The 139108-nt window shown below is 48.9% G+C and overlaps 6 protein-coding genes, 1 long non-coding RNA gene, 1 other non-coding gene and 1 pseudogene across 13 annotated transcripts; 2 read left to right on the plus strand and 7 right to left on the minus strand.

Annotated features, from left to right (window-relative positions):
• Window positions 1-16161: 16161 nt before the first annotated feature.
• Window positions 16162-19228, minus strand: LOC100847761 (uncharacterized). Its single transcript, XR_814851.2, has 4 exons — window positions 19147-19228; window positions 18881-19010; window positions 16831-17057; window positions 16162-16538 (listed from the first exon to the last, which is right to left on the minus strand). It is a non-coding gene; the product is annotated as an uncharacterized lncRNA (long non-coding RNA).
• Window positions 19229-20719: 1491 nt separating this feature from the next.
• Window positions 20720-21962, minus strand: LOC787188 (histone deacetylase complex subunit SAP30L-like; annotated as a pseudogene).
• A 6770-nt stretch (window positions 21963-28732) lies between these two features.
• Window positions 28733-33260, minus strand: MUC21 (mucin 21, cell surface associated). The gene is made up of 3 exons (XM_002697352.7): window positions 32942-33260; window positions 29507-30555; window positions 28733-29149 (listed from the first exon to the last, which is right to left on the minus strand). The coding sequence occupies exons 1-3, from the start codon at window positions 33003-33005 to the stop codon at window positions 28961-28963; spliced, it is 1302 nt and encodes a 433-aa protein (XP_002697398.4). The 5' UTR covers window positions 33006-33260; the 3' UTR covers window positions 28733-28960.
• Window positions 33261-47744: 14484 nt separating this feature from the next.
• MUCL3 (mucin like 3) lies at window positions 47745-56999 on the minus strand. 2 transcript variants are annotated; one of them, XM_024984135.2, is made up of 3 exons: window positions 56805-56999; window positions 49017-50056; window positions 47745-48508 (listed from the first exon to the last, which is right to left on the minus strand). In XM_024984135.2, exons 1-3 carry the CDS (start codon window positions 56884-56886, stop codon window positions 48362-48364), a joined length of 1269 nt encoding a protein of 422 aa, XP_024839903.1. In that variant the 5' UTR covers window positions 56887-56999; the 3' UTR covers window positions 47745-48361. The 2 variants fall into 2 exon arrangements, with proteins under 2 accessions (XP_024839903.1, NP_001422028.1); NM_001435099.1 differs by having other exon boundaries at window positions 47835-48508; window positions 49017-50161; window positions 56805-56913.
• Window positions 57000-66254: 9255 nt separating this feature from the next.
• SFTA2 (surfactant associated 2) lies at window positions 66255-67079 on the plus strand. The gene is made up of 3 exons (NM_001114523.2): window positions 66255-66413; window positions 66639-66727; window positions 66864-67079. The coding sequence occupies exons 1-3, from the start codon at window positions 66353-66355 to the stop codon at window positions 66948-66950; spliced, it is 237 nt and encodes a 78-aa protein (NP_001107995.1). The 5' UTR covers window positions 66255-66352; the 3' UTR covers window positions 66951-67079.
• Window positions 67080-67857: 778 nt separating this feature from the next.
• Window positions 67858-67964, plus strand: LOC112443918 (U6 spliceosomal RNA). The gene has a single exon (XR_003032319.1). It is a non-coding gene; the product is annotated as a U6 spliceosomal RNA (small nuclear RNA).
• Window positions 67965-70356: 2392 nt separating this feature from the next.
• VARS2 (valyl-tRNA synthetase 2, mitochondrial) lies at window positions 70357-82746 on the minus strand. 5 transcript variants are annotated; one of them, XM_005223581.5, is made up of 30 exons: window positions 82563-82746; window positions 81928-82164; window positions 81712-81793; window positions 81496-81596; window positions 80849-80970; window positions 80670-80736; window positions 80485-80582; window positions 79522-79603; window positions 79235-79354; window positions 78373-78484; window positions 77589-77677; window positions 76997-77087; window positions 76655-76782; window positions 76434-76537; window positions 76171-76252; window positions 75815-75891; window positions 75632-75707; window positions 75259-75364; window positions 75002-75072; window positions 74746-74871; window positions 74426-74530; window positions 74195-74263; window positions 73999-74077; window positions 73762-73889; window positions 73478-73630; window positions 72239-72445; window positions 71427-71538; window positions 71106-71281; window positions 70807-70935; window positions 70357-70691 (listed from the first exon to the last, which is right to left on the minus strand). In XM_005223581.5, the coding sequence occupies exons 2-30, from the start codon at window positions 82126-82128 to the stop codon at window positions 70587-70589; spliced, it is 3198 nt and encodes a 1065-aa protein (XP_005223638.2). In that variant the 5' UTR covers window positions 82129-82164; window positions 82563-82746; the 3' UTR covers window positions 70357-70586. The 5 variants fall into 5 exon arrangements, with proteins under 5 accessions (XP_005223638.2, NP_001243473.1, XP_005223639.2 ...); NM_001256544.1 differs by having other exon boundaries at window positions 82625-82696; XM_005223582.5 differs by lacking the exon at window positions 79235-79354.
• Window positions 82747-82880: 134 nt separating this feature from the next.
• Window positions 82881-89472, minus strand: GTF2H4 (general transcription factor IIH subunit 4). The gene is made up of 14 exons (NM_001101057.1): window positions 89303-89472; window positions 88529-88671; window positions 88158-88262; window positions 87676-87807; window positions 87322-87418; window positions 87141-87229; window positions 86594-86705; window positions 86380-86448; window positions 86096-86179; window positions 85712-85844; window positions 85390-85520; window positions 84300-84347; window positions 84046-84124; window positions 82881-83197 (listed from the first exon to the last, which is right to left on the minus strand). Exons 2-14 carry the CDS (start codon window positions 88666-88668, stop codon window positions 83025-83027), a joined length of 1392 nt encoding a protein of 463 aa, NP_001094527.1. The 5' UTR covers window positions 88669-88671; window positions 89303-89472; the 3' UTR covers window positions 82881-83024.
• A 6883-nt stretch (window positions 89473-96355) lies between these two features.
• On the minus strand, window positions 96356-110470 carry DDR1 (discoidin domain receptor tyrosine kinase 1). Its single transcript, NM_001076012.2, has 18 exons — window positions 110417-110470; window positions 107540-107666; window positions 107347-107449; window positions 106906-107134; window positions 105420-105567; window positions 105054-105155; window positions 104363-104556; window positions 103905-104151; window positions 102918-103013; window positions 102645-102796; window positions 101679-101844; window positions 100801-100911; window positions 99512-99756; window positions 99226-99353; window positions 98841-99056; window positions 98158-98392; window positions 97462-97611; window positions 96356-97349 (listed from the first exon to the last, which is right to left on the minus strand). The coding sequence occupies exons 2-18, from the start codon at window positions 107622-107624 to the stop codon at window positions 97209-97211; spliced, it is 2748 nt and encodes a 915-aa protein (NP_001069480.2). The 5' UTR covers window positions 107625-107666; window positions 110417-110470; the 3' UTR covers window positions 96356-97208.
• Window positions 110471-139108: the final 28638 nt, after the last annotated feature.

The following is a 139108-nucleotide window of genomic DNA, read 5'->3' on the forward strand; positions in this document are numbered from 1 at the left end:
AAAATTTAAGAATTGAAAAAAAAAAAGAAAAAGAAAAAAAAAGAAATTATAATGTGATTCTAAGCCTTGTGAAAAAATAAATGAAAACTTGTTTTAATCTTCCAAAAAAAAGAAAAGTTGTATCAGTCAAGGTTGAGTGAAGGAACTAGAGGTTACTCTAGGTGTGTTAAATAGGAAGGGGTTTTACAAAGGCTGTTAGGAGCTTTTGAAATCTCTGCTGCTGCTAAGTCACTTCATTCGTGTTCGACTCTGTGCGACCCCATAGACGGCAGCCCACCAGGCTCCCCCATCCCTGGGATTCTCCAGGCAAGAACACTGGAGTGGGTTGCCATTTCCTTCTCCAATGCATGAAAGTGAAAAGTGAAAGTGAAGTCGCTCAGTCGTTTCCGACTCTTCGCAACCCCATGGACTGCAACCTTCGAGGCTCCTCCATCCATGGGATTTTCCAGGCAAGAGTACTGAAGTGGAGTGCCGTTGCCTTCTCCATTTGAAATCTCTAGAAGGACTGAGTGAGCAGATTTCCAGCTAAGCCTGATGAAACTATTACCAGAACAATGTAGATATATTAGATGTTCCTCTGAAGCTTGTCTATAAATTTATCAGTAATTTGTCACCAAATTCTCCTTCAACAGTGTAATTTTCCTCTCCATTTAAATGCATGCTAATCAATCAGTTTCATCTTTTTCTTGGGCATAGCTTTCTGTAGCTAGTAAAAGAATTCTTTTTATTCCTGAGGTTTTGGCCCCAAACTCCTGTTTCAGTGTGGACCTGTTGACCCCTGCTTAACATCTGAAAGTGACAAATTATTTCAGATTAGACATTTAAGTATATAAAACAATACTGCTTAACATCTGAAGGTGACAGGAAAACTCTGGAACTTTCTTGACCCAGGACAGAAAAGAAAGGACTGTTGGTTGCTAAGGACACTGTTTCCACTGCAGTTTTGACTGTCATTATGTGTAGTTTGAAGGATTGTGCTATGGAGAAAAATGTAGCTTTTCCTTGATATAACAGTGATCTAAACTAAGGCTGAGCGAGATTACACTCTATTAAGCAGTGGAACTAGATTAGAACCCAGGTTTTCTGGCTGTTTCTTCTCTGGTGTCTATTTTCACTCCATAACCTACTTACACTCAAAAAATGACCAACTCATTTGTGGCAAAAATCATTAGAAATCCTACACTAGAACAAAAACCCCTGCAGAAGTGGGACACCCTGTCATTACTGTAGCCTCAGTGCTGAAGTCAATCCCTGTCCCAGAGCAGGTGCTTAATAAATGTGCACAGATGAATGAATAAGTAAACAAATAAGTGGTGTGGCTGTTTACAAGTGGGAAAGCACAACTCCTGAAATGATAAGGAACTCGCTGAAAAGCCAGTTATATTTTATAAATTACAATACGTGTGTGAACATATGCTGTGCTCAGTGCCCAGCAAGTGCAAGACAAGGAGGGAGCTGGGGTGCGACCCTGTGAGATGCCAGCCCGCCTCCCCTGAGAGACTACAAAGGTGATGCATTTCCAGGAGAGGCTCCCCTCTCAGAGGACCACTACCCAGCCACTGCCACTAGAGGGCGCATCGAGACATTTCATCAGGAAGATACAGGCAGCCCAGGAGCCTCTTTTTGTTCAGGCCTTTTGTTATCATTGCCAGTTTCATTGAAGTTTTTTACCATCCTTGCAGTCCTTCTCCCCCGGCCCCCCGCACCCCCTACCTCCGCCTCTCATTATCTCTTTTCCTATGCTGACTGTATTTTCAAGTTAAATCTTCAATTTAACAATTTTACCACATCGAAATTTCCCTTATGCCAGTTTTTATCATCCTGACATTTATGTATTTGACTTTACTAGTAAGTTCTACTTTTTAAATACTTGCAGGTCTGTGATCCAGTTTCCAACCCTGCATTGTACCTCAGTGCCATTCACAAATCGGGTATCAACTGCAGGCAGCTAAACATAAGCAGTGAATACTAATCAGAACAAGGAAGAATGGATCTGTTATGGTCTCAGCGTGAGAGAAAACGCCTCTGCTCAAGCGTGCGTCCAAGCTCTCCTTGCTTGCTGCCCTTACGGTTACATGACTGATAGTAAATGTCACTGCTGAAGGCTCCATGACTTTTTTAAGGTTCCCAAAGAAGGTGTAGAACATTAAGAAATTTAACAACTTTTGCATCTACCTGATAGCAATGTCCATGAGCTCCCCCCAGGCACCTTGAAGGCAAAAGCTGTTTATATGGCTCTCCACTGTGTCCTCGGAGCCACACAGAGTAACTGGCATATGTGTCCTTAGTCAAGATCCGATGGATGGTTAAATGAATCACCACACGCCATCTGTCTCATGGGTAGAGCATAGGCACTGAAAAACTCTCCTGGGTGGAGAAAGTCATAGTTCCTTGAATCTGCCCTGATTCAGGGCTGCTGCCTTGAAAACTCTTGGGGTGGGGTCCTGAACCAAAAATGGAGCAATTCTACTTGTGTCCAGGCTTCAAATTCTTTTGAGGGTGGAACCTGAGATGCTACAACTATTTTACAAAGCAGAATGCACCTGTCAAGGTAAATAAATGCCCTCAATGTCAAAACTGATGATACATTTCCTATTGTTCATTGCTCACATGGAGATGGGTTTATTTGTATCTGTGTGTCCCAAATTCATTTTCAGGCTGGGGTCTCCCCAAGAATGGGGAAGGTGTCCAGTTTGTCTTGCTTGGCTCAGAACTCAAAACAGGTTAAACGCTAGGTCTGAGGACCTGTCACTGCAAGCCTAAAGAAGAAGAGGCTGAAGGAGAAAGGTTTACTGAGGAGGGTGCTGAAGTTCACTTGAGATTCAGCTCTAATGAGAAAAACAGTGAATGAAGACCTGAGTTTTACTCCACCTCTTTCCATCCAACTCTACCACTCACAATTCATGTGTTGTTGTTTAGCCACTGAGTTATGTCCAACCGTTTGCGACCCCCTGGACTATCGTCCGCCAGGCTCCTCTCCTTTGTCCATGGAGTTGTCCCAGGCAAGAATACTGGAGCAGGTTGCCATTTCCTTCTCCAAGAAATCTTCCTGACCTGGGGATGGAACCCAAGTCTCTTGTATCTCCTGTACTGGCAGGTGGATTCTTTACCACTGAGCCACCATTTGGGGACAAATTTATTTAACTCCTCTGAGCCTCAGTCTTTGAATTTCAAAAAGGGGGATGCTTTTCCTACCTCACAGAGCCGATGTAAGGATCAAAAGAGACCAAGTATGTGAAAGTGGCCCAGAGTGCCCATAGACATGTCATAAAGCTCAGGTCAATTACTCTCTCTCCCTTGGGATGATTTCCTGGGTCTGCAGCAGCTGAGGGACCCACCCTAGGCTTTGGGCCCCATCCCCATACATACGTCTATTAAAGCACCTTACAAGGGAATTGTTGGTTTTCTTGTCCTCAAAGGCAAGAACTATGTCATTCACTTCTGTTAGTCTGACATCCTTGTTCTCAAAAGAATCTACTGGACACTCATTAAAGGAATTTTAATTTCTTTGTGTTTCTGAACAAGACCAAAACTGAAGAAATAGCACCAAAAGCAAGCATGTGTTCATTTGTTTATCCCAAAATATGTTTATTTCATCAACTCTAAAAAGACACTGAGTTAAGATACACCATTACTCATGTTCCACTAAGAAAGAAAAAACGCTGCCAACTGAAGTAGGACATACCACCAGTGGTAAGACATGTCTCCTACTTCTTTATTTATTTGCACCTCCTTTCCAGTGTTCTATTTTAATGTCAAACTGAAATTTCAATTTAAAATGATTTGTTTTATAATTTTGAGCACCCACACAGATAATAAACCCCCCAAAATGTAGTAAAGAATTAATATGGAAAAGACAATTAGCTAAGTGTTTACTGAAGTTGTTCCACAAGTGGGGAGGAGGGTGGTATATAGATTTTGTATTTTTAGATTCAGGCATTTGTTTATAACAACTGGAAAATTTTTGTTTGCTCAAGACAACCTTGATCTAATGATAATTTCATTTAATAGTTTTTAAAGGAAAACTGTTACCTTAATAGTTTGTTTAGAAGTAGAATAGGGTATTTTTTATTTCATCAAATTTTGGTGGAGATTTTTGGTACTTTTAGCTTCAGCAGTTATGTGTGGTTACAATTTAAAATCTTAAAGCTTCTGCTGTCTCCAATATCTTACTATTTGTTGTAGGAACTTTCATTAATACTAGACAAAGCAAATACAGCAGTTAAAGGAAAGAGCTTGAATTGAAACATTTTTTTGAATTGAAGCTTTTAAGATGAGACTACTCTGTTTTTGGAACTGAGGTATAGTTGAGATACGATATTATATAAGTTTCAAGTGTACAACATAGTGATTCACAATTTTTAAAGGTTATATCCTGTTTACAGTTATTATAACATATTGGCTGTATTCCCGGTGTTGTATAATATATCCTTGTTATTTTATTTTATATATGGTAGTTTGTACCTTTTAATCACTTGCCCCTATCTTTCCTCCCCTCTCCCTTCTCCCTGCTGGTAACCACTGGTTTGTTCTCTATATCTGTGAGCTTGTTTTTTTTGTTGTTGTTGTTGTAATTGTTATAGTCACTAATTTGTTTTATTTTTTAGACTCCACATATAAGTCATAGCATATGGTATTTATCTTTCTGTGTCTGAAATTTCACTTCTTATATTGCAAGTCCATCCATGTTGTTGGAAAAGGCAAAACTTTATTCTTTTTTATGGTTGAGTAATATTCCATTGCATACATATACCACATTTTCTTTATGCATCCGTCTGTTGATGGATACTTATGGTGCTTCCATATCTTGGCTATTGTAAATGGTGCTGCTATGGACATTGGGGTGCATATATCTTTTTGAATTAGTGTTTTGGGTTTTTTTTCAGATATATACCCAGGAGTGAAATTGCTGGGTCATATGACAGTTCTATTTTCAGTTTTTTGAGAAATTTCCATACTGTTTTCCACAAGAGGCTGCACTAATATACATTCCCACCTACACTGTACAAGGGTTCTGCTTTCTTCACATCCTTGCCAACATTGGTTGTTTGGTTCTTTTTGATGACAACCATTTAGATTATGTTTAAAATTCTAATGTAATGGGGGAAAATGAAGAAAATGATTATTGAATGCCAACTCTTATTTCTTATATTTCTCTCAAGATCCCTATTCTCAAGGAACTAACATTCTAGTGGAAGGAGATATACAGTGAGCAATGGAAGGAGATATACAGTGAAAGTAAAACAGAGATTCAACTTGCGAACTTCTGTTGGGATGCTCCATAAAGGAAAAATGTATGGTGATGTATAGACTCTAGAGTTAGGGGTTTTAGATAAATCACAGAAAAGGTCATGACTAGATTAGAAAAATAACTACGTGTTATTAAGGTATCAAACAACACCTTCTGTAGGGAGAATGTTGAATCACTACTGCTGGACAACTTCACCAAACATTCTCGTTTGTAAAGACAGGAGACTGGGCTGGAATGTGCACTCACAGACATTTCTGTGAGTGGTGACACACCCAAACGGGCATAAATCCTGTTCAGGCACAATTCTTTAAGGGGTGTGCTTGCTCGATCACCCTAGTCTGGGCAGCACAGTAACAGCATCTGGCAGTTGGGGTCACCTGGATTTTGTTCTTCTGCGTAACAATACCTAAAGAAAGACTCTCTTGAAATATTGGGCTTTATAAAGAAGGAAAGAGGATTAGCTGAGTGGGGCTGGACTCACACTGGACGAACTGTATGCAGTCACTACAGAGATGACACGCATAGATACGTGTAATAAATTATAGTGTCACAACAAGTATGAGTGTAATACGACGTGGAAGCCACTACCAAGCCTTGTAGGCCAGGGTCCCAGGAGTGGTCAGGGAGGAATTTCCCTGACTCTTTGAGTCTTCCTATTTGTCCTTCGGGATGTTTCTGCAGCATCTTCACCTTGTCTTTTTCTACCTTCAGTATTATCCAGAGACCAGGTGGCCATGCATCTCTCTGTGGGCCTCCTTCCCAGCAGCACCTTGCAGAGGTGGTCACGTTCTAGAGATGGAGGCTAGATGGTAAGACGAGAGAGGTGGACTTGGCAAAGACCCTGTGCTTTTGGCAGAACTGCTGACCCAGAGGGACATGGGTGTCTTGGGGGTAATTGATATGGGCCAGTTGACTCTAAGAGTTTCCTTTACCCTGTGTATCCTTATGCCATTATCCTATGTAGTGATACAACCCCAGGATCTGTGGAAGCAGCAAAAAGAATGAAAATTGAATTTCCCTCTAGTCCACCTGGTAGTCAGTACATACTTGATGAGTGACTAGTTGGCTTCATCCTGTAGACGACTCTACATCCTTGAAAGTGGTGCTCTTGAGAGAACAGAAAGCTGTATCCCTCACCTAGATGGACCGAGATGAACAGACAGAAAGGCATGGAGTGTTTGACCCGTGCTGGGCCCTTAATAACTGTTTTGTTAAAATGACTGGATTTAGATACATGATCTAGACAGAAACAAGTATTTGCTTCATTTCTTTGATCAGACTTAATGAATATCTCTTATATTTGAGTTATGTGTATCTTCCTCAAATAGTTTTCACATCCAAACCTGGTAGATAGGTAAAGGTAATTTCCCTGAAGATATAACCATGGCCAGAATTAGGTGATACTCAAAGTGGACAGGCATTCTTCTGAGTGTCCCTAACATGCTTATTCTCAGGGCTGGCCACCTTCTTCATCTGGTGGTTCTGGGACTCTAGACTGGGAGGAGAGTGGAGGCCTGAGAACACACATTCACACTTCGAGGGGTCCTGTAGAGGCTGAGAGGAGTCTCATTTGCTGAAGAACCAACCGTAGGCACTGCTGGGATTCTCCTTATGGTGTACTCCAATCCATGACATGGGGATGATAAACAACTCTGGGGAGTGGATTTAACAGCTGCAGGAAATAATTTTTCTAGGGAGAAAGAAAGTGGTTTGTTTTTAGACTTTGTTCCTCTCTTAATCCTGGTGGTTGTGGTTTATAAAGACCTTCCCACTCATCTCTATGACTCCTTCCTATTTGTCACTTTCTTCAGATCCTGGGACTTACTGCAAAAGATGAAGTTTCCAAAAACACTGAAGTCATGTGGCCAAAATAAACTATTTTGATCAGCGAATTTGGGGGAGGTATAGAAACACAGATGATTCTTGTTTTCTAAACTTTTTGGGTTAAATATTTAAAAGTTAAGAATTCAGTAAGTTTAGGAATACAAACTTTCCTTCTATTTCCTGTACCCTGGGTCTTTGGAATCGTCTCTTGTTTTTAGTCTCTACAAGAGGTTAAGAGGTGCCTTGCTAGTGGTGACTCAGTGCCAGCACTCAGAGGCTGGTCTGGAGGGAGGAAAGGCTCCCCCAGCCTGGAGCGAGAGTATCTGACTTTTCATCGTGAACCACGTGATCAAAAGGCCACTTGTTTGTGATTCCAATGAAGTCAAGAAGGGCCTCTATCTACTGATGAATATCGAACGTGATTCATGCATGTGTCAACTACATACGAAGGCTTTCATTCCTGTTTTCCTTTCATTCCTCAGCCATCTTTCAGAACGCGCTAGTTTCACGGTGTGCTTTTGGTAGACTTAAACATGAACACCTCAACTGAATAAAGCGTTACGTTTGGCTTAATCACACAAACAGATCCTGTGCTATGAGTTTGCCTCTTGAGGCAGCGGTCCAATGCACACTGGCATCAATGACAAACAGGAATGAATGAGGTTTTAATGACCTGCGTGAGCTGGCTAATCATATAAGCCACCCCTGCTGAGATTCCAATGTGCATTTCATCCCTCAGTCAGGATGGCCCCAAAGGGCTGGCCCTTCTATGTCCAGCAGAGACCACAAGTTGAAGGCTTGGATTTTAGACCAAAGGTCAACAGGAAGTCTCAGGGCTGACACAGAGTCCCTTTATCTCCTGTTTTAGAAACAAGGCCCCTCAGAGACAGAAAAACACCCAGAGCTCCCCTTGGAGCACTGACACCCATTGTCTCTCCAGGACAGAGTAGCCCTGCTCATAAAAACCTACCCAATCTTGGTTTTTAAAAATCTGCAGAATTCCCCAGTGGGTAGCAGTTAATACAAAGTAACATAATTTCTGACATGAAGGATGTCTAAAATGCTTCCATTTTCTCCTCTTCTCTTATCCCTGCCCCACTTTCTCATCTTATAAAAATGTACAAATTTTTGCATCTGTACTTACTTAATAGTTCAAGCCTTACTCCAGCTCACATTATGTTTCAATATATTTGTGCTCCAATGGTCCTCTTTCTGTGCTCTTTTTCTCCCACCACACTTTCTTCCCCTTCCCTCCACTCTCCTTTTCCCTGTCCCTCACACCTTCCTGTCTCTCTCCGTTCTGCCCTCAGTTTTTATGCTTCTTGCTCCTTTTTCTCTCTATCTCTGTGTCTCTATCTCTGCCAAGTTACATCTCTTCGCTCTCTGTAGGTTTCCTCACCTCTGACAGTTTTTTGTTTCAGCCCACCTTGCCCACGTCATCCTCCTCAGATGCTTTCATTCCCGTAATGTCCTTCACATTTCAGGGCCAAATGCTTACCACTAGGAAGCCAAATCCAACAAAGAGTGCAACAGTGACAGTGGTAGCAGCCAGGGAAATGAGGATGATTTTGCTGGGTGTCAGGGGCCCCGGGGGTTTCGCTGCTGTTACTGAATCTGTTCCCTCCAGTTGAGTGTCTGGATGTTTAGTGGTGTAGTCCTCTGTGGTCCCCAGGTCTGGAGTGATGTAGTCCTCCGTGATCCCCGGGTCTGGTGTGGTGTAGTCCTCCGTGATCCCTGGGTCTGGAGTGGTGTAGTCCTCCATGGTCCCCGGGTCTGGAGTGATGTAGTCCTCCGTGATCCCTGGGTCTGGTGTGGTGTAGTCCTCCGTGATCCCCGGGTCTGGAGTGGTGTAGTTCTCCATGGTTCCCGGGTCTGGAGTGATGTAGTCCTCCGTGATCCCCAGGTCTGGAGTGGTGTAGTCCTCCATGGTTCCCAGGTCTGGAGTAGTGTAGTCCTCCATGGTCCCTGGGTCTGGAGTGATGTAGTCCTCTGTGATCCCTAGGTCTGGAGTGGTGTAGTCCTCCATGGTCCCCAGGTCTGGAGTGATGTAGTCCTCCGTGATCCCCAGGTCTGGAGTGGTGTAGTCCTCCATGGTCCCCGGGTCTGGAGTGGTGAGGTCCTCCACGGTCCCCGGGTCTGGAGTGGTGTAGTCCTCCATGGTCCCCAGGTCTGGAGTGGTGTAGTCCTCCATGGTCCCCGGGTCTGGAGTGATGTAGTCCTCCATGGTCCCCGGGTCTGGAGTGATGTAGTCCTCCGTGATCCCCGGGTCTGGTGTGGTGTAGTCCTCTGTGATCCCCGGGTCTGGTGTGGTGTAGTCCTCCATGGTCCCCGGGTCTGGAGTGGTGTAGTCCTCCGTGATCCCCGGGTCTGGAGTGATGTAGTCCTCCGTGATCCCCGGGTCTGGAGTGGTGTAGTCCTCCATGGTTCCCAGGTCTGGAGTGATGTAGTCCTCCGTGATCCCCGGGTCTGGAGTGGTGTAGTCCTCCATGGTTCCCAGGTCTGGAGTGGTGTAGTCCTCCATGGTCCCTGGGTCTGGAGTGGTGTAGTCCTCCATGGTCCCTGGGTCTGGAGTGATGTAGTCCTCCGTGATCCCCAGGTCTGGTGTGGTGTAGTCCTCCATGGTCCCTGGGTCTGGAGTGATGTAGTCCTCTGTGATCCCCAGGTCTGGTGTGGTGTAGTCCTCCATGGTCCCTGGGTCTGGAGTGATGTAGTCCTCTGTCATGTTTGGATCTGGTGTGGTGTAGTCTTCCGTGATCCCCGGGTCTGGTGTGGTGTAGTCCTCCGTGATCCCTAGGTCTGGAGTGGTGTAGTCCTCCATGGTCCCCAGGTCTGGAGTGATGTAGTCCTCCGTGATCCCCAGGTCTGGTGTGGTGTAGTCTTCTGTGATCCCTGGGTCTGGAATGGTGTAGTCCTCCATGGTTTCTGGATCTGGTGTAGTGTAGTCCTCTGTGATCCCCAGGTCTGGAGTGGTGTAGTCCTCCATGGTCCCTGGGTCTGGAGTGATGTAGTCCTCCGTGATCCCCGGGTCTGGTGTGGTGTAGTCCTCCGTGATCCCCTGGTCTGGTATGGTGTAGTCCTCCATGGTCCCCAGGTCTGGAGTGATGTAGTCCTCCGTGATCCCCAGGACTGGAGTGGTGTAGTCCTCCGTGATCCCTGGGTCTGGTGTGGTGTAGTCCTCCGTGATCCCCAGGTCTGGAGTGGTGTAGTCCTCCATGGTCCCTGGGTCTGGAGTGGTGTAGTCCTCCATGGTCTCCAGGTCTGGAGTGATGTAGTCCTCCATGATCCCCAGGTCTGGTGTGGTGTAGTCCTCCATGGTCCTGGATCTGGTGTGGTGTAGTCTTCCGTGATCCCTGGGTCTGGAGCGGTGTAGTCCTTCATGGTTTCTGGATCTGGTGTAGTGTAGTCCTCCATGGTCACTGGGTCTGGAGTGATGTAGTCCACTGTCGTGTCTGGATCTGGTGTGGTATAGTCTTCTGTGATCCCTGGGTCTGGACTGGTGTAGTCCTCCGTGGTTCCCAAGTCTGGTGTGATATAGTCCTCCGTGATCCCTGGGTCTGGAGTGATGTAGTTCTCCGTGATCCCCGGGTCTGGTGTGGTGTAGTCCTCTGTGGTCCCCAGGTCTGGAGTGGTGTAGTCCTCTGTGATCCCCGGGTCTGGAGTGGTGTAGTCCTCCGTGATCCCCGGGTCTGGAGTGGTGTAGTCCTCCGTGATTCCTGGGTCTGGAGTGCTGTAGTCCTCCGTGATCCCTGGGTCTGGACTGGTGTAGTCCTCCGTGGTTCCCAAGTCTGGTGTGATATAGTCCTCCGTGATCCCCGGGTCTGGAGTGGTGTAGTCTTCCGTGATCCCCGGGTCTGGAGTGGTGTAGTCCTCCATGATTCCTGGGTCTGGAGTGGTATAGTCCTCCGTGGTCACTGGGTCTGGAGTGATGTAGTCCTCTGTCATGTCTGGGCCCTCAGTGACATGATTCTCAGTGGTCCCTGGGCCAAAAATGACAGAACTTTGGTGGTCCAGTGGTTGAGAATCTGCCTGCCAATACAGGGGACATAGGTTTGATCCCTGAAGATCCCATGTGCTGTGGGGCAGCTAAGCCCATGTGCCACAACCACTGAAACCCTGGCACTCTAGGGCCCATGCTGTGCACCAAGAGAAGCCATCGTACCACAACTAGAGCATATCCCCCAGTCTCCACAACTAGAGAAAGCCCACACTCCGCAAAGAAGACCCAGGGCAGCCAAAAATTAAATTTAAAAATGATAGAGTTTTGTCTTGTCTTTGAGTCTCCAGGGCTGGTCTCTGGGTCTTTAGTGGAAACATTTTGGCTTGTTCCTACTCAAAAAAAAAAAAAAAAAAAAATCTTCTAATGTGGATCATTGATGGTCCATCATCATCTGCTCTGTTTAATAGTCTCCACGGCTATCTCACCCTTACAAATAACACATCTCCCTATATAATGAGATTAGATTTATTTGAGTTAAAGATCATCTGATATTTTAGATTTAATTCTGATAAAACATGTTCCAACAGCATGCTCGACAATATGGCATATCCAGAGCTGAGTCATGTCCTTGGAGGATCTTCTCGTGCAACCTTTGATTCTGCCCTTTGTGGTTCTGGTCTCTTCCTAAATTTCACTTCTCCTATTGGTGTTTCAGCAATCTGGGTATTCTGACTCCAGGTTTGTATGTGTCTCCACTCATCCAGTTATGCCTGGGTCTCTAGTAAACAAGTGAGACAGGAACCATGATTCCTACTAGAGACAGAATTCTGGTCATGGTTTGGTATATGATTTAGAATGAAGCAGACCCTGGGTCACATCTGGGTCTGAAGTGGCAAGATTGAGGGCAGGTAATATTCAAGGTTGGAGAAGGAAATGGCAACCCACTCCAGTGTTCTTGCCTGGAGAATCCCAGGGACGGCAGAGCCTGGTGGGCTGCTGTCTCTGGGGTTGCACAGAGTCGGACACGACTGAAGTGACTTAGCAGTAGCAGCAATATTCAAGGTGGTTTGAGGTCGTGTGTGTGCGCTCAGTCGCTAAGTCATGTCTGACTCTGTGACCCTATAGACTGTAGCCTGCCAGGCTTCTCTGTCCAGAGAATTTCCCAAACAAGAATACTGGAGTGGATTGCCATTTCCTCCCCCAGGGGATCTTCCTGACCCACAGATAAAACCCGAGTCTCCTGTGTTTCCTGCATTGACAGGCAGATTCTTTACCATTGAGCCACCTGGGAAACCCCATTTTGAGGGTAGGAGGAGTTATAAGGGGCTGTGGATATGGTCTGGTTGGGGTTGACAGCAGCATTAATTTGGGTACAAGTAGATGGAAGAGATGAATCTTTCCACCTCCCACCACGCCCACCTGCAGGATATCAGAACTGGGAGATTATGCAGCCTACATGGCATACATTTTGGAGTTCTGGGTTCCTCTGCTCAAAACAATTCTCTCCTACCTCCTGCCAATTCCTCAAATTCCTCAAAAAGGGCTCAAATGTTTCATTTCCCAAGGCGAGTTGACATACAGAAACATAAAGTCTAAATAATAAAAAAATAGAGCATTTCCTTAAAAGAGGATGTGAGAAAGATAATGAGCAGACCCATTGGAACCTGCTCCTCTGACCAGGAACTGGGGGCAGGTAGCAGGGTCAGGAGCTCCCAAGGTCCTCCCACCTCTTCCACACCCTCCCTCCAGGAGGGCCCTACCTGAGTCCTAAGAGGTTCCTTCTCCAGGTGTCCCGACCCCCAGCTCTCCAGATCCTGGAGAACCTTCGCACTCTTCTCTCCTAAACAGTTCACTCACCCAATTCCAAACACCCGAAGAGAAGCAGCAGCAGAAGGGAGAGAGGGGGGGCCTTTTCTTTTCTTCATCTCAAGAGAATCCACATAGGCTGGAACCCAGGATGCCTTTTCCTCCTCCCTTCTCTCTACGTTTTCTGTCTTCCTTCTCTGTAAGCGCACAGCAGGTGTGGGGTTTATATTTGCTGCTACCAAGGGAATCCAAGATGCCCGGGTCTTCCTTCCTTCTTTCAGGGAGGAACAGCCTGCTCTTTTACTGTCAATCAAAGGAAGAAGAATCTGATGCAGAGGAGTGGCAGGGTGGAAGAGATCTGTCCTAAGTGCGAGGAGACCTTGGTGCTGCCCAGAGCCGAGTTGGGCAGTAACAGGGGATCAAGCTTGTCAGTGTGAGTGGCATCGCTTTCTGACGCAGGGCCCTAGACAGACACCATGAGTTGGTGCTCAGGGAGGGGCTTGGACTCCCTCTTCCACAGGTGGAGTGGTAAAGTTGGGGTGACCATGGAAGGTTAATGGCAGGCCTGCCTGAGGGATAGGGGATAGTGAGAAGGGAGCAGGACATCCAAGGGTGTTCATAGAGCACTTGGTCCTTACCAAAAAGGAGGATCACTGATGAAGGGGAAGAAATACCCAATCTCTCTACCTAAGAACTGCCCTCATTTCTCAATCATTCATTCACAAAAGTCCTTTCCAATAGCTCATCTCCCACCGGCAGATGCATCTCCTTGCTCCTATAACTTGAATGCCCTCAGTCCACCAAGCTTTCCTCAGTAACTAGATGAAATTAGCTCACCTCTGAAAGTTCCAGTTGTCTTTTAATGAGAATGGCCATACTGCTTCCTTTTCTGACTCCCACCCTGCCTTGTTCAGTGTTGTCCAAAAAACTATAGCTGCCCGTCCTCATTCAGAGGCAGGAAGTTTCCTGACATTTGTGGGGCCTATCTCTTTCCCAGTGTCCTCTTACGTGGAAGAGGAACTGGGGAATTACAGGAGGGCTGTAGATTCCTCAGATTCCTCAAAAAGGGCTCAAATGTTTCATTTCAGAGGGCAGCTGATTCCCTGAAAGTCAATTTAATGAATGGTCGGTTTACCAAATTTAATTGATTACTTCAACTACTGATTTTATTTGAATGAATTAAATATTTTCAAAGAGAATACTATTTAGATGAATTAAGAAAGTATTCCTATATGTTAACTATAACTAATGAATATATTTTAAAGGACTATCATAAGGAGTCAGTTCAGTTTAGTTGCTCAGTTGTGTCCAACTCTTTGCAACCCCATGGACTGCAACACGCCAGGCTTCCCTGTCCATCACCAACTCCCAGAGTTTGTACCTCTTGACTTATTTTTTAAGTCAAGAGGTACTATTTGCATTTAGTAAGACCCACCTTTTTTCATGTATAGATCTGTGAGGCTTTGTGCTTTATTTAAATTTTTTAAATTTTGAGATAATTCTAGACTTACAGGAGAGTTGCAAAAATAGTAATGAGAAATTTGAAATTAAAAGACTCCTTGGAAGAAAGGCTGTGGCAAATCTAGACAGTGTATTAAAAAACAGAGACATCATTTGCCAATTACATGTCCTAACAGTCAAAGACATGGTTTTCTCAGTAGTCATGTACAGATGTGAGAGTTGGACCATAAAGAAGGCTGAGCGCCAAAGAATTGATGCTTTTTAACTGTGGTGCTGGAGAAGACTCTTGAGATTTCTTGCAAGGAAATCAAACTGTCAATCCTAAAGGAAATCAATCCTGAATATTCATCATTGGAAGGACTGATGCTGAAGCTGAAGAAGCTCCAGTACTTTGGCCACTGATGCGAAGAGCTGACTCACTGGAAAAGACCCTGATGCTGGGAAAGATTGAGGGCAGGAAGAGAAGTGGGAGACAGAGGATTAGATGGTTGAATGGCATCACCAACTCAATGGACATAAGTTTGAGCAAACTCCAGGAGCTGGTGAAGGACAGAGAAAGCCTGGGGTGTTGCAGTCCCTGGGGTCAAAAAGAGTCGGACATGACTTAGTGACTGAACAACAAATACAATGATAGAAACTAAGAAATTAATGTTGGTATAACACTACTCACTAAATTACAGAATTTATTCATATTTCACGTGTTTTTCCATTGATGTCATTTTTCTGTTCCAGGATCCAATCCAGAATTCCACATGGCATTTATTTATAGGTCTCCTTAGTCTCTTCTAATCTGTGACAGTTCCTCTGTCTTTGTCTTTCATGATGTTGACACTTTTGAAGAGAATCATCATTTTATAGGATATCCTAAAACTTTTTTATTTTTTATTAGATTATAGTTGATTTACAATGTTGCATTTGTTTCTGTTGTTCAGCAAGGTGTATCAGGTATACACATACATATACCACTCTTTTTTAGATCTTTTTCCATATAGGTCATGTCATTACAGAGTATTGAGAAGAGGTTCCTGTGCTATACAGTAGGCCATTATTAGTTATCTATTATATATATATACACACACACACACACACACAGTAGTGTGTTTATGTCAATCCCAGTCTCCCAATTTATCCCCTACCTTCCTCCCTAGGAACTGTCAGTTTGTGTCTTCCTGTTAAGAAGTCTCCAGCAAAGGTCCAGGCTTTGAGAACCACAGCAAAAGCCAAGTGAAAACATGAAACAAAGGTGAGTGATTCATTAGCATGAGAAAGGGTCAGTGAATGTGTGTGATGAGCAAGTTGCACCAGAATCCTAAACGAGGCCTTGGCTTTCAGCATGGTTGGGTGCTGACACATGGATTTTTTGGCCCTGTTCTGAGACCTGGCTTTGTGGGAAGTGCCAAGAACTTGGCTCCTGGCCGCGGAGGCTGAGCCCACCCTTGCAGAAACTGGGATCACACTTCTCTGCCCAGGACGGCTGCTGGGGCTGCGAGCCTGCAGGCGAGACAGGTGCCAACTCACACCTGTCTTTCCAGTGAAGAGCAAACCTGTGTGGCCAGGGAACCACGAAATGTGCCACCTCTGGGGGCAGCCATGTGAGCAACACCTTCTCTGCTTCACTATCTGGGAACTTGTGCTCTGAACTCGCACAGCAACTGTTTTCTGATTGTGCAACACAAACCTGTGAAGCCCAGCACTTTCTCCCCCCACCCTTTCCTGATTCCATTCTTCCATCAGCCTGGAGACCCTCAGGGAATGGGGAAGAAAAGGGGATAAATACACAGTCTGGATTTCACTCTAGGGATTCCTGAGCTGGGAGAACATAGGGAAGGAGGGTCTTTACGAATCTTTATTCACAGCAATGTATAAACACATACCCACAGTGTCTGGTTCCACATATATTAGATGCATTTATTCAACAATTCAGTCACAGCTACAGCCTCCTTTTGTTGGAAGAATCAAGCTGGGAAGGAGGCTGAAGAACAGTTGGGAGGAGCAGGAACGGGGGGGGCACTTAACCTCTCGATTCAGGTCAGCAGCCTCTCTGCCCCCGAGGACTGTGTTGCTTCTGCCTTCAGGGACACTCAGGGCCATGCTTGTCTCCCAGTCAGCTCTCTGGCTGAAGGAGAAGACAGCTCTCCTCTGAAGTCAGTTACGGTCGCCCTGGACCCTTCTGGGACTTCGTAACAGCCGTGAAGGGCATAGCAGTGGGGGCGGCAAGAGATCTACGTTGAAGAGGTTTCTTAGGCTTGGAGAGTTTCTCTAGAAGACAAGAAGCTGAGTAGTTTCAGAGTCTTGTCCCCCTCCTCCAGTGCTCGCCCCCTCCTCATATTTCTTTGGCTCCCATCTTCCCCTCATCACTTTCCCCTGAATGTCTTGGCTTTGTGACCCTCTCTTGCTGACTCTAACCTGCTGTTTCTGTCTTTCCTGATTTTCTTATCCCGTTACTCCCGCAGTCACCCTGCTGTTTCTTGCCTAGTTCCTCCCTGACTTCCCTGCTCTTTCCCTCAGGAAAAAAAAAAGGAGTTTCTTTTTTTTTTTTTCAGACACTCACGAAATAGAAGAGAAGCCCAGTGAGGAGAATCACAGCCATCGCAACCGAGGCCAGAGTAACTAGGACGACCTCCCCCGGCCTCAGGTGTCCGCTAGGGTTTTCCTCTTCCCTTGGTGGAGCGGTACTTGAGCTGGTGACACTGGAGATGGTAGCGGTTGTGACAGTTCCACTGGATAGTGTGGTCAATCCAAGGGAGGTGGTTGTAGTGTTAGCAGTAGAAGTTACGGCTTATTAACAAAGGATGGCTGGTTAGTTCCACTGGAAGTTTTGTTTGATTCTGCAACTACTACTACCACCAATGGCAATAATGTGTGTGTGTGTATGTGTGTGTGTGCACGTACACGTGCACATGTGCTCAGCCACACAGTCAGTGGCAATAATAACTATCATCTATTGAATAATGACGATGCTCCTAGTTGTGCTAAGTGCCACATATGAATTAGTACTTCAAATACTCACAATACCTCCATGAGATAGGAACTTTCAGCACTCCCATTTTATAGATAGAGAAATTGAGGTTCAGAGAAGTTAAGCCTGGTCCCAAGTTAGACAGCTAGCAGATCATGGAGCAGGAATTTAAACCAAGGCTGACTGACACTAGCTCCAGCCCTTAACCTGTGTATTCTACATCCTAGGTCACGTGACCTTGGAAGTCACATGACCTGGGGTCACAGGTATTATTCCTTCTCTAACTATTCATGATTCTCTTCAGATAAAGAACATAAAAGAGCTTGTTGAAGGGTCCATGTGTATATACACATGTATATATTGAGCTACTCTCCAAGCAGAATTGTACCTGTCTTCCAGGGGAGGAATAATCAAGGGGAGGTTTGGGAGGGGAAATAGTATGTATTTTCACTACTGTCAGGTAATTCTTATGCACACAAAAGTTTGGGAGCTGCCAGGTACGGGACCCCAAGTGACCTTGACACTTGGCCTGGCTTAGAACTTGCTGCAGGTAGCCCGAAATGATAAGATCTCCCAGGATTCTGGGAAGGGACCCAACTTCCTTACTTAGTAAGTGAGCATTAAGATGAGGCTTGTGCTTTTCCCCTCTATTTCATGGCTCTTTCCTGCCCTGTTCTGATTTTCCATCCCAACAACAACCAAGCTCTTGGCCTCCCAGCTGCATATATACCCTCACCTCATCTATGGAGAAGGAAATGGCAACCCACTCCAGTATTCTTGCCTGGAGAATCCCAGGGACGGGGGAGCCTGGTCGGCTGCCGTCTGTGGGGTCGCACAGAGTCAGACACGACTGAAGCGACTTAGCAGCAGCAGCAGCATCTATGGCTCTGTTCTCCTGCTAGGATGTGGTTTTCTTCCCCTTACTTATTCCTTTCATAGTATCATCTGGACTAGCATAAATATCACAAATTTAGATTTAGAGGAAGAGTCCAAAAATTCCTTGTTAATGCCTCTGATTAGGGTTACGATCAAGGTCAAGAGAAAAAAGAGGAATTTCCTGGTGATCCCGTGCTTAGGACTCTGTGCTTTCAGTGCCAAGGGCGTGGGTTCAATCTGTGGTCAGGGAACTAAAATCCTGCAAACGCAAAAGAGAGAGAGGGAGAGAGAGAGAGAGAAGCTAAGTGAGAAATTGAGTTGAGAAGTTGGCCTATGGAGAGGGATAGATTTGTTTTGTTCAGGGGCATAAACAGATGAGTCAACATCATGATGGGGCAAATTCTAGAAAGAATCCAATCTGTATGAGTGTGGAACACTTACAAGCTTAATTAGAGACTAGGTGACCACTCTCAGGAATGTTGGAAATGGGTTCCTGCCTACTGCGGGTGGTCAGACATTAAGATACCTTCCAACTCCAATGCATCTGTCCTTAGGGTTGATTTATTACAGAGGAAATAGGCCAGACTTCTGGGCAGAAGAGTTGTTACTGGGAACAGAATAGAGAGCAAAGGCTAGGTTGGATGGAAGAGAATAAAGCAAAATATCTGTCCTTACTTCTTTGAGAGCTAACAGGCAGAGTGTGTGTGCCAGGACTGGACAACATTTTCCCCAAATGCTATTCAGACTTCAAGATTATATCACTCACCATTTCCTATAAGTAGTAGAAGATGAAACAACAGCCAGCATTCAAGGGAAAACGCTTTTTCCTTCATCTTGAGATACTCTGACTGCCACGCCTGGAAAGGAGGTTTCCTGAGTCCCAGATGTGATTAGGCCTAGAATGGAAAGAAAAAATTCTGAGATTCTTCTTTCTGAAGAATCTCAAGGTGGATATCTGAGACTGGAGTGCTGGGAGTTTGGGTCTCCAAAGAATGGGTCCTCAACCCAAGGAAAAACGCCAGTAGGGGGCACCTGGGGCTGCAGACTGGATGCCTGGTCCCTTAGGATCCCTCCACAGAATGTCACCTCTTACTTTCTCTTTCGAAGAAGGTCTTTATAGTATCACTGGGGCTGGGCATGGGCTGGGTATGTGACCTGTTGTTCTTCCAGCTATGGGGAGGTAACAGAATATCTGAACTCAGAGAAGAGGGCTGTAGAGGCCAGGAGATGCATGAGAATGGAAGATGACGTGGTCCCCTTAGGCAGGGCCTGGGGAGGAGCAGGAAGTTCAAGGGGATCAAAGTGTCATGGTGGAGGGAACTCCTCCTCTGAGGCACAGATGGGGTTAAAAATCTGTTCAGGTCAAGACCTTGCTTCCTGGAGAGAAGTCCTGAGTAACCGGGGTGACTGGGCAGGGCAGGGAGTGTGAGAAGAAAGACTTGATGAACAGAACTTAGTTGGGAGGACACATAAAACGAGATTCACTGTCACTGTGAATCTCATTGTCCAGTATCATCCAGACTAACATATCCAGATGACATGTTAACTTATCCACCCAAGGAACTTCAGTTGGTTCTTCTCATCAGTGCTGCATGCCAGACAAGTGAAATGATCGAAGAAATTCCTACACTTAGGACCATGCCAGTTTGCCAGAGAGCTGAGGGCACATTACCACCTTGTTTAGACAGTAAATGAGACCAGCAGAAATGAGACAAAGACAGCTGGAAGAGGAGGATAAAACAAAGACAGTAATGGGGCTTTGACAATCCCCTGACGGGATTGATAGTGCCTTCATTCACAGTTCACGGCAAAAAAATCAGGGAAGGATTCTATGGGAGTTTTAATTTGATATTATGGGTAATCAAAGCAGGCTGTCTCCACCTTCTCCAGCCACAGAGGTTTTCTGGTAGAGGAACGATTTCAGATTCTTTTTTTAGGGAGGGCTGGTCATCTTATGAGATTTAGTTCCCAACCAGGGATCAAACCTGGGTCCTTGGAGTGAGAGTATGGAGTTCTAACCACTGGATCGCTACGGAATCCCCTCCATTTCAGATTCTTTAGATGTTTGGGTGAAAGAATATTCATTGCCTGTGAAGCTGGAGGAAACTGAGCTGACAAGCAGGAGATGTATATTCATCCCACAAATATTTAGTGATTTCCTACTATGTGTCAGACGTCGTACTCCAGTAAACAAAACAGATTTGTGTTATTTTGGAGCTTATATTTAAGATAGAAAAGAATTGTGAATGAATGAGTTTTAAAAGCAGGAAGAGAATGGGTTGTGGTAGAAAATGAGCTGTTAGGTGGGAGGAAGCAGATTCTAGGATGTCCTAGGAAAGGCCTTGGTTATTGATCTGTCCACTGTCTGTGATGGGAAGTCCCATGTGGGGATGGATGAGGAGTGTCGTCAGTAACAAGTTGGTATTGGGATCTCAGGTAAAAATCCCAGGAACAGTTCTAGGTAGAAAGATGTTTTCCTCTACAACATATTGGAGTAATAGGACTTATCTTACAGCTCAGGTTTATTGATATATTAGCTGTTTTTCTTTTTTTCATCTTTCAAACTTTTTTATTTACAATAAAACTTAGCAGTCATTATGGACTTAAATGGAGCAGATGTCAGCTGTGTATTAAGCATTATACTTCATTCCTTGAAGTATAATGTGCCTCATCATCACTCAAGCTGCTTGCCACCCTCTGACTTCTGGTCCAGTCTACTCTTGTTACTCTTCACCATGTAGATGAAGTAAGTGAGGGTCTCCTTTTCATTCACAGGTGTGTTCCTGAAGTGTTGGCTGACAGTGTCTGCTAACTGGGCCTTAGTGAAGCCTGATCTGGTCTGCAATTTGTAGTGTCGTTTATAACTCGGAGAGTATTCACCTGCAGCTGGAACAGATCAACCTCAGGAATGTCTGTGTCGTGCTCAGGAGAATCTCCGCCATCGTCAGTTGTCTTTCTCTGCCTTTTATTTTGTACACTCTGGATGAAATTCTCGTGGAAATCACAAATATACAGGTGCTAAGGCTCTCGTCGATGTCCGGCTTGAGTTTCTTCTGTGAGATGCTCTTCTGGACTCTACTTGAAGGAGGCGTTGACCTCGGGCGGGACCCAGCGCTCGCAGTCCTAGCTGATGAGGCAGCTCAGGCCGTAGCCCGCGGCGGCGGCGGGGGGCCCTTCACGGCAGTTCTTCTCGGTGCTAAAGCCGTTCATCTCCTGGTCCCGGGCCGGCCTCTTTGGAGGAAGGTCCCCTAGGCCACTCCGTAGCCGTGCTCCCCGCGGGGCAGGTCGCCGAGGCCCCCCCGCACAAGAGAGTCCCAGAGCCCGTCTCCAGCCGAGGCGCTGCCGGGCCCCGCTCGCGGGAGGCCCGGCCCCGCGCCGCCGCGCTCCGGTTGCTTTGGTTCCCGGCCCGCGTCTCCACCGAGCCCCTTTCTCCCTGCTCGCGGCCGGAGGGTGGTCTCCCGCGGCCTGCAGGGCTCCGCCGGGAGTCTCCCTGAGGCGCCTTCTGCCGGGGGCCCTGAACCGTTACCCTTCCGCGGGGACGTCCAGGAGGGCGTCCCAGGAAGCAGCTGCTCCCCGAAGACTCCGGGCCCGGTTGCCAGAGGGTTCTGAGGGCCCCCGCCGGCTCCAGCCTTATTTCAGCTGCGGGGCAAACTCGCCGCCGGGCAGCTCCCCCGCGGGTGGCGCGGCCTCCTTGCGCGGCGCCCGGCCTCGAACCCGCGGCACCCGGTGCCCTGCTACTCGTCTAGCCCGCCCCACCCCTGCAGCAGCTCGGTTGCGCCCTGAATCCCGGTCCCGAGGCAGTGCCTGGGCCGCCCGGCCTCCGCCCGCCCAAGGCTCCGCACCTTAGCTGTTTTTCTGAGTGACATTTTTCTCATCTACTTAATAGGGATTATAATTTGAACTTCATGGGGTTGCTGTGAGGACTAAATGATGGTATATTAAAAAAAATCGTAGAAGTCACTCCGAAGCAAAATGATAGCAAAACAAAGTTAAAAAAATGACCATTTCATCTAAATACAACATGCATTAATAAACTTTTATTTCTTCAGTTCAGTTCAGTTGCTCAGTCATGTCCGACTCTTTAGAGTGGCTAGTAATTTTCTTCTTCATCACACAACGTCTGGAGGAGACACAAGAAGGGAGGAAGACTCTTCTTAAAGACAAAGTCAAGCTCTGGAGGGCACTGAAATGAACTGAATGGAGGAAAGATGGGGAAGCAGTGACCATAAGAGCTGTTACTGTGCCCATCCCAATACCCAGTCAAGCAACTTCCTTGATCCTAGAATTCTAAGTTATGAGGAGAGCCCTGGGAACATACTTACTTGACATCATTGCTAAGCCTGATGAAGCTATGAGTCTCTTCTGAAACAACACTCTGCTCCAACACTGTAACTTTGGTTGTCAGACATAGGAAGGCTTTGGTTATTCTTGTCCTCGATACAGGCTATAATCTATGGCTATTCCCTGGGAGCATTCTGGTCTTCCATCATGACTCACTCCCTCATCATGGTTCTTTGTCTTCACCTCCATTATCCTCTTCTCCATCAAGGTTTCCTCCCTTAAAATGTCTCCCACTCCCCAGCATCTATGGCCATGCCCTCTTCAAGGACTCCACTAAGATCTGCTCTGTGGCTATCACTGGTGTGTCCTCTTCCATGGTTTCGTTCGTGGCCCCAAGCCTGTGGTTTACATCATGGCCTCTTCAGTAGAAACCTCAGTGACTCATTTTCACAATCACCTTCATGACTGTGACTCAATTCATGGGCCACATTGTAGCTTTCTTCATGGCCAAGGCCACAGGCCCCTCCATGACTCAGTTTATTGTTGAGGCTGCAGAACAGTGGACCCAGGCCAAAATCATGGGTATAATAAGTGTTTCTCAGAGGCAGAAGAGTATCCCTCTAAAAGAGAAAGATGTGAATATTTCTCACATTTCACAATCCACCTGGTTGGTTGACTAAAATCACAAACTCTCACTTTTTTTTCCAGGTATTTATTTTACACAAAGTGAACTTGAAATTAACAACAGTAAGCAAAGCAAAGCACAGCAAATGTATTGTAGAAGATCTAGATTAAAAAGTCAGAGGTATAAAAATGAATGGTTTATCCTTTTCCAAGGTTTTCCCACCTTGAGGATTTTTTTTTTAATTGAAATATAGTTAATTTACAATGTTGTGTCAGTTTCAAGTGTACAGCAAGTTGATTCAGTAATACATATATATATATATAATATATATTATACATATTCTTTTTCAGATTCTTTTCCATTACAGATTACACTATATTATTATTATAGATATTGAATATAGTTCCCTGTGTTATACAGGAAGCCCTTTGTTGTTTACTTTTTTTATATATAGTATCGTGCATATATTAATCTCAAACTTCTAATAGATCTCCCTGCCCCAACTGTCTTTTTGGTAACCATAAGTCTGTGAGTCTATTTCTGTTTGGTAAATAAGTTCATTTGTGTCATTTTTTAGGTTCTATATATTTAGGATTGGCTGCTGCTGCTAAGTCACTTCAGTCGTGTCCGACTCTGTGCGACCCCATAGACGGCAGCCCACCAGGCTCCCTCGTCCCTGGGATTCTCCAGGCAAGAACACTGGAGTGAGTTGCCAGTTCCTTATCCAAAGCATGAAAGTGAAAAGTGAAAGTGAAGTCGCTCAGTCGTGTCCGACTCTTCGCAACCCCATGGACTGCAGCCTACCAGGCCCCTCTGTCTTTTCCAGGCAAGAGTACTGGAGTGGGGTGCCATTGCCTTCTCCGTAGGATTGGCTAGTATGAATAATTTCAGCAGGCTTGGGCAATAGGGGTGGTCTTTAGTTGTCTGGTATCTGACTCTTGGTGATAGTGGTTTAGTCTCTCTGTTGTGTCCAGCTCTTGTAACCCCATGGACTGCAGCCCACCAGTCTCCTCTCTCCATGGAATATCCCAGGCAAGAATGCTGAGGTGGCTTGTTATTTCCTTCTCCAGGGGATCTTCCCAATCCAGGGATCATACCGGGGTCTCCAGCATTGGCAGGCAAATTCTTTACCACTGAGCCACCTGGGAAGCCATATAAGTGCTATCATATGATATTTGTGTTTTTCTGTCTGACTAACTTCACTGACTATGATAATCTCTAGATCCATTGATGTTGCTGCAAAGGGCATTATTTCCTTTTTTTTTTTTATGGCTGAGCAACAGTCCATTGTATATATAGACCACATCTTCTTTATCCATTTATCTGTCAGTGGATATCTTCCATGTCTTTTTTGGAAGTTTTCTTCCATGTCTTGGCTATTGTAAATAGTGCTGCTATGAACATTGGGTTTCATGTATCATTTTGAATCAGAGTTTTCTCTGGATATATGCCCAAGAGTGGGATTGCAGGATCAATTGCAGGATTGTAACTCTCTTTTCAATTTTTTAAGGAACCTCCATACTGTTTTCCATTATGGCTGTACCAATTTACATTCCCACCAACAGTGGAGGAGGGTTCTCTTTTCTCCTTCATTTATTATTTGTAGACTTTTCAAAAATATATTTATTTATTTAGCTGCATTGGGCCTTACTTGCAACACATGGAATCTTCATTTCATTGTGTGGAATCTTTTCTTGTGGCACCTGGGCTTAGTTGCTCTGCAACATGTGGCATCTTAGTTCACCAGTCAGGAATTAAACCTGCATCCCCTGCATTGGCAGGCAGATTCTTAACCACTGGACCACCAGGGAAGTCTGCACCCTGGAATTTTCTGCAACCCAGGGAAATGCACCATAATAATATAGGGGCTGGAAGGTAAAGGGTGGGTGGCTGTAGAAGGGGAACTAGAAAAGTATAACTAGCTGATGCTTTGACCACAGAGAAAGAAAACCATATGGAAGTTGAAAATTGGAAAGATGATTCCCACCCGTTAAGACACTCTACTCCTGCATACTCTTTAGAAATCTTCATATACCTCCAAGAGTATGCACAGACTCCATTTAAGGATCATTGTGCTAGGCCAGCAGTGCAAAAGTGCTTAATCCCATCCACTGCCTAGACCTCTCTCTGCTTGGGTCAAACCTGCTGGGTGAGCTGGGGTTTTGTTGGGTTAAAATGTGTTTCGTTCATGTAAGTGGATCCCACGATGAAAGCTGAGTCATGATGCTTCTTAACCCTATGTACACACTCCAGTTGCTGGGAATAATGAGATGTTCACAGCATAACTATGTGAATTAGCCACAAGCTGAGTTACTCACTGTGGTGCTCTCCCTTTCATTTCCCTCTATTTTGAAGTGCCTATTGCTGTTTATCTTTGGAAGTCAAAATTTTTAGTCAGAAGTTATGCCTGCTGGATAATATTTTTACAGCTTTATTGATATATAATTTATATCGCATATAGTTTGTCTGTTTAAAATAGATATATTAATGCAGTTTGCAAAGTCAAGTGGGCCTTAGGAAGCATCACTATGAACAAAGCTAGTGGATGTGATGGAATTCCAGTTGAACTATTGCAAATCCTAAAAATGATGCTGTTAAAGTGCTGCACTCAATATGACAACAAATTTGGAAAACTCAGTGGTGGCCACAGGACTGGAAAAGGTCAGTTTTCATTCCAATCCCAAAGAAAGGCAATGACAAAGAATGTTCAAACTACTGCACAATTGTACTCATCTCACACACTAGCAAAGTAATGCTCAAAATTCTCCAACTCAGGCTTCAACAGTATGTGAAAAGCTGGGTTTAGAAAAGAGATCAAATGGCCAACATCTGTTGGATCATCAAAAAAGCATGAGAGTTCCAGAAAGATATCTACTTCTGCTTTATTGACTATGCCAAAGCCTTTGACTATGTGGATCACCACAAACCGTGGAAAATTCTTAAAGAGATGGGACTACCAGACCACCTGATCTGCCTCCTGAGAAATCTATATGCAAGTCAAGAAGCAACAGTTAGAACCGGACATGGAACTGACTGGTTCCAAATTGGGAAAGGAGTATGTCAAGGCTGTATATTGTCACCCTGCTTATTTAATTTATATGCAGAGTACATCATGAGAAATGCCGGGCTGGATGAAGCACAAGCTGGGATCAAGATTGCCAGGAGAAATATCAATAACCTCACATATGCAGATGACACCACCCTTATGGCAGAAAGTGAAGAAGAATTAAAGAGCCTCTTGATGAAAGTGAGAGACGAGAGTGAAAAAGTTGGTTTAAAGCTCAACATTCAGAAAACTAAGATCATGGCATCTGGTGCCATCACTTCATGGCAAATAGATGGGGAAACAATGGAAACAGTGACAGACTTTATTTTCTTAGGCTCCAAAATCACTGCAGATGGTGACTACAGCCATGAAATTAAAAGACACTCGCTCCTTGGAAGAAAAGCTATGACCATCTAGACAGCATATTAAAAAGCAGAGACATTACTTTGCCAACAAAGGTCCATCTGAAGTGAAGTGAATTGAAGTCGCTCAGTCGTGTCTGACTCTTTGCGATTCCATGGACTGTAGTCTACCAGGCTTCTCTGTCCATGGGATTTTCCAGGCAAGAGTACTGGAGTGGGTTGCCATTTCCTTCTCCAGGGGATCTTCCTGACCCAGGGATGGAACCCAGGTCTCCTGCATTGCAGGCAGATGCTTTACCCTCTGAGCCACCAGGGAAGCCCTAAGGTCCATCTAGTCAAAGCTATGGTTTTTCCCATTGTCATGTATGAATGTGAGAATTGGACTATAAAGAAAGTTGAGTGCTGAAAAATTGATGCTTTTGAACTGTGGTGTTGGAAAAGACTCTTGAGAGTCCCTTGGACTGCAAGGAGATCCAACCAGTCCATCCTAAAGGAAATCAGTCCTGAATATTCATTGGAAGGACTGATGCTGAAGCTGAAACTTCAATAGTTTGTCCACCTGATGCAAAGAACTGACTCATTTGAAAAGCCCCTGATGCTGGGAAAGATTGAAGGTGGGAGGAGAAGGGGACGACAGATGATGAGATGGTTGGCTGGCATCATTGACTCAATGGACATGAGTTTGAGTAAACTCCAGGAGTTGGTGATGGACAGGGAAGACTGGCGTGCTGCAGTCCATGGGTTTTCAAAGAGTTGGAAATGCTGAGCGACTGAACTGAAATGAACTGAATGGGGCTTAGTATATTTACAGTCATTAATAAGCCCTTTCGAATTGCAAACTAAATTCTTTCTTCCCTCTTGTTCTTTTACTTCCTCTTGTCTATCTCTTCCTTTTTTCTCTGTTTTTAACTTTACACTAAATGGCAACCCACTCCAGTATTCTTGACTGGAGAATCCCATGGATGGAGGAGCCTGGTGGGCTACAGTCCACAGGGTCACAAAGAGTTGGACACAACTTAGCAACTTCACTTTCACTTTCACTCATGTGTTAGTCCTGAATCAATCCTTTAAGTGTCTTCTATTTTCTGGGTGATTTTCATCTCTGATTTGTTGTGTCTAATTGAGCTACTTTTCCCACTTGATCTTCCAGATAATTAATTTTATTCTCAGCCAACTTCCTTAAATTTGTGTATTACAATTTAAATGTGAAAATGCATGTTTTGGCAATTTTTAATTATTTAAATGGACTACCTTTAAATAATTCCCCAATCTCATTTATTTTTCACATTTTTCACATTATATTTTCCACAGTTCACACCAGTGGGAGGCAACTTTCTAGGGGGTTCAACTCAGATTCTCCTTCTGGTTGCTGGGTCCCTTTAGGTAAGAGGATGGTGGTGGTGGTGGTGGTAGGCCTGCGTATGGCTCATCATGGACTCATTGACTGGGATCAACTGTCTGGTGTGCTGACACTTGAGAAACCCAGTGAGTGGTGGAAGGCAGAGCAGTTCCCACTGCTGTGAGTTGGGGTGAATCCACCAACAACCTGCTAGTTCTTTCCTGAGGGCTCTGTCCCAGGTGGAAGCCCTGTCACAGCCTCGTGGATTCAGAGCCACTAGCCTTTTTCAACACAGCTCTTCTCTGTCTTCCAAGACCTGTAGGATCAGGTAGCCTTCTATCCTAGACATCGAAAGGGGTATGCGCAGCCCCTGTGGAAGGGGAATTCATGAGAATCTCGGCTTTACCCCAGATGTTCCTGCCATGAGCCTCTTGGTAAAGTCAGGAAGTCTTTCCCTCAATAAAAACAGGAAGCACTTTCTCTCTGCTTCCAAAGGCAGCACTTTCAGAGTGAAAGTATCAACTAGCACCTTTACTCTGACAAGTAACCCAAGTCAGGAGCAAATGTAAATGGCCTGGATACTGCGACTTTGAGTGACGCCACCCTGCCCACAGGGTGGGCACTGGTGGCGTCACTACCTGTGGTGCTCTGGGTTCTGCATGTGCTATAATGCAGTCTCTATAAACCGCAGGCCTAATCCCATGAGCCTATAGCATCCTGGCAGCTGCCCTCCTTTCTCATCCCTCCCAATTCAGTTTTGTCAGTCTGGGAGAGTCTTGTGGACATAGGGTTCCTGCTTGGGGCAAAAAGGATTAGAAAAAGGGGACAGATATGAATGAGGTGTCCAAATTTTACCATGGAGATTCTGAATGCCAAGTGGATTCCGGCATGGGGTTCTCTCATACAACTGGGAGATTCAATTCAGCGCGGCAGATACCCACTCATGTGCACACACAAGTTCTCTCTGTGATTTAATTTCATGTGTTTATTTCATAGCTTAAAGACCAACAGAGTCTCTTCCCAACATCTGGTAAAAGCAAGAGAGAAAGAGGAAGTGTCTTCCTCAAGCCTGGCAGAGACCCAAATGAAGCTGAGAAGGGGCTCCTGGGGACGAATGAAAGAACACTCAGATCTCTGGTCCCCCAGGCTGGCTTTCTCTCTGAGGAATGTGGCTCCATGGCTTCAGCAGCCGCTCAGAACCCACTGTGACTTTCTCTCATCTCCATGGTTACTGAGGATATGGGTCTGTTCCAGGACCTGGCAGGGCTCCGCCCAGGCCTGTGATGGGCTCCGTGATTCCCTCCAGGGCCCCGGCCGAGGTTGGGGCCATGGGGGCGGTAGACAGCTGTGTCAAGGACATTTCTCAGGGACAGGGAGTTCCTCTAGAAAAAGAAGGCAGAATCCTTTCAGAATTGGGTCCCCTACCCCCAGCAAGCCTTCACCAGGGACTTTTGCTGGAATCTTCTCCCCCTTTAAACCATCTCCCTCACATGGTAGCTCTTTCACCAGTCTTTACAGTCTTTATTTCTTCTTTTGCCCTCCTTTCCCCACAAGTCAATAGTTTCCTCTGCACATTGATTGGTTCCTCTGTTTCTAACTTGCTGTTTCTCTTTAGAACCTTTCTCCTGATCTTTCTTTCCTACTCACCCCTAACTTGATGGTCCTACTATTCACACTTCATTTCCTTCTGTTCCTGCTACTCCTTCCCCCAGGCACTTTCCTACGTATTAGGCACTCACCACGCAGAAGAAGAGCCCAGCAAAGAATCCCACGACCACTACAACTGAGACCAGAGTGATGAGGAAGATTTCCCATGGCTTCAGGGACCCACTGGGCTTCACATCCTCCACTGGAGTTCCAGCACTTGTGCTACTTTTGTTAGAAGTTGTGTGTGTTCCAGTTGGAAAAGATGTATCAGAGCCTCCTGTGGTTGCACTGGATCCAGTTTTGGAGGCCGTGCTGGTCCCACTGGAGGCTGTGCTGGACCCAGTATCAGAGGTTGTGCTGGCCCTTCCAGAGGTCCCACTGGATCCAGAATCAGAGGTTGTGCTGGCCCCTCCAGAGGTCCCACTGGATCCAGTACTGGAGGTTGTGCTGGTCCTTCCAGAGGTCCCACTGGATCCAGTATCAGAGGTTGTGCTGGCCCCTCCAGAGGTCCCACTGGATCCAGTATCAGAGGTTGTGCTGGCCCCTCCAGAGGTCCCACTGGATCCAGTATCAGAGGTTGTGCTGGCCCCTCCAGAGGTCCCACTGGATCCAGTACTGGAGGTTGTGCTGGCCCCTCCAGAGGTCCCACTGGATCCAGTACTGGAGGTTGTGCTGGCCCCTCCAGAGGTCACACTGGATCCAGTATCAGAGGTTGTGCTGGACTCTCCAGAGGTCACACTGGATCCAGTGTCAGAGGTTGTGCTGGACTCTCCAGAGGTCATGCTAGATCCAGTGTCAGAGGTTGTGCTGGACTCTCCAGAGGTCACACTGGATCCAGTATCAGAGGTTGTGCTGGACTCTTCAGAGGTCATGCTAGATCCAGTGTCAGAGGTTGTGCTGGACACTCCAGAGGTCACGCTGGATTCAGTACTGGAGGTGGTGCTAGATCCACTGGAGGTCCCTTGGGATCCAGCATTAGTGGCTGTGCTAGGACCACCATGGGTCGTGCCGGATGCAGTGTTCGAGGCTATACTAGTCTCACTGGAGGTTGCATTGGATCCAGTGGTGGCTGTATCGGGTTCACTGGAAGCTGGGCTGGATTCATTGTTGACAGCTGTGCTAGTATTACTGGAGGTTATGCCTAATGATAATTATAAATGATGACATATATTGAGCATATATACTTTCTGCTCAATGCCTGGTTAAATTCATTACCTGGATAATTCTATTTAATGTTTCACTACAGCCCAGTGAAATAGATATTATTATTATCAACAGCTAAGATGAAAAAACTGAGGCTTAGAAATGTTGACACTTGCCCAAGTTTATACAGCTAGTAAGTAGTAGAACAGGAATTTGAACCGAGGCTATTGAATCTGCATTTTTAACCACCAAGCTAAGTCATCCTCCACATCCACCTCTAAAACCTGGGTTACATGAACTAATTTCACTGAGAATGAGCTTATTCCATCAACTGCTGTACAATATTTAACGCAGATAAAAAGTATTATAAAGGAATTGTAGAACCCAGGTGAAATGTGTATATTGGCTAATTCACTTTTAAATTGGTATAGCTTCTTTCTTGAAAAATATTTCTGTGTTATTCAGAAAACATCTATATCAGAATTATCTGGGAAGCTTGTTAAAAATAAAGATTTCTAGGCAAACCACTCCAGACTAAATGAATCAGAATCTGAGATGAGACTAGGTATCTGGGTGATTATATATGTATTTAAGTTCCAGGAGCTCCTGAGCACAAGGCAAAGATCGAAAAAGAACAAGTTATATGTAGCTGAAATATAAAAGCTCTCCCAGGATTAAGGTCTGCAAATCAAAATCTACAGGTACAGGGAAGCATTTCCACCTTCCTGAAGGCTCAGGTGGAGTTAAGTTTGTGCCTGTTTTTGCCTCTCACTACCCTGAAGGACAAAGACACTCAGGCTCCCCACATGAAATTTATCTCATTTCTGGTTCATTTTACTACTAACTCGGACCTGAGTGCCTATCACCTCACCCCACACAGGTGTATTTTCCCCTCGGGCTTATTTGAACTAACATAGGATTAGAAAGGAAGAAAGAAAGCACTAAGTTGTGTCTGACTCTTGGGATCCCATGAACTGTAGCCTGCCAGGCTCCTCTGTCCATGGGATTCTCCAGCAAGCATACTGGAGTGGGTTGCCATTTCCTTCTCCAGGGGAACTTCCCAACCCAGGGATTGAACCCAGGTCTCCTGCATTGCAGGTAGATGCTTTACGTACTGAGCTATATAATATATGATTAGAATTTAGTTCTATTTGGGGAAAGCCCCGCTCCCTGCTGAAGTCTGCAATGGAGTACAAATTGAAGTTAAGATCAGAATCATGAATAAAACTAAATAAGAAACTGAGATGAGGACTTCCTTGTGGTCCAGTGGTTGAGAGTGTGCCTGCCAAAGCAGGGGCACAGGTTTGATCCCTGGTGTGGAAGGATTCCAGGTGCCACAGGGCAACTAAGCCCACTTCCCACAACTAAACCCATGTACCGCAACTACTGAAGCCTGTGTACTCCAGAGCCCTCAAGCCACAAGAAGAGAAGCTGCCACAGTGAGAATCCAAGCACAGCAACTAGAGAGTAGCCCTCCCTTGCTGTAACTAGAGAAAGCCCGCTCACAGCAAGGAAGACCCAGCACAGCCAAAAACACATACACACATAAGGTATAATTTTAAAAAAGAAATGGAGATAAACAAGAGTAGGGGTGATATGTAAAAGAGGAAATGGATTTATCTGAGAAGTTTTGAAGAACAGAATAGGTGCATCAAAATTCTATGAGGGCTAATTTTGATTCAAAATGATGAATTCTCAGGGAGTTCCCTAGGGTCGAGTGGTTAGGATTCGGCACTTTCACTGCCAAATGGCTCAGGTTCATTCCCTGTTTGGGGAACTGAGATCCTGCAAGCCATGTGGCACAGCCAAAATAAAAATTAAAGGATTCTCTAAGAAGCCATGCTTCCTAGTTGCACAATAGAAGATGGCCCAAGGAGTGTTTAATAGAGTGTCAGAAGTGTGGAACAGAGTGGGGGTTCGTTTCGACTCTTAAATCCTTTTCTCCTTGGTCTGAGGCTGACTTAGGCTGACTGGGGAATCAGGGTTAAGGACAGGAGAAAAATTAAGTCTATAGAATATAGAAGAGGGATATTTTTAAACAAGTCAATTCTTCTTGTTACTAATGTTTAGCCCTCTAGCCATATCTCATGGATTATTGCCATTTTATAGATGCATAAACGGAGGCACAGAGCAGCTAACTAACCTAAAGTGCGTAGGTAACAGATGGAGCCATGATTCAGACATTGACAACTGGACACCAAGGCCACAGTTCTAAGCACTGTGCTTGACTGCCTCCTGGGTGATACCTTATTAGACTGAAGTGATCGGAGTGAAATGACCCTCAGTCTATGGAGGAAAACCAGAGCTGTTCCTAGTGGTGATCATCATCTCCCATGATCTCTCAAAACTTCACAGACCACCCACCTTTAAAGAAAAGCACTCACCATGTTGTAATAGCAGGAGATGCAACAGTAAGCAATACTTAAGGCAAATGTTTCTTTTCTGCATCTTGATCTTCCTCTTCGTGGCTGGTAAACAAGGTGCTTGGATCCCAGATGTGGCCAAGACCTAGAAGACAAAGAACAGTATCTTGAGAAAGGAGAGTCCAAGGTGAAGAGATAAAGGCTGGAGCTTCCAAGAGCTTAGGTCTCCTAAGTATATGTGCTTGGAAAGAATCTTGAGCTTGAGTGGTGGGAGATGAGATCCCTGGGCTACTTAAGCTTTCTTCACACGATGTTGTTGCCTCTTTCTTTATCATGGATAAGCTGCAGGGGCCTTTATAGCTTCATATAGGTTGGGGAGGAGTTGGGAAATTGACCTGTTTTTCAACCAACTGTGAACAAGTAACAAAACAATACTGAGTCTGGGAAGGAATAGGCTGGGGGTCAAGAGGAAGGTGAGAAAGGAGAATGATGTGATCACACTAGGCAGGGCATTGGGCTGGGTTTGAGCAGGAAGTAGGATTGGATAAGAAGATCAAGATTGTCAGAGTGGAAGGGACCCACCCTTGAGGCAAAAATGGGGTCAGAAACCTGTTCCAGTTCACGACTTTGTTTCCTAGTCACGAAGTGCTGTGTGTTTACTTTTAGCATGAAAGAAACCCTAACAGACTGAGCTGAGGGGCAGGACCCCACATCTCCGAATCAAAAAAATATGAGACTTCAAAGAGAGTAGTAACTAGGGATCTGGGCTCCTGGGATACAAGCAGAAGACAGATGGTACATTGCTGAGTATGCAGTAGGCACTCAACAATGCACAATGACTGAACAGGGAAAGAGAGACCCATGGGCAATGTAGTTATCTTTGGGGTCTCTGGGGCATGGGGGATGAGGGTGGGAGAGAGTGTTAAATATGCAGGAACAAACTACTTGTCATATTCATAGCAGGCGAAGGGGTGATATAGGCCCTCCCTTTTAAACATTTTATTGAAGTATAGCTGATTTACAATGTTGTGTTAATTTCTGCTGTAAAGTGATTCAGTTACACAGATACATAGATTCTTTTTCATATCTTTTCCACTATGATTTGATATAGTTTCTTGGGCTATACAGTAAGATCTTATTCTTTATCCATCCTATGTATAATAGCTTCTATCTGCTAATCCCAAACTCCCAATTTTTCCCTCCCCCCGCTCAAGGGCCACCTTTTGATTCTCAACCATAGGGGTTCCCTTCTTGTTTGTCTTCAGAGTAATTCATAGGAGCTTTTCTTCCCTGGGACCCTTCAAATGTTGCTTCTCATCAGACTTAATGAAGCATCTCCCAGGAGGGTATAGCATGGGAACCACATCAGGAGACCTCAACTCTGTCGGGGGAGGGAGATACATGGTCCAAGTTCCTTAGGAACTTCAAGTTGGGTGTGGACGCAGATCCAGCGGGAGAAAGGACACACAGTTGGCTAAATGAGCATGACTGAAGCGATGTGAATGAGTGGAGGGTTTGAGGAGTTCATGGGGAAGACTTCTTGGGGCCAGGGCGAGGCAGTGGGATTGATGGGAGTTCCAGTGCTGTCTGCATGATCAAAGTCAGCTGTCTCCATTCCCTGTCAGTGAGGAGAAGCTTCATGGAAGAGGCAATGTCTCAGGTAGTTTATTTATAGGTGAACAGGCATCCTTGATATGTCAGACCTGCAACAAAGAAGCTGGCAAGTAGGAGGTGGCTGGAAACATGAAGGTGCTTGGAATAATTAAGTCTGAGAGCCAGAAGGGACAGAGTGTGCTGGGAAAGGCTTGCACGCAAGCCTGGATGGTTTCTGAGGCTGAGGTATGAGGTGCCAGTCAGGGACAGGCAGGCTTCTGGACCCCCAGTAATCCTGTCCTGTGGCCAGAAAGCCAATAGCACTCTAAGAAAGAAAATTTCTTCCCTCTAGAATTATTTGGAGGAGGAGGAGGTCCTAAATTCAATTCCAGATTTCACCTTTTAGACTTTTCCTAAAAGACATGCATACTTATCAGCCTAAATATAATTAATATCTTTATGTTCCTTCAAACAATATAAGGACCTTGGAACACTTTCATTCTTATTACATCTTATTATGTCTCCCAACTCATACTCTTACATTATCAAGTATGTTAAATCTATCTTGTTTGTTTTTTTTTTTTAACTTCACAAGAGATTATTGCTTACACACCATAAGAACATGGTCACACAGTTGACCTTTGTTGGCAAAGTAATGTCTCTGCTTTTTAATACACTGTCTAGGTTTGTCATAGCTTTTCTCCCAAGGAGCATGTCAGTTCAGTCACTCAGTAGTGTCCGACTCTTTGTGACCCCATGGACTGCAGCACACCAGGCTTCCTGTCCATCACCAACTCTAAGAGTTTGCTCAAACTCATATCCATCAAGTAGGTGATGCCATCCAACCATCTCATCCTCTGTTGGCCCCTTCTCCTCCTGCCTTCAATCTTTCCCAGCATCAGGGTCTTTTCAAATGAGTCAGTTCTTTGCATCAAGTGGACAAGTATTGGAGTTTCGGCTTCAGCATCAGTCCTTCCAATGAATTTTTCAGGACTAATTTCCTTTAGGATGAACTGGTTGGATCTCCTTGCAGTCCAAGGGACTCTCAAGAGTCTTATCCAACACCACAGTTCAAAAGCATCAGTTCTTCAGCGCTCAGCTTTCTTTATAGTCCAACTCTCACATCCATACATGACTACTAGAAAAACCATAGCTTTGACTAGATGGACTTTTGTTGGCAAAGTAATGTCTTTGCTTTTTAATATGCTGTCTAGGTTGGTCATAGCTTTTCTTCCAAGGAGCGAGTGTCTTTTAATTTCATGGCTGCAATCACCATCTGCAGTGATTTTGGAGCCCCCCAAAAATAAAGTCTGACACTACTTCCATTGTTTCCCCATCTATTTGCCATGAAGTGATGGCACAAGATGCCATGATCTTAGTTTTCGGAATGTTGAGTTTTAAGCCAGCTTCTTCACTCTCCTCTTTCACTTTCATCAAGAAGCTCTTTAGTTCTTCACTTTCTGCCATAAGGGTGGTGTCATCTGCATATCTGAGATTATTGGTATTTCTCCTGGCAATCTTGATTCCAGCTTGTGCTTCATCCAGTCTGGCATTTCACATGATGTATTCTGCATATAAGTTAGATAAGGTGTATATATATATATATATATATATATATATATATATATATATATACCATTATTTAATATAATAGTATATAGTCACACAGCTACAGTAAGCTGCAAGAGAGTCTGGGAAATATAGTCCTTTGCTGGGTGGACATGTGCTCAACTAAAACTTGAGAATTCTATTGTCAAAGATGGAAAGTGGATATTAGTAGACAGCCATAAAGCTATGACAATACCTATGATTTTTTGTGGATCTGATCCTGCTATTTGTTTTGTTTTGTTTCTTGCTGGTTTTCACTTGTGGTACCTCATTAGTGCTTTGAGATTTATAACTATAAATTTATTTTTCTTGCGTTATTACGTGTGTAAGTCCTCTGAAGCCTGAAATGAGTTCTGACCATCCACAGTAAATTTGCATGTTTTTGCTAAGCATAGGGAGGCAATCCCACTTGAAGATTCCTTTAAATTAAATCATAGGCTGGAGCTCTTTTGAATCACCAAGTTTGCATGATTTGGGGCTGCAAACCATGTAAAGTATTGTGTACAAATTATTTCTCAAAAGGTACTTCCCCATCCTTCCTTCCTCTGCGTTGAGTTTAGAGGCAGACAATTTTGCTCACATTTCCTTAGAGGAAGAGTGGGTTAGTTTTTACACTCTCCCTGAAGGTTTCAGTTTTATGTGAAGGTCTACCGAGAGAGTCCTTACTTGGGTCAGTCTGACTGAGGCTGTGCTACCAGAAGCTTAAGGTCAACTGATTGGGCAAACGTTGGCTTGAGTATTCATTCCCCTTACTCCTTGGGTTCCTACTTTAACTTTAGTCTTTCCTTTTAGTATTTCTTATTGTCCTGCTGAGTCACTGATACATCTAAGAAGAAGTTTTAGTCCACCATCTTTAGTTTTTCAGCGTATTTTAAGTCAAGGCAGGGAGGCCATTATAGAGCCAGACATTTAAGTTTTCATTGGATTGTTCTGAGAAATAAATGATGGTGTATTTAAAGGCACAGTACAGTGTTTAGTGGGGGCTTCCCTGGTGGCTCTTTACTGCTCAGGCGGTAAAGAATCTGCCTGCTAATGCAGGAGACGTGGGTTTGATCTCTGGGTCAGGAAGATCCCCTGGAGAAAGAAATGGCAACCCACTTCAGTATTCTTGCAGGGAAATTCCATGGGTGGAGAAGCTGGGCAGGCTACAGTCCATGGGGTGGCAAAAGAGTTGGATATGACTTAGCGACTAAACAACAACAATGTTTTGTACATAATAATACAGGACACAATAATAAAGGACAAAGGAAAACCATAGATATATAGATGCTAAGTGTATTTTGAGATTTTAACTGTAGCATGTGGCAGTGATTTTCTCCTTACTTGTCATATAGCATTTGGAAAAGACAAAGTGGGAGTGAGAATCTCCCCAAAAATAAAGGAGACCTGGAAGATATGAGTAGGTCAAAGATGGCTTTCTGTCTACCCAGTTTGTATGATTTGAAGCTACAAGCCCAAATGAAGAATGTCATGCAATTACAAATTTTCAGGGGAGGTTCTTAACTCCCTCCACTCAGTGTCAAGTTTAGAGACAAACATTTGTCTCAATTGCCAATATGCAAAGTGGGCGATACAATTTCATTCTATTTAACCACAACACTGAGGCTTTAACCCTTTTAGGTCTCAGCTTTCTTTAGTCTCCTGTTGGACTCCACACCTTATGTAGGTCCTGGACTTTGTTTCCTGTACCTTACATGCAAAAAAGCTGTGAGAAGGTAAGTTTAAACACAAATATGATAAATGCCTTCAATATGAAGGTTGGTTCAAAGCTTTCCTCAGCCTCTCTGAGTCTCCGCATTCTCTTGGTTGTTGATCTAAATATTACTTACTATCTACCCAGCTGATTGATAGTTTCTACCCAGATGACTGACACATTTACAAAGATTTTTTTCAATATTTTATCCAGCAATGTTTGTTGCTTTCATTAAGAGGGGTGGTTAATACATCCTGTCCATTACCTTGCCAGAAAAGTAGAAGTTCTCAAAAGATTGTTTTGAGATTACAATTTCAAACTTGTTAAATGATAGTGCATTTAAAGTTACCTGGTACAATCCTAAGCACATAGTAAGCACTCAGTAACAAACAGGAAAAGGAGGGGAAAGAAAGAATGCTCAAACAGATGAACGAAAAACAAGTCATCTTGCCACCAGAAATACGAGTTGTTGTGTTTTTTTAAGCTGAAATAATATTATCCTTCTTCCTGCCAGTCACATTGTGTCCTGAGGAATAAAAAACAATTCCAAATTGAAAAGGGCACACGTGATTACTTGTGCATTACGAGAGCAAAGAGAAATCGTTGCACGGTTGGTCACTGTGACTTCTTAAGAGGTTCTGAACTGTGGTGAAGCTTTGGAAGTATCTTAATTTGAGCTCCTGTCCAAATATGATGAGGCTGCAGGTCTCCTCCAGAACATTCTCTGTATTTCTGGCTGTCCTGCCTCTGTGACCTCTGTCTTTTCTCTGGCTCTTGTTTTTTGTTTTTCTACCTTGCTCATGACCATCTCCATGGCCGATTCTCTGAAGACCATTGGAAGCCCATCTCGACCCATTTTATAATCACTCCCCTCTCTTCTGTAACCCCCTTCTTCTGTGATATTTCCTTTTCCAAAGCCTCCCTCATATCCAGTCTGTGTCCGTACTCCCCCTTCCTCTTAGTTTTCCTTGGTGGCCTTGTCTGTGATACACTTTATGCCCCTTGTCATGGCTCCTTCCATGTCTTTGACTTCCTCCAGGATTCATGCCATAACCACCTCCTTGGTGGTTGTTCAGTCACTCAGTCATGTCCAACTCTTTGCAACTTTGTGGACTGCAGCATGCCAGGCTTCCCTGTCCTTCATCAATTCATGGCACTGTCCATGGCCTACCCTGTGTCTAAAGCCTATGCTCCTCCATGATCCAGTTCATTTTCTAGGCCATGGAACATTCCAGAGCCCAATCTTGAGTCAAGGTCCAGACCAATGTCAATTCTGTGGTCATGGAGGTTGTAAATGCCTCTTTTTTTATCAGGGAAATAGAAATGTCCTTCTAGGGGCTTCCCTGGTGGCAGGTAAAGAATCCACCTGCCAAAGCAAGGGACACGGGTTCGATCACTGATCCAAGAAGATCCCACATTCTGCGGCGCGTCTAAGCCCGTGCCTACAGCTGTTGAGCCTGTGCTCTAGAGCTCTAGAGCCCGGGAGCCGCAACTACTGAAGTCCGTGCATCCTGCTAGATTCTGTGCTTCACAAGAGAAGCCACTGAAATGAGAAGCCCGAGCACTGAAACTAGAGAGTAGCCCCTGATCTCCACAACTAGAGCAAAGCCCACACAGCAACAGAGACCCAGCACAGCCAAAAACAAATAAATAAAATTATTTTAAAAGTTCTTATAAAAGAGAAAATATATATATTATTAAAGTTAAATCCTTTTCTTTCAGATCATTAAAACTTGGATTGCCAAAAATCACAAATTTTCTCTTTTCATCCATTCTTGGTGTGTATCTCTCTTCCTCTTATTTTTTTTCAGCATCTCTGAGAAAACAGTAACAGTGATTACTGCACTTACATATTCTCTATATGAATGCTACGATCATTGCCCTCTACCTTGGCAAATCCACAGCCAAGAGTCTCCCAGAAATAGGGAGGCTTTCATTGTGTTTATCAGCCAAGAAAGTCACATGTTGATGAGGGCAAGTAAAAACAAGAAACTTATGAGAGTTCATAAATTAGAAGTCAGAATAATAGTTGGTCAGGCAGGTATTGACAGGGAGTAGACACAGAAACTACTCAGATGCTAGGAATGTTCACTATTTTGAATGGGTTGGTGGTTATTCGGGTGCGTACACATTTTTAAAATAATCAAGATGTACACTTGAGATCTGTGCACTTCTTGTAAGTTACACTTCAATTATTTTTTAAGATAAAGGAAGGCCCATTAAGAACTAAAAGTTGGAGAACCAGCTTTAAACACTGAGGCTAAGAGCACAGACTCTCCTGTGAAGCAGACTTGAGTTAGAGCCCCAGTTCTGTCACCACCTCGCCCTGTGATCTTCAACAAGCGCCTTCAGTCTCTGACTGCAGTGTCTAGCCTGTAAAATGGAATAATAAGAGTAAGCAGAATTAAGGAGAAACAATGCTTTTTTGTACTTTAGACCAGGACCTACACAGTTAATAAAGTACTAGTTATTATTATTACATCTTTACCTTAAACAATTAGAGGATTGTTCATGGCTGGTAAGTCACATTTTGTTCTCCCCACTGGGAGGGATCAGAGAATCTGAAATAAGAAATGCAAGTATGTTGATTATAAATTATGCCAGCCATTTGTGGCTGGTGTGTGGATTTTTCATTTATTTATTGTGTATTTACTCTGGCTTATCCTACATACATTGAAGTCTACTTCAGGAATACATACTGCCAAAAAAGGAAAGTATAGATATATATATATATTTAAATATTTCGTCTGCACTGGGTATTCGTTGAGGTGTACGGGCTTCTCTATAGTTGTGGCTCATGGGCTTATAATAGTTGCCCTGTGGCATGTGGGATCTTAGTTCCTCGACCAGGGATTGAACCCACATCTCCTGCATTGGAAGGTAGATTCTTAATCACTGGACCACCAGGGAAGTCCCCAGACAGTATAAATACATTAAAAAAAAATTAAACAAGAAAGATATATTAGAGGGTTAAAACTAGGATGGAGAATAGAATGCAGAAACGCCTTCTGCCACTGGCATGTGGCTGTCACTCCTCTCCCACCCCCAGAGAACTGCAGGGGGCTTTAGGCCTCCAAATAGGTCAGCTCTCAAAGCTCAGAAGCCTCCTCTATACAAGAATGGGGCTCTGTCCTTGCTAAGGGTATTTTCTTGTTACCCTCCCTTAGTGTGTCCAACTTATTTGATGTGTGCTAAGAGGTACCCCTGGTGGCTCAGATGGTAAAGAATCTGCCTTGCAGTGCAGGAGACCCACGTTCGGAGCCTGTGTCAGGAAGATCCCCTGGAGGAGGGCATGGCAACCCACTCCAGCATTCTTGTCTGGGAAATCCCCTGGACAGAGGAGCCTGGTGGGCTACAGTCCTTGGGGGTCACAAAGAGTCAGACATGACTGAGTGACTAACACACACACACAAGAGGCACCTACAAAAGTGAATTTCTTTTCACTTAGGTAAAATAATAAAAACAGGGGAAAAGAGCCCCTTACTCTCATCCTGGGAATTAGCATGTAGGGATATCTATGATAGTGAAAAATCTGTTGGGGGCCAAATGTTCATCCCTTCTAAAGATCCTTTTTTTAGTGCATAGTTCCAGCTTTTTTTTTTTTAACTGCTAAATGTTATTTTATTTAAAGCTTTACAGTCACACTCTTAGATGGGCATGTTCAACATGAATGGCAGCCACACTTGAGGATCTACCTGGGAGTACCAAAATGAAAATCACAGCCAGACATCACCTTAAAATTACTGGAATTCAGGACGTAGGGAAGATGTTTTGAATTTATAGTGCTTCATACTCCATTCTAGACTTACACCCAGATCTATGCTTAAAGGTCAGGTCACATCAGTTGTTAAAATATTAAAATTCTTCTCTACCAGTTGATAAATAACCACTGTACACAGCCCCCTGAGCAAAGTCCCTCCAATCAAAGACCTTCCCTCAGGACCCCAGGACTTGCCACAGTCAGACGAAAGAAATAACCAGACACAGTAGGATTCTTCTCAGGCTCTGCACCAAAACCAAGGTTTGTGCCATTCTGCCGGTAAATATTTTAAATATTGCTCCTGAAATGAGAAATGGAGAACTTGAGTGGGCTGGATTTTAGATAAGATCAATTTAAGAAATGCCCCTTTTTATATGTGCTTTGGATCTTTTACAAAATCATAGTGGAAGACGGACTCTATTATGAGTCTGCTGTCTCATTACAGGATTCATGTAATAAATTTCTTGATTTCTTTGAGAGTGCCTTTTTTCTGGAAATGCAATTTGCTTCTCAGGAAATCTCTTGTGTCTTTAGTTTGGCAGAAGGAATACATTACAGTGTAGTTGTCTTTTTGCTTTATTTTTTAGGAATTCCAGAATTAAAATTAACACTTAGTTTTAGTTCCAGCTATTTTTTTAAAAAAAGATATGCTTTCCTTTATCCTCGCCTCTGTTCACACCACATAGACCCATGCATTTACCTTTCTCTTGGGCCGCCACTTCATCTTTGTTTTCTTTTTTTCTACTTCTTGCTGTATAATCTATCATTTATATTTTCTGTTTTGCTCCCTCTTGTGGCCTTTGTATTATGTCATGTGAGAAAGTAAAACTCTGACGGAGAAGGTAACAGTCTATCTTATAGTTCACCAGGCTGGGATAACAATGTAGATCAAACCAGATGCAAAGATCACTGAAAGTATTTTTCCCAAGGACACACTGCAGCTGTGAAGCATCAAAACAGCCCCCTTCTTTGAGTGACTTACTCACTTTCAATGATTTTGTCAATGAAAAATTTAGTTCTGTGAAATCATAGACTATTGAAAATTTGCCATTTGAATCAGTAAGAAGGAAATAGCCCATTCTTATCTGGAGAATCTAAGTCACTCTGCCATAGAGAAGCAGCCTGGAATTCCTACCCTGGGGGAGATGAGACTTTCTGAATAACATTCCAGGTCTCTTGTAATTATACAGTTTCCAAGGAAACCAGGTCTACTTCACAGTCTCCCGTCGCTGTGGATCCTTGTACACACAGTCCTGCTTTGTTCTAAGCTTATTAAAACTGCTTCATTTAACTTGCACCCAAACTCCACGCTTTCCTCAACACTACAATGCCTCTTCCTTAGTTGATAAGAAGCTCCTTAGTCCCTCTAGTGTACAGTCTCTTTTGGTACAACAAGCCAATAAATCTGACTTAGTGAGACAAGTTTGCTCCCGCTGATCTCGTGTTGATGAGGCTAGCATGCGTGAGTTGCCACACATTGCTTTCTCGTTCTGAATGTCTTACTGGTCCCATTTCTATTATTCTGTTCCCATTCATGATCCATCTTCTAGGTGGGTCCCCCCCTCTCCGTGCACAGTAATTCACCAGACAAAACTCAGTCCTGCGTTAGTCCAACTCAGCCACAGCTGCAGCCAGAGAAATGAGGGTGATGCCTCAGGCTGCAAATATCCATTCGGTTGAAGCACATGGGTTGGCATGTGGTTCACACTAACTTATGTTTGTGCCCATGCTGACAGGGCTTGTTTCATGGGAGATGGTGCTGATTCCAGGACTGCTGGTTGGCTCGTGGGGATATCCTGTCCTGGTGGTCCTAGTACCTGGCACTGTGGTGGTGGATGATGCTCCAATAATGGATGTGCCCAGGCCAGAGGTATATGGGGCATCAGGGCTATCCCAGGGATGGCATTGCTGGTAGCAGGAGATGTGGAGTTCACTCCAGGAGCGGGGGTGACAGAAATGGGGGTATCTGGGTTTTGTTGCAGGGATCCTAGTGCCTGGGAAATAGATTACCCAACATGATGGACTTGTAGTGGAGAAAATTAATGGAGAGGCAGGTGTCCTTAGAGCAGAGGGGTTGACTCTAACACAACTGTGGTGCTGGTTTGAGGGGAGGTGTTGCGGTGGGAAGAGAGACAGTAGAAAGTGATTCTCCCGAGGCCACAGTCCCCAGAATGGAGACGAGTGTCTTTCAGAAGAGGAGGTAGAATACATGCATGGATGGTACTGCGGATGGTGGAGGCAGAAGATTGAGGAAATGTGACCATGGCTGATGGAGAAGTGGGAGATCTATTCAATTATGGAAGTGGCCACCCACAGGGAAGAGGGTGTGCAGGAACAGGGTCTGATACTCTTGTGATCTAGTCACTGGGTATAAGGATAGTGCTGGAGGAAGAGATGACAGAATAAGATTTACCCATGGATGAGGCAATGGTCATGACTTGGAGCAGAGGTGATATAAATTGAACACATTCGTGGTGATCAACAAAGTCGAGCTGAGTGTGCTCCAAATAGATGTGGAAGAACCTGATCCACATGAAGAAGATGGTGACCCCAGGGGCCGGGGCAGGAGGAGAGGGGACTCAGACAAGGGGGGAGGACCTGATATAGAAGAGGCATTAGAGATGGTGGTGTCCACAGCAATGTTGTGTTTAGATGGGAAGTGGCTATGCTGATAGAACAGTCTCAGTCACTGGAATAGCAGAAGGTGTCGGAACAAAGTGGGTAGAATCAGTTCCATTATGAGTGCTGATGGCAAGTGCAGAGATGGGTTTTTTTAACAGCAAGTGCCGGAGTATGAAAAAAAACTAGTTTTGGTCTTGGACTAGAGCAAGGTTGGCAAACTCTTCCTGTAAAGAGCTAGATGGTAGATTTTTAAGCCATTTGGTCACAGTCTCTGTCACAATTATGCAAAGTAGCTGGAAAGCAGCTATAAATGTAAACAAATAGGCGTGGCTGTGTTCCAGCACTTTATTTGGAAAGACAAATAACAAGCAAGATTTGACTTGTGAAGTATCCTTCACATCCTCTGGACCAATACCAATACTCAGTATTTTGAGATGGCCACAGTAGTTTCAGAGGCCTGGGTGGGCACAGACTCCACAGGGGTTCCTGAGGCTATGGTAGAAGCCATGGTGGGTGGTCTCAAAGCCTGTGGTGGTTTCATTGGTGGAGACTGTGATGGGCACAGATGCCACCATGGAAGCTGTGGTGGTCTCAGTGGGCACTGTGGTAGCTGTGGCAGGGGCAGAGGTTTTAGTGGAGACTGCTGCAGTATCACCCCACTCCAATACTCTTGCCTGGAAAAATCCCATGGACAGAGGAACCTGGTAGGCTGCAGTCCATGGAGTCGCTAGGAGTCACACAACTGAGCGACTTCGCTTTCACTTTTCACTTTCATGCATTGGAGAAGGAAATGGCAACCCACTCCAGTGTTCTTGCCTGGAGAATCCCAGGGACGGGGGAGCCTGGTGGGAGGCCGTCTCTGGGGTCACACAGAGTCGGACACGACTGAAGCGACTTAGCAGCTGCGGTATCAGAGGCTGTGTAAGCAGCTGTCCTCCTCTCAGGATTGGGGGCGGAGGCCATGGTGCTCTCAGATGTTGTGGTCCTGATGGTGGAGGCTGCGGTGGACACGGATGTTGTTGCTGAGGCCCGGTAGTCTTAGAGACTTTGGAGGAGGCCTGGGTGGATTCAGAGATCAGAATAGAGGGTGCCGGAACTTTCCCGGTGGTCCAGTGGTTAAGACTCTAGCGCTTTCAGCACAAAAGGCTGGGGTTCGATCCCTGGTCAGGGAACTAAGATCCCATAGCTTTCCCGCACAGCCAAAAACCAAATAGGGCGTGTCGTGGGCACAGACGTTACGTGGAGGTTGTGGGGCTCTCAGCGACTGTGGCTGAGGCCAGGAGAGGGGACTCGCCTGAAACAGCCCCCTACCGCCTTTTTCCTCGTCAGAGGGGCTTCAGGGCGGTTGGAGGGCATCCTCCGGAGCCAGATAAGCCGGGCGTTCCGCTGGGGGAAGCGAGGGTGGTGAGTCCGCAGCCGGGGACTGTCGCCCTCTGGTGTCGCCCTCCGCCAGATGGTGAGCCGGATTCGGGCTGACGCTGAGCTGTTAGGGAGCGAGTTCCGCAGCCGCAGGTCAAGTGTGGCCTCCAGGGACGGAGGGCCGCGTCCCCGCCTGGGGAACCCGGCGCCCCGGCTGCTCTCGCACCCGGAGCCCCCTCCAGCCCTTGGGGTCTTGGGCGCCCTCGGCCAGGGCAGTGCTCTCCTCTCCCCCGGAACTGGGGCCCCGGGAGCGGGGGCAGCGATAAGCCTGTGAGCCGGGAGCCGATTCCCTGGCTTGCCACTCACTCCTTAAGTAATTTTTCCTAACCCGAGCCCAGCTCCAGATCTTGTTAAAGGATTTGTCCTTCGATTTCCAAGTGATCATTATCCTGGGAGAGACAAGTGAGAAGGGAGACCTTCAAGGCCGCGCCCTGGGGCCCATAGTCCCCGTTTGCTTTGGGGAGATGAAGAACCATCCCCACTCCCCCAAACACGGGCCCTTTGACCCCGAGTGCTCCATTTTGGTGCCTTGAGGGGCAGGCATTGGTCGGGTTGGCTGTTTTGCTCTGTTTTGTTTAAGTTCTTTGATTAGGGTCCGGGCTGGGAAAATTCAGTGTTTAAGAGTCTGGGGTTAGGGGGTATCTGCTTTCCTCCCAGGGCGAGTGACCTCCTGTCCTGGCAGCTGTCACATGATCAGTCACCATCTGTCAAGAGTCTGGAAACCCGGCTGCCTCCTCCTTTCTTCCTACAGCATCCCAGCCTTCTCTGGAAACCAGGCGTCCCTCTCTGCCTCCAGGCTCTCTCCAGGCACATATGTTGGGGCCCCCTCTGCACCTGGCTTGCCTGCTTTTCAGAACCCACGTTAGGGATCTGCAGCGGGAGATGCAGAGAGCTCCTCAGGCCTGAGGGCCCTCCCAGCCCAGAGCTGGGTCCTGGCAGATGATCCAGTGATAGGAAAATCCAGACCAGGAGTGGTGTCCATGATGGCCTTCCAGCCTCTTGCAAAGGGGGTTGCCAAAAAGCTGCCCACGACCCTGCTGCTTGATTCTGGACGGAGTCAAGGTTGGAAGGCCTTTGGCAAACCTAGAGAGCCTTTCTCTTGCCTTTCTCTCTCACTCTTGCCTTATCCTCTTCTAGCAAGGGTGAGACCCAAGGCTACATGGATGACCGGCAGATGTTCTGTCGGGACCTACGTCTGGACACAGAATGATTTTAGAGCAGGGCTGCTGTCTTAAGGAGTACTGGACATGGCAGATGTGCATAAATTTGGGCTTAATTAATTGGAGTCTTGTTTTATTTTGTGTAGTACTGCCTTGTGATAACTCTTATTGAATTAATTCCTACTTTCCTGTTTTGGTGTCTCAGATGAGAGCAATGTCTTATACTTTTTTGTAGTCCTCAACAGAATGTATAATAGGTACTTAGAAATACTTGCTTACTAACCCATTTTCTCCTCATTTTGTCACCATTCAAATGAGCCAAGCATGAATTCAGGCTGGCTCTTCTCGAAATCCAGGAATAAGCCATTTTAGGAGCAATGGAGATTCGGCCTTCTCTTCCTTACCCTCCAAAGAATCCCTGACTTCTAGCCACTCCTGCTCAAGGTTCTCTGCAAGGTCACAGCTAAAGCCAGGAACATGTCAGGACTTTCTCCCAACTGATAGTCCAGTAATTATTATGCTTTATTTTATAACTATTTTACACTTTATTATAGAAAGAACAATGGATAGAAAGAAGCTATCTGTCATCAGCTGACTCTCCTTCTGCCCAATCAGTAATAGAGGAAAGAACTTTAATAAATTGGAGAGAAAAACCCAGATGAAATGTCTGTAAGGAGAAAAATCAGAATCAGGGGTGAAGGTGTGAGGAGAGAGGATAGGGGCAGTAGAGAAGATGGGTGACGTCTACAGGAAAAAGCCAAGACTTTGGGGCTTTAGGGGAAGACACAAGAAAAATAAATGATGAGTGGGGAACACTGTCAAGGAAGGCCTGGGGTGGAGATCCATGGAAGAGACTGCAGGCCAAACAAAAATCCCTCCCTGCATGCCCACTCACAACCCAGCAACAGGATGCCCACTGTAGACATTTAGAAAAACTAAGGGATTCAGAAGGAAGAGGGCCAAGCCATCTAGGTGGGAGATATCATTCTGTGGGATGATCTTTCCTGGAATTTTTCTGAGAATGTAGAGGGTGGAGAAAGAAATCCTCTTTTCTTCTCATTTCTTTTAAATATTTTTTTATTTAAAAAAAAAAAAAAATCAAGGGCCCTAGGAACTGAGAGACAAAGCTGTCCACACAGAAACTCTAAGTGAGAGGTGGAAATAATATAGGTTGGTCCTGAAACCCACAGGCTCTGTCTTTTGACTCCCGCTGCCTATAATCCTGACTCGGTCAGGTCTGGAGCATTGCTTTCTAAGGCTCCCCCACTGTGCTGCCCCCTCCCAGGACTCCCCAACTGTGCTGCCCTCTCCAAGGACTCGGAGTCCTATATTGATCTCCACCCCATACATCCATCCCAAACTCACATCCTTTTTGCTTATCATCTCACGCCTTGACTGGTTTAAATAAGAGCACAGCAGTTGAAATGTTAGCGTGTTAACTCTCAGTACTTTGCCCTTCTTGGAGTCCAGGAAATAGGAACTGTGGGTCTCACTTGTGGGACTCACAATTGTGGGTCCCTGTTATGGGTCTCATCCAGGAAAGGGATAGGTCATGGAAAATCTAGGGGTGAGCGACTTCTGAATGATCATCGTGGGCCAGGTGTCTGGGATGGGCCGAGAGTCTGTTGCTCCATCAAGTAAACTGGGTAGGAATTGGAGCCCCCGACATTCTCTGAGTCATTATTCTCAGTGTTCTGGGTCAGTGCACGGCATGTTCGAGCCAAGTAGGAGGCCTGTGATTGGGAGGAGAAAAGAGGAGTGAGTACCATCTGCCATGCCATTTGCCTTTATCAACACCCGTATCTCAGGTCCTCAATTCTGTTCTCCCTGACCTTGGACCTTTGACTTGCTCCTTTCCCAAGATTCCATTCAAATCCTAATCCTTATTCCAGTCCCACATTCAGTATAGAGTTCCAGACTTCATTTCCAGTTTCCTCTTCTGTCCTATTTTCTTTATCCGAATGTCGCCTATTCTTACCCCCAGACTCTGTCTCCAACCCCTACATTTTCCCTGCTTCACAGCTTTTTTTTCTCAGTCACTGCTTGCTTCCCAATTCCATTTTTCATGTCCCATGCATCTATTTTTTTTCTCCATAGTTTCCACCACCACATTCCCTCTATTATCTTTTCCCACACCATGCCGCTTTTCCTTGACTTATCATTCCCTCCAGTTCTGATCCATATATCATCTCAACTCCCTGTTCCATGGATTCACCCTCCCTGGCCATTACTCTCCCTTACCAGGACAATCAGGCTGATGAACACCAGAAGGAGAATCACACTCAACAGGATCACGACCACTATGGCCCATGCAGGGAAGGAATCACTCCCTTCCGTTTCTCCCTCAGGGACAACTTGTGAGTCATTTTTGTTCTGCTGTGTATGGCTCTTGTTGTCGGGGGCGTCTGACACAATTGACGTGGGGGGTGTAGAGGAACCAGTGCGTACACACCGGGGAGCCTTGTTACTGGTACAAGGAGATCTAGTGCTGATAGATGCATTTCCTGTGACTTTCACTGTAGGTCTTATGTTCTCTGTGGCTGCTGTGTTTTTTGCTGTGAGTTTTATTGACGTTTTTATGATCTCAGTGACCGACGTGGTCTTTTCTTGATGTCTAGTAGATTTTGCTGAACCTCCTGTGGTCTTATAATGGGTCCATGTGGTCTTTCCTTCATGTTCTGTGGGCGTTTCTGGGGTTCCTGTGGTGTTCTCTTGGCCCCGTGTGATATTTCCTCTGTAGGTTTCAGTGGGCCTCTCATGGTTTGATGTGGTCTTTCCTTCGTGTCCTGTGGACTTTTCTGAGGCTCCAGTGGCCCTCTCATTGTCCCCTGTGGTCTTTGCTTCATGTTCTGTGGACTTTACTGGGGTTCCTGTGGTCCACTCATGGCACCCTGTGGTTGATTGCTTGTGGTCACTCCCTTTTCCTAGGTTTTGTGTTGTCTTTTCAGTAGTCTTGTTTGAGGTGCTACTTACAACTTTGGCTGATTTGCTTGTCACTGTTGATCTGCTTGTTGTGCTCTTAAGACAAGTGGTATTCTTTCTGTTGGGTACTGGAGTTGTATGTGTTTCCCTATCTGTATTAGTGGTGTCATTAGGTTCAGAAGCATGTTCGTTCTTGGTAGTTGGCCCTATTCTTTGTTTGCTGGAGGTCTGTTCAGAAGCAGGAGGAGCAACTTGGGTTGTGGAGCTTTGGTGAGCCAGCTTGGAGCGGTGCGTGGTAGTGCATTGGTGCTTTGGCTTATGGGTTTCTGTAGATATCAGGGCGTCTGAAGAGCTGTATTCTGAATGAAAAGCAGTGTGGTTAGACAAGGTAATGGAACCAAGGTCTGGAGCCAGAAAGATTGAGGATTCGCCAGTTTTCCGGCGTTCTTGAAGTGTGGCAGCACCTGTGAAGGGAGAGAGGCAAATAAGAAACTTCCTCCATGCTCTTCCCTGTTTCCCTTCTTATGTCATCTGTAGGGCTCCCTTTGTTATCCCAGCTATGTCTCCCCAGCCAGTCTCTTTGGAATACCCTGCTATCTCATTCCCGTTCTCACCTCCACTCTCTGGACCTCTGGTGTGGCATTTCAGCAGGAATGCCGCCTCTCTCCTCTCCACCTCTGCTCCTCACTCCTCAATTTTGATCTTCCTAGCTTTATGGCCTTTTTCCTCATCTTTCTCAGCAAATAAGCTCCAACTTCATCTCAGTGCTCAAAAAATTCTTTGTTAGTTACTCTTTCCTGCTACCTTCAACGTGACATGCCAGTTGTTTGTGTGACTGTTAACCTCTACCCGGGTTTCCCACATGGCACAGTGGTAAAGAACCCCCCTGCCAATGCAGGAGATGCAAGAGACACGAGTTCAATCCCTGGGTCGGGAAGATCCCCTGGAGGGGGAAATGGCAACCCACTCCAGTATTCTTGCCTGGAAAATTCCATGGACAGAGAAGCCTGGTGGGCTACAGTCCAGGAGTTGAGTAGAGTTGGACACAACTGAGCGACTGAGCTTACAACCTCTACCCCTGTCCAGTTTATCACATTGTAAGATTTTGAGAGGAATTATTGACTGGTATTTTGCTTTGCAAGTATTGCACTAGAGATTATATACTTATGGAATAGAGTTGTCTTTCCATGGCAGAGCTGAGCGGAAAGGGAATACGTGTCCTAATCTCCATCTTTCCATAATAGTCCAGCTCCATTCAAGATGTAAGTGTGTGAGAGACTAAGGAAGACCTCTAGCAAAACCTCCCACAGTAAGTAGACACTGGTGACTCACGAGAATATAAAAAGAGGGACAGAGGGTGGGTAGAGGAGCAGGTTGGGAAACTTTCATTTTGATGATGAAGGTTGATCTGGATCCCAGGAAGCAGAAGAGAGGACTCAACCCTTATGGTTCCCCATTGGCTCCCCCTTCTCACACACCTGAAGCCCTCTGAGACAGATGAAGGTGGCCCTTTTGAAAGAGAAAGAGATTAACCTGGGGGTCCTAGGAGGTGTGAATGAGGCCGCTGGATTGGCAGGGACCGAATATGTTTAAGGACAGGGTGTGAACCCCATCAGTGAACAGATATGGGCCTTAACTCCATGGAAGAACAACCAGTGGAGGCAGAGTAGATGTCTCTGATATCTAACCAGGAGAGTAAGGGCCAGGAGAGCACTGAGGAGTGAGACACAGCGTCGTTACATAACTGACATTTCCAGGCTCTTTTAGCTCAAGGTGGCGACCAGAACCTGGATGCACTCCCAATCACAGGAAACCACAATCCACACACCCGCCTGCTGACTGCTTAGGAGGGCTGACGGTTGAGGAACTCAGTCCTTGAAAGAAATATGGGTGGGCAAGAAGGGGTCAAGAGTGGGAGGGAAGCCCAAGTCCCTTGATGGGATTTGAGGTTGTGGGGAGAGAGGAGGGCTGAACAATCAGGCCCTCACTTCACTGGCTGGAGTCATTCTCTGACTTTCTTGGCAACAATACTGATCATGCGTGTGTATGTGTGTGCTCAGTCACCCAATCGTGTCCAACTCTTTGTGACCCCATGGACTGTAGCTGGCCAGGTTCCTCTATCCTTGGGATTCTCCAGGCAAGAATACTAGAGTGAGTTACCATGCCCTCTTCCAGGGGATCTTCCTGACCCAGGGATCGAACCCATGTCTCCTGTGGTTCCTACATTGGCAGGAGGGTTCTTTACCACTGAGGCACAAGGGAAACCCATGGCTATCGTTTACTGGGGCCCTTCTTGGGGCCAGGCACTCTGCCAGTTGCCTCATAGCCATTCTTTCTGGGTTGTCTTCTAAGGTAATTGATCTCCCAGCTCCCCACAAGACATCTCAGAAACTGTCAATGTCCCTGTTTTACAGCAAAGAAACTCGAGTCTCTTGGAGAAATGATGACTTGCACACAATGGTGACTTGGCCACAGCAATGGCCAACCTTTCTGGAACACTTACTGAGAGACAGGCAGGTCTTATGAAGGAGGACATGTATTAACGCATTTACTTTTCACAGCAACCTTTTGAGATTGAGAATTTATTATCCTTTCCTTTTTATAGATGAGGAAGCAAGGCTAAGAGAGGTTAAGCAATCTCCCCAAAGACACTCAGCAGATAAGAGGTTGAGCCAGAACTGAAACACATATTCTGGGTTCCCAGGCCCAGACTTTTACTGGTAAAGACCACACTCAGTTCAGTTCAGTCGCTCAGTCGTGTCCAACTCTTTGTGACCCCATGGACTGCAGCATGCCAGGCCTCCCTGTCCATCACCAACTCCTGCAGTTTACTCAAACTCATGTTCGTTGAGTCGGTGATATAGCCCATAAGTCAGCCCAGCCTCTTGGGGAAGAAAGAACACTGACATTGGTGGGACCCCTGAAGGATGCTGTTCACATACTTGTTCATTTAATCTTCACCATGAACTTGTGAGGCAAGTATATGATCTTATTTTACAGGTGAAAAAAGGGAGTTCAAAGAGGGTGAGTAATTGGCAAAGATAGGCTTTTCACTACACCCCAGATGCTTTTAAATGTGATAAGGGATGACTAAAATATCCATGGAGTGAAGAAATAGGCAGACAGGCAGTTCAGAATGGCCAATTCCACTGGCCTTATTAAGGAGTCAGAGGACAGGATGGAGTCCAGGCACTATCCCTCACTAGCTTTACATCTTCACTCAGGCCACTTAAATGCTCTGACGGCTCAGGTCCTGAACAGTAAATAACGATGTCAACCTACCAGTTTAGTGTGAAGACTATAGGAAGTATGGAGCACTGAAGGTGCTGAAGTGTAGAAGACTCTTTGAAGTAGTAGTCTTTGAAACAATCTCAGACTTTCTTGTTTTTCTCTTGGTAGTAAGGGAAGCCGAGCCTGTGGCCTTGCCCTCCAGCCTTCTGCAGCCCCAGATGTCTCTTCTACCTGCCCTGGTTTCTACACCTCTGTGCCTACCTTGACCACACTTTCAAAATGGCAGCCCTCCACGTTCCTGAGCTGCTTCCTGTTTTATCAACAGAGCACTCATCACTTTCTAACATATAGTAAGTGCAGTTTACTCCCCCAGTGGCAGGGACTTTATGTGTTTTATTCATCCCTATGTCTCTAGTCTAGAACAATGTCTGGGCCATAGGAGGCACTTCATAAATATTTGTTGAATAGATAAATGAGGGAATTTTTTAAGACTGATGAAAACTTTTCAGAAGCCATGCCAATAGCTTTTCATTATGCATATTGAGTAAAAAAAAAAAAAAACATAATTGTGACCTCCGAAAGTTGGGAGACTAAGGTTTAACTTCTGCTGGGTTAAGTAATGGAGCCCTGAGATGAAAAGATGTGGAAAGAAGACCTCTCACTCACCAGTTTTGGGATACCGGTTATTTAACCACAGGAGTCACATAGTCAATAACTAGACCTAGAAAACTAGATCTTAGAATTCCAGATCTACATCACATAGCCGTGGAACCATTGATTATAAAATCTGGAGCTGAAGCTCAATGTAACCCATGGTCCTGAGTCTTGAGGAAAATCAGTGACTAAACCTCAGGGTGGAGATGACCATGTCTTCTGCCCAGTAGATCTACCATTGGTAGCAACTTGCTTTTCCTAGAAAGTTTTCACCATGAGATATTCATTTCACTTACTATAAAAATGATCTGAAGAGAACTGTTTTGGTCACTGAGGTATAGACAAAGGAAAACTTGGCTTTAGCACAAGACACTGGAGGTAGATACTCAGCCTGGATAAAAGAATTAAAACAAATCTTACAATATCAAAACTGTGCATACAGTTCCAAAGGTCTGTTATATCTGCTTCTTTCACTAGTTTGAAAAGAATATGGACATCCTACTAAGTAACTTGTGCCATGGGGCCTCTGTCATAACAGCCTCACCCAAAAGAGTATTTCTGATGTTTCTTGATGTCCCACCCCTCAAAAATGGCTTACTCCATTTGCCTGCTTGTTAAAGTGTCTATATAGTTTAAGTGCAACATGGGACCTAAAACGCAGACATAGTAAAAAGATGAAAGAGAAATACACTCAAATATTTGACTGGGCAACTGGGGTTTATTAGAAGAGATTTTCTTTTCCTATTTTTTCCCATTTTCCAGTTTCTAGGATGAGAATATATTATTTTTGTAATAGAAATTAAATCAAATGACACTTACTGTAGGAAAATGTCTTTTTTAGATTCTCCCCAGGACCTCAGCCCCATCTGTGCTTTCTGCAGTGATGATTTAATCTAGATTCTGCACCTGTGGTTCTGTGGTTGCATGATGCAGACTCTGGGGTTCTAGGATCTAGTTATCTGCAGCTGAGTATTGATTGGTCCCGTGGGTAAATGACAGGGCGTACCCCAGAGCTATGGGCTAAAGGTCTTCATCCGCTCCTCTTGACACTCTTCCCTCCCCACCCTGGCCTCACTCTCTGCTGGACACAGTCATGTCCTGGCCCTGACTCACACTCCACTTCCACCCTGACTCCCTCCCAACCTCACCCCAGCTTCAAGCCCTCCCCACCCATCACCACCTTGTTCCACTCTGCAGGATCCGAGCACCCAGGGGCCCTTCCTTCCCCACCATCCCCTCGGTCCCAGCCAGCCAAGCTCTAACGTGGCCATCTCCCAGACCAAAACCCACGGAGCCCGTGTCCTGCTCCAGAATTCAGATTTCAAGTTTGCCTTGCACCTGTCCTATGCCCTAGAGCGGGGATCCCCAACCTCTGGGATCTAAAGCCTGATGATCTGAGGAGGAGCTGATGTAATAATAGTAGAAATGAAGTGCATAATAAATATAATGAGCTTGAATCATCCCCAAACCATCCCCCCTCACCATCCGGTCTGTGGAAAAATTTTCTTCCACAAAACTGGTCCCTGGTGCCAAAGAAGTTGGGGACCACTGCCCTAGAGTAAATCTCCCTCAAAAGTGAATGTAAGGAAAAAAAATAAGTGAATGTGTGCGGAGCTGATTCGAGACTCATTCCCTCCTGTCTTTGCAGGATCCTTTCCCTGGGCAGAAGCGTGACAGAGGGCTGGAGAGTGGCAGGTCAGACAGCCAGCCTAACGGGAAGGGGAAGAGAAGGTGGGTGAGACTGGGGTGGTGGCTCAGGGCGGCTCTGGTGCCTCTGAGGTAGGGGTGGGTGGGAGGGGCGGGGAAGGGCCTCCAATCACGGCGCTGCTGAGACCTGGTGGAGACACTGAGAGATTCCTTGGCCCCTGCCCCTGCTGTCCACCATCAGCCCCATCACCTGCCCCCAGCCCCTCCAGCCTCAACGTGACCCTGAGCTCAGGGAAGGATAAACGTCACCTTCAGTCAAACACTATTGGAAGGAAAAGCAGCTGCCTTCCCTGACCTAGAGTGTCCATACTTAGGCCTTTCTGGGCCCTGGTTTGGGATCATCAAGGCTATTACCGTGAATGACTCTATGCAATATGTAGAGAGTCCCTCTGAACCTGTTTCTGCCAATTGTCTACCTTGTAAAGACCCTCCTCTGAATTGCCCAGGCCCCTCCCAAAGCCCCCTATGTTTGGGCATCTCCACTCCCCAGTTTCAGTCCCAGAACTCTCTCTTAATTAAGTGAACTGATTTTGCAATTTCACTTTACCTGGTGAGATCTATTTGGCTTGTCAAACTTTTCTTTTTAATTTTTATTGGAATATAGTTGATTTACAATGTATTAGTTTCAGGTGTACAACTCAGATATATCTCCACTCTTCTATTTTTTTTTAGATTCTTTTCCCATACCGGCCATCATCACACTTTTCTATATTCACTTTCTTCCCAAAGCCTTGGGATGTTTCCCAACTGTAAAATGGGGATAAAACCACACACCGTATTGAGTTGTCATGAGGATTAAGTAAATAAATGTAGATGAAATGCCTAGAATGACACTTGGTGTGTGGTAACCAGTTGGCCTGGTGCATCCTCCCATTTTACAGAAGCCCAGACTAAGCACCTGGGCCGGAGCCAGGGCTGGAAGGCAGGTCGGTGCAGAACAAGGAAAGAAATGCTCTTTATGCGCCCTGAGGACAGCGGCGGGGGTGGTGTGGCGGGATCCCCGCTTGCCTCTGTGATGTTAGACAAGCATTTTACCTCTCTGAGTCTCACTTTCCTCACTATAAAATGGGATATCATTAATCACCTCAGGAGATTGGAGGACATGAAACGAGATGAAGTACTTTGAGCATCCGTGAATTCCTTGCACAAAGCAGATGCTCAGGGAGTGTCAGATCCCCACTGCTGCCCACCCAGGACTGCCAGCAGCCAGTGTCTTCATCCAGACGGGAAGAAGCCCCACTTTGGTGTCTGCAGCCTCACAGGCCACGTTTTAGCAGAGCGAAGCAGAGCATAGGCTGTATTTCATCTCCAACATGCCCCTCAGCTGGCAAATTTGAGCCGTGTACACCCTAGACAACTGCATGCAGCAGCTCGGAACCCACCCGTCTTCCCACCACATATTCACTTGCTGTTCATTTCTGCGATTGGTCAACCATAGGCATGCTAAGAAACAACTCCTCTCTGTTTTCTATGCCCCTGTGTGATGGTGACCCCTCGCCTCTGAGGGCATCTTACCTGCCTCCAGAGAGGTGAGAAGGAAAAGGAAGAAGCACTGGAGGCCAAAGACGGAACGGATGCAGTGGGCTGGCTGGGCCATGTCGGAGCTGGATGGCTGCTTGAGGCCGTAGGTTGGGGTCCCCTCAGCTTATATGGGCCCAGCTTTGACGTCACGGGGGCTGGGGCTCCTCAGGCTGAAATCTTAAACAAATGGAACCGCCCCGCCTTGCGGGGGTGCCCTGATAACGGGAGACCACAGCAGCTTTGTCATGTAGCAGGGAACGTGTGTGTCTACCCAAGGGGTGGGATCTGGGGGCAGGGAAAAGCAACTGGGAGGGACCAACTCCTGCCCCAGCCCCAGCAGAGGTTGTGGGGGTTGGGTGGGTGGCGTCCGGGGTTCTGGGCTGGTGGGGAGCAGACGGTGGCTTCTAGAAAGACTGAGATCTGGCTGGGGTGGGAGGGGGAGGGGGACAGTTGGATGCCTGGGTTTTGGGAAGAGATTCAAATTCTGATTCTTCTTCAGCTGCACCCTCTGCTTTCCACTTCTCTTACGTCAGCCCAGCTCTCCACACCCCTTACTCACACACCCCTTACTCACACACCCCTTACTCACACACGTTCACTCTTTTTGCCCTGGGTGGAGCTGCCCATGAGTATGAGGTGAAAGAGCAGAGACGGGGAAAGCCCTCCAGTGTCTGGCTCCTGCAAAGACAGGTGCTTCCAGGTGTCCAGAGATGACACACCAGGTGGGGACAGGTGGAGACGGAGACAAAGGCAGACATGGAACCCCAGGGACTGACGTATCCCTCAGCAGGGGTGGCGGCCAGTCCGTCTAGGACCTCCCTGGAGTCTCCCTCTCCCCTTGGTCCTGATTCCCTGCCTGAAGCAAACATTAGCTCAGAGGTTGTCAAAGTTCATATACTGCGCTCCCAGGAGACAGTGCCTGGGGCTGGCATAGGGGGAGGGCAGGCTCCCTGGGATTCTAAGGAGAGAGGAAGCTGTGGGTCCGGGGGTCTCAAGTCACCACCCCTATTGCTCACTTAATTTGTTTACGGTGGGTCTCCTCTACTGGGGAGTCAGCAGCCGGCCAGGTCTTTGCCATGATTGCTGCTGCAGCCCCAGCACCAGAGTGAGGGCCTGGCACACGGGACGCAGTCAATCGTGTTGACTCGGCTGAACGGAGTGGAAGCCAGGGCTGGCTCCTACCTCTAGGGGTGAGTGGAGCAGGCAGAGGGGGTGGAGACGGCCTGACCTGGAGGGCACGGTGCCAGGGCCCTGGGGCCACGGGGCTCATGGGAGGACTAGAGGGCCGAACTTGTGAATCCATCTAGTACTGGGCATGATTGGTCCCTAAGACCTAGGCAGGGCTGGAGTGGAAGGGAAGAGGAGAGGCCAGCTGCTCATTAACATGATTAGGCAAGTAATTAGGCTCCATGGAATCAGACCAAAGCCTGACTGCTCAGAACTGGGTAGCCTGCCTCCCAGGCAATGCGTCCTGTAGGGTAGGGAGACTGAGGCAGAGGTAGACCTCCTCTGCCTCTCCATCTGGACCCAGGAGGGACTGAAAATCCCCCTTTCCACTAATCTGGCCCCACCCCCACACTTTCCTCCAGGGACCCAGGTCTCTAGGAGAGAAGTTCTCAACAAGGAGAGGCAACTCTGTCCCCTGGGGACATTTCGCCATGTCTAGAGACAACCTTGTCCCACCTTGGAGGGGGTTGCTCCTGGCACCCAGCGGGTAGAGGCCAGAGGGGGTCCTGGCCATCCTGCAAGGCACAGGACAGCCCCACAGCAAAGAACTCTCCAGCTCACATCAGTGGTGCTCAGGTTGAGACTCTCTGCCTTCACTGTGTAAATAAATATTCCCCATTCTTCTTTAGCCACAACGTCCCCCAGAGGACACACGCATCAGAGGTGGAGGAACTTAGAGGTATGTGCAGGCTCTTGATGTCAGAAGAGGTTGTTGTGTCTGAGCTGTAATAGTTAGGTTGTGTGTGCACGATGGCTCAGTCATGTCCGACTCTTTTGCGACCCTGTGGACTGCAACCCACCAGGCTCCTCTGTCTATGGGATTCTCCAGGCAAGAATACTGGAGTGGGTTGCCATTTCCTCCTCCAGGGGATATTCCTGACCCAGGGATCAAACCCGTGTCTTTTGCATCTCCTGTGTTGGCAGGAGATTCTATACCACTGCACAACCTGGGCTGAGAGGGTCACAAAACAACCCTACCAGCTACTGATGTCTGAGCTGTTCTAGGTACAGAGATATGTGCCGAGCACTTTACCTTGTTGTAACCTATGAGGTTAGCAATGTCAGCCTCATTTTACAGCTTGAGAACAAACAAGCTTGGTTCAGGGAAATGATTTAAATGCCCAAGGTCACATATCTGGTAAGAGGCAGAGACCAGACCTGGTCGGTGCCTGCCCGACGGCAAAGCACTTGGATAATTACACAGTGGCTGGGAGACCAGGGGAGCACTACTGTTTTATTTAGCAAGAGTTGTGTCCACCACCCACCTGGAGTGGTCTAAGCAGGGGGCGTCACAGAGCAGGGTTCCTCACCTGTACTGAGGTGAGAGAATTGAAGGTCTCAAGAGGGTCAGGAGCCAGCCCAAGGGGGCTCCTTATAGAAAGGGGGACCCCCATCCTGTTCCCCAGGGGTCCCAAGCAGTGTCCTCAGCTAAGTTCTCTGATAGTTGGGGAAGAGAATGGGAACAGGAAGAAAGAATGAGGAGAGGAGGTTCCCACTGCCCAGATCGGGATGCCATAAAGGCTGGAAGACCCCTGGAGACCATGGTGCCCTGGTCCTTCCTTCTACAGATGAGAAAACTGCATCAGAGTCTTGAGTGACTTGAATGAGTCTGCTCAGGGAAGGAAGGAGGAAGGCCATCGGGAGAGGGGCATAGGCGATCCCGGTCGTGCCCCTTCACTTGACGGAGTAGTGCTGGCTGGTGGGCTCGTGGTGGCAGCCATAAGGGGTCACAGAGCCACAACCACACCCCATATTCATCTCCTTCCGGAACTCGCAGGCCTATGAGATGAGGGATGGATAGGAAGGGTTAACTAAGCTGCCCAGCCCTCAGCTCTCCCCATGGACTGCGGCCTCCCTCAACAACTCAGGTTCTCAGAGCTCCTCTTTCTGCAAAAACAGTAAGGATAATGAACCAGACTAATTTGCTGAGCACTTACTATGTGCCAGGGCTTCCCAGGTGGCTCAGAGGTTAAGGCATCTGCCTGCAATGCAGGAGACCTGGGTTCGATCCCTGAGTTGGGAAGATTCCCTGGAGAAGGAAATGGCAACCCACTCCAGTATTCTTGCCTGGAGAATCCCATAGATAGAGGAGCTTGGTGGGCTACAGTCCAGGGGGTCGCAAAGAGTTGGACACGACTGAGTGACTTCACTTCACTTACTATGTGCCAAGCACCTAAGCGGTTTACATGTGTAAGCTCATTTTACCCCCCAACAGCCCTTTGAGCTGGATACTATCAATATCCTTCTCATTTTATCCAGGACTCAATTACCTCATCCGTAGAATAAGAGACAATAATATTGCTTGTATCACAGGGTTGCTGTGAGCTAAGATATGTACAATACCTGGCACAGAATAAGTGCTATTTAAGTGTCAGTTATTACTTAAATGGAGTAATACAGAACACAGAGAGGCTGAGTAACTTGCACAAGGTCACACAGCTGTAATGACAGAGCCAGGATTCAAAACCCAAGTTATAATGTAATTCCATGAAGTTGACTCTTCACTGCCTAGAGCTAAATGTAGTGCCTCCATGGGCTGGTCAGCCTACAGTGTTCCCCTGCCTCTCTTTCAGTGGCCCCAACCCCACATCCCTGCCCAATCGATGTTTCCTCTCAGCCACCCAGACTGGGGTCCCTTTCCCCCTTCCTCCCTCCCTAAGTGTGGTAAGCTGTCATTTTCCCCTGAAGCCCCTGTCCTTCTGGGGCACCAGGGCCAGCCCCACTGGCCTCAGAGACCCACACATTTGGACCACAGCTTCACTCACCTTTTTGATACCATACAGTAGACTGACAATTGCTGCTACCAAAGAGAGAGTGATCAACACGATGGCCCAGTCGGGGACAGAGCCCTTCTCTTGTGGCTTCGGGCCTGAGGACCAGAGAGGGGCTGTGACCGAGGCAGGTGGGACCTCAATCCCCCGACTCCCCACTGCCCTCTGTAACTTTGCATCTTTCCTTCTGTGACTCTGATGTCTACGTGACTCTGAGACCACGTTGCTCGGTGTCTTGTCATCTTGGGAATAGAATTTCAGTGGAGGGGGTTTCAAAGGGCTTCACTCCAAACCGCACTCACTTCTTCCCTTACACCTGTGGACGCATCTGTCAGTCTCTGAAGTCCTCACTGACATCCACACCTCTCCGTCTTTCTGAACCATCCTCCATATCCCAGGCTGTTGTTGGGTCTCTCTCATCTGCCATGCCTCTGCACTCTGACAGTCCCGCCCTGCCAGTAGTTCCCTCATCTTATTCAGAGGCTGCCCCCTCTGCCCTCCTCACGACCCCACCCTGACTCTGATCTTTAAGGGGAGTCAGAGCCAATCCTCTTGTTTTCCCTTTGCTCGTTTCCTGCCCTCAGACTGCCTGGTGGGGAGATTTGGATTGAACGGGAGGGAGGAAGGAGACAGAGGGAGGAGGACAGGATCTCGGGAGGGGATATTTGTTGCCCTGCAAAGACAGGTTGGGCCACAAGGAATATAGTCGGAAACCTTTTGGGGAAGCAATCGGGTAACAGCCATCCAGCTTCTGGTGTGACCAGAGGCTTGAGGGGTACTGAAACCCTTTGAAGAACTGGAGATGTTCTTAGGTGTACTCAAAACACAGTAGAAAGCAAGCCTTAAGCCTGTCCCTACAATGGCAACCCACTCCAGTATTCTTGCCTGGAGAATTCCATGGACAGAGGAGCCTGGTGGGCTACGGTCCATGGGGTCGCAGAGTCAGACATGACTGAATGATGAACACTTTCACACTTTCACACTCCTCTCCAGGAGCTGGGGTGCCTGCCGGTCAGTGACCCAATGCAAACAAGAGCGCCTTACTGGTCGGGACGCTGAGCCCAGAGGAGGCGGTGGCCGCTCCAGCTGTGGTGGCTGCGGAACCGCCTGAGACAGCCCCACCTGCTGTGGAAGCCCCAGGCATGGGTAAAGCAGTTCCAAGGACTGTTGTTGGGGAGACAGATCCTAGAAAGGCAGAGGGGAAAACGGGTGGATATCTGAGCGAGAACAGAAGCAGAAATTCCATCCAGTGCCCTCTCAGTTGAAACGCTGGCAAGTGTTTGGTAAATGAAAATAAAAGGACTGAGAAAAGCTAAGACAGTCTTAAAAACAGAAGTGGAAGGCTTATACTACCATACCCTAAGACTGGCTGCAAAGCTGCAGACATTAAGGACTGTGGCCCCGGGGTAAGAACAGACAGAAGAGCCCAGAAATAGCCTTGGTCACTTTACTTTCAATAAAGGGACTCACACATTTCAATGGTGGGGAGAGAGGGAGAGTCTTTGAAATGAGTGGTTCCAGGGCAACTGGTTATCTGTAAGAGGAGAAAAGGGATCTTGACCTCTCCCTTACTCCATACACAGAAATTAATCTGAGATGTGTCATAGGCTTAAATTTGAAAGCTAAGATTCTTAGATTCAAAGATTCTAAATTTGAAAGTAAAGCTTCTGGAAGAATGCATCAGAGAATATTTTCATGACCTTGAATTAGGCAAAAAAAATGTCTTAGGCAGGATATAAAAACACTAACTACAAGAGAAAAAGTTGATAAGTTGAAAAGCAGAAGGAGGGCCTTTGTATAGCCACCAAAGCCAGGACTGCTTCAGTGAGGCTCTGGGAGCTAACAATTTATTCATGGCTGAGCACAGGAAGCCCCCACCCAGAGCTGCAGGCAAAGCTAAAGAGCTCTTCAGAGATGCACTGAGCAACAGAAGTGTCACCTGGCAACGCTGATGCTGCTCCTGATGGGCTGCCAGAAATGGCTGGACTTAAAGTCTGAGGATTACTGGGCAAAGCCCCAGGTGTTGAAGAAACTGTAGAGAAACTCACAGAGACAGTGGGGAGACCAGCAGAGACAGTAGGGAGACCTGCAGAAACATCCCCAGAGACAGTGGGGAGACCAGCAGAGACAGTAGGGAGACGTGCAGAGATAGTAGGAAGGCCAGCAGAGACATCCCCAGAGACAGTGGGGAGACCTGCAGAGACAGTAGGGAGACCAGCAGAGACATCCCCAGAGACAGTGGGGAGACCAGCAGAGACAGGAGGGAGACCTGCAGAGACACCCCCAGAGACAGTGGGGAGACCAGCAGAGACATCCCCAGAGACAGTGGGGAGACCAGCAGAGACAGTAGGGAGACCAGCAGAGACAGTAGGGAGACCTGCAGGGATAGTAGGAAGACCAGCAGAGACATCCCCAGAGACAGTGGGGAGACCAGCAGAGACATCCCCAGAGACAGTGGGGAGACCAGCAGAGACAGTAGGGAGACCAGCAGAGACAGTGGGGAGACCTGCAGAGATAGTAGGAAGACCAGCAGAGACATCCCCAGAGACAGTGGGGAGACCAGCAGAGACATCCCCAGAGACAGTGGGGAGACCAGCAGAGACAGTGGGGAGACCTGCAGAGACATCCCCAGAGACAGTGGGGAGACCTGCAGAGACAGTAGGGAGACCAGCAGAGACATCCCCAGAGACAGTAGGGAGACCAGCAGAGATAGTAGGAAGACCAGCAGAGACATCCCCAGAGACAGTGGGGAGACCAGCAGAGACAGGGGGGAGACCTGCAGAGACATCCCCAGAGACAGTGGGGAGACCAGCAGAGACATCCCCAGAGACAGTGGGGAGACCTGCAGAGACATCCCCAGAGACAGTGGGGAGACCTGCAGAGACAGTAGGGAGACCAGCAGAGACATCCCCAGAGACAGTAGGGAGACCAGCAGAGATAGTAGGAAGACCAGCAGAGACATCCCCAGAGACAGTGGGGAGACCTGCAGAGACATCCCCAGAGATGGTGGGGAGACCTGCATCGATGGTGGGGAGACCAGCAGAGACGGTGGGGAGACCTCCAGAGTTAGCTGTCCCCGATGGGATCAGCTGAGCTGTTGGCAGAAGAAAAATGAGAAGATGGAGTTAGAAGAGCTGGCCCTCTCCCTGGACCTCGAGTCCACATCTTGCCCCTAAACCCCCCGTGCTCACCATAGCCAGCGAAGGCCTGCAGGCCCAGGAGCAGCACCAGTGCAGCAGCCATGGTGCCGCTGAGATGTGCTTCCAGGACCGTCTCCCTGGCTCTTTAAAGGCTTTAAGGCCCTATTAGGAGCCTCAGGAGAGCCAGGTGTGCCAGGGCCTCCATCAACACTGGGATCTTCATTCCCAGGGAGAGGCCACCCAGCTGTCCCCAGGGGATTAACCTATCCCAGCTTGGTTCCAGGAAGCACTGGGCGAGGGGGAGAGTGAGTAAGAACCTGAGGATTCTCCTTCCAGGCTCTCAGGCTCTTTCCGGGTTCGGGATCTAACCCCCAGGTCAGAGTCAGTCCCTATTCTGGACCTTCTCTGAAGGGGGAGAGACCCAGGTCTCCTATCCCAAGGTCCTTGTGCGCCTAGAAATATGACCATGGAGGGGTGAGGTATATGGGTCCCTTGGGGACGCAGGGGGTAAAGAATGACTGACACAGCCTGAGGACCTCATCTGATTCTCAGGAGAGACCATGGCAGGGCAGGAGGGTGAACACCTGAACCATCCCTCCTTCACAGTGGCTGCAGCCCACAGAACTTTCCATTCCTTTGGCGGAGAAGGGGTAATGAGAGGAGAGGGGCACCAGGCAAGACAATCGTCTGTTCAGGGGCAGAGGGATGAGCAAGTTCAGAACCCAGCTGTGAATCCACTGTGCTGGAATCTACCACTTCCAAGCTGTGCACTCTCGGGCGAGTCGTGTGACCTATCAAAGTCTTCACCCCTAAAACTGGGGTAAGGCAGTACCTACTTCAGAGGGCCATAATAAGGATGAAAGGAAATAATGTTTCTAAGGTGCCCAGCACACAGCAGCCTCAGCTATGATGACATGAAAAGATGAGCGCCCGCTGGGAAAGACAGAGGCACGCTCCCACTCTCCTCTTAGGAGGACTCAGATCCCCCAAAGCGCCTCTCTGAGTTCCCGCTTCCTCCCCGCCACTGCTCCTGCCTCCTATGTCTGCTGAGCCTTTTGTCCATGAATTCCTCCCAATCTGGGCTTCCGGCTGTCCAGTACACGTCTGAGAGCCCCTGGGTTGCTCATTATTTACATTTATGGTATAGACAGTGTCTCTGTAGGCAGTATTTATGGTATAGACAGTCTCTCCATCTTAGTGGTCCTGCTTTTGGCTTTTCTCCCTGACTCTGCCCCGTATCCTCTCTGTCTCCATCCGTCTACTCAGGGGCCCACTGGTGTGGGGGAAAAGGGAGAGAAGACGCATAGGGAGGCAACTAAGACAATAAAAGAGCATGTGCCCTTGTGTATTCTAGAGGGTTTACACGACTAGTTTGTCAATCCGTTGAGCTTATCCCTGTGTCTGGCATCATGACAGCCTGGTCTATCTCTAATCTCTCTGCTACTGACTTACTATGTGACCTAAATAAGTCATTTACCCTCTCTGAGCCCTAGTTTCCTATTTTTTAAAGAAAGAGGGTAGGGACTTCCCTGGTGGTCCAGAGGCTAAGACCGCACTCCCAATGCAGGGGGCCTGGAGTTTGATGCCTAGTCAGGGAACTAGATCCCATATGCCGCAACTAAGACCCAGTGCAGTCAAATAAAATAAATAAATAAGAAAGAAAGGAGGTAAACTAGACAGATTTCCAAATTCCCTCTCCATCCTGTCGTTGGTTTGCCATTCTGAGCGATTTGGGAAAGGGCTTTGGCTGGGAGGATGAAGGGATTTCTCTTGCGTGAGCACTCAAGGCAGGACGTGATGGGGATATTTGATGAAACTGCATCTCCGCCCAAGTTGCTAGGATATGTTAGAGAGACTAAAACAAAATATTCAAAGATGAAAGTTCCCCCCACCCAGAAAGTCATTGCGGCTGAGGGAGCAGGACATGAGTTTGGGGAGAACTCGGTGTAATCTACCCCTCCCTTTTGGGCCCACATTCCTGAGCCCTTGGGTGGCACGGCTGATAGAAATTAATCGCAGTTAATAATTAATCCCTAAAGAGCAATGAGAGGCCCAGGCGTGGGTGGGGCCCAGACACCAGCACAAAGGGACGCCTCCCCAACTTCCCTTCCTGGGGCACCCACTCCCTCTCAAGCTTTGAGACGTGGGGGAGAAGTGGGACACGGGATTGAGGAAAGGGGACCACCCTCCCTTTCCCCAACAGCCCAGTGAATGGCCCTCTCCTGGGTCCTCAGAGTCTTATTGAGAGAACTGGAAAATCCAGTTGCCCAGCCACCCTCCCATCACCCCACACGCACCATTGCTCAGGACTGAGTGGGGAGCAGGAAGGCAGGCCGGTGAGGAGAGGCCAGCGGGCCTTCAGACATCTCTTCCAGCATCTGAGAAGCGAGGGGGTAGAGTCGCGATGGGGGCTGGGCTGCCCCTCGTCCTCCTCCTGACCCTCGTCGGCAGCTCACAGGGGGCAGGTGAGTCTGGAGGGCTACACACCTGGCCCCCAAGACGAGAAGTGGGTGAGAGAGACATGGAGGCACCCTAGTCCTAAGGTCCTGAGGGCTCAGGGCTGAACTGCAGCAAGAGGGTCTGGAAGGGATGAAAGACCTTGGGTTGGGGTGGGGCAGGAGGGGCGCCCGCACCCCTGAGGGAGCCTGTTCCTGGCAGCTGGGTCCTCAGCTGTGCATCTGGATCCCTAGGGCCAGGAATGACTTTGCAACTGAAGTTGAAGAACTCCCTTCTGGCAAATTCCTCCTACAATTCCAGCTTCCTGGACTTTCTCCAGAAGGTAGTCCTTTGGGAGGGAAACAGAGGGGGCTGTGTGAACTTGGAGTGTGTTTCTGCGTTGGTCTGGGTGGCTGGCCCCTCCAGGTGTGAGTGAGAGCCATCTTACACTTCGCCCTCTGGCCCTTTGTATCCCTCAGTTCTGCCTCCTCCTCCACCTCCCCTTGGGGACCAACGTCACCCTGCATCAAGCAGGGTCCTCACAGCACGTCACCTGCAGAGTCTGAGAGCAGTCGAAGCCTGTGCCCTTCTCAGCTGGGGCATCCAGTCCCCGGAGAGCAGGCGCCATGCCCCGACCCTGTCTTCCAACAGGCCCTCACCCTGCTCAGTGGCAGTAAATATGCTGAATTCAGTGACCTGACTTTGTGGGTTCATGAGCGGAGGGGATGGCAGGAAAAGGGAACTGGATACTCAAGTCTCTGACTCTCCCTTGTTAAGCAGAGGGTTTCCCCGGTGGATGTGTTCTCTCCTAGCACCAGGCCAAAGGCCTACTTGGGGACACACACACACACACACACACACGCACTTCAAGTTGAGTTCCTCAGAGCACCTGGGAATAAAGGAACATTTACTGAATTCCTGCTTTGTTCCAGGCAAGAGGCTTTCCCGTGTCAACGCCTGCAGCAAGCTCCCACGTAGCATAATAGATCTCATTATCCCACTTTACAGATGAGGAAATCGAGGCTTGAGAGGGTTAAGTCATTTGAGGTCCATTAGCAATGGAGACGTCTGACACCAGACAAATGCCTTGGCTTAAGCAAGATTTTCATTTCCTCTCCCTTTGCTTTCGCTTTGGGGCTGGGGGCTCAGGAACCTCAGGCAAGGATGTGGGCAGAACACGCCCAAGGATCCACACAGGTCAGTCAGGGTAGCAGGTGGGGTGGGGGACTGTTGATGTGAGAGATGAGGGATTCAGCTTGTGAGAGGATGGCCAGCCTGGCAGAACAGGCGGGGAAACAGCATGGGTGCCTATGGGAATGTGTAATCCCACAGGCCTATGCTTATGTCCTAGATGACTTTCTTATTCTCCCAGAACTTTTTTTTTTCCTGCTCTGGGGATTAGTTGAGGCATGTGGGATTTAGTTCCCTGGGCAGGGATCAAACCCAGGCCCCAGATTAGAAGCTCGAAGTCTGGTGCTTGCTTCAGCAGCACATATACTAAAATTGGAACAATGCAGAGAAGATTAGCACGGCCCCTGTGCAAGGATGACATGCAAATTCGTGACATGTTCCTTATTTTTAATTCATGTTGAGGTTTGACAGAAAACAACAAAATTCTATAAAGCAATTATTCTTCAATAAAAAAAGATTTTAAGAGCCATTAAAAAAAAGAAGCTCAAAGTCTGTTAAGACTGGACCACCAGGGAAATCCCAGTCTCCATTGCTTTACCAGCAAAATGAGGATAATGGTAGTACCTGCTTCCTTGGATTGTCCTGAGGATTCCATGGATAAGCTATCAAGGACACTTACCATGGTACCTGTCAGATAAGTGGGTCTGGGTGGTAGGAACTTTTATTAGGGTGGAAACCTGGCCCCAGTATAAAAGTCTTAGTCCCCTAGGGCTCTTCCTTCTCCTGCTTTTTTTTTTTTTTTTTGGCTGCACGACATGCAGGAGCCCAGTTCGCAGATCAGGGATCGAACCTGGTCCCCTTGCAGTGGAAACACAGAGTCCCAACCACTGGACCACTAGGGAAGCCCCACCTCCTGCTGTTCTTAAGGCAGGCACTCATCTTACTCCACACTCAAGATGCTCTTGACCTCTTACTGGCTGACTCTAAATGCAAGCATGCAGCCCAGACTTGACCATGAAGGGCTACTGGTATGATTGCTTCCTGCTCTCCACAGTACCTGTCCTACCAGCCCGCTCCCAACCGCACAGCCTCACCACCACATGGAACTAGAGGCCGACTCCTTTGGAGCAAGGGAAAGGCAACAGTTCCAAATGGAGCATCCCTGAAGATACGAAAGCATAACAAAACAAAATTTCTATCGTTTCCTTGACAACTGTCCTGCGACTACTACCCCTGGAGGAGGAGAGGTAGCTGGGGGCTCTGTAGGACCCCAGTATTTCATGACTGACCCCTAGGCTGCACCAGTGGGCTGGTGGGTCAGGTGAATAGACCCCAAACAAGTTGAGGGATTGAATGTCCGGATCTCCAAAAGGATGGAGGAGCAGACAGTACAGTTTTTGTTGTTTAATTTTTTATTTATTTTACATGTGTATTTTTCTGACTCTCTCTGCTAGAATCAAAGTGAAAAAAAAGTTAAAGTGTAGTCACTCAGTCGTGTCAGACTCTTTGCAACCTATGGACTGTGTAGCCCACTAGGGTTCCTCTGTGCATGGAATTATCTAGGCAAGAATACTGGAGTGGGTTGCTATTCCCTTCTCCAGGGCATCTTCCCGGCTCAGGGATCGAACCTGGGTCTCCTGCATTGCAGGCAGATTCTTCACCATCTGAGCCACAGGGAAGCCTAAATCAAAGTACAAAAGAGCAAAGATTTTTGTTTCTCTCATTAATAAATCCAAGGGTTCAGAATAGAGCCCAGCATGTAATAGGTGTTCAAGAAAAAGGAAGGAGCTCACTCCCTCCTTTTCCTTCCCCTCTGGTGGGATGTGGTATACCGGTGGGAGCATTCCTTAGACCCAGAGTTGGGAAGAGTGTATCAAGATGGCAGGAATGTAAGATCAAAGGGGATACGGAATCCTCCATTGCGGAGTCCTGCACTGCTTCCGCCCAGCAAAAGAAACACCTATCTCGTCTAAGCCATTATCTTTGTTGCTTTTTAAAAATAACTTATTTTTTGTTTTTCAATTGAAGTATAGCTGATTCATAATATTAGTTTCAGATGTACAACATAGTGATTCAATATTTTTGTAGATTAGCCACCACTATCTCTGAAGCTTGGTTACAGCAGGCAGATAACTGACACCTAACTTACTGGGCTGAACGCCAGTAATTCCAGCTGACACTGTGGACTAGTTCCTTTTATTCCCTGAGCAAGTCTCTTCAGCTCTAAAATGGACCAAACACCCACCTCATGAGGTTCTCAGGAGGAATAAATGGCACCACAGAGGACCCAGCCAGGCCCACCACATACAGTAATTCTCAGAGCTGCTAGACAGAATGTCACTTGGGTGGCAGGCCCCTGAATTCCACCAACGAGACAAGGTGTGTAAGGTGGCTAGGTGGGCGTCTGCATGTGTGTACCCCTGTCTGAGGCTGGGCGGTGTGTCCCTAGCACTGAGGTCTCAGGTACACAGAAGCGGGAGGAACTCGATCCCCAGAGCAGCCTGCAGCTCCCCAGGCCTGTGGAAAGTCCCCCATCCCCTCAGCACCTCTGGAGATAAGGCCAAGAAGCGGGGAAGCTCCCTTTTGGTGAAAAGCAGAGGAAGAGCCTGCAGAAGTCGGGCCACTGTCCGTAAGTGCAGGAAGTAAGTGGAACCCGGGTCACTGTGCTCAGGCCCTACTCGGGAGCATCTCTCCTCCAGTGAGGGAGGCCCCGCCCAGCACCCACTCCCACCATGGCCCAGAGCATGAGGAGGCCGTCCCGCTTTTCCCAGACCAGAGTCAGGAACAACCAAGAGGTGGGAAAGTCAGGGCTAAGGGAAAGGATAAAAGGACCACAGCAGACACGTTTGGGATTTTAAGTTTATCTGAGTGGCCTCCTTCCCAAACTTCCAGGTGGGATTGCAGAGGAGGGAGGCCAGGGCACACACGTGAGTGTCTCGAGGTCACCCAGTCATCTGACCAAGCCAGTCTGTTTCCTCACTGACAAAACGAAGGGGCTGGACCACAGAACACCCCGACGCTGCCCGGTCTGTCCCCAGAGGCCTCAAAGGCGGGTCTGGGAGGAAGGAAAGTCACGGGGATGGTGAGCTCCCAGGGCTTGGAAAATCATCCATCAGCTGCTGGAGGTGAGAGGCCGCCTTGTCCAGTTTTGACAACTCCAACTGGAGGGAAGAAAGCTGGGCGAGGAAAGAAGTGGCTGAGAATGGAGGCAGGGGAACCACCCGACACTGTGTGCCCCTAACCCCATTCCCTCAGGGAGTCCGGCGTCCTGAGTGGCTCCCCCAGCCTCACCCTCTGCTGCCTCTGAGTCTCCGCCTGTCCCTCGGATGGGGGCCGGGCTAGGAGGCCATCAAGCTGCTTCTGCAACTTGTGTCTTCGGGCAGCCAGCCGAGGTAGGTGGGTCTGGGGGTCCACCAGGCCCTGTGGAAGAACAGAGGAAGAAGGCTGAGACCTCTGCCATCCACCCAACACTCCCTCCCGCTCACCCACCACCATTCCAAGACCCCTCCTCACTTTACAGAACCCACCCCTTGCCCTCCTCCCAACATCCTTTCAGCCCCTCCCTGCCCCCTCCAGTCTCCTCTGCTCACCTGCAGCTCCATATACGCCTGACTGGTGTCACTGAGGGCGGCCTGGACCCAGCCTGAGGGGGCTGCTGCACCAGGGGGTAGAAGGCCCACCGCCCCACAGTAGCCCAGGATGCCCAGCGGCTCCAGGAAGGCCTCAAAGAGGCCCTGCTCGCCTGGCTCTGAGCTCTGCAGCAGCACTGGGGAGGAACGGGAGCCGTCAGGTGGAGGGCCCAGGTCTTCCTCCCACACCTCCTAACTCTGGGCCCTGCCCTCCCAGCTCCACCCTCTTCCCCATCAGATCCTCCTGTCTGCAGGGACTCAGGAGCCTGGGGCCCGCCTCACCTCGGGGCCGGGCCTTGGTGAGCTGGTAGGTGGCGCGCAGAGCCCTGAGCACCTGCACGGACTCCTGAACCCGGGAGAAGCGCCTCTCCAGCTCAGGCTGGTGCCAGTGCTCCTGGAGGTGTACATCCAGGGTCGGTAAGTGGGACCCCCCGAGACTCGGTCTCAACTCTCCTGGCTCTGACCTCCACCCACCCACCCCCATCTCCTTAGAGCAATGACCTGCTCTCTCCACCACACACACAATTCACCACCTCAAGGAATGGAACATGGCGAAAACTAGGGCATCATCTAAGAAGGTCTTAGATGATCCATGGACAATGTTTAGACCGAAGATGACAAACAACCAAAAATACATGATAATTTAAAAGGTATTATTCAAAGCTCATAAAACCCAGTAAGCAAAAAAAGAAACTTGGTTAAACTTGAAAATGATTTTTGGGTGAGTTTGTAGCATTTGAAAGCTTAAAACTACACTAAGATTTTTGGGATATCCTATTACCAAGATCTAATCCTCATCACAACCATGATACGTACTATTACTGTCCTCGGTTTAAAGATAGAGGAAATTGACACAAGGTCACACAGCTAGTGTCAGTCTGGTGACAGCATCCTGCTCTCAACCACTTGCTAATACTGCCCCCGACACCTTAGAGTTATTCCAGCCCTGCAGGAACAATCCGTCTTCCTCAAGACTCCACAGCAAAGTACAGACCAGCACTGTCAATGACCCCACAGCAGCAAGCCCTTCTAGAAGACTTCCCTCCGAATCTTTACCAGTAATCCCACTCCAAGACTCCATGGGTGTGACTCACCAAGCTGCGGGCACTTGGGTAGGGGGCAACACAGATGCTGGGGGCAGAGGGACCACCAGGCCTGGGGGGCAGCCTCTGCCAGAGCTCTTCAGCCAGGAAAGGCATCAACGGGGCGAGGAGGCGGAGACCGACGTCTGCGCAGAAGAACAGGACCTGAGGCGGCTCCAGAGGGCGGGGAGAGTGTGATAGCACCGGCTTCACAGCCTCCTACGGAGGAAGCCAATGGTCAGGGGGCAGCCATGGCCACCCCCTTCCTCCACACACTCGCCGCCCTGCCAGTGGGGATGCTGTGGGTAAACGGGAGCACCCAGCATCTCTGAGACCATGAGCTGTCCCCAGACACAGTAGGGAGCATGCGACAAGGGGAAATCCAGGGCAGGGACTCGGGGGTGGGTGAGGAATAAAACTGTCAGGGACGTTTGCATTTAGAATGAAAAGCATTGAGTTTTGTGTTTTTTTTTTTTTAACCACAGAGACAGAAATGTTTTTTTTTAAGTTGAGAAACAGAAATCTAGGACAGGGGTCCTCAGCCAACAGTGTCAGGATCACCTGGGACAAGAAATGAACACGCTCACCACCCTCCCCCAAACCTGCCTGCCTGAGCTGCTCTGGGGGTGGGACCTGACACTCCATGGTAAACAAGCCCTCCTTTGAGAGAATCCCTGGGTCTAAAGACCGGTACTCTTGCTCCCTGTCGGCTCCCAGCCTGCCTAGGGTCCGAAGGCAGCAATTACAGGAACTGAAAACAATCTCCATCTATGATACGAAGAGCTGACTCACTAGAAAAGACCCTGATGCTGGGAAAGATTGAAGACAAAAGGAGAAGTGAAGTGAAAATCGCTCAGTCAAAGGGGGAGGCAAAGGATGAGATGGTTAGATAGCATCACCAACTCAATGGACATGAATTTGATTACACTCTGGGAGATAGTGAAGGACAGGGTAGCCTGGCGTGCTGCAGTCCACGGGATCGCAAAGAGATGGACACAACTTAGCAAGTGAACAACAAGCCTCCCAGCCCTGTGTTGTCAGACTCAGTTTTCTAGAAGTGTCCCCTTCTCCCTGCTCCTCAGGTGACAGGCAGGGAACAGTGCCCAGACCAGTCCCAGAGAAGAGGGGAACTGGGATTTCTCAATCTCATCTCTCTTCCTATCCTGAGGGAGGAATTCAAAACCCAGTTCAGAGCTCTCTGCCAGGGGACAGGGAGCAGGGCTGCAGGGGGCCTGCCCCCGCCTCACTCACCAAGTAGACATCACAGAGGTTGTGCAGCCAGAAGTGGTGCAGGGCGTGGGTGACGAGCGAGAGCTCGCGGGTGAGGAAGCCCCGCTCGCAGTCCTGGGCCGTGCGGGCCAGGCAGCTGAGGATCCAGGTGTCCATGCGGGAGGCGGGGGACAGCTGTGGTAGAGGGGGCTTCAGGTTGGGACAACTCGATTCCCACCCAACTGCCTCCTTTCCTTCCAGACGCCTCCTCCAGGACTCAGATGTCGGACTACCCAGCTCCCAAGCATCTCCTCTTTCTGTCTTACCTCCTCCGCAGGTTGGGGTATGAATTCCTCCCCAAGAGCATTCAGGATAAAGCGCAGGGCATTCCAGATCTTATTGCAGAAGTGTCGGAAGCTCAGGACCTCAGAGACGGACAGGTGCAAGTCACCTCCTGGGAGGGAGTGGAGGTAGGGAGCATGTACTGGTGGCAGCTGCAGGGGAGTCCGCGGCTCTGCCCCACCACACAGAGGCCACTGCCCGCTGCCCTCACCCAGGCTTACCCAGGGCCCCATGGGAGCACAGGGTGAACCTCAGAGCATCTGTCCCACACTCGGGGATCCCATGAGGGAAGTCCTTTCTCTGCAACGAGAAAGAAGAAGGGTGGCAGCTGCCTGTGAGGCTGCAGGGCCAGAAGGCAGGTTGCACAGGGAACTAACTGGCGGCCATGAACTAGAGGCTGGAACAGGTCAGACTCACCTGCGCTGAGGCTGCAATCGCCAGCTCTGCGGGGTCCAAGTTTCCATCCCTCAGATTGTCCTGCAGTACCTGGGGTGGGTGAGTAATTCACTGGCCTCAGTGGAAGCCCCTGCCCCTACCAGGGTCCCTCCTAGTGGCCCTCCCAGTTCCAGCACTCCTGCCAGCCCCTCCCTTCAGCTCCCCTTCCTTTATCTGGAAAAACCCATGCCTCTTGGGGCCCTCCATCCTGACCTGCAGCTCCACCCCACTGATGATGTCCCGTGGGTCCAGCACGTTCCCCAGGGACTTGCTCATCTTCCGGCCCTGCCTGTCCCGGACCATGGAGTGAAGCAGGACCTGGAGGCATGGAGGGGGTCAGAAGTGTGGCCTAAAGAACTTTCCTCTGGAGGGCCCTTGGCTGTCCTTCAGGGATTAGAGGTTAGGCTGGAAAGTGAATCAGGACAAAGGAACTGGGAACCCAGAAAACCCCATACAAGGGGTTAGAATGGAGGACAGGGCTTAGAGGAGACTGGGGAGTCTCAGAGAAGGGCGGGGCACCAAAGGGTCTTTACCTTGCTGAAGGGGAGCTGCCCTGTGAGCTGGGTCCCCAACATGACCATGCGGCCCACCCAGAAGAGCAGGAGGTCACTGCCCGTTTCCAAAAGTGACAGGGGGTAGAAACGAGCCAGGTCCGGGGTCTTGGAGGAAAGAGATAAACAGTGAGAGGCCCAAGCCTGGGGCCTCCAGCTCTTCATAAGACTCTCTGAGGGGCCCTGGGGGTCATTTCCTCATCCCCACCTTCACTCTCTTCCTCTCAACCCACCTCACCTCTCGGGGCCAGCCCAGGGCAGAAAAGGGGAAAAGAGCGGAGGAGAACCACGTGTCCAGGACATCAGGGTCTGGAATACAGAATGGAAACAATTGGAACCTCAGCATCAGGACCTCAGCCCACTGCTGCCCACCTCTCCAGCCCGACCCTCATTCACAGAGACCAGGGCTCTGCCCCATTCCCAGCTTCCCCGACCCCACCTTTCCCACCTCAGTACCTGCTCCCTCCCCAAACCCACCTCAGGTGGAATACCCACCCCTCTCCAGGGTCAGCTCCGCCCCTGGTCTCCCTGTTAATTCTGCAGCTACTTCTCTGGCCTCAGCCTCTGTCCGCCCGACCACCCAGAAGTCCTCCGTTTCACCCTGCAGAAGTAAGGAGTAGGGGGCAGTGAGAGAGAACAGCACGGGACAGGTGTGAGACAGCACTGAGTGTTCATGGTCTCTGGTGGGCTGAGAAAGGCTGGCGCCCTCTGGTGGTGAGATGAAGAAATGCCATCTCAGAAGCTGAGCTCTCACAACAGTAGTGTGGGATCAGAAGCACAGCTGGGACCAGCGCTGGAAGCCCTCTGACTCCTGTGCTGAGGCTCTTCTGGCCAAACCCAGCCCTCCCTTCCACTTTCTCCTACTGACCTTTGCATGTTCCTCTACAACCAGGTAGGCTGGAATCCGATGGCCCCACCACAGCTGCCGGGAGACACACCAGTCCCTGCCAAGAGGATAGGAGTGATTTTTTTTCTTCCTTTTTCCTATGAGTGATTTCTTAGTATGATCAGTGGGCCCCCTTCCCCCTCCCCTGAGAGCTCCCCTTCTTACCCAATGTGGGAAAACCAGTGCTGCCAGTTCTTCTGGTGGAAGGAGGGACTGAGGTCCAGGGCCCCCGACTCCACGGCCTGGAGGGGTAAGGACCTTAATGGTGGTTCCCTACCTGCACCCCCGATCCCCATGAATGGGACCAGTGGTCTCTGAGATGGTTCTGAAACTCAGAAAGAACCTCCCAAGCCTCCTGAGAAGAGTCTGGACTTGAGTGAAGATGCAAGCCAGCCCTTTCTGGGCACCCTGCCTCCATCCCCCCAGCTCTCCCCTCAACAAGCATAGCTAGAGAGGGCCCCAGCCTCCCTGTTTCTTCATTCCCGCCCAGGCCCCAGGCCCTCCCCACACTGCAGTCTCACCTTGGCGGCTCGCTCCCCCATTTCCCGGCAGCGGACAAACCACTGGCTCTTCAGTAGGTACTCTACCACGTCCCCGGAACGGCTGAAAGGGACACAGGACCCGACTGCGCAGGCCCTCAGTGCCGAGGACATAGCAGCCAACAACACAGACACAGAGCTCGTATTCTAGCCTGAGGGGTGCACAGCCCATCCTGCAGTCACTCTTAAGCTTCGCCCATCCCCTTCTGGGGGCGGTCAGAGGAAAGGAGTGAAAACAGGCTTACCTGCAAATGGGCAGCACCATGGGGTGGTTCTGGAGGCCCCGGAACAGGCCCCGCTCCCTCAGTGCTGACAGAATCTTTTCCCGGGCCACAAATCGGTGAAGACCCTGCAGAAAAGTAGCAAAAGTAAAGCTTAAAGGCTACTAGAAAAATAAGAGGGTGGGGGAGGGGAGATGGGGCAGAGGGTGCCCTCAAAGGACGGGGTATCACTGGGCTGGTACCACCTGCAGCCAGTCCTCACAAAGGGCGGTCATGGTCCCATCCTCCGCAATGACACTCCGGGGGCTCAGGCCGTGTCGGGCCCCCAGCTCAGCATCGGCAGGGCTGTGCGCTGGAGTCACCTTCACCGCCCCTAGGGGAGCAGGACTGCCGTTAGCACCGGACCCTGACCCTGGCTTTTGCTTTTCCAGACGTGTCACCATCGCCCACGCTACCCCATCCCTCCCTCTCATCCCCCACTATCCACTGAGACCACCCTTCCCCTACTTTCTGCCTCTTCCTGGTTCTCTCCCCTCCCCTCTCCCCCAGAAGCCCTGACTTCCTGTCTCTGCCCTGCCCCCACTTACCTGTGCCCAGGTGTGGCTGAACAGTGCAGTCTGTGATAAGAGGGAGAAGCTGCCCCGTCAAGGGATGACAGAGTTGTCGCCCATGTAGATGCTAAAGGGAAGGGAGAGGGATCAAGGACAGACACATGTGTCGGGTAGAAGGGTCTGGGCTGGGCATGAGAACCCTGGAAATACGAGGGTGAAAACCAGAAGGTAAAGACCTACAGCAGGGCTCAGTAAACATTTTCTTAAGGGGCCAGAGTGTAAGAATTTTAACCTTTGCAAGCCAGGAGGAAAATTCAGTCTCTACAACTCTGCTCCACTGCCATGGCAGAGTTAGACAACACATGATGGAGCTGCAGATGATACATAGGGAACGAGGGTGCTCATACAGAAACAGGAGATCTGGCCCACGGGCCACAGTCTGCCAGCCCTGAGCTGAAGTGTAACACCAGGAAGAGAAGGGACCTGAGTCAGAGCCACTGGAGAGCTGAGATAAGGGAAATTTCAGGAAAAGGAAAAAGGAGCAGAGAGGAGGAGCTGCGATCCCAAAAGGAAGGGAAGAGAAAGTATGGGGGTGGAAGGCCAGGCCGCAGGGAGCACTGAGTATTACCGTGTAGCGGGAATCATCAGGATGGACCGCCACAGCCACGTCTCCAGGCAGCGTCTCTGGCCTCGTGGTTCCCACCACAACCTCTGCATCTGAAGACAAAACTCAATCACTTAAAGGTGGTCCTCGCCCTCACCTTGTACTCCTGACACAGCTAAAGTCGGGAGAACTGGAAAAGGTGGGAGGCAGGGATGGTCAAGGTAGAGCAGGCCCCCAGGAGTAACTGGAGAAAACAAGGACCAACGTCTATAGGACCCTGGGGTTTCTGCTAAGCTAATGACCAGAGGCCTAAGGGGATGTCTGGGGCTACAGAATTCCTCAACAGCCCGCTTGGGAGACAAGAGTAGAATGTTAATAAATCCAACTAGAATCTTTGCTTGGTGCCCTTATCATAAATGCTGTGCCTTCTTGGACGCAGCACCAGTCCCTCCTGTAAGAAACCTCTGACTATTCCAGCTCATCCATCTTCCCTTCTCCAAACCCCTGGGAATACTTACTGCTCAAACCACACTTCAGAACTAACCCTTTGTCTCTTTTAGGGGTAGCAGCCTGCTGTGGAATTACACTAAGCTCCCTCAGGGCAGTGACTGTGTGCACTTTTCTTACATGGCCCAGGATACCCAGGGTGAGTATCTCCAGGACGCAATACTTCCAAGGTTCCCTATGCCCCTCCATCCAAGTCACATGGAAGACAGGCTGGTGGGTTGCCTCCAAAAGCCCAAGGTGGGCTCAAGAAAACAGGGGAAGCAGAGGTTAAGTGGGTGACCCTTCCAAGGACTACCCTCACCAGGCTCTCCATCCACGGGGAAGGCCACAGAAAAGAGGAGGCCGAAAGACACGGGGGTGGGGCAGCCAGGCAACTGAAGCTCCGTGCGGCCAGGGAGGGGCCGGCTCTCCACCTGGGGGCGTGGAAGAGGCAGGGTCAGAGAGCAGCCTCTCTGCAAGGCTCACAACTGGTTTCCCACCTCCACTCATCCATAGCCCCGGCCTCCCTGCCATCCATCAAAAAGCCACTCAGAGGACCTGGGAGCCACTTCCTTCCCCTCACCTAATCCTTGTGCCGTCACAGTTAAAGAACATATTCACTGGACTTCCCTGGTGGTCCGGGGAAGGGATCACCCTTCCATGGGTTAAGGGTTAAGAACTCGCCTGCCAGTGCAGGGGACATGGGTTTGATTCCTGGTGTGGGAAGATTCCACATGTTGCAGGGCAACTAAGCCCACGCACCACACCTACGAAGCCCTCGCTCTAGAATCTGTGCTCTGCAACAAGAGAAGCCTGGGCACCGCAACTAGAGAGCAGTCCCCACTCGACACAACTAGAGAAAGCCCACAAACAGCAAGGAAGACCCAGCACAGCAAAAAATACAGAAGTAAATATTCACTGAGCACTTAAACCACACGCAGGTATTATGCCAGCCTCCTAGGAGTTCTCGCTGAATTCTCACAACACCCCTGTGATGCAGGTATTTCCATCAGCCCTGAATTTTACAGACCCAGGAGACTGAGGCTGACAGGCTAACAGCCTGTCAGGAGCCACATCGCTGGGAGGTGGCCAGATTCAGATGTGAATCCCGGCAGGCTGGCTCCAGAGTCCGAGCTCTCCCCCGGGCTCAGAGCTCTCACAAACCCGCCTCTCCTCTGCCTCACCTCAATATCCGAGATGGCGGAGCGTAAGGCACACGACCAATTGACCAGCTGCCGGCTCCGGTACAACAACCCAGCCTTGTAGAGCCGCACGAAAGCTTCTGTCACGGCCACTGAGGAGCCCTAGGATGACCTGAGTGTCCACATCCAACAGCCTCCTCTCAGCCCACCCCCTGCCAGGGGCCCAGGCGTCCCCCTGGCCCCCCTAGCATACACAGCAACCCGCCTCCTTGCACAGAACTCTGAACACCTCCCTGACACCCACAGGGACCACAGCACCGAACACTCACGGTATCCATGGTAAAGCACTCTCGGTCCCAGTCCAGGGAGGCCCCCAGCGCTCGGAGCTGCTCACAGATCTCGCCACCTTTCCTGTGCCCAGACAGATTTGGGTCAGCAAACATGTCCCAGACATCAACTATGTCCCGGGCCTAGTGAAGCCCCAGCGGTGCTGGACTCTGGAGTGAGTTCGAGACTGATCTAGCCTCAAGAAGCTAATGGAGACACACAGGCCCAGTATATGGCTTTCTGTGATATTGAAAGAAACATAACATTTCTAGTAAAAGGGGAAGGGGCAGCCGATTTGTGGGAAACACAAAGAAGCTTTACAGAGAAGACAGCATGTGATAACAGACCTGGAAGAAAAAGGGTAATTTCAAGAGGATGCAAAGTGGGAACAGGTGAGGAGAGATGATGAAATCCAAGCAAAGGAAAATGGGATAAATGGAAGAAAAAACATATATATATATACACACACATATATATATATGGGGGAGCGCATGCATGCTTAGTTACTCAGTCACGTCCAACTCTTTGACACCCCGTGGACTGCGGCCTACTGGGCTCCTCTGTCCATGGAAATTTCCAGGCAAGAATATTGGAGTGGGTTGCCTTTTCCTCCTCCAGGGGATATTCCCTAACCAGGGACTGAACATGTGTCTCCTGTGGCTCCTGCATTGGCAGGCAGATTCTTTACCACTGAGCCACCTGGGGAGCCCATATATATGTGTACATATATATATATATATGCACTTACACATAAATATATGCATTTTAACATATACAATACACAACAAATGCACACACACCAAGCTTGGAGACCCCACCAAATGCTAAGGGACTTCAGAGCTTACACTCCCACGGGAAGTTAGAGCTGAATGGGAAAAGCCCTGACTACAAGTTAGGAGAGGGGCTGGGAAGCCCAGATCCAAACCTGCTGTCTCAGCCCCTCCTGCCCTGCCCCCCATACTCACTCCTCCTTCCACTTCCACACCTCCCTAAGGAAGTCTTCCCGGCTCAGCTCATGTCTCCTCACGCCTCGCTCCTTCCACAGCTGTTTCTCCACCACAGCCTACAGTAAGATGAGGGGGCAGAGAATCAGGTCACTTTGGGGGAAGAAATCTCACTCAAGTAAAGGGATGAGTGGCAAAAGACATACTTGGGTTGCAATCCCTGCATGATCTGAGCCAGGGACCCACAGCACCCGATCCCCACGCATCCGGTGCCTGCGAAAGAAAAACCCTCATGGGAATCCATGGCTTTACATGTTCATTTAGCCTCATCCTTTCCCAATTTCTTTCTCCTCCAAGAACTCATGCAGCCCCATTCCCCTCTCACCAGCGCACGAGAGCATCCTGTATGGCCACGGTCAGCGCATGCCCAATGTGCAGGGAGCCTGTGACATTAGGGGGTGGGATACACATGGAAAAGGTCTCCCCTGTGGCCTGGGGCAGCCTGGCCTAGAAGGAAAGAAAAGTCAAATGGCAAGAGAGGACTGGATGTTCCCTGGGGAATAGCACCCTCTGGTGTCTCCAAAGCAGAAAGAACTATAGGAAAAAGTCTGGCAAGTAACAGGGAAGAGGATAACCTTTGAGACACCAGGGGGAGAAGATAAGCTTTCCCTGCTTTTCGGCAGGTATTCTTGCCTGGAAAATCCCATGGACGGTGGAGCCTGGTAGGCTGCAGTCCATGAGGTCGCTAAGAGTCGGACACGACTGAGCTACTTCACTTTCACTTTTCACTTTCATGCATTGGAGAAGGCAATGGCACCCTACTCCAGTACTCTTGCCTGGAGAATCCTAGAGACGGGGCAGCCTGGTGGGCTGCTGTCTATGGGGTCGCACAGAGTCGGACATGACTGAAACGACTTAGAAGCAGCAGCAGCAGCAATGTGGTAGGCTGTGAGCTCCAGACTCGTGCCCACCAATCTTATGGGCCATTCTGTCCTGGGGATCATTTAGCACTCCTCCCTGCCAGGTACTAACCTGATATTCTGGTTTGAAGAAGCCCTCTCGCACCCACCAAGGGTACCAGGCAGCCTCAACGTACTGGGGGCTGTATGCAGGAGGCAGGGGTCGGGAGACATCTAGGAGGCAGAGGAGAGCCCCACTAACTCCTGACTTCTGTTCCCAGGTTGCATTTCAGCAGACCGAATGGGCAACCAAAATGTGAGGGAAAAGGCCTTCAGGTTTCCTAGTTACCTTTCTTTTCTCCATGTTCCGTGGGGATTTCATACAACACTCTCTCCTTAGGGGTCCAGGCCTTACTGGATTCTGCAGGTGACTGCAGAGAGGAGGAACCAGAATGCGGGCTGCAATTTCAGGATACCCCAGGCATCTGGAATCCAGCCAGTCTGTCCTCCAGTGCTCTCCCAAGATTTCTCAGAGAACCAAGGACCAGATGTCGGGACTCCTAACCTTGCTCTTGGGGGCTATCCCAGCCTCCAGCGATGCCTGCTTCTCTCGCAGGCGCTTCTGTTTGGCTTCACGGTTCCTCCGGGAGATGGCTGATCCATTTGGCTCTGACTGGGTGGAAAGGGGACGGGACCTGGGGAGGCCCCGTGAGGGCCTCAAGCCCCAAAGCGGTGGTCGAAAAGAGGTCAGAGGTAAATGAGGCATCGGGAGTGCTTGGCAAGGGGCCAAAGTCTGTTCCAGCTACAGCACATTGGGAGGGTATGGTGGTGAGGGAGGGTCACAACTCCCAAAGTCACACCCTCTTACCCCCGCCTCTTCCCGCCTCCCTCCAGCAATGATTGATAAAGTATCTAGCCCATCCCTCACAACCCTCCCTCTGTGAGGACTAGAGTAGACAGGGTCTTCTAATTAGCAGCGCTCTTCCGGGACAGAGTAAGTCTCAGGCCCTCAACCTATTCAGCTGAGATGTGGGGGTGACCGTAGACACAGAGGAGAGGGAAAGGACTCAGGGATTCTGGCAGATGATGGACATCAGAGCCAGCAAGAGGTCCCACCAGGATCACTACTTGTCCGCCTCCTCAAAGGCCATCTGCACTGCCCCCAGCCCGCGTGCTGATCTGCCTTCCCGCCCGACGCACCGCGCGGGTCCTGATCCTCCAGCACTTCCCACTCCCCGATCGCCGGCCCGCTGCGCGCTCACCCGGTGAGCCCGCCGCTATCCCAGGGCGCCCCGCGGCGTGGAGCGTAGGGGGGCGGCGGCAGGTACTGAGGAACCAGCGAACCCGGCCCGAGCGTGACTCGCTAGCCGCGCGGCGCTGAGGCGGAGCCCCGCCCGGGCGCATGCGCACTAGCTGGCCTCGGCCACACCTCCTCCTTCTCGCGAACCAATGGCTGTCGACGCGGAGATGAGCGCTGCCGGCGCGGAGAGAGGAGGCTTCCCAGGGAGGTGGCGGGGGTAGTGTGGTTCACTTTCACAATTTTATTAAACTAGAAGAGTCCCGACGTGTGAATTAAAAAAAACACCTGAGTTCTGAGGCCGCGCCAGCCTCCACGCAGCCCGCCTTCCCGGGTGCGCCCCGCCCAGGTCCAGTCCTGCACTCTCAGGAGTTGTGTTTCTGCCGCTTCCAGAAGCGCTTGACGTCGCTGTGCCCAGCCGGGGTCACCACCATGAGCCGCTTGGCCGAGTTCTCGAACATCAGGACGCCCAGCTCCCGCGCGTGGGCCAGCAGCAGCTCAAAGTCCACTTGTGACAGGAACTGGTTATACAGGACGCCTGGGGTCCGCAAGTCAGGTGCAGCAGGGAGAGAGAGAGAGAGGAGGTGAGAACGGGAGGTGGGAGCCCCTCGATGGCAGCCTCAGGGAACCAGCCTCAGGGAACCAGCGGTCTCGGCTTGCCACCCACATTTAAATCTTACCACTAGCATGACCCAGCCATATTCAGGAAGGCAGTATAATACAGTAAGAAAACCCATTGCTAACCAAAACCACAGAAATTATCCCTATGAATTATCCCTCAAATCCTAAAAGATGATGCTGTGAAAGTGCTGCACTCAATATGCCAGCAAATTTGGAAAACTCAGCAGTGACCACAGGACTGGAAAAGGTCAGTTTTCATTCCAATGCCAAAGAATGTTCAAATTACGGCACAATTGCACTCAATCTTAAAGGAAATCAGTCCTGAATATTCATTGGAAGGACTGATGCTGAAGCTGAAACTCCAATACTTTGGCCACCTGATGTGAAGAACTGACTCACTGAGGATGAGATGGGTGGATGGCATCACCAATTCGATGGACCTGAGTTTGAGTAAGCTCTGGGAGTTGGTGATGGACAGGGAAGCCTGGTGTGCTGCAGTTCATGGGGTCAGAAAGAGTCGGACATGACTGAGCAACTGAACTGAATTGAATCCCTTCCAATTTCCCTCTTCTAGCTGAATCCAAATCACACTCATTCGAGAATTTATTTACTGCCATCAACTCATCCCGAAATAAAACATGCATGGGTTTACTAGCCCATGCAGTAAACAAAAAATAAAATGCATGAACAGCTTTTTCAGCTCACCAAGACTGAATTGTCCTTCTTCTGGCCAATGACCAAAAAAACCCACCAGAAGCCACTCACCTTCGGTGAACCGGAGCCTGTCCCTTTCCAGCTCCCAGAGCCGAATCTGGTCTGTGATGGTGGGAGGCAGCACCGGTGTCTGCAGGGGCAAGGGATGGCCCTTGTAAGGTTCAGAAGCACTGCTCCAGGCAGCCCCAGCCCTCCGCTCATTCCCCAGATTTGGATTTCCATTTCTCTTTTCCATCACTTCATCACCAGGTACCAAGGGCTCTCAGCCTCCGGCAGCTGTTGTCCCTCCAGCCTCATTTTTGTACCTGTTTAAGCATCACTGGGTGGGCCCTTGTCCTTAGGAAATGGATGATCTAGGAAAACAGACAAGAATTGGGATCAATGGCAGTAAATAAATTCTCAATAAGTGCAATTCTCATTGCACAGAATTCTCAAATAAGAAAGCAGAAAAGCTACCTGTCTTCTAATGTCACTGAACATCAACTGATTGTTTAAAAATTCATAGGCATATGCCTATCAATTCAACACATCCCATAGCTCTTGTCTTTAGGTATTGCTCCCATTGGTGATGTCTGCTGCTGCTTCTTTGGCATATTTTCCCTTTCCATAGTTTTTTTTTTTTTTCTTTAAAGTAATAGCAACTATTATTTTTGAGCACTAACTGCATGGCAGGCTCTGAACTAAATGGTTTACCTGTATTTCACTGACTTGGTTCAACAACCCTTTGTGAAAGTCGCTCAGTCTTGTCCGACTCTGCGACCCCATAGACTATGCAGTCCGTGTAATTCTCTAAGCCAGAATACTGGAGTGGGTAGCCTTTCCCTTCTCCAGGGGATCTTCCCAACCCAGGGATCGAACCCAGGTCTCCCACATTGCAGGCGGATTCTTTACCAGCTGAACCACAAGGGAAGCCCAGGAATACTGGAGTGGGTAGCCTATCCCTTCTCCAGTGGATCTTCCCAACCCAGGAATTGCACTGGGGTCTCCTGCATTGCAGGTGAATTCTTTACCAACTGAGCTAGCAGGGAAGCCCTGATAGCTGAAGTGAGATCTATCAGAAGCCCTGAGTGAGAACTGTCATTATCTCCATTTTCCAGATGAGGAAACTGAGGCTCAGATAAGAGAAACAACTAGGCCACCAGTGCAGCTAGGAAGTGGTGGTGCTGAGATACAAATGCAGAGTTATAGCTCCTCCTTACGTGTCTTCTGTAGGAGGGTCTCCCTCTCCCCACACTGAGAACCTTGACTTCTCATGACCTGATGTTCACACGCAGACAACTCACCACCACCTTCTGTAACAGACTCCACGCTAGCCTTCTGGAAGGTGACCACCCCGTAACCTACAACCCACGTGCAGCCTTTCTTTCCACCCACACCTTCCCCAAGCAGGGATACCTGCTGGGCTGTGATGCCACTGGCAATGGCCTGCTGCACGCTCTCCCGGGTCACCTGTGCCACCACCATGTTGGGGAAGCGATAGAGCATCTCAGAGAAAAGGGCAATGAGGGCGATCTGCAGCTCCGACTCTGACCAGAAGATAGGAAAAGAGGATTAGGAGGGTTCCCACCATCTAGGCTCCCCCAAGCCTCAGAGAGCTCTGTAAACCGCCAAGTTACAAGTGTACGTGACCAGAAGCTGGCAGTCCCTCCTGCTTCTTCCCGCTTCTTCCTCCCCTCCCCACCAGCCTGCTCTCCAGGGGCCCTCTGTCCAGCCTCACCCGTGTAGGCATACAGTCGGTAATTGGTTTCCACAACAATGAAGCCTGGCTGATGTGCAGTGCCCCCAGCCCCAGAAACACCTGACGAGAGATTGATGGCCAGGCGTGTGGGGTAGTAACGCCGAGATTTCCTCTGAAAAGGAGAAGGGAAAGGCCACAGGCCCTCTCTCAGGCCTCACTGCCCTACATCTTCCTCCTGAAACATCAGATTCCTCCCAGTGCCCAGGACCTCAGCTCCCAACTTCTCTCCCTCAAGGGAGATAAGTATTCAGTCCTGGCAACTGCTTCTTGTGACTGCCTCCCAAGACCCCACTCTCCTTTAAAGGCCAAGGCACCATCCCACCCTGTCTCTTCAGTAGAGGCCATGTGTCTGGGTGTTCATACCTTCCTCTGGAAAACAAGCCCAAACTCACGCAGATGTTGCAGGAAGTTCAACAGAGAATCACTCATACCTTCCACAGAGTAATCCTGGGGAAAAGGAGTGGCCAGCTGGGGTCCAAAACACATCCCATTCTCCCTTTCTCAATCCCATACACTCACTCCCTCTTTTCCCATCTCTGCATGTTCTTTGTTCATTCTTATCCTCCACTGTATTGCCCCATTACCTCATTTCCCCTTCCCATCTCTTTACTCTCTTCCCATCTCGCCCACTCAGGCCCCCTGCTTACCTTGCCCAGAGTGGAGAAGCTGAGCTGGAAGAGGAAGGAGAGAATCTCCACTAGGTCCATGCCCCGACTCTAGGGAGGAATGGGCAGAGACAAAGGGGGAGGGGTGTGAGGGAGGAAATGAGAGAAAATCAGGGAACAGAGTCTGTGGGCAGCAGTCCCTCAGTGGGTCTGGGGAAGAGTAGAGCGTGCTGGCGGGCACCCCTGACCTGCTCACCTGGGCTGTCTGCAGATACTGCAACATAAAGTACCAGAGCTGGGCTGGGGTGTCCAGCAACAGGAACTGGAAGCCGGCAGAGGTAATGCAGGGTGGCTCTCCAGGTTCGGCACTGGAGACAGACAGGGCTCATGGCAGAGGTGTGCAGAGAAAGGCCACCGTCCCACCTGTGTGCCCACGTTTGGTTTTTTTTGGTTTATCTCTTGCCATATTCTGCTCTACTCTCCTTTTAAAAATATTTATTTATTTGGCCATGCCAGGTCTTAGTCGTAGCATGCGGGATCTTCCATCTTTGTTGAGGCAAGCAGTATCTTTGTGTGACATACAAACTCTTAGTTGTGGCATGTGGGATCTAGTTCCCTGACCAGGGATTGAACCCAGGTCCCCTGCATTGGGAGCGTGGAATCTTAGCCACTGGACCACCGGGGACGTCCCTCAGCCCACCTTTTTCAGTCAATCCCCTCCAATCCTGACCCAAGGTGGACTCAATTTAGCAGGGACTCAAGGACATGGCAAAACAGAGCTGTTGTACCTCTGGCTGCCTCACCTCTTCATGAGCCCAGCCTGGCTGAGGAGCTGAGCCAAGTCCTGGCTGACGGCTGCACTGGGGGATCCCACCATGAAGTGCAGGACCACCTGAGGAACGGAAGAGAACAGAGTTGGATGCCTTAAAGGCTGTGGGAAGCGGGAACAAAAGCAGAGACACCCACAGAGTCCCAAGTCCTCACCTCCCATCGCTCCTCGGCATACTTGTCAAGTGAGAGGACGTCCCGGGCATGCTTGTCTGGTCCCAGCTGACTTGTGTCATCAGACCAGGCCTTGCCCCTATGCCAGGATGGCCAACAGTAAGGAACCCTACCTGTGTTCCCCACCCACGCTTCTGCCCTTAGTTGACCCTCATCCCCAGGGACCGTGAGTGGGAGACATTTTCTACACCATGTAGCTCCATCTGGTCCAACTTACTCTTAAAGGAGCTTCCAAAAGTGGAGCCTGCAAGGTTGCAGAGAGGCCCCTCAGGAGCTCCCCGGCCAGCAATTCACTATGTCCCCTACCCAATTTAGGAAAAGACGGAAGTGACATACCCACCCAGAAGGGCAATGCGGAGGTTTTGGCGGAAGATGGGGTTGAGGATGAGGCCCTGGAGACCACCAGGGAGTAGCTGGGTGTGCCAGATACGGAGGCCGCTCAGCAACCCCGTGCTTTCCTCCTGAGCTCTGGAACAGAAGCAGAGAGGTGAGAGAGAAGACTAGGGAACAGAAAGAAGGAGACCCACAAAGGTGTCAGTTTCTGCCTTTTCTAAACTGGTGGTCCTCGGAACACCATTTCACAGAGTGAGATGTGTCTTAAGGCAATGCTTCTTTACTGTAACACCTACCAGAGCCTTGTAACAGACATCACAACTCTCCGAGAGGCAAAATACAGTAATGAGAATTTCCCAAATGTGTTTAATTATAAGTTGTTGGTGTCCCCATTAATATTTCCTAGAAGTGGTCCAAGAATAGCAGTTTGGGAAGCCTAGCTGTTGAGAAATTTGTATCTGGCTAAAAATGCAGGAGAGACTCACTTGCTGAATTCCTTCTTCACCCACAGGGCTACAGCAGCTTGCGGCAAAGGCTGCTCCAGAAAGAGCATCCGCATCACCCAGTTCTTAGCCAAAGATGGGAGCTCCCTATAAGCAGGGAGAGGGACAATGTTAATATCAGAGACTGTCTTAGAACTGCATCCCTGCCATCCATGGCCTCTCAAACTTCTCACATTCACCCCCCAACACTTTTACCTGTCTTGCTGCCCCCACATCCTCTATCTGGCTTGGCCTGACACACTTTACTCTCCAAGCCCACCAGGGCTAAGCTTCTACCCACAATAACTTATTTCAATCTGCAGGCCCCATTACATTTCCCTGCCATGGACCCTACCATGAAGGGGGGTCCTCACCTGAAGACAGCCAGGCAGGTGGCAGGGTGCCCATACAATCGATCCAATATACCAGGGCTCAGGCCTCCTAGGAATTCCTGCAAGTTCCTGCATTGTAGGTGTACTCGATTCAGTCCACCCCTGGAAGGGGTGCTCTCCATCACCTGAGAGATCCAAGTGTTAGTGTACCCCCACAAGCCATGCCAGTGTCACCCCTCACCTTTCTAATTCTGATTCCCGATCCACTGGCCCCCATGAAAACTCATCTATGGTTTCCTTTTTCATGTCACTCACCTCCTCTTGTTTCTCCCAGTCCTGACCAGCCTCCCCTCTTTTCCTGCCTTCTCACCTCACTTCTGGCCTAAACACCAGTCTTCTCTCAATTTCTAGATGACAAAATTGTCAATTGTCCCATATTTGCAAAAATACTTGATATTTCAATGAACTGTCTCATCTTTACTTAAGCAGTGACAAAGATACTTGTTTGAGCCCAACCCTCTTTCCCTTCTGCCTCTTTTGGTCTGATCAGCCTATAAGTTCCAAATTTGTATGTTCTTCCCATCTACTTCTTGGCCCCACCTCGTGCTGAGCACAGCAGTAACTATTTTTCCCCTCCATGTCTCCCAAATCCAATTCCACTTCTTTCCTCTTCTCTCACCGAAGACCAACTCATCCCATTCACCCTGATCTACGCCGCACGATCTCCCAACTTGTCCCCTACTTTCTTCCCAGTCCTCGCCTCTCTCAACTCTCTCCCTCCTATCTCCACCACCCCTTTTCTCCCTGCACCCTTACCGTAACTCAGTGTCGATCCCCTCCTCGTGCACTCCGAGTCACAAGCCGTCGCTTAAACGGAGCCAGTGGCTCCCGGGAAGAGGAAAAAGGATGGCGGAAAATGACAGGGAAAAAAATGGGAGAAGACGAAAAATTTCACCGATTGGAGTTCAGATTGGAGGATTCAGAAGAGAAGGGAAGGAGTGGCGAAGTGGGGAGGATAAAAATCGGCGCTGCACTCGCCCACAGCAGGGCATGCTGGGAACTGGAGTCTTGTCCTTCCTCACCCGGGAGCAAGCTGAGGCGCGTCTGACTACAACTCCCAAAAGGCACCGCGAGGAAGCCTAGCGGAGAGAGGCTGGCTTGTACTTAAGAGAGCCGGGAGCACCAGAGGTCTGGCTGCTTGGTTCCGCCTCCCTATCTACCCACTCGGCTAACGGCGGAGTCTAACTGACTGAACTCGAGTGGGGACTCTGGGAGTAGAAATACCCCGAGGGCTTCCTGGCGGAGGTGCAGAAACTGCTTGGTGGTGAGGCACTTACGTGTCGAGACGCAGGAAACTGGGTTCCTTGAGCTCAGTTGCTTCCCATAAAATTGGAATAATGCACTTTCCAGAGCATTTTCTCGAATTAGGAGTTAATTCAATCCATTGCGCCTTCCTCAGTACCTAAAGTGAAGTCGCTCAGTCGTGTCTGACTCTTTGCAACCCCATGGACTGGGGCCTGTCAAGCCCCACCATCCATGGGATTTTTCCAGTCAAGAATGTTTCCTTCTCCAGGGGATTTTTCCGACCCAGGGATCGAACCAGGGTCTCCCGCACTGAAGGCAAACTCTACCGTCTGAGCCACCAGGGAAGCCCAAGTCCTCCACAAATGTTCTCATATCCTTCATGCTTCCACCCACCTCCCCAGTTCAGTTCAGTCGCTCAGTCGTATCCGACTCTTTGCAACCCCATGGACTGCAGCCAGGCCTCCCTGTCAGTCACCAACTCCTGAAGCTTACTCAAACTCTTGTCCATTGAGTTGGTGATGCCATCCAGCCATCTCATCCTCTGTGATCCCCTTCTCCGGCCTTCAATCTTTCCCAGCATCAGGGTCTTTTCCAATGAGTCAGTTCTTCACATCAGGTGGCCAAAGTATTGGTTTCAGCACTTCCTGTTTAATTTGAATATCCTAATAAATGCAGTTTTTAAAAGAAAAATTGTTTAGCCTGATTTGATTTATGAAACTATTATGGGGTGAGGGAACTTCTTCAGTAAAAGCCAGAGCTACACGTTCCCCCAAATTCCTGAAAGGCAAGTTTTATTGGGAAGATCCCCTGGAGAAGGGAATGGCTATCAAGTCCAGTATTCTGGCCTGGAGAATTCCATGAACTGTATAGTCAATGGGGTCGGAAAGAGTTGGACACCATTAAATGACTTTCACTTTCACTTTCAAGTTTTGTTATTCCCACTTTGCAGACTAGAAAATGGAAACTCATTGACATTAAGAAATTTGTGATTGTAATCAGATAGCTACAAAGTGCTGGAACTGGGATTTGAAGTACATTTGCAAGTGACCAGGAATCAAAATGGTAAGACTAAGCCTTTGTTACACTTTGTAGCCAGCCCATGCATGTTTTGTTGGTCTGTTTCTTGAGCAATGTTTAAAATCCTCAAAGAGTGACACAAGACTGGCAAAGCTGCTTTATGACAGACGTTAAATAAGGTTAAAGGACAAATTATAATCTTTATTTTTGGGGGCTCCAAAATCACTGCAGATGGTGACTGCAGCCATGAAATTAAAAGATGATTACTCCTTGGAAGGAAAGTTATGACCAACCTAGACAGCATATTAAAAAACAGAGACATTACTTTACCAACAAAGGTCCGTCTAGTCAAGGCTATGGTTTTTCCAGGAGTCATATATGGATGTGAGAGTTGGACTATAAAGAAGGCTGAGCACCGAAGAATTGATGCTTTTGAACTGTGGTGTTGGATAAGACTCTTGAGAGTCCCTTGGACTGCAAGGAGATCCAACCAGTCCATCCTAAAGGAGATCAGTCCTGGGTGATCATTGGAAGGACTGATGTTGAAGCTGAAACTCCAATACTTTGGCCATCTGATATGAAGAGCTGACTCATTTGAAAAGACCCTGATGCTGGGGAAGATTGAAGACAGGAGGAGAAGGGGACGACAGAGAATGAGATGGTTGGATGGCATCACCGAGTCAATGGACGTGAATTTGGGTAAACTCTGGGAGTTGGTGATGGACAGGGAGGCCTGGTGTGCTGCAGTTCATGGGGTCGCAAAGAGTCGGACACGACTGAGCGACTGAACTGAACTGAACTGAATTGGTAATCTGGGAAAAAATGGTTGATAAAATAGCCAAAATACAAAGAGCACTTATCTCTCAAAAGCAGTAAGAAAAAGAAACAATATAATAGAAATACTAAGAAATAACAGATGGTAAATGCAATAAACACAAGTGCCTTGTAACCAAATGAAGAAACTCTCAAAAGTGATTCTTTGTGACCCCATGGACTATACAGTCCATGGAATTCTCCAGGCCAGAATACTGGAGTGGGTAGCCTTTCCCTTCTGCAGGGGATCTTCCCAACCCAAGGATCAAACCCAGGTCTCCCGCATTGCAGGCAGATTCTTTACCAGGTGAGCCACCAGGGAAGTCCAAGAAACTCTCACCTTCACTCTTAATTGAAAGTGAAAGTGAAGTCACTCAGTCTTGTCCGACTCTTTGCAACCGTATGGACTGTAGCCCCCAGGCTCCTCCGTCCATGGGATTTTCCAGGCAAGAATACTGGAGTGGGTTGCCATTTCCTTCTCCAGGGGATCTTCCCAACTCAGGGATCAAATTCAGGTCTCCCTCCTTGCAGGCAGACTCTTTACTGTCTGAGCCACAAGGGAATTCACTGTTAATTAAGGAAAAGTCAATTAAATAAATAATGTCCAGTTAGCAATGATAGTAATAATGACAACCTCACTGTTGGTTCAGTATACATGAGCACTTGACCATATTCATAATACTTTTGTGGAAAGTTGACATAGGCATACCCTTCTAAGGGTAATTTGGCAGTATATACCAATGGTTTTAATGATTATCCTTTGACCTAGCAACTCCCCGTTAGGAAGGTAGCACACTGAAATTCTCCGACATGTGTAGAGAGATATACATGCAAAGATGTTTACTAAACTGTGTTTGTTGTTGTAGCCTAAAAACATTGGAAACAGCCCAAATGTTTATCACTGGGAACTGGTTAGATAAAATGTGGGTAGTTGAAATATAGAATACCAGGCAACACTTGCAGAGGAGGTCACTGTGTCCTGGCCTGAACTGTGGACCACCTATAATGGCAGAGAGAAAAGTAGATTACAAAGTGGCACACCTACTCCAGTGTGCATTTACGTGTGTGTAAAACTGAAATAGGCCGTATACTTCATTTTAATCAGAACAAGCAAGGGGAGCTGGGTGGACTGGATCATGGTTCCCTACATTACATGTAGGGAAAACTAAGTCTGCACTGTCCAGAACAGGAGCTGCTAGTCACCTGTGGCTCTTTAAATTAACTAAAATAAAATTTTTAATTCAGTTTCTCAGTCACATTAGCAGCATTTCAAATAATAGCTGCATGTAGCTAGCAGCTACCTATTAGATGGTGCAGTTGTAGACCTTGATCACAGAGTTCTCTTGGAGAGTCCTGCTTTAAGGGATGCAAGGGGTCCGATGTCCAGCTGAGCACAGTCTGAGTTCCTAGAACTGGTCTTCAGGAGGAAAATCAGCCTGGGCTCCTTGGAGCTGCGATTATGGAAAGAGCTCCCTGACTAGGGCTATCCACTCTGTGTATGAAAACTTCCTATGATGGGTAATGGAGAGCTCATGTCTTTTCCCCCTCAGGTGACCCGGAGAGAAGGAACAGAGACAGGAGCTGACAGGCTGTTCGCCATCAGTTTTTCTGTTTCCCAGCTGTGCTACCCTGGGCATATTGCTAACCTAACAGAGGTTTTTCTTCTCTGCGAAATGGCAATAACTACTTCCTATGTTGAATTAACTAAGATATAAAACTCCAGAAAAACATCTACTTCTGCTTCATTGACTATGCTAATGCCTTTGTGTGGATCATAACAAATTGTGGAAAATTCTTAAAGAGATGGGAATACCAGACCACCTGACCTGCCTCCTAAGAAACCTGTACATAGGTCAAGAAGCAAGAGTTAGAACTGGCTGTGGAACAATGAACTGGTTCCAAATTGGGGAAGGAGTACATCAAGGCTGTATATTGTCACCCTGCTTATTTAACTTATATGCAGAGTACATCATTTGAAATGCTGGGCTGGATGGAGCACAAGCTAGAATCAAGACTGCCGGGAGAAATACCAATAACCTCAGATATGCAGATAATACAACCCTTATGGCAGAAAGTGAAGAGGAACTAAAGAGCCTCTTGATGAAAGTGAAAGAGGAAAGTGAAAAGGCTGGCTCAAAACTCAACATATAAAAAGTGAAGATCATGGCATCTGGTCCATTATTTCATGGCAAATAGATGGGGAAACAATAGAAACAGTGACAGATTTTATTTTCTTGGGCTCCAAAATCACTGCAGATGGTGACTGCAGCCATAAAATTAAAAAATGCTTGCTCCTTGCAAGAAAAGCTATAACCAACCTAGATAGCATATTAAAAAGCAGAGACATTGCTTTGCCAACAAAGGTTCATCTAGTCAAAGCTATGGTTTTTCCAGTAGTCATGTATGGATATGAGAGTTGGACCATAAAGAAGGCTGAGTGTCGAAGAATTGATGCTTTTGAACTGTGGTGTTGGAGAAGACTCTTGAGAGTCCCTTGGACTGCAAGGATATCAAATCAGTCAATCCTAAAGGAGATTAGTCCTGAATATTCATTGGAAGGACTGATGTTGAAGCTGAAACTCCAATACTTTGGCCACCTGATGTGAAGAGCCAACTTACCAGAAAAGACCCTTATGCTGGGAAAGATTGAAGGCAGAAGAAGGGGACGACAGAGGATGAGATGGTTGGATGGCATCACTACTCAATGGACATGAATTTGAGCAAACTCTGGGAAATAGTGAAGGACAAAGAAGTCTGACGTGCCGCAGTCCACGAGGTGGCAAAGAGTTGGACACAACTGAGCAATTGAACAACAGCCTGGCACATAGAGGGTGCTCAGTAAGTAGCATTGTCATTATTTTCTAAAAAATAACTAAAAACATGTAAATTCATACCTGTAGTGCTACAAAGGAGTCATGTGCTCTGAGAGCATCAAGCGGGGATTTGACCTGGTTGGGCAAGTCAGGGAAGGTTACTGAAGGACAAGCAGGAGTTAACAAGGCAAAAACACCAGGGAAGTATGTTCCAGGTGGAGGAACAGCAAGCTGCAAATGCCATGTGGCAGGAAGGACTGTGTCCATTGGAGGGACTGAAAGAAGGCCAGTAGTGCACAAAGTAGGGGTAGGGGAGCAAACTTGCCCAAAATTTTGTTCTATTTTGAGGTCCATGGGGAGCCATTAAAGGGTTTGGAATAAAGGAGTGGGTTTAGATTTGCATGCCTAAAGATCACACTGGCTTAAACAAACCAGAGAGGAACAGAAACAGATCCTGGGAGATTACTGCAGTGGTCCAGGCAAGACGGAGGTAGCATGTGTCCCGATGGGGATGGAAACAGAAATGATATATTTAAGGGGAATTGGGGAAGCAAAGGCAACAGAGCTTCTTGGTAGACTGGACTTGGGAGATGAGAGTAGGGGAAAAGGGGTGTAAGGATGATCCCCAGGTTTTGGTCTTGTGCAGCTCTCAGAAAACCACAGACAAGCAGCAGGTTTGAACCTGCTGAGACTTAAATTCAAATGAACCCAAGGTGATTGCATAGGTGTAGAGCTTAAGACTTACAAGGTCAGAGGTTTGGGAGTTCTTCATTCTGTCAGTACTTATCTTAAATTGTGGGTCATAGTGATCTGACCTGTGTAGTTTCCAGCAGGTCTCAGATCTGTGACCTGGAACCCCAAGGGCCTATTAGTACAACCTAAATTATCTTTATTGTCACTCCATTATCCAGTTAACTCATTTTGTGAATGTCATCAACTGAGACCCAGTGTCTTTATTTCACATGAACTGCCATCAAGATGGGTCTGCCTTTTACAATATTTACAGTGAATATTTTGTTTTCATTCCAACCAAATTTGAACTCTTTGTTAAACATTTTCCTGGTGGCTGTGACTCATTCTTCCAGGCCTCTGAGATCATTTATGCTCTTGGTTTGGCTCTCAAATAGTTCACACCTGTTGGGTTATTTGCACACTTGATCAGTCTAATCCAGGGATTCTCTACTTGTGGCTTCCAGACCCAGGGATCTAAGATGTGGGAGGGTTTCCTAGAATCTCGGCAAGAAAAAAATTACATCTCTATTTTTATTATCCTCTAACTGAAACTTAGCATTTCCTCCAAGTATGACTGAGCAAAAGCCCCAGTATATTAGCAGTACCTGTGACTTGTCACTGATAGACACCATGGCTATTTTCCTTTCCCACTACAGCTGTAGAAATCTCAGAATATCATTTATGCTCATTACTTTTTTGAAAATGTCAGTAATTATTATACCTGCTGCTAGGTCTTCTTCTTAAGTATTTTTTAAAGCAGCACACATTACTGTATCTTTTATTAACATTTTGGTCAACTTTCAATTGCTTTCCTGTTTTATATACATGTAGTCATAATTGTATATGTGTATATATATTACATATATGTATGTACATATATATGTAATGTTTTTTAAACAGGTTTTAAAACATAATTCTGAGGAAGAATCAGTAGACCTCTCCAGACTGCCAAAGGGGTCCATGGGTCAGCCTCCCTCTAGGCTTCCTGCAGACCTCCATGTTCATGTGGGACCTTAGGTCCCACAGGCAAGGGTCTGGCTTTTGAAGAAACAGAACACTCTGCTGGGCAAAACACGTTAGGAAATGGAATGGGGAGAAGAAGGACAAAAGGGGGGAAGGAAGAAAGGAAATGGGTTGTGGGGGAGCGGGAGGCAAATTTTGACAAAACCCCAAGAAGCCCACTCGCAGCTGTGGAAAACTCAACCTTTATTATTACCTGCCTAGTGCAGGGGATTAAAATAGCATTGAGCTAGATCCATATATTAGTGTAAAAATCTGTGTCTCTCCCCCCCCAAAATGTACAAACCCCAAGTGATTATAGAAAAACCAATGTGGCAGCTACGATAGAGATGTCCAACCCCAGGGCCACAGGCCGTTGCTCTCTGTTTCCCCGCTAATCCCAATACTTATTCCACAGAAACATACAGGCTTGGAGAAGTTCTAGCTACAACACGGCAGGTGGGAGGTGGGGAGGCAGAAGGGTGGGGGTAGGGATCACCCCCAAGTCCAGTGTTTCAGAGGATGGAGGAGGGAAAGGCCAAAGCTGAGGGCAATTCCAGGAGGAGATACAAGGGAACCCCCTTCTCCCTTTCTTGTCCTCCTCACTTCCCAAATTCTCAGCCAGTGGGGTCCAGTGTGTGACGGAAAGAGAGAGGCTGGGGGCAGCAGCCTTCTCTCCAGGTACCAGTGTTGTCCAGTGGGGCCCAGGTGCGCCAGTGGGCCAGGTCCAGTGTCTGCCCTATATCTTCTCCCAGCCTCCCCAAGGGATGGCTCAAGGAGGTCAGAGAGGATCCCATCCACAGGGCCAGCTGGGTGGGCGGCAGGGGCTTCTAGGAGAGGAGCAGGAAGGAGGCATGAGAGCGTGTCCGGGGAAGGGAGGGCATCAGCTCCCTGGCAGGCCCAGCCCACCTTCAGCCACACTGCCTCTCAGAGGTGAAGGGAGGTCAGGAGGGAGAATGGAGTGGGGGTGCCGTAAGCTCCTCTTGTTTAGTGCCACTAGCCTCCCCTGAATCCCCCGGATGGGGGCGGCTGGGTGTTGTGAGTCACACTGTGTTGACCGCATCTTCTGCCAGGAACCGATGCAACTGGGAAAAGGGTGGTCGCTGCTCAGGCTCCCGGCTCCAGCACCGGAGCATCAGCTCATACAGGCTCAGCGGGCAGGCCGGGGGCCGGGACAGGTACACCTGCATTGTGGCAGCATGGATGAAAGGCAGGCAAATGGTCTTTAGTCCCTAAGATGACAGGCTCTGGCCCTTCTGGCCCCTCGGACCCATCTTCCCTCCCCTCTGCTCTCACCTGCCGGCCCTGGTCCCGGAAGAACTCCCCTGCATTCTCGATGACTTGCTCATCAGTGAGCTGTCCAAAGGGCTGGGCCCTGCAGAGCATCAGCACCTCCCATAAGGTGACCCCAAAGGCCCACACGTCACTGGCGGTTGTGAACTTCCCCTGGTGTGTGGTAAGGCAACAGAGGCAGAGAAAGCCATCAGATGACAGAGACCCTCCTCCTCTCCCCACTGGGACCCTGTCCACTCAGCATCACCACCCACCCCACTCACTCCCCCCCCGCCGACACTCCACCCTCCTTAGCTGGCCCTCTTTCCCACAAAGCCCACTCCTCTCCTCTGGCTCTGCCTTCCTTCTGCTGCTCTAGTCCTCGCCTCACCTCTTCCCGTTTCTATCCATCTTTCTTTCCATTTTCTGGTCCTGATTCCCAATCTGTCTCTAGCTTCTTTATCTTCCTTTCTCTCTGCTACCCTGACTCCATCACTCATACTCGATCTTGGCTCCTGGACTGCTCCCCATCACACCATAACTCCCTCTTCCTCAAGTCCCTTGAGACCTTGTAGAACATTAGCCCAAACTTTCACTTTAGTGATGAGGAAGACTGCAGTCCAGGGAAGGCAGGTGACTGAATGAGATCCCAGGGCTCCGAGTGGCAGTCAGTGCTGCCCCAGCCTCCCCTCCCTGCCCACCTCTGTAAGGGCCTCTCACCATAAGGATGCACTCCCAGGCCATCCACCGGATGGGCAGCACCGCCCGGCCCTGCACGCGGTAATAGTCCCCAGCGTAGAGGTTCCGGCTCATGCCAAAGTCGGCGATTTTGATGGTGAAATTTTCCCCAACCAGGCAGTTCCTCGTGGCCAAGTCCCGATGCACAAAGTTGAGTGTGGCCAGATAGCGCATGCCCGAGGCGATCTGGGCCGCCACGTGCAGCAGCATCGGGTAGCTGGGTACGGGAGCCGACAACAGAGGGTCATGGGGCAGCCCTAGACCCGTGCCCACCTCACAGATTGCTGGGAGATGAAGGAGAGCCCGCTTCCCAGGACTGGGTTCTCCCTCTTCCTGGGGCAGAGATGGAAAGTCCAGGTGGAGGCCCACTCAACCTTTCTCTACGCTCATCTGACCCCAAAGAGATACCATGTTTATTATGCTCCCGTCTACACTCAGGGGCAGAGAGAGAGTGAGGGAGAGAGAGCACAGGGCAGTTCCTGACCTGCACCACCCTCACTGTCGTCATCTCCGGCCTTCCTGCCCCTCGAGTTCCAGATGAACACGGCCACGTGTGTCTCATCCCAGGCCCCCTCCTGGAACCTTGCCTGTCTGCCCACCCCGTGCTTCCCCTTTCCCTCTAAGCTGGGGCGAGGGGAGCAGGTGAGACCCCCTTGTGTGTGTACCTGATGGTGGGCCCCTGGGCCGCCTCCCCATCCCCGGGCCCCTCCGTCGCCTTGTCCTCTAGCTGGTGGGCACTGAGGAACTGGTTGAGGTCGCCGTTCTCCATGTAATCGGTTATCATGCAGAGCGGGTCGTCCTGCACACACACACCCAGCAGCCGGATGATGTTTGGGTCCTTCAGCCTCGACATGATCTTCACCTCCTTCAGGAAGTCATTCCTGGAGAAGCAGGGAGAAGGTGGCAGGTCACCGAGGGGCTGCCCTGCAGTTTCTAATCTAGCACCCCTGCACCCCTGCTCACTAGCCCCTAGCCACTCTCCCCACTCTTCCACGTTTCTCTCAATCACTTCTCACTCTTCACCTTCCAGACGCCATCCCTGGTCCTCACCTGGCATTCTTGGTGGCATCTGACCGTAGGATCTTGACTGCTACCAACAAAGGGTGTCCCTTGCGCACACTGAGGGGGAAGTCAAGACTGACTAGATCCTGAGGGCTCTCTACCTCACACAGGTGCACCTAGAGGAAGAAGGCGATTTGCTAGGAGCCTCGAGCTTCACCAAGGTGACAGGGCCAACTGGAACAACACAGCCACGGAGGACAGGCTGCTGGCCAAGGGGAGGCCTGGCTGTGGCGTGCAGCCCCACTACCGACGGCTGGAAAGGAATCCTACTTACCTCCCCAAACTGGCCCTCGCCAAGCTTCTCCTTGAAGCGGAGCCTCGACCGAGGGAAATCCACTCTGGGGGGCCCATCCCCAGCCGCCCCTGGGGGCAGCGCGGGCACAGCATAGGTGTTGCCCCCGGTGACGCCCTGCAGGGTGACAATGTCAGCCTCGGCATAATGGGGGACGCTGTTCTGGGGAGGTGGGGGCAGAAGCGGGGCACCTGGCTTCTCAGGCTCCATATAGTCCCCACTGCAGGCTGGAGGGGTGAGGGAAAGAAGACAGAAAGAGGCATCAAGAACAGCCCCTGAGAGCCAAGGTTCTCCACATCCCCCGCCGCCCAGAGGCCCCATCCCCTGCCTCTCAGGTGGGCGAGAGATGGGGCCTACCCTCCACCTCCTGGTATTCCACCCAGCAGCCTCAAAACAGAGGAGGTGCTGGCATGGGATAAGAGCTGCTAGAGAGCTTTCAAGGCAGTGGAAATGGATAAGCAAAGAAGGTCATGAACTCATGTTCTCTAGGGATCCTAGCACAGTCCAGGACCATGAAAAAGTCTTGGCTGAAAGTGGAATTCCTCTACCCACCACTAGAAGGATGGTCCCAGCCATCTGGTGACTCTCCAGTTTCCAAACCCTTGTCCCACTCACCACCGGCCACTGCCATTCACGTTGCTGGGCTACCCCCTGCTTTCATCCTTTCATCCTCTCTGCCATGGTTACCCAAACCCTCCCTGGCCCAACACACCAAGCTCAGAGACAAGGAGAGACAGGGGCACATGGAGGGAGAAAACAGTGCCTCCCAGCCCGCACAACATGGAATCTACAGACAGGAGAGGAAGCAGAGCTGTCCCCGCTTAGCCCTGGGGAAGGGGCGACAAGAAGGCAACACAGGGGAGAGGAGGAGCAGACGGAAGGGCGGGGGCGGGAGCAGAGAGAGGACACATTGGGGAGAGGGCCTCCTTGCGGCTCTAGAGAGGGGAGTGTGAAGGGGGGATTACAGAGAGCCTGGAGCCACCGCAGCATCCTCCTCTCTGGCTCTGGGAGCTCAAGAGATGGGCGCAACAGGAGGAGGGGAACCAAGCTGAGAACCAGGGAGCTTTCTACTCCTCAGCTCAAGGGAACGGCCTTAAAAAGGACCAAGCAGCAGCAGAACAGCACTATGGGCATAAAAGCTTCTTCCTTGGGAGCTCAGGAGAGCAGAAGAGGCCACAGTCGGGAGAGGAGGGAGAGCAAGGTCTGAGGACTTTCCCTGCCCCAGTAGAGGTACCAGGAGCCTGGCAGAGCCTAGGGGTGGAGGGGCTTACCCTGGGTGTTGGTGGGTTTGGCCCAGGCGGGTGTGGGGGGGCCCGGGCCTCGAGGGGGGCGGGCGTAAGTGGCCAGAAGGAGACGGTAGGCCGGATTGGAGAGCAGCAACGCTGTCGGGAGAAGGAGAGGGGGAAACACGGGGAAGGGGTGAGACTCAAGGCTAGACAGAGGGCGGGCGGGGGGAGACAAGGGGAAGGGATGAGACTCAAGGCTAGACAGACAGGGAGACACAGAACAGGGCAAGACTAGGGTTGATGAGACCGAATGTACTGAGAGAGACTGTGTAAAACAAGGATCTGGAGGGTGCTGGATAACTGGACGGATAGGTGATGGATGGATGAATAGATGATGAATGGACGGGTAGATGGATGGATGAATGTATGTGGATGGATGGAGAGTGAGTGCATGGATAGATGATGAAAGAACAAACAGATGATGAATGGCTAATGAATGGATGATGGATGGACAAATGGATGCATGAGTATATATGGATCGATGGACAAACAGATGGAAAAATGACAGAATGGATATATAAATACAGATAGATGGACAGAATGAACATGGTGAGTCTAGGAGAGGAGAGGAGCCAGGAAGACACAATGAAAAGACACAACAGAGAAGAGAGTGGGGTGTGTGGGAGACACAGTAACAGGATGAGAGCGCTAGGAACTGTGGGAAATTCCGAAGGGAAATTATACGCTAGGGACATGAGTAACGTAGAGGGCTGGGACCAGGGACACAGAAATAAAAAAATGAGTTGAAACTGGGAAAGACAGTTTGGTAAAGGAAAAGAAAGGAACGGTAAAGGAGAGAGGAAAGGACACACTAGGAAGACAGGCAGAGGATGGAGGTGGGACTGGAAAAAGGCAGGTCTTACCCGAGCTGTTGGGGACACTGGGAGCAGAGTGGGGTGGATTCCCACGAGGCCGTGGCTCCTGATAAGGGGGTGGCTCTCGGGGGCCTGGGCGGTTGTTGATGAGGATGGTATCCCCGGGGACAGAGAGATGAACCGTCAGCTCCTCTTCTAATACCCTACGCTCGGCCTTGTCGTGGGGAACAGGAAACATTAAGCGCAGCTACTGCTCAGCTGTTTGTTAAATGCTCTACACGTGTGCCCTCCTTCAGGCCTCACTACAGGCCTGTATTGTGTCTACTATTACTCCATCTCACCGGCAAAGAAACAGGCTTCGGTGCATTTAAGTCCCACAATGTGGTTCCAACCCAAATCCTACCAGTTCATAACTATCAACTTTAACGCGTTATCACCACCACTGGACTCTCGCCCAGAAGATGTGGGCAGGGGTGGTGGTGTGCCCCACTTCTTCCAGTCGCCCCTCTAGCTCCACTCGCCACCTTTTCCCACTGGGCTTCTGCCCCAAGAGGTTGATGTGTGGGCCACATCAGCGGGCTGGGTCTGGGTTGGCCAGAGAGGGTCCCCAGCAGGAGTCTGGAGAACAGGCAGGAAGTGAGATCAGGGAGTTTAGCCTCCCAGCCTCACCCCAAGGGATGGACCCAGGTGAGCCGCCTCCCGGCACCCATGTCCATTGCCTGACTCAGGCACCCTGTCCACACTCCTCCTAGATTCCTCCTGGGTTCCCGTCACTGCCTCTTCCTCTCACCCACAGGCCCAGGGATGAGGGCAGCACTGCGGTGAGCAGGCCCTAGGAACTGCACTGCTTCTGATTTACATACCCCCTGCCCAAGTCTCTTGATGTGGGCTTCTTACTAAGCCTCTCTCTAATTATTCTCATTCGACTGCGCTCTGTGGTCCCTGCTGGACCCCGAACTAACACGGGAGCCCCACTCTCTGCCCCCACATCCCACCCGTCCCCCCATCGCCCACCTTGCTGAGGAGCCGGCGCCAGTGCAGCCGCCATAGCATGAGGGCAATGATGAGCAGCAGCAGCAGGATGATGGCCACCAGGCAGCCAATGAGGATGGCGGTCGGGCTCCCCTCGGCCTTGGCCACAGGCTGCTGGCCCCTGGGCTCCAGCTCTGGCGGGGGGAGCACAAGGGTCAGGACCATGGGAGACCCCCCACCCATGCTGCGGGGGCCCCAGGGACGACTGGTGGCACAGGACCCACACGCCTTTAAGGGGGTCCGAGGGCGGCTCACCCAAGCTGCTGAAGTTTGTGGGAGGGGGGCCGGGTGGCCACCAGGGGGCTGGTGGGAAGGTGCCCCCCAAAGCCAGGGAGGAGTCATTCACAACATCTAGGGAGAAGGGAGAAAAAAGAGGGAGTCAGATAAGGGGGCAACCAAAGGGAGGCACACATGCACGAGAGCCAGGAATGATCTGCTGTTTGGTTAGAAGCAGGAGCAGGGCTTCCCTGGTGGCTCAGCAGTAAAGAATCTACCTGCAATGCAGGAGACCAGGGTTTGATCCCTGGGTCAGGAAGATCCACTGGAGAAGGGAATGGCAACCCACTCCAGTATTCTTGCCTAGGAAATCCCATGGACAGAGGAGCCTGCTGGGCTGCAGTCCACGGGGTCTCAAAAGAGACACGACTGAACAACTAAACAACAGGCAGCGGGGCTAATACTCAGTGTATGCAGCAACCCACTGGGAAGGGTGGTAGAATAGGATCCTGGAGGGTTGTGGCTGTGGTAGGTGTTAACCTTTTAGTTGCTGGATTGTGGGGAGAAGCTGGACTCAGGGGGAGCCCAGGGTGGGGCTCAGGAGGCTCAGAGAAGAGGCTACTTCTCAAACAGCACAGAATATTTCAATATTTTAACAACCACAGTCATACTGCTCACGATCAGTCAAGAGTGAGGAGCTCATAAAGGAAAGACTGAGATAGGCAGGGAGAAATGGGGAAGAGGGGTTCAAATTAGTTAGGGCCCCCTGCTGGGTTCAATCCCTTGGTTGGGAAGATCCCCTAGAGAAGAAGATGGCAACCCACTCCAGTGTTCTTGCCTGGAGAATCCCATGGACAGAGGAGCCTGGTGGGCTACAGTCCAAGGGGTCGCAAGGAGTCAGACTCGACTGGGTGACTAAGCACAGCCCTGCTTGGAAAGGCTCATTGCTGCCAAGAATGACTATTTGGGGTCACTACGGGTTAGCAATCCCAGGGGCCTGGAACTGGGCAGAGACCAGGGGCTTACCGGAAATGAAGGAGATTTCGCTGAAGAGTAGCCAGGGCCCCGCAAAGAGAAAGCGGCATTGCAGGAAGCGGCCCATGCGGCCGCCCAGGGGCACTGACACAGTCCGGGCTCTGGGGTCCCCCAGGCTGCCCCCCAGAGCATGGCGCACGGGCTCCCCCTCCCAGGCCATGGCCGGGCCCCTCTTGAAGCGACACTCCACCCCACCAGGCAGGCGGGCTCCCAGCGTGTGCATGTTGTTGCAGTGGACCTGGGGGAAAGGGAGGAGGGACACAAGGTCAAGGCCAGGAGAGCCCAAGCGAGCACCCCGGGGCACCCAGCCTGGTCTCAGAGCCCTTCCTGGGAGCTGGCCGCGCCCACCTGCATGGCCTGGAAGGCCCTCAGGCAAGGAGAGCCCAAGCGGGCACCCCAGGGAACCCAGCGTGGTCTCAGAGCCCTTCCTGGGAGCTGGCCGCACCCACCTGCATGGCCTGGAAGGCCCTCAGCCGCTCAAACTCAAACTCCATCTCCACGTAGCCACTGGGGAAGCTGTGGTTGCTCCAGCCCACATAGTCGTAGCCCGGCCAGACCCGTAGCTCCTGGCTCTTCCTAAAGTCATCCAGCCCCACCACACCATCTGCCAGTTGGCCCAGCCCTCCGTACTGCAGCCTGGCAAGCAGGGGGCCGAGGAAGAAGAGGTTGGAAGAGAAGAAAGTGTCACCTGTCTGCGTGCTCTACAGCCCTGCTTCCCAGTGATCTGGCCAGCCTGGCCCAGCAACCCCCTCACCCTCGCCCCAGCCTCACACAGCTCTCTCTTCTCCACACCCGGGGAGGAGGGTGGGGTGGAGCACCTTGCAGTCACATGTTACACAAAGGCTCCGCCTCTAAGGGACATCGCTCAACCCACAATGTGTGTATTTACTGTGACGATTTACAATGGAGCTAAGTGTCTTCGCCTTTTCCTAATTCGCACCAAGTATCACATGAGCTAGTGGTCACCCTGCTACCCCTCAATCCTGGTCCTGTCCCTGGAGGCCCCACCCAAGCCATGCCTCTCTGCAGTTCCGCCCTCTCCCTGCCCAGACAGCTAACCACACCCCTGCCCCACCCACCCCATCCACCCTCCCACCCCAGGCTCCGTGTCCTGCGGGGCCCGCTTCTTTCACCCGCCAACAGTGTGCGTGGTATATCCATCGTAGGTGGAGTCATTGAGGTGCACGGCCTCAGATAAGTACATCGTCTGCCCCACAGGGGCCGTGTAAGACAGGAGTCCATCTGGGGTGGGGGTAGGAGGGGCGTTAGGGGCACAGAACCTCTAGCCTCCCTCCCCCACCCCTGTGTCAGGCTTGGGTGGGTTTCAGGCCCCTCTCTCAAGTGCTGCCATAGGCCACTGGCATGGCAGAGGCAATGCTTGCCTGTCCCCTCCTCACTCATAGGGACAGCTTCCCAACAGGAGAGAGGATCCTTGACGCCTCGCTCCCCTGTCCCCGCTCCCCCATCCGCAGGACAGGAATGAATTCTTGGGGTCTGAACACTCACCCTTCCAGAGGCAGCCATAGAGCTCCACCCGCAGACACACGCTCATGACCCGGTCTGCCCGGGGATAGAAGCGAACCAGTCGGGCCACCATGGGGGGCCCAAGGTCCTTCAGCACCACTCCCCCAGGATCCTCATTACCTAAGATCACCTGTGGGCCAGGACATGGGATAGATGAGAGAAGAAGGCTCCAGATCAGATCTAACTTCCCAGCCACCAGTGGCTTCCTGGCCCAGCCCATAGTGGTCACAGAGAGACCCACAAAGGGTGGCACCAAGCACCCGGGGCCGTGGAGTACAGCCGGGCCTTCAATAAGTCAAGGGGCTGCAGCAGAGCCCTCTGACACCCCTCCCAGCCTGACCGTCTGTCCTGACCTCCAGCGTCAGCTCTCCCATCCCTTCCTTGCCTGGCTCTGCTCATCCTGTTGTGCCCGGATTCCACCCAGGCCCTCGCAGCTCTGCACCCCTGCTCTGGCTTCCCTCTTCCGTCACCCCAATCCCTCTGTTCACTCAGCAGCCACTGGCTGAGCACTTACTCTGCACCAGCCAGGCACAGCCTCTAGGGGGTGAGCATCCATCCCTCCCCTGTAGAGTCCAAGAGGAGAGGCAGCTCTACAAGCAAGAGGCAGCAGGAGGTGGGGAGTCCAAAAAGGCTCTGAGGAGGTGATATCTTGGGGGAGAACTGAATGGAGGGAGGAAAGCCTGGGCACAGCTGGGGAGAGAGAACTTTCCAGGCACAGAGACTGGCAAGTGAAGGTATCTTGAGACAGTGGGGTGAGCCCTAGAATGTTCCAGGAACAGCAAGAAAATCAGCATGGCCTGTATGAACAGGGAGAGGACTAAGGGGTGTGGACAAGAGCCAGCCTGGGCTGAGCTTCTGCACCCAGGAGGGAGCTCAGCTTTTGTGCTGGCGGGGAGGAAAGCCAGCAGAGGGAGTGAGCCAGGCATGAGGCATCTGCTTGGCATTTTCTCAGGCACCCTGGATGTAGCCTCCAGGTGGAGATGACTTCAGGAAAGAAAGAAGCAAGGAGAGCCATTTGGAGACTATTGCATTCGTCTAAGCAGGGGATGGTGGGGCCTGGCCTGGGGCAGTAGAGATGGATGTGCTAAGAAGTGAGCAGATTTCAGGAAATATCATGGAGGCAGAACAGACTTGCCTTGCTGATGCTTTAAAGTAGGAGGTGGAAAGAATAGAGGAATCAGGGATAGCATCTTAGCTTACAGTGGTACCATTTCCTGAGTTAGAGAATGCTGGAGGCGGAGGAGGTTTGGGGTGGGAATGGGGATCAAGTTCAGCCTGAGAAGTTTATGGTAAGTTTGAGAAGCCTATTACACATCTAGGTGGGAAGTGGTCAGGTTTGCAACACTTGATGGAGCTCAGGGGAGATGCCCAGGCTAGAGAGGGCACACACTGCAGAGTCATTAGTGTACAGCACACAGCTGGGGCACAGAGGGGACCTAGACTTCCGGGGCTATCCCCCCAGCCTCACCTCCTGGCCCCAGCGGTCCCTCCAGTCCATCCAGCGGTGGCCGTCCCGGGAGTAACGCAGTCGGTAGCTGGGAGAGAACTCCTTGCCCAGGCCCCCTGCGTGCCGTCCCTGGGTGCCTACCAGTGCCACCAGGTGCAGCCGCCGCAGGTCCACCTGGAGGTATTCCTCCTCCTTGGGGAACACCGGCCCTGCAGGGCACCAGGCGCCATCTCCGTCGCTGCTTTCAAGCCTGGGAGGGGGCAGGAGGTCACAGGGGATACCTGGCCCTAGGTCTGCCTCTGTCTCCAGTATTTAATCCCCACCCAGACACTTGAAACTGGGCCGGGGGGTTGCCATTGGCATTGGCCCTCTCAGAAGCCTCTTGACTTGGTCAGAGGGCTGGAAGCACAAGCAGCAGCCCCAGGGGTTGCCCTCTGGGACAGCCCCAGGTGTGCTAGGTACCTGCTGTGGCGAGCGGCGGTGGAGTCTGACCAGGAGCTGGAGGCAGAGATGTCACCATCTGGGATGGTCCGGTCCTGCATGCCCAGGGCATAGCGGCACTTGGCTGGGTGAACACAGGCATATGGAGGGTCAAGGCCACCGACTCAGTCTCCCAAGCCCCATCCATCAGGGACCCAACAGCCAGTCTCCTCACCAGGGTCAAAATGTCCCTTCATGTCAGCATCTCCAGTTGCCACCAAGAGCAGCAGCAGTAGAAATGAAAGGGCCCCTGGTCCCATTGCTCCAGATCCCTTGGGCCTATGGGGGCGGGGGCAGCATCTCTGCAAGGGACATAAGGGTGGGGGGAAGGTTAGTGTAAGGGCAATCAGGGAGACTGGCTCACGGCCAACAGCATGGGAGAGACAGAATGGATTGCTCTGGGGATAACTGGAGCAAAATGACCACAACAGTCGCTGTTTAACAGCATCAGCGGTATTTTTAGAATGCTCCCCATGTGCCAGACACAGAGCTAAACGCTGGTTTCCCTCCCCACTTAGGAGACCAGAATTCTCAAACAAGTGGGGGACCCCAGCACTTCCCGATCGCAGTGCCCGCCACAGCCATGCTGGCCCCTGACCCAGCAGCTTCAGCAACACCTGGGTGCTTGGCGAAATGCAGACTCTCAGACCCACACAATCAGAATCTGCATTTTAATGCAATCCCCAGGTGACCTGTGCCTGTTACAGCTCAAGAATCCTGGGTCTTCCTCACTGGGCCCCAGGCAGCTTGCCCCACCCCACCCCTGAAAACCATTTCAACTACAATTCCTTATGAACCCAGGTACCTACCCTCCCCAGCCTCAGTCCCAGGCCCAGAGCCAGACCAAATTATCTTGACCTGTCTTCTTCCCAGCAGAGGTCAGCACTCAGTTCTCCAGGCTGTGGAATTCTTTGGGACTCCTAGTACCACCCCTCCTACCTTTACCCTCTCTGCCATCAGGTCCCCTCTGCCTGCTCTGCCTTCCCTTCCTAAGATCTTGACATCCTATTCCCCCAGTTCCAGTTTCTGAAGAGGGCTGCCTCAGAAGGAAGAGCCCAGGGCAGAGGGAAAGGCTGAGTTGCCTTGGAGATGAGGGCGGTTCTAAAGACAGGGAAGCCAGGTCACCCCAGGAGGTTGGAGGAGTGGGGGGACACTCCCCCATCCCTTTGTCCTCCTCCAGCTGCTCCCACAATGCTCTAGGGCAGGAATGTAAGAGGCAGCTGAGACCCCCACAGCTCTGCTGCAGCAGCAGCTGAGGGGCTACTGAGTTGTGGGGGGACCCAGCTATCAAAAGAGAGCTGGAACCAGAAGCATCACACCTGGTCCCTTGGGGGTCAGGGAGCCAACACCCAGAGCAGACTGCCGGAGCCCCAGGCAGGCAGCCTGGCGTTCCTGGGTGCTGCTCTCCACCCCCCACCTCCCCAGGGAACAGCGGGGCCCTTGTTCCCCTGAGTAACCTTCATGCCTACCCCAGATGAGTCATCGCAGCCAGACGGAGCAAGCAAGAGGAGCCTGGGGCAGAGATACAAAGACAGGCAGAGGAAAGAAGGCAGGGGGAGACAGGGCGAGAAACACAAAGCAAGAGGTAAACAGAGCAGGCTTCGAAGCGCAGGGCACAGAGCCAAGCGGAGAAATGCACAGAGGCGTCTGGGGCAATCTGTTCTCTGACACCCTGTCACCCCACTTCTCTCCACTGGGTCAGAAGCACCAAGGACAGGCCCAGAAGACCTTTCCCAACCCCATCACAACCAATTACAAGTCAGGGGCTGGAACACTCTGCTGCAAGCCCATCACCCTCTTCTCCCAACCCCCAACCCCGACTCCAGACAACACCCACAGAGCTCTGTACACACACACACACACACATACACACGTGGTCACTCAAACTTAGAGAGCCAGATGTAAACACTGGGGTTAGATGTAGGGTACACGCACACACATACACAAACCTCTGTCTCACAGACTTCCAGAGAGTCTCATAAATCCATTACATACATAGACATCGCCCCAACCCGGGGCAAATACAGACACTTGTGCACACATCAGCTCCATCCACACCTCTGCATTCTTTCAAGTCCACTTAGTGACTAGCCATCCTCCGACACCTGTGAACCTGACATGATAGACATGTTCCTATGATCAGAGGACAGTGTGAGACACACACACTCGGGTCCCCGGGCACAGGATCCCAAGTGAACTGCAGCCCACCCACTAATACTCAAGGTGACCATAAGGAAGTCAAGAGAGTGGGGAACAGAAGGAAACTTGGGTGGCTGGAGTGACGATAAGAAAAGCCATTTCTCTGCTTTCCCATAGGCTCAGCTTTCACCTGTCTCCACTGTACCACTCAATTCTGGGCACACCTATGTGCCAAAAGCAACAGTGAGTCTGGCTGGGGGTGGAGGTGCTGGAAAGGAATGTCCACCAGCAGGGGACCTGTAGGGTGAAGGCTGGAGAGGAGGGAGTAGGGGAGGGACACTGAGGATGGTGCTCACTGGGCAATGACAGTATCTCCTGGCAGAACCAGCTGACCATCCAGCCTGAATGAGCGCCTGTCGCTGGCAGGTTAGGGTGTCAGGCCCTCTCTCTGCTGGCCTGAGGCCAGGCTGCCCAACTGGGAGCTGGCTGGGTGAGCAGGCTTAACAGTGAGTAGATGCCCGCAGAGACTGGCCCAGTGGGAGGACAGGCCCACTTCTCCAGGAAGTTGGGAGATGATGGGGGGCGGGGGGAACATATGAACACCTGTTTTCCTGGGGTGCAGTTCCTTCCAGACTGAGTTAGGGGGTCCTTCCTCAAGACTGGAACACACTTTCTAGGAGGTCAGGGGTCCCCCCACTCCCCCGGCCCCCCGCCCGCATTTTCCGAGCAGTAAGCCAGAGCGCTGGGGAGGCGGGCAGGGACTGACTTAGCAACGCTGGACAACCAAGTCCAGCCCGGGAACGTCCTGCCTCCCGCCCAGGCCCTCATCCTTGGGCCACCGTACGCCCCCGGAGTCCCGGGCCGCCGCCCTCGCCCCTCCACCCCGCCGGGGTCCTCCCGCCGCTCTCCCTACCTCTCATCGCTCTTCGCCGCAGACCCGGGCGTCCGACCCCGAAGCGGGGCCTCCTCGGCGGCGGCGGCGGCGGCGGCGGCGGCGGCGGGGCGCGGGGAGGGGGAGGCGGAGGGAGCCAAGAGCCGGGAGCGCGAGGCGCCGGCGGGGCTCGGGTGTCGGGAGGCGGCTCCCGCGAGCAGCTGTCGGGGGCCTGTTCCGGGGAGAGGAGCCAGGGCTGGGGCGGCTCGAGCCCAGGCGCCGCCTCCCCCTCCCCGCTCCCCCGCTCCGCCGGCTCTCCGCGCGCCCGGGCCGCGGCCCTCCCTTCCCCCGCCCGGGCCGGACCGTCCCCGCCTGCCGCTCCCACGCCCGGCGCCGCCCTCCGGGCCCCGCGCTCCCCTCCACCCCGCCACGCCCACCCGCATTCCCCCGCGCGCCGCGGCCTCCCCCAGGTAACCAGCTCGGCTCGCCCACCCCTCTCCACCCGCCCATGGCCCACCCCCCGGAGCCCCACAAAGGAGGATCGCCGCAGCGAGGGCCAGCTGTGGACCGCTCAGGGCCTCCCTCTCTCCCTGCCCCCACGACGGGATGGCCCCCCGTTCCACCCACCCACCCCCCTTTTCTGGGCTCAGTTCCTAGAGAGGGAGGTGAAGGGGAGCAGCCCCAGGGCACAGGGAAGGAGCGCGTTCCCACAGGCCCGGCGCTGCGCCGGAGTTTGAATGGGGGAAGGGAGCGGGGCTCACCTGTCCAACCCGGCCTCCTAGACCTACTCTTTTCACATCACCAGGCTCGGCTTCTCTCTGACTGCTCTGAGTCTCCGGTCCTCTACACCCAGCCCAGCCTGAGGGCTGGCTCCTCCTCTCCCAGCCCCTTCCTCGACTTCCACCCTCCAGTTCCCCGCCATAAGCCAGCAAGGCCCTTCCCAGTCTCTCTCAAGGACCTTAGCGTCCAGACTCCGAGGCCCTGGTTCCCCTGGCTACCTGCTCAAAGCCTCGGCGTCCTCCTCAGGGCAGGGCCCCCTCAGGCCCAGGCAGCTCTGACCCTGGTGGGGTCGGAAGGTCTGATCGCTGGCAAGGACAGGCCTGGACAGGTGAGCGGCGGGGGTGAGGAGGAGGACAGAAAGGCAAAGAGAAAATCACACAGTCAAAAAGGAGCGGTATAGAGAAGTTGGGTGCCAAGAGACGAGTAAACAGATCCAGTGTGAGAGAAAGAGCAGAGAGCTGCTGGGTGAGGTGGGCAGGACACAAGAGCTGTGCGGGGAGGTGTTCCACCCCATTCAGGGGCTACCAGGGGCCCACCACCTCTCTCCACACCCCACACCTGCCAATCACCTGCAGGGTAGGGTGGGGCTTCACGCCACTGCAGATCTCTGCCCCATTGCACCTCACAGCAGGTAGATAGAAACTCACCCTACGTGCAGACCCAGACAACAGTCCCAAGAAAGAAACACGACGTCCCGGATAAGTACACAAGGGCACTACCAGGAAGAGATGGGCCCTTGGGAGAGGCGAAGGCACACATGGGCACGTACTGCAACCCCGGGTCAACCCACAAACCTTCGGGAACCCCAACTGCTAAGGGACTCACTAACAAACAGCCCCGTAGAATTGTCTCTCCGTCCCCTCCCACCAAAGCCCCAGGTTTCCCCGGCGTACTTTCCCCCTCCGGAGTCGGCCGCAGGGGAATCTGGGCCCGGAGAGGCAGGGCCGGGGGTGGGGCCCGCCGGGGGTGGGGCCAAGGTTTCCCGGGTAACCTCACCTGGGTGGACTCTCGGCCCCTCCTTCCCGGGGCTGTTGCTCCCGGGAAGCCCCGGGCGGGCAGCCGGGCTGAACTGCCGCCAGATCCCTCAGGGAAGGAGCCACAGCCCTCACACCCCAGTGGGACATTCCACACCCCAGGCGCACGCTGACCCTGGCCACGTGGCATGGCGGTGCCAGACCGAGGAGTCCACTGCAGAGAGTCAAAGAAACCATAGACTCCTGAAACCCTTGCTCCCTCTTGTCCCCCAGGAGACATTCCTAGTTGGTGATGCCCACCTCATCCCAGCCCAGAGCTAAAGGAGTGGGAGGGATGCGGGACTGGGGCCCAGTGGAGTCAAGTGACAGCGGAGAGGGGGCTGGAGCCGGCTGGAATGCAAGGCTCTGAGCCGAGACTCTCAGGGGCCAGAGAGGGAAGTCCCTGCCATCCAGGCCCCCAGAGTAGTACCCAAGACCGAGTGTATCCACACACCTAGTGTATCCGCACAGCCGTCGGTGGTCCCCAGAGCCCGCCCACGTCTCCTGAATCACTCCCAACTCCAGTAGGCCCCCATGTCCTCCTGAGCCCCCAGAGGACCCTCTAACCCTCCTCCCTCCATCCTTCCATTCTGGGCTTCCCTCCCCTTCAAGCCAATGGCCTCCTGCTGCCCAGGAAAGCGGAGGAACAGCTGGGGAAAATGTGAGGAGAAGCACGTAGGAGAGAGCAGCTCTGGCCTGAAGACCACCGGGCCACTACAGGGAAGCCCAGCAGGACCAGTGAGAGACAGGATGGGCCCTCCACACAAGTCGCTGTCCCCTTCCTGGGAGAGGCAGCTGCCTCTGGGACAAGCAGGCTGGGTCAGCAGCTGGGGAGAGCGAGAATCCTCTGGGGGGTGGGAGGCAGGGTGAGGGGGTGGAGAAGGCCCCGGGTGTGAGAGCTTGATGCCAGCAAGTCCACTTGGGAAACTGAGGCCCGAGAGGAGGAGGAAGAGATGATGTAGCACAGGGAGAAAGATGAGACAGAGCTCAGCTGTGGGCAGCCTAGGGGATGGAGAGAGATGAGGCCACAGTGAGAGAACTCTGAGAGCAGGGGATAACCTAGGCTGTGGTAGAGGGGAACTGGGGATCAGAGAGAGGAAAGGGAGAATGAAGACAGAGGGTGCATAGCAGAAGATGGGAAGACCAAGACCGGAATTTGGGGAGAAGGGCTGGGCAAGCGAGAGAACTGGAGCGGAGGCAGGAAAGGGTGAGAGGGATGCTCAGAGAGGAGGACAGAGAAAAGAGGGGGCCTCAAAAGGGGAGCAGATACACCAAGGGGAAAAAAGGCGGCTGGAACCCAGAGATGGGAGAAGAGGAAGATGGAAAGATAGGGATTGAAAGGAAGGGACCTGGGAGAAGAGAAGAGTAAGGGGCTGAAATGGAAAGGGAAAACTAAGGGACAGACCAGGGGCTCAGGGGCCCCAATTCCAAAGGTTGAAGTGAATCTGCCTCTGGGTGTCAGGGCACGAGGGTCCCAGAACTCCCCTTGGAAACAGCCTAGCCCTAGCCCATCTGCCACACCTCGGCCCCAACTCTGTTCTCCATCCTTTCCCTCCTCCCCACCCCGTGGGTTCGGCCGCACTCCCCTCCTCCCACTACACCTCCAGCCTGGACTGCCCGGTCCCTCCCTGAGAAGGGAGGGCCCAGCGCCAGTCCCCACTCCTGCCCTCCCGGTTGGGCTCTGGCTTCCTCCCTCTCACCTCCAGCTCAGGGTTCTCCTGGGTCGCAGTCCCCCCCTGCCTCAGGGCTTTGGGGTTCCGGCTCTGGGGCTGCCAAGGCCGCCTGGCTTTGTCCGCCCATCCGGAGCCCCAGGAGCAGCTGCCCGGGCCAGCTGCGGCAGGCTTCGATGTGACCATGGCAACCCAGCCCGCTCCCCTCGCCGAGCCTCCCGGCCCCCGCAGAGAGGGAGGGAGCAGCCAGGCCGGGGAGAAAGGGAGGGGAGGCCGAGGACTGTGGACCGCAGGGACCACAGACAAAGACCCCAGACAAAGGGAGGCGAAGGGAGGCCACGAGGCAGCGAGGGAGAAAGCAGCCACGGCAGCCTGAGGCTGAGAGCTTAGGCAACAGGCATACGTCCTGCTGAAGGGGAGAATCCAGGCAAGACAGACAGACAGACAGGAGGTGCGAGAAGAGATTAACAGTGGTCCATCCAAGGCCGCCTCCTGGGTCCCTAGCAATTCATTTCCTTCCCTCAGGAATTCTCTCTTCCCTTCTGGGGAGAACGAGAATACCAGCATCCTAGTTGGCTACCCCCAAAGTATTATACGGTGAGTGTCCCCCACCAGTTACACCAAAGCGTAAGAAGCACCCAGGCCCTATAGGCACACTCAGGTTTTCAAGAACAATCCCACTTTCAGACATATTCTGACCAATCATCTTTGAAGTACAAACATCAACATCAGTCAACATGTACTCTTGACCTGTAAAATATGCTCCCCAAAGCCAAAGGGGCCTGATTAGGCCTGGAGGGAGTAGAGCCAGAAGGGAGCAGTGATGAGGTCTCACGTGAGAGAAAGCAAAGTACCAAAAGGGAAGGAGAGAAAGCCAGGCTTTGCTGCTGAGAAGCAAGGATCCAAACTGCCATCTGCCATCTAGCTCCTCTGGCTGAGTCCTACAGCCTCCCAGTCTCCTCATCAGAAAGATGGCATTAAGTACCCACTCCCAGGGTCTGCTGGGATGATAATGTGGGATGGCATACAGGCCCCACTGATGGAGACAACCATCGAAACCCACTAACAGGATCTCCATCTGTGGCTTTTCTTATGGGTCACTTGGGTCCCTGAGTTCCACCTCCCAATTCATCCCACAGTTATGAAAGTTTTGTGTAGGGCAGGGTTCTGACAGTAAGAGCTGTGAAGGATATATTGAGGAATACAACCCCCTCTGCATCCTCTGGGCATTTACAGTCTAGAGGGGGAGCCAGACAAGTATATACATGTGTAAAATATGTATTTATATATATATGTGTGTATGCTTGTATATGTACAGAATCACAGAAGACACCCTGACCAGTGCTATAGTCAGAGCTGGAAGGGGCTGTGGGAACCCAGGAGAGGGGCAGGCCAGGTCCTCCTGAGTTCTGGAGGAGGCAAGATCAAGGACAACATCATGGATGAGCTGGAGCTTGAAGTGGGTTTTAAATCAGACAAAGATCTGCAGAAACGAGTCCAGGCCATCCCTGGCCAAAGAGACTTCGGGAACAATAGCAGAGAGATATAAAAGTGGGTTATGTGGAAATGCAGCTGTAACTGGAAGACAGAATCTGCCCGTGTAAATCCAGAGAGGTAGAGTGAGGTGGGTAATCTCAGTAGCAGCTTGGTTTACTCTGAAGGTGAGGAGGCAGGGCGTTGGGCTTCTGAGCTGGAACACCGCATGGCATGATTAGATGTGAGGTATGTGGTTTCTGGCAATAACATGTCGGATACACAGCACAGAGTAATGGCTACGGAGGAGGAGGGAGGAGTTAACACCTTTCTCTTGTCCACCTCCATTTGGGGTCTCCCCCCACCAGATGCCCAGCCAGGAATGCCATACGCAAATAGTGAGATCCTACAGAAAAGCACATGCTAGGCACTCTCCCCGCGTCTTCACCGATCACTTGGTAGTCCCCTTGAGGCCTCTGAGGTTGTATGGGGCAGAGCGCTTCATAAAAAGGCAACCGGGGAGGTTGTAACTTGCCTTAGATCTGTGGTGAGTTGCTGCTTCTCACCCAGGATTTCTAGATTCCTCCGCCTCTCTCTTCCAAGAGCGGGCGGGGCGGGGGCCAGGAGAGAGGTGCCGAATGGCTCCCGGAGTAGCCCAGCTAGGCAAAGGCCGGAGCCGCTGGACTCCTGCCCGCCTTGGAAACCCCACCTTCCTTCTGTCTTCTGTGGACCTCACGGTCCCAGCAATGAACAGGAAAACCACGGGAGGGCGCTCGCCGCACAGGTGACCAACACTAGAATAATTGTGAAAGCCTGGAGGGAAGGAGTTTCAAGCCCGGGCGCGGAACCCGGCGGGGCCGAGCTCTGGAGAGGCAGCCAAGGAGGAGAAAAGACAAAGGCTGAGCGGAAGCTCAGCGTAGCTTGCGGGGCTCATTAGGGCGAAATATCTTCACAGTCACATAGCAGAAATATTGTTATTTATAGACAGAATCTTAGAATCTTCACTTTCTCTTTGCTATCATCCTTTGCCAAAGCCTGTGGCATTCTCAGCTACCCCTGGCCTCTGCCTGATAAGAGCTGATTCCTGAGCCTTGCTAGGTAGGTGCCAGGCTCTGTCTTCAGCACCTGCCAGAATCATCTCTCTTGGCCCTCACCACAGCTCTGTGATGTGGCATTTTGAGATACTTCCAGTTTTACAGGGGCCGAAACAGGATCAGAGAAGTCAGGAACTTGCCCAAAGACATATACATGGCAACTGGCTGCTGCTGCTACTGCTGCTAAGTCGCTTCAGTTGTGTCCGACTCTGTGCGACCTCATAGACGGCAGCCCACCAGATTCCTCCATCCCTGGGATTCTCCAGGCAAGAACACTGGAGTGGGTTGCCATTTCCTTCTCCAATGCATGAAAGTGAAAAGTGAAAGTGAAGTCGCTCAGTCGTGTCCGACTCTTCGCAACCCCATGGACTGCAGCCTACCAGGCTCCTCCGTCCATGAGATTTTCCAGGCAAGAGTACTGGAGTGGGGTGCCATTGCCTTCTCCAGGCAACTGGCAGATCTAGAGTTCAAACCCAAGTCCTTTTGACTACAAAGTCAAAGTTGGATTGGAGTGTCTCAGCTACCATTATTGGTTCAACTCTAGGGATCTGTCATAAACCCTCACCCCTTCCTTTATCGCCCTTGAAGACCCTGGGACATTGTCCTTAACTCCTCTATAACTTTCTTCGTCTCCCAAGAATGTTTCTGTTCTTGGGGCCCAAATTATTCTCATTTGTGCACAAACAGTGTGCAGAGATTGAACAATGGCTAACAATTTGCTCAAGGTCATACTGGAAGTCAAGGTCAGCCGTAGGATAATGTTTCTCAAACTGAGATCCCATGAATTGTCTGTGAAGATTATTAAATCCCATGTATTCGTCTCATTGGTAATTTTGGGGAAAGTGTTTCAAGCATGTCTGGATACTCCGTAACTGATCTAGGGCCCTGCATGCTAGTACCTGCATTCCTGTTGTATGTTTACCTGCTGATGGTCAAGTTAGCACTTCTTTAATTGTCTGGGTTGCGTTTGTACCAAGTGAAGTCCAGGGGGCATGTACTGACAAAATTTTCTTAGTTATTTGAATAGACACAAGTCGGGGGAGAACTGAGTCATGCTGGGCACACAGTGGAATATCATGTCAGCTGCAAAAGAACCAGTTAGGCTGTACCTGTACGAGTTCATGTTGCCAACAGCAACTTCATTTCAGAAAAACACTGTTCATCACATCAAATTGCTATGCTGTGCTTAGTCTCTCAGTCACTTCTGACTCTTTGCGACCCCATAGACTCCCCCAGAGGAGTCCACCAGGCTCCTCTGTCCATGGAATTCTCCAGGCAAGATACTGGAGTGGTAGCTGTTCCCATCTCCAGGGGATCTTCCCAACCCAGGGATTGAACCAGGGTCTCTTGCGTTGCAGGCAGATTCTTTACCATCTGAGCTACCAGGGAAGTCCCCATCACATCAAATTACTTTTATTTTAATTTATCTTTCTACTGGTGTTTGTATTTATTGCAGCTTTGTTTTGAGTTTATGACTGTTTAAGTCCTGAAGCATGAAGCGTTCATAGTTAGCTGCATTTGCACATAATTGTAATAAAAATAACTTAAGTTCATGAGAATTATATTTCTTCCCAAAAGGTCCCTCAGAGCAGAGCTAAACCTGGCCCTTCAGAAGTCTCCAAAGGAAAGCTATAGCTTTGGAATCTCTGTTAAAGTCCAAACCCTCCCCTCCCCTGAAGATCCAGTGCAAGGAAGTTAGAGCCTGGGACCTCTGGACTTCTGAGAATTGGGGGGAGAACATGAAGGTGTGAGAGAGACCACCACAGGCTTTAAGTAGAAGGAAAGGTGAATCGTGAAAGATGATGCTGGGTAAACAAAAAAAAAACAAAATAAACAAAAGGCTCTGAGTTAAAAAGTTTCCCAGAGAAAAGAGCTCTCAGTTAATGTAGTGGCTTTCTAGTATCATCAAGGACCAGTTTTTTTCCAGCTGTCTGCTTTCCCATCCTCAGTGTGTCAGGGCTCAGCATCATAGACTTTGGTTGCCCACCTCAACTGTAGATACTGCATCCTCAACAATGTCCAGAGGGCTTCCCTGGTGGTCCAATAGTTAAGAATCCACATGCCAATGCAGGGGACACAGGTTCGATCCCTGGTCCAGGCAGATCCCACATGCTGAGGACCAACTAAGTCCTCGAGTCGCGACTACTGAGCCTGCTTCCTTAGAGCCTGTGCTCCACAAGAGAGGCCACTGCGGTGAGAAACCCATGCACTTCAATGAAGCGTAGCTCCTGCTTGCTGCAGCTAGAGAAAGCTTGCTTGCAGCAACAAAGACCTAGCACAGCCAAAAAAAATTAACAATTAAAATTAAGAAAAAAAAATAATGTCCAGAGGCATAAAATCTTTCCTGGAAGTGCCCCAGCCAACTCCCCACTAAATACCCACCATGTCACAATGGGTCCAGAACCCTGCACCTAAATCCACTGTGGCAAGAGGAATGGCGTGGCTGGACAGCCATCATAGTAATATAGCTCTTTTGTCTGTGAAGAGACCGCCTTCTCTGAATATATGAAAGGACAACACTGAACCAGTAAATAAAATTTCTAAAAGGTTTGCTAGAAAGAAATTAGGGTGGCCATTTTGTGAGTGCCAAAATTGTCCTCTGTGAAACGTGTTCATGAGATTGGACAGGCTTTCTTGAAAGGACTTGCACACCACGCCTAGAGATTTGGATCTTATCCAGTAGGTTCTGGAAAGTGTTTTTAAGAGTTGAGTCTGGACATGATCAGATTCGCATAATGATAAGTTGCTTCAGTCATGTCTGACTCTTTGTGACCCTATGAGCTGTAGACCACCAAGTTCCTCTGTCCATGGGATTCTCCAGGCAAGAATACTGGAGTGGGTTGCCATGTCCTCCTCCAGGGGATCTTTCTGACCCAGGGATCGAACTCGTGTCTCTCATGTCTCCTGCATTGGCACACAGGTTCTTGACCACTAGTGCCAGCTGGTGAAGCCCCCACTGCATAATGTTATAAAGAATAAAGGGACTTCCCAGGTGGTGCAATTGGTAAAGAACTTGCCTGCTGATGTAAAAGATGAAGTTTCGATCCCTGGGTCAGGAGAAGGAAATGGCAGCCCACTCCAGTATTCTTGCCTGGGAAATCCTATGGACAGAGAAGCTGGGCAGGCTACAATCCATAGAGTCAAAAAGAGTCAGATATGACTGAAGCGACTTAGCACGCATGCATTAAGAATAAAATAAAGGCAAAGTGGAATTAGAGGCAGAGTTGCCAGTGATAAGGCTATTTTTTTTATGTGCTTCTAATTCTAAATTATACACATACCAGGAAACAAGAACTGGCAGATCGATGGATAGCTCATCATGCCCTCTAGATCACAAGGGCAGCAAAAACTGCACCTGTTGGAGACCTTCCACCGTGAACTTCACAACTCTTCAGCCATGGGAGGGGCTAAGCTAAGTACAAACAGTGGACTCTTAGTGCCTGACTAGGACCCAGAACCACCCTGTGTGTGTGGAGTCAATCAGAGGTTGGGGTGGGAGGGAGCCTGTAATGTTTTAATCAAAGGAGGCTCACACAAGTGCTAAATTGTGCCACTATGCTCCTGAAACAGACCACTGTGTCCCATTGAGGGTGCTAAAAGTCATACCCTGAGACTCCGAACTGTCTAATTTTAAGCATCATGCCATAAACTACACTCCCATCTGTGACATATTCATGGCTGGGGGAAGCAGTGTCCAAGGGGCATGTCATGCCCCTATCACCTAGATTCCAGAGAGCCCGCTGGCAAGGGCTTCATAATGACCTGAGCCCTGAATGGAGGGCAAGTAGTGGTATAGACAAAGCGGCCTACGTCATCCTCTGGGCTGGCTGACTCTCTTCGTTCATCAGATAAATAGTCTGCCTCCACCACACAACCATGTGACCATCAGCTGAAGCTTGAAGTTCACATAGCTCTGGAAAATAGCATTCAAACTTTGCCTGTCCACTTGCCACTGCCTACAACCGGCAGCCAGATGCAGTGTATTAGTCACCTTCTGGAGGCTTCCTCCAGCCTCAGCAAGGCTCCCACCTGGAGTGAGCCTTGTGCTTCCTGAAAACCCCAGTCTGAGGAGTTTGGAGGTGGGAGGTGGAGGAAGAAACTTTTCTGCAGCGATCTATCCTCCCCATCACGGAATCAGCCTTTTAATTTATTGAACTGACGTTATAACATGAGTTCTAGAATATTCTACTTGCTGACACAGTGAAAACTTTCAAAATGTGAAAGAATCTCACACTTGATAAAAGAATCATGGGACCCCATTAAGTGGTATCTTCTCTTGATGTTTCCATAGTGTGTGTTTTCTCATCCATAGGCACGTCACAGAGGGAGCGACTGAAAGTTTCTGTATTCCAAGCAACAGAACAATTAGAAAGTAAGCAAATGAAAATGAAAATCTGAAATTCTAATTGTTAAAAAACAAACAAACAAAAAAAAACAATTTATGTAGCTGGTTTTCCTGGACAGGAAGCTAAATTCCGGGGCTGTTATTCGACTCTGGATGACCTTCAAATGCAGCAGGAACCTCAGCTGGGTGTCTCTGGGATGCACAGCTGGAGGGGGCTGAGCAGTGGGGAAGGCCCAGGACAGGATAAGAGACAGGCAAGGGACTGGGTCTTGCTGTGTGCTTGCTGGCGTGTCCTTTCCTCACCTGGGCAAGTGGGGCAAGAACACAGTTCCTTTAGGTGTCATTTGGGAGCTGAGGAGACTCTTCACCTTCACAGAAAACCCTGAGGAAAGATGGTTCTGAAGGTTTTCAAGGCCAGATCCAAACAGTACCAAGTCTCTGGGGTTTGCACCCGCTGCCCAAGCCTTGGGGCTATCTCTGTTCTAAGTGACAGATGATATTCTATGGTTTTCTCACCATCAAGATACAGACAAATCCCATTCTTTCTTTTTTTCCAAATCCCTTTCTTCATCTTAAAATTCCTAAAATGAGCCTAAATGGCAACCCACTCCAGTGTTCTTGCCTGGAAAATCCCAGGGACAGCAGAGCCTGATGGGCTGCTGTCTGTGGGGTCGCACAGAGTCGGACACGACTGAAGCGACTTAGCAGCAGCAGCAGCAATCCTATTTAGTCCTGGATTTTTCTTCCCTGTTTGTGTATAGAAAGCTCCAGGAGTAAGAATTGGAAATGGGTTGACTATACCTGCATCTGACCTTTACTTCCCTTTGCTATGAACTCCTCACTATTGAGCCATTGAATCTCCAAGTGGGTGAAGAGATCGATGAGGAATTAATGCTAATCTTAACATTACTGCACTAAAACGTGTATCCCACCTGTGAAGAGAAGTCCTGAGAGTCCTGCGGAAGTCTGAGGACGAGTACAGTTGATCCCTGAGTGTTAGGCTGTCCCTGCTGGTTGCATCTGGGTATGACTTGGTGTTTGTGGAGTTTGGAGTCTGAGGTGAGGGGTCCCTGAGAGTCTGCTGTGGGTCTTTGAGGCTGAGGAGGTGGGAGGAGGAGGGGCCGTGAGAGCAGTTATGACAAGAGGGAACTGAGAAAGTAAAAGCATGCAGTGCTTGTTTTGTGCTTCTGTACACTTTCGACCCTGGGGAATCTTCAAGGACTTTTTCTAATATTTATCTTAGATAGATGGAGTCACTCACTCAATAAATACCCCAAATACTGTCTAGGGGTTGGGAATAAACAGTAAATGAGATGAAGCTCCAGCCTTCAAGGGGCTTTCTAAGTTAGTTTTTTAGCCCCCCAAGGACAAGATTGAAATCCCAAGAGAAGAGGTTTCATTGAGGCCCCAGGGACCACCTAACATCCAGATGTGTGGATGGAGACCCAGCTCCAGCCAAAGCAAAATTCCTTTAAAACTCTGCTGATTGTGAGCGGTAAGTCAAAATAGGAAACCTGCAGGATAACATCCTAACTCATTTATTTCTTCTTTTTTTCATTTCATTTTTGCCTTGATGCACAGCTTGCAGATCTCAATTCTCCAACCAGGGATTGAACCCAGCACAGCAGTTAAAAGTGCACAATCCTAACCACCAAGAAACTCCCACTGGATCACTTCTTATACAAAGGAAATCATTGAGTGTTTGCTGAAGAAAGGAGACAGTAAAACAATGGGAACCACGTGGCAAAAATGTAACTTGCTCTCTGGTGATTGCTAATATCTTGATGATCTGATAAAATGGTATATAAGGCAGAACAAACCCACCCTTGCGATAAAGCTGGAAATTTCATCCACAGTGAAAGATGCTAGAGACAGTGCCAGGGTGCGTTGGAGAAAATCAAGACTGGTGTCTGGAAAAATAGTTGAGAGGCTATTGAAACTGTCTCAGTGAGCAGTGTTGAACGCTTGAGTAAAGACAGCCGCCAAAGGCAGGTGGGGACAGATGGGAGACAGACTTCCAGGCAGGAAGGACCTCTGTAGGGGAGATTGAGGAAGAGGATTACAGAGAACACCTAAGGCCTGTGTTCTTTCCTCACATACCATGTTGTCTTGTCACGGAATGAGGACCCGACTTCAGTCCAACTTTTCCACTTTATAACAAAAGGAGGACATTAAAACCCAGGAAATGGAAACTCTCATCTATGGCTGAACTGCAGGTTGAGGGAGGGGTCCCAGTGGAAGCCAGGTCTCCTTTCCTGATCCCACCCCTTCTGCAGGTGCCCTTTAGAGCCAGCCGGGCCCTCTTTCCACACCCCTCCAGCAAATCGGAGTCCCAGGGCTGGGACCACGGGCTACCCCAGGGCAGTGCACAAGCTTCTCTTCTACTGCTGTGACCTTGATACTGCATTCTGCCTGGACCACACTCTCTCTGTTTCATAACTGCAATACATGATTGCAATACATAATATGTTCCTACTGATAATTAGAAAGGCGCTGAGTGTTTGGATGAAGAACTGTATGCAAACAAAATCCTTCTTTGTAGGCCCATTAGCGGTAATAAACTGGAATTAATTTGCAAACATCTCATCGAAACTGCAGGAGAGGGAGGAACTTGGAGGCCGCCCTCCAATAAGGGAGGGCTAATGGACAATCGTTGTTTGGTCAGCAGTTACTCTGGTAAAAGTTGTAATCTTTTATCAGCTTATTTTAGTAAAAATAAAGAATGCTTTTTAAACATAAAAAAATAAAATCTTAAAACATTTAAACTGTGGTAAAATACACATAACATGAAATTTACCACCTTCACCATCTTTAAATGTAGTGTTAGTTCTGTACACATTGCTGTAGACCATCATCACACCCTTCTCCAGAACTCTTTTCATCTTTCATGACAGGTTCTGTACCCGTGAAACAACCCCTCATTCCCCACTTCCCCTAGTACCCACCATCCTACTTTCTGTCTCTACAAATTTGACTACTTCTTATAAGTGGAATCTTAAGTATTCGTCTTTTAGAGGCAGCTTATTTCACTGAACATAATGTCCTCAAGGTTCATCCATGTTGTAGCATATGTGTTAGAATTTCTTTTTCTTTTAACGTTGAATAATATTCTACTTTATGTAGAAACCACATTCTGATTATTCATTCATTCACTGATGCACTCAGGCTGCTTTCATCTTTTGGCTATTGTAAATAATACTGCTATGAATATGGGTGTGTAAATATCTCTCTGAGACTCTGCTTTCAATTATTTTGGGTATATCCCCAGAAGTGGAATTGCTGGATCATATGGTAATTCTGTTTTAATTTCTTAAGGAAGCACTACTCTGTTTTCCACAGCGGCTCCATGATTTTACATTCCCACCAACAGTGCACAAATGTTCTAATTGCTTCATATGTTCATCAGCACTTATTATTTCTGTTTTAATAGTAGCCATCCTAATGGTGAAGTGGCATAAAACCCTTTCAGGACATAGGTTTACTAAAGATGTTGATCTCTCCTATCCCAACTTTGCATAAAATCCTAAATGCTTTAATCACAATGTTTTCATTCAAGGAGATTTTTAGGAACATAACCCTCATGGTTAGAGAAGGAATACTATATTGTCATCTTAAAGTCTTTATCAACTAGAAAGGTAAAATTTGAATTCTAATTTTCTTACATTATTTAGTGAAGTTGAACTTTTCCCTAAATTGTTAGTTATGGTTTCTCTGTTGTGAATTGTTTGTGTCTGAATTTCTTACATGGTGCAAAATAAAATGGAAATAGCTATTGGATGCTATGTGATAGCTTCTGTTCTAAGAGCTTCACACACAGTAACTGAGTAGTTACTGGGTCAGTTAATCTGACCCACCATGAGGCAGCTGCAATTAGTACTTAATGGAGGAAACAGAAGCACAGAGAGGTCAATGAACTTGCCCAAGGTCCTACCCAGGGAGTCTGGATTCAGAGACTGTGTCCTTACTTATAACATGGCCAGTATTTTCTTAAGTTATTTGTTTGCTTTTGATTTTTTTCCATAAACTATAAAAATGAAAACAAAATTGTGGTTAAATTTATGACTATACTCCTTTTTTTTTTTAACTGGACCATTTAATTCTTTTAGCCAGCTTAGAACATCCTCTCTTTTTCAGATAATAGAAAATATTTGGATTTTTGGTACATTAGATGTTTCACATATGTATGTATTTTCCCAAATAATCATTTCTCCCCAAATAGTTGTTGAATTATATTTTTTTCTTCCATTGTTTTGTGATGGTACTTTTCTGCTAGTCTTTATTTCCTAATTGCTGTGGGTTTTTTTCTAATGAACATTATATGTTCAATCATTTCTTTGGGGATACTGAAGTCTCTTTCTGGTTGTTCTACTCTTTTCATCTGGCATGAATCTGTCTCTGGAGTGTTGATGTTGCTGGCTGCCTTCCTCAGTGTTAGTTTTCATGTATTCTGGAATTTTAGTTTATAAGTTCATTTCCAGGTTTTCTCTCTCCCTTTTCTGGTTCCCTAGACCAGCAGAAAATAGGCCTCCAAGACTGCCCTCAGTTTCTCCCATACCTCCTTCTTCAGCCTGACCCCTCTCTCTGTACAAATTCCCCTTCATTTACCTTCTCTCAAGGTCTTACACCTCCCCGTGCCTAGTCTGCGCTGACTTGACCCCTCTTACCGCAGGATTAGAAAATCTCTGGCCTCCTTTTATATTTTTGAAGTTATCACAGTGGCCTGGCCAGTCTCTTAAGCAGTTTTACTGCAGGGCGTGGAGAGTTTCAGATACTCACAGCACAGTAAGGGTTAACCTCCAGCGCTGGGCCCCAGGGGATTCCTGTGGCAGCTGGTGAGGAGGAGTGCCTTAGGTAAGCCGCTGTCAGCCTCTATTTGCTTGAGGGTTGACAGGCTGCATGCACAGAACTCACCCAAGCAGAAGCAACAGCCAAGTACAATGAACTTGACCCAATAAAAGCAAAATCTTGAACGTTACATTTTAAGTGCTTTTTTTTGAGGGGTGGGGGGTGTTTGGTTTTCAGTTTTGCATCAGGCTGAAAGCTCCTTGTTTTCAGAGACCACATTTATCTTGTTCACCATGTGACTAGCGCGGACAAGAAATTCAGGAAATTTCTGGTGACTAAGAGAGTCAGTGGATGTTTGACAGCATCCCTGGTCCAGTCCTGCCTGCATCCCAGGCAGAAAGAAGGCTGAATGGCAACCTGGAAGCTGTAGTCCTACAAGCTCTGCAAGATGAAGTGGATCACAAAAGAGAGGAAAAGCATCTCCCCTCTAGGCACAGACACCCCCACCTCCTGCAGATTTGACGTCTTAAGGGCTCCAGTTCAGAGAGTGATGCTCAGCGGGAGATGGAGACAGTTACCATATACTGGATGACTAGATTTGTGAGACCTGTGAGACCTCACTCAGACCCCCAGAAATACTTAGAGAAGGGGACTTTGCAAGGGATGAAAAGAGAAGCTAAAATTTGGCTTATTATTTTAAGATGACCCTATTTGCATATCTCAGGTGACTCAGTGGTAAAGAATCCATCTGCCAATGCAGAAGACATGGGTTTGGTCCCTGGGTCAGGAAGATCCCCTGGATGAGGAAATGGTAGCCCACTCCAGTATTCTTGCCTGGACAATCCCATGGACAGAGGAGCCTGGTGGGCTACAGTCCATGGAGTCACAGAGAGTCAAACACGACTAAGTGACTGAACACGCACCCCACCCATAGGCTAGTGAGACCCAGGGAAACTCAGGCTACATGTTTTAACTCAACCTTGAAATACTGCTTGCACCACAGACTAGTGACTACCACTGGGGTGAGAGAGTCCCTTGTTCTGTCGGGGACAGTGGCAGTGGCGGAGTCCTGCTGCAGGCGGCCTTGGGTAAGGTGGGCTGGAAGTTCAAACAGAAGAACAGAATGCAGTTTCACTAGAGCTTCTGGACATGTTCATTTGTCAATGATGCCCTGGAAGATAAGAGGTAAGTGGGTGGGGTTGGTGTTTGGAAAACAAGACAAATGAGCTCTTATTCAAGACAAATGAGCTTCAAAACAAAAAAATTTGAATCTTTTCCTCAAGAAGAAAGGTATCTTGAGGAAGGGGCCAGAGCCTCTTTACAGTGCCGAGCCGGGAATGTCCCTATAAAGCTGGGACTATAGGTGGGAGAAGAAAGGGGGTAGCTGTTCAGCTTCTTGAGGAAATCTGAGACAGGCCTTTCCTTCCCTTCAAGCCCAGGGAAAGGGGCTTCATAGTATCCTTCAGAGAGTTCACTGTGTGTTCCCTGCAGTGTGGAGGACAGGGTGAACTGGTGGCTGGCTCAGTCTGAAAATCATAAAAAACAGACTGGCTAGCTGCCCTGATGGTGGAACAAGAGAGGTTACTGGGCTGAGAAGCTGCCAGCCTTCCCAGATTCCAGCACTGAATTTATGATGTTTCCTGTGGACCAGATGTGAAGCCTGATGCAGTGAGATGTTAGATCCTGTCCAAAAGCATTACCCGGAGGGATTTGGTGAGCCTGATGTCCCCCTTTTCATTATAGGGGACTGGAATGCAAAAGTAGGAAATCAGGAAACACCTGGAGTAACAGGCAAATTTGGCCTTGGCGTACAGAATGAAGCAGGGCAAAGGCTAATAGAGTTTTGCCAAGAAAATGCACTGGTCATAGCAAACACCCTCTTCCAACAACACAAGAGAAGACTCTACACATGGACATCACCGGATGGTCAACACCAAAATCAGACTGATTATATTCTTTGCAGCCAAAGATGGAGAAGCTCTATACAGTCAGCAAAAACAAGACTGGGAACTGACTGTGGCTCAGATCATGAACTCCTTATTGCCAAATTCAGACTTAAATTGAAGAAAGTAGGGAAAACCACTAGACCATTCAGGTATGACATAAATCAAATCCCTTATGATTATACAGTGGAAGTGAGAAATAGATTTAAGGGACTAGATCTGATAGAGTGCCTGATGAACTATGGACGGAGGTTTGTGACATTGTACAAGAGACAGGGATTAAGACCATCCCCATGGAAAAGAAATGCAAAAAAGCAAAATGGCTGTCTGAGGAGACCTTACAAATAGCTGTGAAAAGAAAAGAAGTGAAAAGCGAAAGAGAAAAGGAAAAATATTCCCATCTGAATGCAGAGTTCCAAAGAATAGCAAGGAGAGATAAGAAAGCCTTCCTCAGCGATCAATGCAAAGAAATAGAGGAAAACAACAGAATGGGAAAGACTAGAGATCTCTTCAAGAAAATTAGAGATACCAAGGGAACATTTCATGCAAAGATGGGCTCGATAAAGAACAGAAATGGTATGGACCTAACAGAAGCAGAAGATACTAAGAAGAGGTGGCAAGAATACACAGAAGAACTGTACAAAAAAGATCTTCATGACCCAGATAATCATGATGGTATGATCACTCACCTAGAGCCAGACATCCTGGAATGTGAGTCAAGTGGGCCTTAGAAAGCATCACTATGAACAAAGCTAGTGGAGGTGATGGAATTCCAGTGGAGCTATTTCAAATCCTGGAAGATGACGCTGTGAAAGTGCTGCACTCAATATGCCAGCAAATTTGGAAAACTCAGCAGTCGCCACAGGACTGGAAGAGGTCAGTTTTCATTCCAATCCCAAAGAAAGGCAATGCCAAAGAATGCTCAAACTACTGCACAATTGCACTCATCTCACACGCTAGTAAAGTAATGCTCAAAATTCTCCAAGCCAGGCTTCAGCGATACGTGAGCCGTGAACTTCCAGATGTTCAAGCTGGTTTTAGAAAAGGCAGAGGAACCAGAGATCAAATTGCCAACATCCGCTGGATCATAGAAAAAGAGAGTTCCAGAAAAACATCTATTTTTGCTTTACTGACTATGCCAAAGCCTTTGATTGTGTGGATCACAAGAAACTGTGAAAAATTCTTCAAGAGATGGGAATACCAGACCAGCTGACCTGCCTCTTGAGAAACCTGTATGCAGGTCAGGAAGCAACAGTTAGAACTGGACATAGAACAACAGACTAGTTCCAAATAGGAAAAGGAGTACGTCAAGGCTGTATATTGTCATCCTGTTTATTTAACTTATATGCAGAGTACATCACAAGAAACACTGGGCTGGAAGAAGCACAAGCTGGAATCAAGATTGCCGGGAGAAATATCAATAACCTCAGATATGCAGACGACACCACCCTTATGGCAGAAAGTAAAGAGGAACTAAAAAGCCTCTTGATGAAAGTGAAGGAGGAGAGTGAAAAAGTTGGCTTAAAGCTCAACATTCTGAAAATGAAGATCATGGCATCTGGTCCCATCACTTCATGGCAAATAGATGGGGAAACAGTGTCATAATCTATTTTTGGGGGGCTCCAAAATCACTGCAGATGGTGATTGCAGCCATGAAATTAAAAGACGCTTACTCCTTGGAAGGAAATTTATGACCAACCTAGATAGCATATTCAAAAGCAGAGACATTACTTTGCCAACAAAGGTCCGTCTAGCCAAGGCTATGGTTTTTCCAGTAGTCATACATGGATGTGAAAGTTGGACGGTGAAGAAAGCTGAGCACCGAAGAATTGATGCTTTTGAACTGTGGTGTTGGAGAAGACTCTTGAGAGTCCCTTGGACTACAAGGAGATCCAACCAGTCCATCCTAAAGGAGATAAGTCCTGGGTGTTCATTGGAAGGACTGATGTTGAAACTGAAACTCCAATACTTTGGCCACCTCATGCGAAGAGTTGACTCATTGGAAAAGACCCTAGTGCTGGGAAGGATTGGGGGCAGGAGGAGAAGGGGATGACAGAGGATGAGATGGTTGGATGGCATCACTGACTCGATGGACATGAGTTTGGTTAGATTCCGGGAGTTGGTGATGGACAGGGAGGTCTGGCGTGCTGCCATTCACGGGGTCGCAAAGAGTCGGACACGACTGAGCGACTGAACTGAAATGAACTGATGGAGTTCTGCCCAACTCCTAGAGACTGGAGAAAGAAATATAGTTTACTAGCCTGAGCAGGGCACTTGCCCACATTGAACAATCACCGGAGTGAGAAATCCTAGCACAGGGAAGGAGTTGTCTCTGAAAGAATCCACAGAAGTGCCTGATGAAAGGAAGGATCAGATTTGCCTAAAAACTTAGGCCATCTCACGGGAGTTCTAGTCAAATAAGTCCCCTCCTGGTCCCTTTCAGCCCCTCCCTCTCACACTCAACCGTGTTGGGGTCCAAGGTAAGCTAGCAAGATGATGCAGGAAAGACAGAAGCATGCATCCAGGATGAACTGAATAGTTCGTATACAAGTGCAGCTGCTGGGGGCAAAAGCTTCTGTTAGAGATAAAAGTTGAAGTATTTTTCATGGAATGTTTCTGACATGAGGACTCCTGGGCTGCATATGTTAATTGCACCAGGTTGAGGACGGTGGATCCTTCTGCCATTCGCTAGAATGCTATTCTTACCTGAAAGGTTTAAATGACCCATCACCACATCTGCTGGGTCCTTGTCCCAGCCAGTGGGAAGAGGGAAAGAGGAAGGGGAGGACCACCCCCACCGCAGGTCAAAGCATTACCAAAAAGTTCCTCACGCAGTTTATGTGCTTATGTGCTTGGTCACTCAGTCATCTCTGACTCTGCGACCCCATGCACTGTAGCCCACCAGGCTCCTCTGTCCATGGAGATTCCCCAGGCAAGAATACTGGAGTGGGTTGCCATGCCCTCCTCCAGGGGTTCTTCCCATCACTCACTTTACTCAGACCCTTTTGCCCAGAAGTTAGTCACGCGGTCACGCCTAGCTTCAAGGGGTGCTGGGAAATGTAGTCTTTATTCAGGGTGGCTACAAGTCCACCAAAATTTGGGAGTCTTAGTAGTAAGGAAGAAGAAGTGAATGCACATTGAGGGACAATAGCAGTTTCTGCCGCAAAGCAAGAAACAGGAAACGAGAGATCACCACACACTTCAGTTCCAGGTGACAGCAGCTGGTCTGTTTGTGGCACAAAGAGAGGAAGAAGCCTTGAATTTAAACAAAGTTTGAAGTTTTTACTATTATGTGAAACCAGGCCATTTAATTACTGGATTTTGGGGGAAATTAAACCAAGTGACCTTTGATTACATATGTGGAATCTATTTCTTTTTTAAGATTTTTTTTTTTTTTTTGGCTGTGCTGGGTGTTTGTTGCTGTCCACAGGCTTTCTCTAGTTGCAGCAAGCGGGGGTTGCTCTCTAGTTAAAAGGCACAGGCTTCTCACTGTGGTGGCTTCTCTTGTTGGAAAGCACAGGCTCTAGGCGCTCAGGCTTCAGTAGTTGTGGCACATGGGCTTAGTTACTCCACAGCCTGTGGGATCTTCCTGGACCAGGGATCGAACCGGTGTCCCCTGCATTGACAGGCAGATTCTTAACCACTAGACCACCAGGGAAGCCTGGAACCTGTTTTAAATGTCCATCAAGGAGCAGAAGTAGAATGAGTCTCCCCAAATGGGTTTAAAGGGACAAAGAAAAATGAAAATAAAATAGTTTGTCATTCTCCCTTCTATTAGTTAGAATAGACTAGGCTGTGGTATTTAAAAAAAAAAAAAAAGGCACTTAATATAATACAAGTTTTTTCTTATATAACAGTCTTGAGAAGGTTTGCAGTCCAAGAGCAGCTGCCCTCCTCATGGTCTATCAGGCACTTGGACTGATAGTGGCTCTGCCAGTTTCAACTTACGGTCACCTTGGTGTCAAGCTCCCAGTCAGCCATAGGGGGAAGAGAAAGGAGGAGAATGTGGGAGATTTTTTAACAGAGCAGGCCTGGAGGTTGGTATGTACACTTCTGCTCACATTCCATTGGAGATAACTTAGTCTCCATTGGTGATATCTTGATCGTGTAACAAACCTATTTGGAAGGGTGTCTGGGAAATGTAGTTTGTGTACCCCACGAAGAGAGGAGTTTGTTGTGTAGCTGATGGTCTCCACCTTTATGCCCCATGATTTTTCTTACCTAGTGTATAGTTGTAACAATGTAAATGGTTATCACGAGTCACCAAAAATCCAAAGCCTTTGGACCAAAAATGATTTCTGGTTGTAGTATGACAGGTCTAGAGAATAAAGCATTTAATATTCTGGCTAGAACTTTCCTCTAAGACACTGGAGGAGTAGCACAGTCATAGGAGAAAGAGAAGGGGACTGATACAAAGCTTATGGGTGCTGCACCAACAGTATCTGTGGGCTCAGGGGCAGGATGCTTGGGGTGGCACCGACACAAGGTTTAGAATTGTGGACAGCTCCAAAAGCATGCCAGTAAATTTCACAGAAAATGTTGGAATGGAAAGGAGAACATCATGTGTAGGTGTTAGAGACCTCTTGACAGAGAGAGGGGAAAAGGAACCCTTGAAAAGTTCCCTGGTGGCCTGGTGATTAGGATTCCAGGCTTTTAGTGCCATTTGCCCAAGCTCAATCCCTGGCAAGAGAACTGAGATTCTACAAGCTGAACAGCCAAAAAGAATAAAAGAAGGGACCCACCCATGAAAAGATGGCAGTTCTGGCTCACCCCCTCAAATCAGGAACAGTGGGCAAGACCCACTCCTATGATTAGTGACGCCAAAGAAGAGAGAACGAAAAGAGGAAGCCTAAAACATTTGCAAGAGTGGCCAGGAACTTGAGCCAGGAGTGTTTTGTGAAGCCAAGGACCCAGTGCCTCAGAGTGACATGCAGGCAGTGACTGTAAAGTCCGCCACTGCTAGTGGGGCGCCAGGCCCCCTAGGGGAGCACTGGACCCACCGTCTAATTCCTGCTGTGGTCAGGCTTGCCTTTTCCTGGCAAAGTATAACGATGCCGTGAACAACTCCCAGTGACTGAGAAAATCCTGCTTCTCATTGTGATGGCTTCTCTTGTTGCAGAGCACGGGCTCTAGAGCGCTCGGGCTTCAGTAGTTGTGGCATGAGGTCCCGGTAGTTGCAGTGCATTGTTAAGTTTTTGCTGGAGTATATAACCTTGAACATCACTCCCTCCCTCCAGTTCTTATCAAAAACTCAGTTAAGGGAAACAAAATTCATGTAGGGTTCCTCAAAGAGTACACAGTTCCTCCAGTTCTGTGGACTGTGCAATTACAGATGTTCATTGCACTATGAATTTGGATTGCATTGTTACAAACCTTTACAGAATCTCTTATAAAGAATTTTGGTTTGGCATGATGCTGTCAGCTTCTAGGGACGCAATACAAGTTGGGCATAATGTTGAAGAATTTATATATGAAATGTTATGACGTTTGGAATTTGTTTTAAAAGATCCCTGGGTGGGGTTGGGGTGAGGGGAAGTAGTATGGGTAGATTAAGTGTGTATGACCAAATTTTGACAGTTGTTGCAGCTTTGGGAAGGATAAGAGACTCACTGTGCTCTTACTATTTTTGTGTAGGTTTGAAAATTATCATCAAAAGCAGAGTGTTTTTTTTTTTTTAACATGGCTCGTCTCAGGACTTAATGAAGCTCAGGTTCTTTATGTTTTATATTCCTTCAGCACAGAAGGAATCCAGTGACAGCCAAAATGATAGGTAAGTAGATTTAGTAATATTTTTTATAAAGGGGTTGCAGGAAAATGGGGCACAAGAGGATGGTCATGTCCCAGGTCTCCGGTGAGTTCCTGGGATGGGCCACCAAGTGAGGGTCCTTGGCTTCGAGCAGGAAAGAATTCAAGGTCAGAGCCATAGAAAAGTGAGAGCAGAGATGCACAGTCGATAGAGAGTGGTCCGTCTCAGAAGGTACACGTGGCCTCTAAATACGGGGTGGTTAGTTTTTATGGGCTGGATAATTTCATTGGCTAATAAGTGGAAGGATTATTTCAATTGTTTTAAGGGAAGAGGCAGAAAGTCTCAAGCCCACTCGGCTTTTGATGATCAGCCTCGGAACTGTCATGGCAACTGTGGGTGTCATTGTGTTACTGAAAGTAGGCTTCAGCCAGGCTGCTCGTCTCTCTAAAGACAACACTAGAGAGGCAAGGTTGGTGGAAAGTTTGCTTTATTTTGGAGGCCAGCAATGGGGGGAGGGGGGAGGGGGGAAGGCGGCAGGCAGATGCCTGTCCTTGAGAAGAAACTAAAGATCCTTGACTTTGCTTAATGACTAAACTGTTATTGCTTTGTCCAGTTTGACTACTTTGCTTTGCTTTCTTACTTCTCTGATTAAACTTATTCTTTGGCTAAAGTTTAACAAAAGGCAGACTGAGGACACGGGGTGGGGGCTGGGATAGGGAAGAACCCTGTTTTACAATGAGCATGTAATGAAGCTCAAGGTCTACCGTAAGTTGAATCTTGCCGCCATCTTGGTCCTAACAGGTTCTAACCAGATTCTGTCATAGCCTTAGTGGCTATGGCATTCTTTTAAAGGTTGTGCCCCGCCCCCTTCCCTACCGTCTCAACTATAGTATACGTTTGATGAGAAACTAAGGGCAATTTTAAGTCTTAGATAAAATAATATTTATCTTAATCCAGTGCCTAGCACCAAGTAATCACTTAGCAAACAACAGTTGTTTGTTGTATGATGATTTTATCAGAATTGATTTGTATAAGTAGCCTGACCTACTTGGAATTTGGAGATTTCCTTTGATATTGGACGAAGAACAAAGGGGAAATATATCTTCTTTCTGAGAGGTTAGTCATAGGACGTTTTCTGGGAGCTGACTGGATAGATAGAATTTCTGGAAGAAATTTTAAGGTTTCCAGAGTCTCGATCCAGAAGATGAAATTTTAATATGAGATTATTTTAACCAAAAATGCAAAGATAGCTTAATATTTTAAAATATATACAAATTTATCATATCTGTAAGCCAAAGGAGATAAACCACAGGATCATCTAGATTATTGATAGCTAATAAAACTGAACAATATTATAAGTATACAAAAAAAAATTCTTGGAACCTATAAATAAAAAGACATTTTAAAAAATCATGCTAAAGAATCAACAACCCAGATAATATATACTGAAACATTCCTACGATTACATAAATTTCCCACTATAGCCACTATCATTAACTATTATTTACATTTCCTAGACAAACATATCCAAAACAATAAGATAATATAAAATTAAAGAACTTGAATGTATATTGGTTATACAGGAAAGGATGAAAAAATCAAAGTATTCTTACTTACAGCCTTGATTATATGCCTAGAAAATCGAAGAGTATCAACTGTAAAACTAAATGCAGATATGTGGACAATTGCAAAATAATATGTAAAAGCAATAGATTTTCTATCAGCAACAACCTGTTGGAAAATATAATTCAGAAAATTCTTATTCACAGTAGTGATATATAAAATACATAAGAAACATACTCAAGATAAAGGCAGCCATTCACATCCCTGGAAAGAAGGTTAAATATTTTTGAAGGACCATAAACATTAATATGAATACCCCAAGTACTTGAATGTGAATCCTCAATGTTGTAAATACATCAATTTCCCCCAAGTTATCTTTGAATATAAGATAACTACAATAGTAAGAGGACTTTTAATGTAATAAATTTTCAAGAGATTTTGAGGGGAAAAAAAAAAGAAGAAATGAAAGGGTGTCATTCACTAGGTGTTAAAATACACTGGCAAGACCTGATAGTTAAAATCAAGTCTTGTTGGTACCAAACCGCTTAACCAATGAAGCTGACTAAAGCCCACAAAGAGATCTAAGTTGTATGTAAAAATTTGGTATATTGGGACTTCCCTGGTTGCCCAATGGTTAAGAATCCACCCTGCAATGCAGGGGACACAGGTTCAATTCCTGGTCTGGGAAGATCCTATATGCTGCAGGGCAACTAAGTCCATGTGACACAATCACCGAGCCTGTGCTCTAGAGCCAGCAAGACACAACTCCTGAACCTACACACCCTAGAGCCTTTGCTTCCCAGCAAGAGAAGTCATCGCAGTGAAAAGCCCGCACAACGCAACTAGAGAGTAGGCCCCACTCAGGGCAACTAGAGTAGGCCCGTGCAGCAGTGAAGACCCAGTGCGGTCAATAAATTAATTAATTAATTAAAAATTTTAAAAGTAGAATTTGATATATAAAAATTTATAAATGGAAACCTCAGTTAAAATAGTCAAGAGGCCAGAAGGGGGAGCTCTCATACCCCATGACAATAGCAAAACCCAACAGGAAGAAGAAAGACTTCCTCTTCTTCCTGGCAAGAGTTCAGCCAATGAGAGGCGGTCACAACTCAGCCAATGTCAAAAGCCACTAAACTCTGAACTCTCCATTTCTCCAGTGGACTCTCTATTTACTACAGCCCCCCCAACTTCCTTTTCCCCTTTTAAAAAGAGTTTTCCTCTCCTTCCTGCTCAAGGACTTGCATTCGGCTTGCTGTGGTTACAGGCTCTGAATTGCAATTTTTTGCTGATCCAGAGTAAACTTACCTTTGCTAGGGAAGTAATTGGCAGTTTATTTGTTTTAGGTCAACAGGTATATGGTAAAATATACATTTCAAACTAGTGGGAAAAGACAATTTTATTATATTACATAAATGGTATTTTGTTTCTAACCATATGAAATACATTAACGATTAGGATTTTCTCTCTATACTCAAAATTAATTCCATATGAATGTTAACGTGGAAAATGAAAATGTGGAATTGTATAAGGGAGGAAGCCAACTCTATTATACGCTTTCTGGGTTAATCTTTAATCTTGTTCCATCCCTAAGAGAAGGCAAAGAATAAGTAAACTGTGACATTCTTTCATGTTTGTATCTTGACATAGTCCTCAGCTTCCCTCATCTTTTGGAATACTAGTTCCCTTACAATGGCTGGACTTTTATTACATCCAGTTTCAATTCCTACAATAACTGAAAGCTTGGATCCTATGCTTCAACCACTTGCACTTGATTGATTTCTTTTCATAATGCATTTGCTAAACACTCAAGTTTTTGTGATAGACTTCTCAAAATATGTCAGCATCTCTCATCTCTATTTTATAATGGAGTCATACCACAGTAGCTGCGGGGCATTGGTTCTAGTACCCACAAGGGGTCCCAAAATCTGATGAGGCTTAAGTCCTGTAGCCAGCTGTCTGTATTTGCCAGTTCTACATCCACAGATTCAACCAACCTCTGGGGGTAGACATATCATGTGATCCACAGTTGGTTGAATCTGCGGATGCAGAAACTGAAGTTATGGAGGGCCAGCTATATTACTATACAGCCTATGTGTGTGCTAAGTCACTTCAGTTGTATCCGACTCTTTTCGACTTCATAGACTATTGTAGCCCACCAGGCTACTCTGTCCATGGGATTCTCCAGGTAAGAGTACTGGAGTGGGTTGCCACTCCCTTCTCCAGGGGATCTTCCCAACCCAGGGATTGAACCTGGGGTCTCCTGCATTGCAGGCAGATTCTTTACTGTTTGAGCTAAGGTTGGGGACACCGATGGAATAGTGTCCAAAAACCAGAGGAAGAGTTTTATGTGCTCTGACATGGAAAGATACCCAGAGGAAGTAGTTAAATTTTTAAAAAAGAAGGAGCAGGCTATATATAATATGCTTTTTTGTGTAAGAAAGAATAAAACAGGGCTTTCTTGGTGGCTCAGTGGTAAAGAATCTTTCTTCCAGTGTAGGAGACACAGGTTTGAACCCTGGTCCGGGAGGATCCCACGTGCTTCGGAGCCTGTGCTCCACAACTACTGAGCCTGTGCTCTAGAGCCCGTGAGCCACAACTGCTGAACCAGTAGGCCACAAGTATTGAAGCCCGCACACCCTAGAGTCTGCTCCACAGCAAGAGAAGCCACCGCTATGAGAAGCCCACACACCACAACTAGAGTAGCCCCTAGAGAAAAGCCTGGGCAGCAACAAAGCCCCAGCACAGCCAAAAGTAAGTATTTTAAAAAAGGAAGAAAGAAAAAAAGTACATTTGCACAAAGAAACTTTGGAAGGGTAAAAAAGTCACTATTATATTAAAAATGGTTACTTACGGGGCAAAGTGACAGAAAACAGAGAGAAGGACCTAAATGGGAGTGATATTTCTCATGTACCTTTTGATATGTGTTTCATTTTAAACTACATAAATGTAATCTCTTTAAAAGATTGGAAATGTAAAAACTCCATACATGATTTGTTAAAATCAAAGAATCCAGAGACCAGATGTTCAGTAAGGGAAAAGCAAAGGACATGCATCAAAAATATTTGGGTTTTACTTTTCTGAGCAAGCCCTCCTCTGTTTCCATGCCCTTTTTATTTAAATAATTAAATAAATCCAAATCTTGGAGATGTTTCACGAAAATCCTGCCAAGGAAAATACCAAGAATTCAATGGCCAGAGGAGCCCTCAATGCAATAAAGGAAAAGCCATGAAATGTTCCAGATGGCTTGAGAAGCATGTTACATTTATCATTTTTGGTTACAAAGTGTGCATGAAATATCACATTCCTCATTTTTTTTCTCAATTAAATGGAATCTGTTCTGTGTCCCAAACTGCCAGACTGCAAGGAAATTCAACCCTAGTCATTAGTGGGTCTCCCTCCTCCCTTCAGGAGACTGTAAAACATCAGGGGTTTAAGCAGTGCCAGAAGAGCTGAGAGCAAGTCCCTGGACTTGCTAACTGGGGTAGCTGGCAGCTCAGGCTGCTGCAACAAAATACCACAGACAAGGTGGCTTAAAGAACACTCGTCTCTTTCTCACAGTTCTAGAGGCTGGGAGTCCAGGTGCTGGAAGCTTCAGTGTCTGGTAAGAGTTCTCTTCCTGGTTTGCAGATGGCCACGTTCTCACTGTGTCCTCACATGACATGGTGTTAAGGGGAGGCGCGCTCTGATCGCTTCCTCTTTTTATATGGGCTCCACCCTCATGACCTCATCTAGACCTGATTACCTCCCACCCATTACAACACCATCACACTGGGGGATAGGGCTTTAACACAGGACTCTGGGGATGACACAAACATTCAGTCCATAGCAGCAGCCATTGTTTCTGTTGTTCTCTCTGATTTCAGAGGTTGCTGTCAACCCTGGAGCCCCCTGTGTCAGGCCCAGCATTGCCCCTTACAGATGCCCGTATCACTGACTGCAGAGTCTCCCCTGGGGACCCTGGCCTCTGTGCTCCAGCCTGGGAGAAACCATTTCTGTCCTCTCTGAGCATTCCCCAGCTATGGTCCAGTCTGGGTGTGCTCTGGGCACAATTAGGGATCTAGGACTCCACTACTCATTTCGGGGAGGGCACCACTCTTCCAGATCCCAGAGATTCTCAGCCTCTGCTGCTCAGCACATACCCACAGCCCACTTCTGTCTCTCTCAGCCTAGGTGTTTGCACATAATCCAAATGCCAACACCCACCCACTCTCTTTATACCCAAAACAGAGGCTCAGAATTGAGAGCAAAAGCTTCATAACTTTCTCAGTGGGGGAAACATACATAGCGCAATAAGAACAGAACAAAAAATAATTTCACAATAA

The sequence above is a fragment of the Bos taurus genome, chromosome 23, assembly GCF_002263795.3.
Source record: "Bos taurus isolate L1 Dominette 01449 registration number 42190680 breed Hereford chromosome 23, ARS-UCD2.0, whole genome shotgun sequence".
Taxonomy (NCBI): domain Eukaryota; kingdom Metazoa; phylum Chordata; class Mammalia; order Artiodactyla; family Bovidae; genus Bos; species Bos taurus.

Excerpts from the sequence above, each read along its gene's own strand:
- MUC21 (XM_002697352.7), bottom strand. The coding sequence starts at position 33,005 with ATGCAGAAAAGAAACATTTGCCTTAAGTATTGCTTACTGTTGCATCTC. Across the intron at positions 30,556-32,941 it reads TCTCCTGCTATTACAACATG|GCATAACCTCCAGTAATACT; the intron begins GTGAGTGCTTTT and ends AATTATCATTAG. Across the intron at positions 29,150-29,506 it reads CTGGGCTCTTCTTCTGCGTG|AGGAACTCCCTGTCCCTGAG; the intron begins GTGAGTGCCTAA and ends TTCTTTTTCTAG.
- MUCL3 (NM_001435099.1), bottom strand. The coding sequence starts at position 56,886 with ATGGCCCAGCCAGCCCACTGCATCCGTTCCGTCTTTGGCCTCCAGTGC. Across the intron at positions 50,162-56,804 it reads TCTCACCTCTCTGGAGGCAG|GTGCTGCCACACTTCAAGAA; the intron begins GTAAGATGCCCT and ends CTCCCTTCACAG. Across the intron at positions 48,509-49,016 it reads TCATCAGCCTGATTGTCCTG|GCCTCCTACTTGGCTCGAAC; the intron begins GTAAGGGAGAGT and ends TCCCAATCACAG.
- SFTA2 (NM_001114523.2), top strand. The coding sequence starts at position 66,353 with ATGGGGGCTGGGCTGCCCCTCGTCCTCCTCCTGACCCTCGTCGGCAGC. Across the intron at positions 66,414-66,638 it reads CGGCAGCTCACAGGGGGCAG|GGCCAGGAATGACTTTGCAA; the intron begins GTGAGTCTGGAG and ends CTGGATCCCTAG. Across the intron at positions 66,728-66,863 it reads TCCTGGACTTTCTCCAGAAG|TTCTGCCTCCTCCTCCACCT; the intron begins GTAGTCCTTTGG and ends TGTATCCCTCAG.
- VARS2 (XM_005223581.5), bottom strand. The coding sequence starts at position 82,128 with ATGCCTCATTTACCTCTGACCTCTTTTCGACCACCGCTTTGGGGCTTG. Across the intron at positions 75,365-75,631 it reads TTGTAGAGGAACATGCAAAG|GGTGAAACGGAGGACTTCTG; the intron begins GTCAGTAGGAGA and ends TTACTTCTGCAG. Across the intron at positions 73,890-73,998 it reads GTGCTCCCATGGGGCCCTGG|GAGGTGACTTGCACCTGTCC; the intron begins GTAAGCCTGGGT and ends ACTCCCTCCCAG.
- GTF2H4 (NM_001101057.1), bottom strand. The coding sequence starts at position 88,668 with ATGGAGAGCACCCCTTCCAGGGGTGGACTGAATCGAGTACACCTACAA. Across the intron at positions 85,845-86,095 it reads GGCTTGTTTTCCAGAGGAAG|AGGAAATCTCGGCGTTACTA; the intron begins GTATGAACACCC and ends TCTCCTTTTCAG. Across the intron at positions 83,198-84,045 it reads CAGGCTCCGGTTCACCGAAG|GCGTCCTGTATAACCAGTTC; the intron begins GTGAGTGGCTTC and ends TGCGGACCCCAG.
- DDR1 (NM_001076012.2), bottom strand. The coding sequence starts at position 107,624 with ATGGGACCAGGGGCCCTTTCATTTCTACTGCTGCTGCTCTTGGTGGCA. Across the intron at positions 107,135-107,346 it reads ACCGCCGCTCGCCACAGCAG|GCTTGAAAGCAGCGACGGAG; the intron begins GTACCTAGCACA and ends GCCCCCTCCCAG. Across the intron at positions 99,757-100,800 it reads CAAACCCACCAACACCCAGG|CCTGCAGTGGGGACTATATG; the intron begins GTAAGCCCCTCC and ends TCACCCCTCCAG.